This window comes from Alligator mississippiensis, chromosome 10 (genome assembly GCF_030867095.1).
Source record: "Alligator mississippiensis isolate rAllMis1 chromosome 10, rAllMis1, whole genome shotgun sequence".
Classification (NCBI taxonomy): Eukaryota; Metazoa; Chordata; order Crocodylia; family Alligatoridae; genus Alligator; species Alligator mississippiensis.
Window position 1 is genome coordinate 26,140,149 of NC_081833.1, and position 135,033 is coordinate 26,275,181.

The 135,033-nt window shown below is 50.6% G+C and overlaps 1 protein-coding gene across 2 annotated transcripts; it reads right to left on the reverse strand.

The window, feature by feature from the left end:
* Positions 1–729: 729 nt before the first annotated feature.
* DTX1 (deltex E3 ubiquitin ligase 1) lies at positions 730–92,205 on the reverse strand. Of its 2 annotated transcripts, XM_014593623.3 has the most exons (10): positions 92,140–92,205; positions 89,563–91,055; positions 41,190–41,871; positions 13,676–13,737; positions 13,086–13,247; positions 10,506–10,567; positions 8,592–8,750; positions 7,912–8,073; positions 7,338–7,427; positions 730–6,393 (listed from the first exon to the last, which is right to left on the reverse strand). In XM_014593623.3, the coding sequence occupies exons 2-10, from the start codon at positions 89,819–89,821 to the stop codon at positions 6,169–6,171; spliced, it is 1,863 nt and encodes a 620-aa protein (XP_014449109.1). In that variant the 5' UTR covers positions 89,822–91,055; positions 92,140–92,205; the 3' UTR covers positions 730–6,168. The 2 variants fall into 2 exon arrangements, with proteins under 2 accessions (XP_014449109.1, XP_019349301.1); XM_019493756.2 differs by lacking the exon at positions 13,086–13,247.
* Positions 92,206–135,033: the final 42,828 nt, after the last annotated feature.

The following is a 135,033-nucleotide window of genomic DNA, read 5'->3' on the forward strand; positions in this document are numbered from 1 at the left end:
CACCCTGCACAGACCTCCGTGCTGCTGCGGACAGACTGCTCCAAGCATCTGAGCAAGCTAGATCAAGCAGCATAGGCAGATATGAAGAGGCATTGATTGTCCCGGGGGGGCATCTACATGTGCATTAATGCACTTTAGTGAATGCACATTAAATCTAGTACTTTGCTAGTACTCCATTGTGAGGTACTGTACTAGGAAAATGCGCATTAGCCTGACTTAATGCACATTAACTAAAGTGAACACTTTTTACGTGCTGCTTAATGTTCAGTAGCCTATTTTAACGTGCATTAAGTAAAAAGCATGTTTTTTTATGTGATGCTTTAATGCACATTAAAATAGGCTACTGAACATTAAAGTGCACATGCAGACATGCCCAGGAGGGAGCTTAAATGAAGCAAAGCCTGAGAAATCGGGAAAGTGACTTGCCATCTCACAGTATATTAGTGGCAGAGTCAGGAACTAACCCAGATCTGAGTCCCAAGCCAGTGCCCTGGGCACCGACCTGACAAGAAGATGGTGTGCTTTGCTGAATAACACTTCTTGGTTCCAATGAAGTCTTACGGGGCTAATGCAGAAGGAATTTAGGCCAGAGATAGGGAATTAAATGCTCCTTTCTCCCTTCATTCGTGCCCTGATTCATGCTTGCAAAGGACCCTTGAACCAGCATGGGAGTGCAGAAATGAGATGATCCCTTAGCCTTCAAGGCAATGAAGAGGCTGCATCAGGCACTTCTGGATTGCACATTTATTTAATAAGTTGTAAAGACACCAACACATGCCGAGCATGAAAGAGGCGATTCAAACAAAGGAAATTACAAAGCCCTTAAGGATGCCCAGAGAGGCCCCATACAGAGACCAAGCCATCTTCAGGAGTTGGATCCCAAAGAGCCACCTGGAGCCCACAGCTCCCAGCATGCCTTGTTCCCCTTTGATCCCAGGAGCATAAGCTCAGAGTGAGAGATGCTGGGAACCGGGGTCTCCACAGGCCACCTCTCAGTGTCCAAGACACCCAGCTACAATCTCCTCCATTTTGATTAAACCAGGCAGCTGTTGCTCTCCCACTGGGTTCCCCAAGTAGATGCTCCCCGCATTAACTGGCTCCCCTGGCTAGGGAGAACCAGTAGGCCAGGCTGGGCGCATTTGCAGAGCAGTTCCCATGCAGACTCCCCAAGTGGAGTGAGGCCCTTGGTAAAGCCATTTGCCTGCTATTGCTGCAAAGGTGGGGACAGCAACCCCCCCCACCAGGCGAGAGGGGCATTCTCTGGGTACTGGGGAGGTGCTGATGACCCACAGAGGCTGCCCTGAGGCATGAAGGGATGCTACATTCAAGCCCTACCTCCCTCCTTGTTCACTACTGACCCCCCTCCCTTGACCCACCAGCCTCCATATAACAAAAGGGCTATCGGAAGACCCATCTGCTCATATGAAGCGATGGAGGTGCAGGGGCTGTTGGGTTCATTGCAGGCTCCTGGTCCAGCATTTGGCCTGTGCGCTAGGCAGAAGCTGTGCTGATGGGCTCCCCTGACACCGGGTGCCACCTCCTGACACAAACCACTTAGCTAGATGAGACCTCATGCAGGACATGGACCAATGGGCTTCCCTGCTCAGGGGCAGAGACTGGTGGGTCAAGAAGAAAGACTCCTCCCTACCACATTGCTACCCCAGGCTTGGCCCCATCATCATCCAGGAGAAGGAATAAAGCAGTCTGCAGACACACACACCTTTTGTGACCTCACACCTCTGCCCCATTTCTCTCTCTCCCCCCTCCCCCCACACACTCTTTCTCACCCCCCTGCATTTCCCCCTTCTCAGATCCTGCCTAGCTCCTCTCACCACCCTCCCGTTCCCCCTCCATGCCTTCTCCACTTGATTCTATCACCAGCATGGGCCTTATCCCAGCCCTCCACCCGCCAAGCTGTACTGACCAGTGGTGCTGGGCTGTGAGCTCTAGTGAGCCCCCAGTAGCATGCACCAGCCTCAGAAGAGCTGTGGAGCTGAGGCTATGGGGGCTGGCTGTGCCCCAGACATCAGATCAGGTTCTAGGGCAGGCTGGCCACCCCCTTATGGCCCAGGAACACCAGGGGTTGGGGGTGGGGGCTGTTTGGGGCTGGCTTCTTCCCCTCCAGCAGTAACAAAGCAGGTGCTCTCCTGGGTGGCAAGGACATGTACCCTTTCATGGTACCTTCTCTTATTGCCCTGACAGGTTGCTGGGCCAGTAGCACTCAGGGGATGTGTGTGTGTGCGCGCGCGTGCATGCATACATGCATCCAGTTTGTGTGCACACGATGTGATTATATCAGAGGGATATCTCCATATGCAAAGTGTGCACAGCAGTGTGCGCTGGGGGGAGGGGTGTTTGGGATGGTATTTGCATGTGCAGTATGCACGAAGAGGTGCACATGTGTGTGCATATACACATGGCAGATGTGGAGGAGCAGTTATATATGAACGTGTCAGAGGATGTATGGTGCTTGTGTGCACAATATATGTAAAGGGATGTATGCATGTGTGTCTGTTCACAGTGCATAAGTGGTTTTGCCTGTGTGGTGTGCATATGTTCATATGTGTTTCTACACGCACTGATGCATGTGGTCAGAGCATCTGTGTGCATATGTGGTATGTGCATGTGTATTCCACCAGCTGCTCTCTGTCCCCAGGACAGGCCTTTTTCTATGTTCCCCCAAAGCCGCACTGTCCCAGCTGAGTTCTGAATAGGAGGCCCGGTGCGTACTTGGGTTCTGCAGGCCTGTCAGACAGAGGGTACCATGGTGCGGGAGCTGTTAAGCATCCCCAGACATTGCCAGAGCACAGGACAGTGCTGGCTTGACTGCCTCTGCAGCATGGCACTGTGTGCATGACCCATGCTTCTCTGCAGAACCCTGCATCCACCTGGAAGGGGGACCTGTCACTTTGGGTGCAGGTCCTGGTCACAGCTGCCACTGAGGGCATGAACTGGTTGCTGCAAGGTCAGGAGCACATAGTCCTCACAGTCACCATGGCATTGCTTTGGTACCTCATTGCAGCCTCAGATTTCCCTCTGAGAGAGTGAAGACTCACAGCCAGCTCAGAGTGGCCAAAACAGCCACTACAACAACCACAAACAGAGGTCAGGCAGCACCAAGAGGTGGCCTGTCCCTGGGCTGAGGGACATTTGGCTTGGGAGTGTGCCCTAGGCAAGGAAGGGCCCAGTGCCTTCTGGGGACAAGGGAAAGAGAGGAAATTTCTGTGGAGAGATTGGGAATGCAAAACTGGAGTGGGGGGGGAGGGGCATGGACAGACATACACATACCCTGATGTAGCTCACTTCACTTGTATACCCATGTAAATGACACTGGGATAAGGAGTAGACAGAAGGGCAGCTATCATACAATAACTCAGACAGTAGGAACTATTACAGCACCTTGTGATTCATGGCAGGGGAGCAGGTAATAGCATATCTGCCTTGAGCAAAGAGCTACCCCAGGACAGGCCCAAACAGATGACATATACATAAGTGTCACTTATACCAGGAAAGATTTACCCCCAATTCTTTCGGAGATAATTCTCCACCAGTGAAATACAAGTTATACTGCTGTAAATGTGCCATCTCTCCCATCCAGATAGAAGTAACAGGTATGGGGGCACGTGTGTGAGACCAGGTGATAAATAGGATGTGTTTGTGCCTGGGAGAGGAAGTGCAAGACACAGTGAGTGTAGCAGCAAGACCATGCATGAAGGTGGTCAAGGCAGGAAGCAAGGCAGTGTATGCGAGGTGCTGTGTCTGGGTGTGTACATGCTGCTGCTGCTTTGTACAGTCAACAGGCTGTGTAAGAGCAGGTTGTGTGCATGTGCTGGTGCTGGTGTTTGCCTGACAGGGAGGAGACCTGCAGAGCACAGCTTGGCCTGCAAATAAGAGCCTTCTGCTGCCTCTGGCATTCCAGGGAAACCTGCCCACAGACAGCTCCCTTCTGCTGGGAAGGGGTGGAGGTGCCCCAGGCTGGAACACCGAGCAGGACACTTGGTTATCAACCCAGGAGCAGAGAAAGATGGGAGCTTCCAGCTCCTTTTAAGCCCCTGTCTAGACGCAGAAGCCTGGCACTAGATATTGGCTCAGACCTAGCCCCCTCAGAGAGCCCTTTGTTACACCCCAGTGCCTGGCACTGGTGGGAGAGGCAGGGGGCTGCTTCTGTTAACAGCCACAAGAACAGCCCTGCCAGGAGGACAAAAAAGGGACCACAGCAAGGAAACAGAGCCTCTGCTTGTGTTCATGTCCTTCAGGCCAGCTTTTCCTCTGGCCCTGCCTCAGCACTCCCTCACCCTTCTTCACATCACTCTCCTCCAGATACATATCCAAGCACCATCGCATGTGCGCACCCCCCCCCTCCCCCATCATCCAGAAAGAGCTAAAGAGGCACTGCGCTCTGTGTCTGCCCAAATGCCACAGGGACACCCTCCCCTCCACTCTCAGATGCCATTCTCCTCTCCCTCCACCTCCCTCTAGCTGTTTGTGTAGGCTCCAGCCCAGCAGGGCAGCATGGCAAGACATGGAACCTTGTGTACGGACTGCAGGCAAGTGCGGTGTGGGGGAGCCACATGGGTGCGCTGTGGCCATTAGCCAATCAAAAGGAACGGGGAATTTTAAAGGGCTGTCATCAGCCTGTCTACACAGCAAACGTCACGCTCCCTCCCCATTGCAGCCCTAGAATGGCAGCAGGTCCATAATAACACTTAGTACTACTTACATGCCACTTTTAATATGGGAGCTCAAAGCACTTAAATAGGAAGGGCAGATTCATCCCCACTTTTGCAGCATGGAAAACTGGCACAGTGAGGTGAAGCAACTCACCCAGCGAGTCCATGGCTAAGCCAGGGCTAGACCCCAGGGCCCCTGACCAACTCTCCCCTGCATGTATCAAAGCCTCACCCACCATTAAACAATCATCATCATATTGGCACCATGCCATCTGTCACAGTGTATGTGCTCCCCAGGGCATCCCTTTAAATCCTCAGCAGTAAAAACCAAAAGGGCCAGTGAATGCATCTGTCACTCACCAATGACAGTAGCTGGGCTGGCTGTTGATTGCTGTTCTGCTGCCCTCTCTCAAAGAGGAAGGGAACTGCTTCTGCATGGTTTCCATGAAGGGCTGTTAGGTGTTTAACTTGTGGTACACAGGGCTTGGCTGGCTGGTGTACACACAGTGCAGAGTGCAATTATTGACCCTGCCGGTTTGTGTCAGCTCTGTTGATTTCAGAAACTTCAATACACAAGGGAATGGAGGGGGTACTAAGCAGAGGACTAGGAGATCTAACAGTGGGCCAGACTGAGTTCAGTCCAATAAAGCATAATCCCTTCCAAATCAGCCACTGCAGGAGCAGAACCAATCAGCCTTCCTTTCTCCATCTGTGCCCAACGGTTCAGTTGGATGAAGTTCCAACTCCCTGCCAAATTCCCAAGTCCAGGTCCCTATCCCCACTTTGTCCTTCAGAGGCAGCAATGACCGCAGGGGGGAAACAAAACGAGTGAGAGGAAATTATGCCAGGGGATACAGCAGGGGGTTCACCCAGACAATGATGGCACAGACCAGACATGACAGATGGTGGCAGTGGTGGTGCAGGAGAGACCTGAAGGTGCCCTGTTGGTTGTGTATATATGTTCTATTATATATAATATAATGTACAGGATAATCTTAGAGATATATACGATGCGTGTGTGTGTGTGTGCGCACACGTGTGTGTGTGTGTGTGTGCATGTACAGTCAAGGCAGAGGGTGTCCTATAACAGGAAAAGTCTCACAGATCACAAGAGTATTATAAAAATAATAACCACCCCACTTTTGGTCACTCACGTGACTCCTGCCTTCAGCCTGCTGCTCCTTGATCAGGAGGCTCTGGGAGGGGAGGGCACAGTATTGGTTATATAGAGGCAGAGGGGCAGAGAGTGCTGGCTGGAGGATGACGGGCAGTTCTGGGGTGCTCCTCAGCCCCCCTCTCCCCTCCCCAGCATTGTGGTATGGAGGTTGATCAAGGTTGAGGCAGCAGAAGCAGAGGGAGAGCTCTGGGAAGGTGAGGCAGGCTCTCAGTCGTGATGGTGGACGGATACACAGACACACGCACGCACACGCAGGCAGGCAGGGGGTTGTGCTGCCACAGAGCACGCTGGCAAGGGATGGGGCAGGACAGGCCATCCTGCTCAGTCCTTCAGGTTGGCCTCTGAGACCCCCTGTGCCATGAGCTCAGCCAGGACATTGTCCAGGTAGTTGGGGTCAGGGTAGCCATGCCCGGTGAGGTTGGACCCAAACTCTGTCTTGTGGTGGATCTCGTTCCAGACCACAGTGTCGGACTCGCCTGTTGTGTTGGACGTGCCAATAGTGAAGATGAGCCGCCGGTCCCAGGCCACAATGAGGAGCTTCAGTACCTGCAGAGATGGGGGAAGGTGACATAACTGCAGGGCTGAGGCCCACCTCAGCCTGCCAACACAAGTCAAACACCTCCTGGCTTGGCAGGATTCCCTCAGAACCCAGCTATTCTCCCTCAGGGCCCAGCCGGTCCTCTCCAAGCAGGTGTTTGTTCTTTCCCCTGCCTGGCCAGGGCACCACAGGGAACATCATAGGGGCTTGCTCCCTGCTTGGTAGGGGCAGATCTTCCTCAGGACATTTCTAGTGCTTGAGAAGCATCTGTGCCACATCACAGCGGGTTTGACCCAGAGGAACAAGTACCTCTGCTAGGGAATGGCACCAGGACAGGAGCTCACACTGAGTATCCTCTGGAGCAGTGGACTCCAAATACAGTGCTTCCTTATGCAGGAGCATGGATACAACCCCTGCCTCAAGTCCTCTCCCTGACATGAAGCTGAGGCCCCTGCCCTGAGCTCTCTCCTTGTCTGGCACATTCTCAGAGTCCTCTAGGCCCAGATCCAGGTAAAGACAGTGTTACCAATGTGCCAAATGGCCAGATTCTGCACAGCCCTGATGTGATTTCTGTGAAGGTGGGGCTTGACACCTTGCAAGACCAAGCCTGAAGTTGAGGGCAAGAGGTCTGACACTCTGCCCCCTGGAAAGACCAGCCCAGGCAGGGGTTACTGAGGGGCTTCCATGACAGGAGCCTTCCCAGCATTCACATTGCATATGTGAGTTATATAACGCCACGTGCCAGCTGCTGGGTTCAGGGACACATTGTGAGGTTTCCACAGCAGCTCTGCCAACCCCTTTACCTGCTGCACAACAAGAACCACATACACTACAGAGGCTGTCAATCTCCACATAATAATTCCCCCATGTACCTCCTGAAGAGCGGGCTGGCTCTACATGAGGTTGCTATGCTGAAGGAGGAGGGAGCCACCCTCTGCAGAAGCCCACTCACCTTCCTGCCTTTCTCATTGTCGGGAAGGTAGCAGTGCCGTGGGAAGCCTCGTGCCGTGAACTTCTTCCCGGGGTTTGGGTGCTCTGGGCCCTGGCAGGGAACAAAGCAAGTCCTGCCATTTATACCACATCAAACCCAAAGGCAGCCCACCCATTCACCACCCCTCAAGCATGCTGCTTATGGGCACCAGCCACCAGAAGAGGCCAGGAGTGAGATTCATTAGCCAGCTATGACTTTGGGGCACAATGAGGACAGAAAGGCTGAGTAAGATCCTAGAACAGAGTCACTGAATGGGAGTCTCCCTGGCACAGATTAGGCATACAGGTGATGGGGCCTGCCACAGACCCATTAGTATGTCTACTGGGTGCTGCGTCTGGGGTATCACCCTGGCAGCCACTGGCAGAAACCCTGGCCTCTCATCAGTTGGTTTCATGGTTAAGAGCAATGAATTATGTTCAGCCCTATGGAGAATCTGCATAGAAGAGGGCAGTTCCCTGCTGGTCTGGCCTCATCCCTTCTACAGAGGAAGTTCCAATGGGAAACCCAGGAAAGCAGCGGTTCCTGGGCAGCTCACCTGGATCCCAGTGGGGATGTCATAGACAATGCGGATGGTTTTGCAGTCTGTGTAGCCCGGCAGTGAGTGGGGGATGATGTGGAACTCCATCTTCCCAGGGGGCTGGGTCCCGGTCTTCTCCCCATAGATAGCCTTACAGGTTGGGCACTGCAGGCTGCCATCCTGGATGCACAGGGGAGGTGGTGAGAGCAAAGGGGGAGAAACATTACCCACCCAGACAGAGACCTTCCCTGCCTCAGAAGGGACACCTGGAACATGCCTTTGGGCCCAGAGAACAGTTGCTCACACATATCCCATCCCAGCTGTGGAAACAGACAACAGAGTCACTGCCCAGTGTGGATACCTCCATGGCAGCAGTCACACTTCCCGGGATGCCAACTTCCCCCCATGGGGGCTGTTCATAGCTCAGGGCCAAACTCAGCCAGAGTGTGAGTTTGTTGAGCTGGTGTGAGCTTGTTGGGCTGTGCCAGGAATGGTTTGACCCACTATCTCCACTACAGGCCCAGTTCTGACTGGGAGAGACCCAGTGGGTTGGGGTGGGTGGGTGCAGTGACCAGGGAGGGGGAAGATCTGGAAATCAGGCTGGGCCTCAGATGGCCCCTTCATGTCACAATCATGTCCACTACCCAACAGGCCTCTCTCAGGGCAGGGTAGTGGCTCTGGTCCTCTGTGACACTCACCTTGTTGCCATTGTTGTACATGGCGACCAGACAGAGCAGGTGATACATGTGCCCACACTTGCCCAGCTTGCCCACCAGCTCTGGCTTCACTCCCTTGTGACTGAGGACGCCTTCGTAGCCAGACGAAGTGACCAGCCTCTCCATGCAGATGGTGCAGTCCTGCCAGGCAGACAGGATGGTGATCAATGCGCAGAAAAAGCTCCAACCAGTCTATGGGCTTCGCAGAGGCAGGGTGGCCCCAGTGCTTTTCCTCTGCCCCTGCCCCTGCCCCTGCCCCCAACCCTCTGCCCTTACCCTGCTGGCAGTTTTGCATCAGCTCCCTCTGGCCTGAGGAGCACCAGGCAGCTGATTTCAGGCTGCAATGGCTTCCCAGCTTCTGGGGACAGCTCCTTGGTCTGGCAAATCTGCCACCCACCTGGCCTGTCTCCCTCAATATCTATCTGCTTCTCCCAGTGTCCTTCCTCTCTTCCATTCATCCTCTCCCAATCCAGCTTTCTCTTTCCCTTTGTCCTCTCTCCATACACCTTCCCCTCCCTCTCCTAACACCCCCTTATCTCATAGCTGCAGCCCTGGCAGGGACCATTCAAGATGAGCAGCTACCTTTAACCTCATCTTGAATAGCATCAAGGAACTATCCATGTCTGCTGTAGCAAGCTCCCTGACTGGTCCAGGGACAGGACCACAGACAGAAATCCTGAACAGAGAGCAGAAGTCTCCAATTCCTCTTGTTCCAGCTGCACTACCTCTGCTTGCTTTGGGGCCACTGCACAGGGGTGCAAACAAAGTTAACACCCAGCTGGCCCTGGTTACCTGAGTGGGCCTGACTGCTAGACACCTAACTACTTTCAGTGGTCCAGTTGCCTGCATGGGTGCAGCTGCCTTCTTAGGCTTATAAGCATGCCTCTCTGGCTAGTCTTGGGTTGCTGACTTCTTGTTCTTGCCTGCTGGTTCCTAGGCTTCACCCTGCCTTCTGAACTCTTGTTCCAGACTTTACTCCAGACCCTTGTTTTCTGATAGCTGGCCCCTGGCTTGTGGCTTTAGTTTGGCAACTGTCCATGTTCTGGTCCTGGATGATTACAGCTGCCTGCTCTGGACCCCCAGGCTAGTGACTCCAGTCTGGATCCCTGCCTTCTGTTCCTATGCCCCATGCTTGCGGTTCTATCCAGAGTGATCACCTGTGTCTTGGGCCCTTACAGACCTTGACCTTCTGACCTGCCTGCTTCTGATCCCCTAATTCCTTTGGGGTCAAGGAGCAGCCCACATCCTAGCTCTACCCCTGGCAAGAAGTGAGAGGCTCAAGTACTTGGCCCTGTGGGGCTGTCAGGTGAAAGAGTGCCCCTACCCACTGGCTCCCTCCAACCCTGGTGTCACGCGAGAATGTGGCAGACAGGAATGAAAGCATCCCTCACTGAGGCTCACAGCAAGCCCATGCTGCAAATCCAGGCTCCCATCTCCTCGCACACTACCCTGATTAACCTTAACTCTGCCCTACCAGGACTGCAAACCTTATGTTTTCCCATTATACCAAGCATCTAACAGGGACAGTGGCAGGATGGGCAGCATTAGGAAGGTGTGTGCATGACAGGAAGGCTGGTGCTCAGTATGGGGGTGCTAGAAGCCTGGCACTTCTTGGGGGCAGTTAAGGGTATAGAGTATGGCAGTGGTTCATGGGGGGGGGGGGGGGGTATGTGGGAAAGGCTACAATATGGTGGGGTCCTTAGTGGTGCAGCTTCATGCCAGGAGTGTTATGAGTGTAGCTGCCTTCCCTGAGCTTTAGGTTGACCCAGGTAATCATAAGCACTTAGGCTGTCCCTCAGATGAGTTGGGTCCAGGTTGCCTTAGGAAACTGTAGAAAACCAAAGTGCCACCATCAACCCTGAGGGCCCTTGATGTGAGCTGGGACCAGGCACTCACCTCATCAGGTGGGTTCTTCACCTTCTGGATGTAACGGCGCACCACATCTTCAGGGTTCTTGCCTGCCATGGGGAGAAACACAGTTGGATCACATCTGGAAAGCGCCAGTCTCAGTTTGACTCCAGGCTGGACTGACCTCTGTCAGGGGGGCAGCAAAAGAGGAGGCTAGGATGGGTGGAAAGAGAACAGGTCTGCCTCATGCCCCTGAGCTGGAAGGAGGAGATGGGATCCTACAGGTCAGGGTTGGGGTATGTCAACCCACCTCTGTGGGATCAGCTGGGGTGTCCTCTATTAACCCTCCCCATCAGCTCTACAGAGTCTGCTGCTAGGCAGTGACCACAGTGACTCCAGGATGGGGTCCCAGCCCCAGCCCTGCCTGCTAGGTAGAAGTCAGACATTCTCTCTTTGTGCCAATGGGTTTTATCTCTGGAGAGAATTATGATTCAATTCCCCAGCCAGACTAATGCAGAACTGTGCTCCTAGTAGCTGCATATAGATTACAGCTATGGGGCTGGGATCCCCCAGGACAGGCACTGCAGTGACAGACATAGCCTGAATAAGATGTGGGTCATGCAGTGTAAATTTAACCAAGCTGCTGCTTCCCATCCCCCAGCCTCCCAGCAGCATCACTCAAGTAGACTAAAACCAAGCAAGCAATTTCTTAAAAGCTGCCTTTTTCCCTTGCATGTGACTAGCCTCCTGAAACACTTCCTCCCACCAGCTTCCTGGGGCTACTCAGAATCTCCATGATGTCAGTGGCATTCAGCATATATGACTGGTTACCTAGATCACATGGTACCAATGACCTAACCCTAATAAACAGGAACAAGAGCCAGCGGTCCATTGTGGGAAGTAGATTCTCTTGGAGCTCAGGGCATGTATGGGGGGAGGTGGTCCACTGCTTGCTGTTATTGGTCTACTGAGCCTTTGATCCCAATGGCAGAGGTCAGTTCATCTTGGTGCCCTAGTGCATTTTGCCATGGACCACAGTGTGAATCCAAAGGGCAAATGCCCTGTAGCCCATGCACTGGGGGGACTAGAATTGGGACTTCCCAGACAACTGCTCTGGGAATCAGTTCAAGAAGCAGTGTCTATGTCTCAGTTTCCCTCTGTAAATTAGGGGTAATATTCCTTCTTCCCTCCCACCCTTTCTCTACCTTGTCTATTTTGATTGACTCAGTATATGTCTGCCTGGTAGCCATGCTGCTGGGGCCACTGGGATGCTGCCTCCATGCCATGTTGGGGGTGGGTCAATCCACAGCCCCTTTGCTGTGATCTGAGTGTAAGGACATTCTTTACAGAATTTAAGGCCAGAAGGACAATTATATCCTCTGGCCTCCTGGATAACAGCAGCCACTGAATTTCACCCAACAGTCCTATGTTGAGCCCAATAACTCATGCATAGCTAACATCTCCTCCAGAAAGGCAGCTAGTGGGTGTTTGGAGATAGCTCATGATGAAGAATTCACCACTTTCTGTGGAAGCTTGTCCTAATGGCCAATCAACCTGGATGTTACAAAGAGATATGCCTTGCCTCTAGCTAGGAAGTGTCTGGCTTCAGCTTCCAGCCATTGGCTTTTGTTCTGTTTTTTTTCTGCTAGACTAAGTAGCTTGTTAGTGCCTGGCATTTGCCCCCCAGAACAGTGCTGGTGCACTCTGATCACGTCAATAAACTAAGTGGACAGAGTTCTTTAAGTCTTTCGCTGTGGGACACTTCCTTTAAATTATTTTCCTTCTGAAAGAACAGCAGTGCTGGGGGAAATCATTGTAAAGAGATCCTATTAGGGCCTGGTTTGGGGTGCTGCTGTGTCCCCCAACCAGTTCCCTGAACATAGCCTGTACTTCAAAAAGGAGTTGGGCACTAAGTCCCTTAAAAAGTCAGGGCCAAGGCTAGGTGTCTTTCTGGGAAATCAATGGGAACAAAGGGGAAACAGCAGTTGGGTATCTGAATCCCTTAATATTTGACAGTGTCAAACTACATGAGGGCCCTTGGATCCCATGGAGCCTTTTCTGCACATAACATCCCACATCCTTTACTGCCTAGTCCCAGATAGTTGTTTCATGAGGAGTCTCCCAGGTGGCACTGTGACTACATGGCTACAGGACTGGAAAGGGAAGTTCTCTGGCCACGACCCTGGTCTGGGATGGGAAACCCAAGCAAGTGGGTGCAGTGGTTGGTTAACATCTGCATTCAAATCCTACTGAAGCCTGCTAATGCCTCTGGGGTTCTTAGAGGGCTGCTGTCTCTTTTAAAAGGCCCTCATGTAGTTTGACACTGTCTCCCAGATGCTGCTGTGGGGTAAGGAGAGGCTTGTTAGCAGGGCTATGTGAGGAGGATCAGCTGGGCTGAAATAGCAGGGGCAAGCTGTGGGGCCAGAGTGACGTGCTTCTGCAGAGCAGGGTGGAGAAAGCAACCAGGCCTGGCTCCAGTTCTCAGCCCTGGGCTGTCATAAGACTTGCCCTTCAGCCAGGCTTTGCTACAAGCTCCTGGCTGTGTCCCACCCTGTGGAGCCCCAGGGTTGCCTGAGGGCAGGTCGGCCACTGCCTGGGGCCATGTGGAGCAGGGAGGCTGCCTCTTACTCTTTTTGAGGTGTTTCTTCTTGGTTTTCCTGCAGATGCCATTGATCCCAGGCACTGGCTTGATGTCACTCTTGCTCACCGGTGGAGGGTGCAGGATGGGCTTTGGGGCTCGGGTCAGGCACACAGGCAGCCCGGCAGCACACATCAAAATGCCTGTCATCCCTAGGCCATGGTGAGAGAACCCCAGAGTCAGACAGGGTGAAAACAAATACACTTACAGGGGCACTGTGATTGCCTCCTGAGTTGGCTTTAGCCACACAATCTCCTCATCACACTCCATGTGTAGTGGGGGTACCTCCAGCAGTGAAGCACTGACTCCCAGGCCTGAAGGGCATACTGGGCTCAGTACGCCCTTCAGGCCAGAGAGCCTGCACTTCCCTGCTGGGAGTACCACCCCTTTGGATGGCACATGATGAGGAGATTGTACCAGCCGTAGCTAAGCCCTCCTCTCTGCTTCCATCCAACCTCACCCACCCCACTGGCTCACCCACTCATCTGGCTGGCTTATCTACCTGGACATCTACCAGATCCAATCAGCATGCTAAATAGGCCCCACCTTACTGGGTGATGTGATGTCTTGCCACTCTTACCTGCCAGTGCAGGGTGGACTGGTCCAGTCCCATTCAGGTTCTTGACTGGGAGGGCAGGAACCCTGAAGCAGAGACAAAAGAAGTTCAGAAAAGGGGTTTAACATTCTGGGGGAGCTTCATGGAAGACCTTTGTGTAGAGAGCTAACTGAGGGTGTCTGCCCCTTGGCAAGGCAGGCAGAGAGACCATTTCTTCCTTATATCCTCAGCTCCAGCATTATAGACTCTTGTGCCACTGGTGATGGGCCCACAGCACACATTGTCCCTGATTGTCCCAGCACACATTCCTGGTGAGCTGTAATGGCATTCTGGCCTAATCCTGAAATGTGGATACAGTACTGGCTCCACTGCTCCTGTCCAGCTGGCAGCAGTGCCCTGCCCAGCACCCAGCCATGAGCAAGTCTCTGGGTAATAGGGAGATGTGGAGTGAGGAGGGAAGCAGGTGGCTCTGGGGTCAGCTGTACCAGCTGATGGACCCACTGATGCCTGAAGCTGGGGATCCTCTGTTGAGTGGGAACCCAGGAATGGAAGCAGAGGGGAGGGTGAGGCTGCAGCACAAATGGCAGAGACAGCAGGACCTCCCCAAAAATTGCCTGAGGGCCAGAGCTCTTAGAGAATCTGTGCACTAGGGCTCCACACTGGGCCAGGGGAGTCTGGAGAGCTGTGACCCCAACCTGCCAAAGTGTAGCAGAGCAGCTCCACACCCGAGGCAGCCATGATGCATGGGCTGGGTGTCACGGTGCCCCTCGCAGCAATGCATCCAGCTGCCACTATGAATGCAGCTATATTTGCACCCCCTCACAAAAACAGCATCTGGCTGGGGTTGCTCCCCGTCACCCCCTCAGTTACGCTACTGCCAACCCACAGCCCCTCAGCACAGTTCCTTCTTGGTTGAAAGGTGCTAATGCCATGAGATGGGACCCTGGGCTTTGCCACAATGCAGCCTGTGCCCATCAGGTGCCTGTTTCCTTTCTGCACACTCCCTGCATGTAAGCCCTGTGGATGGAAAGGCCCCACTACATGACAACCCCATTGAGGGGTACCTGCCTGCTGATACCTACTTATCTTCTACTGGCCACAGAACACTGCTCCACAGGCCTGATACCCCAGTTAGTAGGCATGTTTCTCACTCTCTCCAGCCCCTTCCTGCTGCCTGTGCCAGGTTCATAGTTTAGGCAAGGTGGGGTAGCTCAGGCTGTAGTCCCTCTGAAAGCATCAGGCTAACAGGCAGTGGCAGGCTAGGCATGGATCTGAGTGAGGCACAGCAGGAGCTCAGTTGGGCATGATGAAGCTGGCAGCAGCTGAGACTGAGAGTCTGACCTCCTGGTGGGTACTAAGTGCTTTCCCAGGTACTTGTTCAATCAAGCCCTGTGCTTGAGCATGTTCAATAGTGCTTAGGCCTTGAGGCTGGGCTGGAAGTCAGTGAGCTTAGTTCTGATCCCTGTGGTGTCAGCAGGTAAAAGAGCTCCCTAGGCTAGGACTGCCCCTCAGGGCAGGAGATCCCCCATGCTACCTGTGGCCTTGTCATACTGTCATGCACAAGGGAAGAGGAGAGGAGGCATGTTCCTTTGCTCAGAGGGTCTCATAACCAGCAACAGCAGGACACAAGGCAGAAACATGTGCCCAGACCTCTGGGACTAAGGTAGGAGGGGAGCTTGGGGTCAGCAAAGGTGGGGGAGGCCAGAGCTGGAGAAGCACGTAAGCATTGGCCAGGCTGAGCAGAGGATGGGGGCTGGAAGTGTTTGGGATGCTGCACAGCTGGATAGAGACTTTGGCAAAGCTGGGAGGTGACAGAACCCAGCCAGTGAAAGAGGGACTGGGTGGTAACTCAGAATTGGGGTGCACTGAGAAAGCTGTGTGGAAGGGTTATCTGGCTGGTTCAGTGCTCTGAACATGAGACCTACTATCTCAGTGCCACTGCCCGCTCATATCCCAGGGTCCATCCTACTCTGGCATCCCCTGGTACAGGGCATTTGAATGCAGCTCTCAGTTCCTTCTGCTAGGATCCACAGGTGTGTGAGGGGAACAGTCCCTGTTCCTTGCTGCCCAGGGTGAGCACAGGCAACCAGAGGGGCACATGCTCAGTCTGGAATGGCAAGGGCTTGCCCTGCTGCTGCTGCAGAGCACTGCAGTGTTGGAAGAGAGTGAATGCTGCACTGGCTCCCTGCCACCCTGCACTCATGGCTCTCCAGCCGTCGCCATCAGAGATGCAGGGAGCTGAAAGGAGCCGATCAGTCTGCAGTGATCCTCGCCACATGAGACACATGCACATGCTCTACATGCACACACATGTGCACATATGCACATACACACATATACATAATCTCTCTGGGAAAGAACTCACACATGCTTTCATAACAGAGACACATATAAAGACACACATGCATGCACTGGGAACAGAGGCAAAAGGTCACATACAAAGCTCTTCCTCCCCTCCCCCCTACACAGAAAGTACTGGTACATATACACATACACTCCCATGGCATATGCACACTTGCATGACACACATGCACTATCAGACCAGATCACAGACTGTGAAACAGTGATGGTAAATCTCTATCACCTGCACTGCTTACATATGAGCAAGCCAAGACGGACGATACACTGCAGGGATGGAACCTCTTCCCAGATGGCAACTAGATGAAAAGGCCCTTTCCCAGCACTAGTTTCTTGCTGCTGAGGCTGGTCTAGAGAGATGGGTTTGAACCAAACCCCACAACACACAGAGAACTGAACTGTTTACATAGGAGAGGGCATTTGGATCCAGGTTCAGATCCCAATCTGTCACCAGTGCACATATGAATACACACACACACACACGAAGCGGCAGGTGGCCTGTGCAGAGCAAAAATACCCACTCATAGCCATGGGGCAGCCCTTCCCACCCTCCTTCACTCTGTCTACACCTGGGATCCCAAACCCCTGACTGTTGGATTTGTGCTATCAGAAAACATAGCCCTTTGCACCTCATCTATTCTGTCTAATCCAGAGTTGCCCAACCTTTTGCCCCATGGGCTAGATGGGCAGTAGCAAAACCACCTGTGGGATAAATCTGGCCAGGGGGTTTGATCCAGTACATGAGGCCAGTACAGCAGGGGCCCTATCTGGCCATGGAGGGGTATGCAGCCTGACCCTGATCCATATGCCTGGAAGCTGTGCCTGTAGCATGGGGAGTGGGTTGGCCATGATCCAGACATGAGGCAGAGCGACCCCAATCAGGAGGCAGGGGGGACAGAGGTGGAGCATCCCAGTTCTGATCTGGACAGGTAGGGTGGGTTGAGGGGTGGCAGGCGGCAGCTCAGCCTGATCCAGATGGGCAGGGTCTGGGCCTGGCCCTCATCCCACTTTGCAGCAGTGGCCCAGGTGGGGCTGGATCCAGCTGCACAGAGCTTTCACCACTCCCCTGCCACCAAATCTTCTGACCTGTGGGAATCCCCACGGGCTGGTTGCCATGGCTCTGCAGGCTGGATTTGGCCTACTGGCCAGAGGTTGAGCACTCCTGTTCTAATCTATCCTTTCCTACCTGTCTCAGGCATTTCCAAGGCCTTTAACCGCAGTACCTAAGCACCACACATAGTTGAAGCAATTTCTGACCCTAAGTATCTTTCCTTCCCTCTCCATCTTCCTTTGGCTGCCAGTTGCTTCTACCAGTGTTTTTAGGGACTTTGTTGCCTAGGACGCTCTTTATGCAAGAGGTTTCAGACCGGTTGGGATTCCATCTGGTCCTATCCACTAATGAGGCCAGCTCCACCTGCTTCTCCCTCGTATTGAGTCCTAGCTGGAGTTTCTTTTGGTTCAATGAAGCACAGCTGCTTCAGGCTCAGGGGCAGCACCATACCAACCTTTCCAAAGCCTGCAAGTTAGCACCAGTACTTTGAATCAGTAGCTCGGATGTGGGGAGAGAACCCAGGCAATTGGCATCACATGGGCATGTTTGCTGTGTTGGCCTTTATTCCTTGGGAGATGCTGTCCCAACTGCTGCTTACAGGGGATGGTTTAAGTGCAAGCCCAGGAAGAGGATGATGCAGTAACTCATCCTGAAGGTGGTGGATCATGGGAAATGGTCCCTTTTCTGAAAGCCTCTGTCTTTTCAGTGTAGATACTGTTCCTCACCCCACAGCAACTTATGCACCCTGATGTGGTGAGTGGTGGTAGCAGGAGCCCTAGGCACTGTGGCACTGGGATGATATGTGGTCTGGTACCATCAGCTGAAAGCCCAGTGAGAGTTCAGTTAAGTTCCTCAAAGCACTGGCCACACCCAGCCTGCACCACTTCTTAGCTTACTTAGGAGAAGGATGCTCTTCTTTTAGTCAATCATTTCATCCAGGTTATAGGGATCTTGGGATGTGATGGCAGACTGGCTCTAGAAGCATGAGTGCTGAATGTTGCCACCAGTCGACCCAGCTTTAAGATGGTACCTGGACAGCAAGGCTGGGGAGTCTGAGGTGTTCAGGTGTGCTGTTGGCTACAGAAACAGGCATGTCTTAACCATGTTAGCCTGATGGGATGCCAGGTGTGGTTCGATCTTGATTTGCTTAATGGGGCATCTTGGTGCCCGTGGATAATGCAGTAGTGGAGGAGGAGACAGAGGGATGTGTACCATTTGTACCCTATGGTGACTCAAACTCCTGAAGGCTTGCCTCTACATGGACCAGGGAAAATATTGAGCCTTGCAGTACCCTGTGCCATAAGTCTCTGAGGGTGGATGTAGAGGGGTCCATCCTACCCTACTAGGATCTGACAGCAATGAGCCTGCAGCTGTCCAGCTTATGCCGCCTGGGTCCCTTATGTTTGAGATCTGAACTGTCTGAGCAATGGCATCAAAAGTCACTGAGGCTCTAGCAGCACCAGCACAAGGGGGTCCCCCTTGGCTGAGGCCACAGGGAGAATGGCCACCAGCCCCTGCCTGGCTGTCTCTGATCCAAAACCTGCCTCAGAGGACCATGATACTACACAGTGAGAGGTGTTACTGCGTCACCACACCTCTGTCTTCACAATAACCCCTGGGAGAGCAATGTGGGAAGCCAGGCAGCAGCTGGGGAGGCTGCTGGTATTTGGGGGCAGCCTCCCGGAGTACTGTACTCCTTACAGAAGCTGCTCCTCCCTTTCCAGAATAAGGCCTGCCTGGGGCAGGGGTCAGCTCCACAGCTGCCGGGCCACATGTTTTGCAGCACTTCCTAGGCTCCTGCTTGGCTTCACTAACCCAAATTCCAGCAACCAAATGCTGCTCTCATTTCTGCCTTCCATGCATCTGGCCCACTTGGGAGTCTCCTACAGGAAGATCTCTGGGAGGTGGCACACAACTGTCCTTGCTCCCATCCCACAGCGGGTAGACTGTGAGCCACAGATGGTGAGGCCCATATAGTTACAGACAGATGAAGGCCTAGTAGGATTCTGGGTTTTGCCTGCATGCAGATAGGAGTTAGGCACCCAAGCACTCCCCGCAGGCACCTGTGGGCAGCAGTAGACACCTAAAACACCTTTAAAACACCCCCCTTAATGAGTCACCTAGTGAGTAAATGTCAAGACTAGCAACTGAACACCACTGCCCAGACCTCTCTCTTCTCCACTTGCTGCATGCCCATCTCTGACAGCTGCTGTCACAGAAATGATGAGAAGGACCTTTATTCCCATAGGATCTTAGCAACAGATCTGGGTTCAGGTCTGAAGGTGCAGCTCAAATACTTCTAATAAACCAAGTAAGGACCATGCAGCCCAGACATCCCAACCTGAGAGGAAGTCTGAATGCTGTGACCCCCACCCCTCCCACGCCAAGCTCAGAAGCACTGCAACCAGGCGACTGCCATGACCTGGAAGAGGTTAGCTCTGACGCTATCCTGGTGGGAGTACATGAGAAGCTTGGCCGTCCTGCTGGCTCCTGCCAGCCTGGCCTCTGCTCACAGCTCTGAGCCGGGGAATGTAAACAGCAAGCGAGTCCAACACAATCCTGCTGACCTCCTATTATGTATAAAACAAAACAGCTGCCATGCAACTCGGGGAATTTCCATGGTGTGTTTCCACTGCCCTCCCCTTGGGATCGCACAGTCCACGAGGGGAAGGCCCCTGTGATCAGGGTAGGGCTGTCAAGGGGGAGTGAGTAGGGGTGGGAAGGCATTCATCTTCTCTGGATGGAGGGGAGTTTTTCGAGCACCACAAAACTCAGTTGTAACAATCTGCTCGGCGCACATTTCCTGCACTGCAGAAACCAGCACAGCGATTCAACCCGGCGAGCCAATATCGTGGGGTTAGTAGGCCCTGGTTGTTACTAAGTTACACGCTGTGGCCGCTCAAAATATCAGGGCTACACTGGATGCGCCATGTTTTTGAAAGACCGCTGTCACTTGAGCACCGGGGGAATTGTGCTCGCCAAACGTGAAGGCTGGAAGGGGCAGTGGAGCAGCAAGGGCCGTGCCATGGGCCCAGCTGGTGACATTTTCCTAACGTAAAAGCATCAGCCAGGTTTTCCAGAGTGACATGTTGGACCAGCCCCAAATTTCCCAATTTTTTTTTTTTTTAATGGAAAATTGGGGGTTGGAGCAAACAAGGCTGTTCATGAAGAGAGTCTGCTTTCTCTGAAAATGCTCCGTCTCCTGTCAGGAAGCCAAACACCTGAGCGCTGAACTGTTTGGGTTCGGAAATAGGTCGACGGGGCCTCGTGGAAAATACGGTTCAGGTTCCTCACGTGCCTCAGTGGGGCAGGCTCCCTGGCCTGTCTACATCTCCCACAATGCACCAGGGCCAGGGACTCCCATCATAGGTAGGAATCCCACACTGCATTGTGGCCATTATAGTGGACCTCGGAGCTAACACTAGAGAGAGAGCAGGAGGCATCTGAAGTACCAGTCCCATAAGGGGCTACACAGCGGTATTACCTGAAAATATTTCAGTATTTGAGTTGATGGAGTTTATGGCCCAATTCCCCGCCCCCCCCCCAAAAAAAAACAACACCACAAGGTTTTTCTCCCCCCGTCAATCATACGGTAAATTAGGGTGCCCAAACAGAAGCGGCCCGATCCCAAGATGTTTCAGGATCACTGCGAAGGTGCCTCAAGCTGCACCCTGATCGACCTGAAAGGCCCGCCAGCTCTTGCCCTGCGCGCTGAGTCCTTTGCGCGGTTTTAAAGGAAATGCATGAGTTGCTTAGTGGACGCTCCTCCGCAGGGAGTAGGAATACTGGAAGCAGGACTTTTCTTTCCTGTGCAGTGGTTTTCATTCGATTTTATAACTGGGAAGGTAAATGATTATTTGTGTTTGTTTGGACTGACACATTTCTCAGAAGGCGTCTAGATACAGACGCTGCGAGTGAAGCAGACCAGAACCAGGAGGCGATGCTGCCTGCACCCGGGGGGCCCAGGGGAGAGAAATACAAAGAACAAACGGCACCACGGCCTGGGGAAGTCACTGAGCTTTGCTCTGTTCAGGCAGTTTTTGAGTGTGAACCTGGGAGCAAGCTCCTCATTTCTGGGGCATGGGGGGAAAATAAGGTTTGATTGCCCCATATCCACTTGCTCCACAAAGCCCTGGGACAGCTGGGCCTGGATGTAGGCAATTGCCTTTTCCAAAGTCTCCCGGTGGATTCAGCCCAGTCTTCTCTCCCTCCCTCCAGCTCCATTGCAGTGATAGATGCCAGCAGCATCAGCCCCTGTGGTAAACATATGCTGGCGAGCGGAGCCTGGGCCATCTGCTCTTTACCTCATTCTGAGGAGACATTTCATAATCCCAGCAGGAAGGAGCAGCAGCAGGGAGATTCAGATGGGCTGATTCCCCCTTTGCTCTCCTGTGCAATGGGCCAAAGATGCTCTCCCTTCCCCTCCTGCAGGTGTCAGATAGGAGCAGGGTCCCCTTTGCCCCTGTAGTCTGCAGGGGGCTTTGCAGATGGTCCCTCCTTGCCACCCAGCTCTGTTATGCTGGTACGTGAGCTCTCTTGATTCCCTCCCACCCTGATCTGCGGCATTCCTTGCTGATTCAGCCCCAGGCCCAGTGCCACTGTGTTAATGTCCCTCAGTCCTGGCCAAAAGATGTCCTTATACTTCCCCCCCTGCATGGCACACACCGCTCTGCCAGTGCATTGGCTATGCCAACCCTGTTCCTTCCCCACTCTGCCAGAGAACCCCAGTCTCATGCTGCTATGAACCTCTTACGCTCACAAACGTGCCAATACACACAGTCCTTACACCTTAGTACAACACAGCTTCAGCCCCTGCCCAGTACACAGCTTTGCCAATGCCCCTTCTTTCACAACCACCCCCACTCACACATCCTGGCTCTGCCAGGCTTTTCTCTTTCAAAATCTACTGCAGCATTTCTCCTTGGACAGACGGAGCCATGCTGTTCATATCCAGGGCTGGACTGAAAACTCCCACCAATCATAGCATAGGACACTCAAATGTCAGGGGAATCCAAACCTACAGCAGCCAGCCACCCTTCTCTTCTACTCCTGTCCTCAGACCCATGCTGCCAGCTATCAGACCTACTCTCCAGTTATTTCCTTTGATGTGCCATCCTCACTGCCTCTCCCCCTTGGTGGATCTGGTCCTTCTCCTTCTTACTAAGCAGCAGCCTCCTATTGCATTAGCTAGGCAAGCTGTCCCTCCTTTCCAGCTGCTTTTCTAGCCCCCAAGGACTCCTCTTGCCTGTGAAAAGCCTGGACACTCAGAGAAACAGCTGGAGTCAAGCAGGAAAGACCTACCACCTGCTCTCACAACAGTCCACCAGCAATTGCACCATGAACCACAGTACGGGAGTCACTGCTCTAGAATAAGGAAGGCCTGTAAGGCCCAAGCTAAGGTAAACACAGAAGAAGAAGAGCAACTAGGCTGGACTACCTTTCTCTACCATAGAAAAACAGCCCCCACGAGGGCTTGTTGACTTTCACTGTTAGAGTTGTTTTTTGCACAATATTGCTGCTGACACACACACACACACACACACACACACACACACACACACACACGTGCGTGCATTCACCATGCACATGGGCAGATCTAGGATCTTGAAAAACAGGGTTCAGCCGGTGTGGCACATCTTCACACATAATACAACACACATTTTTCTCCTGTTAAAGAGAAAGTAGGAGTCTTACTAATGTGCTAGGGGCCTCACAATATATTATACAGTTTAAGATCAAAGCAAAAATAAATATAACTTTATTGGAATGTGCACTAATTTGCTGGAAAACTTATTTAATTTAAAAACACAAGAAACGAGGCAAAAGATAGTCAAAATAATCAAAAAATTTTGTTCCATTAGCCCTGAAGTCATTACAGTTAAGTGTACATCTATCATGCAGATTTGCAAAACAAAATCTAGAGTGTCTTGATAATGTCTCCAATGCTTCAGTCAGTCATTTGTACACCTGAATTAATATTACCACACCTAAATTAAGATTTTTAGCTACAGCTAATAAAGCAGCTTGTGAAACAGAAGAGAGACATTACCAGGAATGACTAACAGACATCAAAATTGCAGAAAATAAGATAGTTTGAATAGTAGACTATCAAGACCATTAAAAAGGAGGGATTGTCATTAACACCTGGGGACCGAAGAGAGAGTATCAGGAATCAAGTAGATGATAATGAGCTATAAAGTCAATTGACCACCCTCAGTACTCCTGAACAGAAATGTGCTGCCCTTTCCAGGCAGTTGGTTTTAAAGTCTGGGTGGAGCAGGACTCAAAGGGGAGTGCAACGGCACTGCTGCACCCCCAACTCTGCTGCTGCATGCACACACACAAGCACACAGAGAGATTGGCCCTCAATCCTCCAGACACCATGGTTTGTATAAACCTCTTGGACTTGACAAAGTTACTATAGCAGCAAGAGGCCAGTTCAGTGCTAGAGCTAGCACTCTTGAACTCAGCAGCTGTCCAACAGGTATAAATTAGGCCTGTTATGACTTCATCCAAAGAATGAAAACAGTAATGATATAGGCCTGATTCTGCCTCCAGTGAGGTCAATGGTGAGTGACAGCAGGTGGCACCAAACACTGTTGAGAAACTCAGATGCTGCATGGGTAGCCAGTCCTTGACCTGACATCACTGTCAGGGCACAAAGGCATCATGACCAGCATTTCTGGGCTCTGGTGAGTTTGCAGCAGGAAGCTCACATTGAAAACCAAGTGTTTGCTAATGTCCTGTGCACAATCCTGGGAGTTGCTGAGCATCTCCTCAGCTCCCATTGACAGTAGTGAGCATCCTCCAGTGCCCTGCGCTACATGTCACCATTCACACCAGTGCTTATGGGTGGAAAATGACACCTTCTCAATCCAGTTATGTTCTGCATCCACTTGTTCTTGGGTGAAAATCAGAGCTCAGTGAGTGTGGGAAGCCCCCAGCACCAAGAAGGGAGGAGTTCTCCAAGTTTACCAATAGGTTTCTTGTTCTGGTGCCTCAGGGCACTAGCATGGCCTGCTGGCACCTGAACTAACACCCTCCATTCATCTTACTGTGTGCACAGGCAGGGAGGGTGGAGGAGCTAGAAGCTTCAGTCTGAACTACCTGGCCAGGCATACCAGCAAATGTCAGCAGCCTTGGTTTCCTCTAGTTTCCTCCTCTTGGTTTCCTGACTTTGCTGATCAGCCAGACTGGGTTTGTATTTCTGTAAGGTCAGCAAAGATGTTCAATAACTGTCCAGAAACTTTGTTACAATAGACTTTTCCTATGGGACTTCACAATGCGAACACTGGCTAAGCTTAAACCCCTGAGAACTTGGTTAGAAAGTGTTAAGATGCACACCACATCCATGCAGCTTCCTCTCACGTATACCTGTGGAAATGTCCATTACTTCCACTGCAATTACATCAGTGAGAGGAGTGTCTCTGCTCTCCCACAGATTTTCTGTGACTTTGGGCAAGACCCTGACTCTGTTGATGCCTCCATTCCCCATCCATAGCATGACTCTCCTGTACATGAGAGATGCTTAAGTAAAACTGTAATGGCTATATGTGAGTACGACAGGCAGATAAGTTGATAAGTACTTTCTGTAGAATGGGTGAGGTTCTCTACAGCTCTTGGGGTTGACTAATTGTTGTCAGGAGAGAGCTGAAGTCAGGTCCAGGCTGGGCACTGTTGAAAAATCCATCCAATCCACCTATCTCTGAACAAATCTGCTTCTGCCCATGTCAGTGCAGAAATACAACAGTGGTCATCTATACACTGACATGTACAAGTGAGAGCTCATGTGTGTAGTCCCTGAGGTCTATCCCCTCAATGAATGGGTCTGTAGCAGTTTCTGTGTTAGTGGGGGCTCTTCAGGCACTAGAGAAAAAGACAAGCCTCCTCCCTCTGGTGCATACATACATGTATACAAATACAGGTTTCTCTCGCTTTATGAGGTTCATGCATTCCTGGAAAACGGCACATAACTTGAATTCACATAGAGGGAACCCACTTTACAAAGTAACAAAAAGGGATATGTTCCAAGACCTTGACTGTACTGACCGCCAGACCCACTGTTACCACTTTTACAAGACCAGTTTGGTACTCACCAACAGCAGACAGTGCACACAAGCACAGGGTTCTCTTGCACTTTATTGATGGACCAGGCAGAGGGGTAGGAGATAAGCTAGCAAGATGCTTAGAAGCCATAATGGGGATGGCAACTACAGAAACACGTCGCAAACAACAATTGAGGAGCACAGATCCACACAGGAGACGGTATTTTGGTGTATGTCACACCCACAATGCACTGCACAAAGCAGCTGACTGCAGGCTTCCACCACACCAATCACATAAGAGTGAATTTACTTCGCATATAATAATTTTTTGGTATAAAAAGGGTTATCACATAAGAGCGAATTGCACATACAGAACCCACATAAAGCAAGGGAAACCTGAAGTATACTTCTGCCTAATGGCAAACGCCTCACACACTGTGCCAAAAGTTAACTCTTCAATGGCTGGCATTTTCCAGACTGCCAGCTAAATTAATGCTTTGGTGCCAGCAATTAAATATATGGACCCCCCCCCACCTCTCCCCCAGTGCCCAAGGAGCTAACATTAACCTCAGTAAACCCTCAGCCTTATCCCAGATTAACTCCTGGAGGGACCGGATGCCATGATGGGTACAGGAGAGCCACCTCCTCTGACTCAGGCCCTGTGCGACAGATCCATAGCGTGGTATATCTCATAATGCTCCCCAGTCTCATGGTGTGAAAAGTTCCAGGCCTTCTGCCTCTTTTCTAATGGGAAAGGGTCTGTTCTCTCTGTTTCAAGTCCAGCCCATCTGTTTGCCTGCCAGCTGGCATCTGCCACCTGAAACTGGCAGGGCTGAGGATATGGAGCTGCTGGAGAACAAATGCCAGTGATGGGAATCTCTTAGAACAGAGGTAGACAATCTGCAGCACGGGTGCCATAAGTGGCACAGGTACTCTCTGTGTATAGCACACAGCAGACCATGGCGGAAGCAGGCAGCAAAGCAACAGATACCGCAGGGAGCAGAAAGCAGGGCAGCAGACCGGACAGGAAGCATGTACCAGGGAAAAGAAGGCTAAGCAGCAGATCAGACGGGGAAGGAGATCAGAGTGGCGCTCAAGGAGGGCATGGGGCTTAATCTGTGGGACATCTTCTGGAAAAGTTGGCCCCCACTGCCTTAGAACATCTGGCCCAGACACTGGTGTCTCTAAAGGGCACTGTGGTCCTTCAGGGACAGATAGGGCACAAGTGATATACCAGTCCTCTCCCCTACTCCTGGTTTGCTAGTGCAGGCCCATTCCCAAATGGGGACAGGTAGAACTGGCCAACGTACAGGAGATAAGACGTGTGGAGGCCTGAGACCCAGCCCCAAAGCCCACAGCTCTGACACACTTAACCTCAGAGAGACCTCAAAGAGGTGAGACAAACCACTGCAGTTAAAGGCAAGGCTCCCATCCATTTTGATGGCAACTGGCTCTGAGCCAAAAAGAGCAAATTCCAATGGTGTTTACACTCTGGGGCCAAATGTCCATGGGCTTCCATGGGAGGAGGTGCCAGCTCTAGAAAACAACACTGTGGCATTCCCCACCTCTTCTCGTGCCCTTGCTGCCAGATCACTCACCCAGCTGCAAGCTTGATCTTATGGCTGCGACCAAGGCCAGGGGTTGTTCTGTGCCATTCCAGAGATGCCACGCAAGGGAAGGCTGCTTGGTGCATATGCCTCTGTGCTACATGAACAGGCTCAAGTGGCTCCCAGATCGGGTGGGTTTATAGAGGATCTTAATCCCCTTCTGTACATGGCACATCCCTGCCAGTGACATCACAGCCTGTATAAAGTGTGGAGGAGGTCTGAAAAGAGCCACCAGCTGCCGTGGCCATCTGAATAAGAGATTATGGGAGATTACAGTGTCTTTGCTGGATTTAAGGTGGAGACAGCTGTTGAGGCAGAGCTCTCTCCCTCCATGGAGAGACCATAAGCGATGATGAGTTTGCTCCCTCCTTGCCCACGTGTGTGGGTATCAGGGTGAGGGGGAGATTACACTTCAGCCTCCAGGTCTCCCTGCTTAGTTCCAGTGTAGTTAAAAGGTCAAGAAATAGCTTGTTTAACAGAAATCTTGGTGGTGTGGACATCCTTCATTTGCAGTCTCCAGCGCTGGAGAATCACAGAATCATAGACAAGTAGGGCTTGGAGGGACCTCTGGAGGTCATCTAGTCCAATCTACCACCTCAGGTAGGATCATCCCTATCCAGCAGAGCTTCAGCAATTTTCACTGGCACCAGCTGAGGATGTGGGCCCTGGTAATTTGGTTCTGTCCTTTGAGCATAAGGCCTTTCAGGTGCCCATTGTTGGGACCTTCCCTCCTGAGAAAACCCAAAGGACTTTGCAACCTGACCTACAATTCTTTGCTGATATACACACATAGCTGGCTTCCATGGCCAGTTTACACCATATGACAACATGGCCCTGACCCTAAGTCACCCATCAGAGATGCCTATGTTTATAACTGCCCAGCTGCAGCCACTGTTAAGGTTCCCTGGGTGGCTTTGACAACACCCACTTCTGCCAAGGCAGCCCCCACCCTTGCCAATTGGGAGACAGGGCTGGGAGGTAGCTGCCTTGGAGGCAGGACAGCTTCCCCCAGCCCCCCTCCCCTCCCCCCCCCTTGTCCAGAAGCCCAGGCCTGACCCCCATACACTTTGCCAGCCCAGAGCTGGCACCTGGGGGAGTCTTGAGCTTCCCCTGGCTGCTGTAGCAGGGCAGAGCAGGGCAGGAGTAGACCTGCACTGAACTGCTTCTGTCGGGAGCAAATTTGCTCCTGATAGGCACGCATGTAGATGTTCTCCCGGGCAAAGCTTACTGCACCTTATTTGACTGTGCAGTAAGCTTAAAGCACATTAGTAGCAGCTATAGATGTGCCCACTATGTAGCATTTTTCACTGCTGAGTGTGGCTCACCAGCAGAGCCCTAATTTATCCATTATTTGCTTTACAAGGCAGTAGGAAATGGGTGCAAAGCCTGATGTTGTATAAGACAATCATACAATTAAAGACCATACTGAAAGGAACATGCATGTCTTATTATTATGTGCTGCAAACTCCTTGGGGCAGGGTTTACATTTTCCATGACGTCTGAACAGATGTTCAATAACTGTCTAAAAACTTTGTTACCACAGACTTGAAGTTGCCCCATGGGACTTCATGCTGCTTCAAAATGTGAACACTGGCTAATCTTAAACCCCTGCAAACCAGGTTAGAAAAAGTTAAGGTGCACATCACCTCCATGCAGCTTCCTGGCACAACAGAGAAAATAGGAAAGCAACCAAAATAATTGGGCTGGCACTCCCTTTTCATCCCACCATCTGCTTAGTTTGTGGTGCCTGTTCAGGGCAGCTGTATATTTGTGTGGGGCCATGCTTCTCTTCATGAAGGCTTGAATGAAGAGGCAGCATAACTCAAAGGGAGCATAGATGGTGGGAGGAGGGCATCGGAGGGGAAAGAACCTCTTCCTTCGAATCCTCAAGTTCTAATATAAAGTGGACACTTGCGGCCAGTTCCCTCAGCTCCCCGTCCCCTCAAAATGCAACACCTCCCCCCACCTGTGGGGAGCTGGTAGGGGGACTCAGAGCACTTCCCCTCTAGCCGGCTGCTTCACCACTATGCCCACGTCACCTTGTTGTGCAAGTTTGCCAGACTCCTTGCAATGAGTGTGCTGGGTCTCAGCCCAGTTCCTGTGGGCAGGTGCTCTGATCACAAAACCCACTCTCACAGTTGGCACTAATGGGTGCCTGGCTGGCACTGCCAGCTGAGAAGCTGTAGCTTAACTGAGCCATCAGCTCAGTCCCCTCCCTCTCCTAGAGGCAGAGGTCCCCTAAGTTATGGTTTAGCCAAGCAGCTGCAGTGCATGCACTGTGAGCCTGGGAGCTTGCACTCACTGTGAGCCAAAGCGTTCAAGTCTGCAGGGCTTTCCCACCAGCCCCTATCCTCATCAGGTACTTGCTACACCTCCCCTGGATGGAGCAAGTTGGCTCTGAGGGCTCCTACCTGTCCATGTGGGGCTTAGGGGGGCAGCACGGCCTCTGCAGATCAGAGCAGAGCAGGGCTTTGATCAACTCCCACTGCTGCAGAAATGAAAGCACAGTGTCATCAGGGGAAGGAAGCTTGCACCAGGTGGTGGCTTCAGCCCAGGGCACAGACGGCTCAGCAAATCAGCCCCTGCCACGCTGGGCTGAACTGTGCCAGTCTGCTTGTATATCAGATGTGCCAAGAACACGCCTCCATGCCCAGCTAGCCCTGGTTGTTATTATTTGTACTCAGACAGCACCAAGAGACCTGATGGTGCTAGGTGCTGTACCACACAGTGGGACACACCCCCTGCCAGGAAAAGCTAGCTAATTCTGTTCAAAACCAAGTAAGGAGATGAAGTGGCTTTCCCAAGGCTGCAAAGCAAATCAGTGGCACAACCCAGAGTAGAACCCAGTGTCATACACTCTCCCCAAACCACCTGCCTCTCTTTAACAGGTCCCTCTGCATCTGATTCTCCCTGGGCCGTTTTGTGGTGGATCCTACATTCTAAGCTATCCTGCTGCCTCAAGCCTCTCCCTGCTTTTGTTAAGGGCAGGTAAGGAGGGAGGACCATGTTCCCACCATCCTCTAGACTTCCCCAGCCTGCTCTTTCCACAGATCCCAAGCCCACCTTTCTATAGCATGAGACAGGAGCCAAAACCTTGGCCTGGCTGGTCTAACACTGGAGTAGCACCTTACAAGGAGAGCAGTTTTCTGGACCAACACAGGATCAGGCATGTTAGAATTTAAGTAGTTACATGAGTTTGGTTGAACTGAGTCTAATTGCAACATTTTGCCTGATCAGCGAGTTCTGCTGGGGGGGCGGAGGTTGCTGGGTAGGTCACACCTGTATACTAGCTAAAGGCTAGAGCCAAGGGAACCTGTACAGCTGGGTGCAGCATCCAGCAATGGAATAACACCAGGTTACAAAACGCCTGGACACAGGAGTAGGGGTGGATGTCGTATACTTAGACTTCAAGAAGGCCTTCGATACGGTATCCCACCCCATACTGGTAAACAAGTTAAGAGGCTGTGCCTTGGATGACTACACAGTCCGGTGGGTGGCGAATTGGCTAGAGGGTCACACCCAGAGAGTAGTGGTGGATGGGTCGGTTTCGACCTGGAAGGGTGTGGGCAGTGGGGTCCCGCAGGGCTCGGTCCTTGTACTCTTTAATGTCTTCATCAGTGACTTGGACGAGGGAGTGAAGTGTACTCTGTCCAAGTTTGCGGATGACACAAAACTGTGGGGAGAAGTGGACACGCCGGAGGGCAGGGAACAGCTGCAAGCAGATCTGGATAGGTTGGACAAGTGGGCAGAAAACAACAGAATGCAGTTCAACAAGGAGAAATGCAAAGTGCTGCACCTAGGGAGGAAAAATGTCCAGCATACCTACTGCCTAGGAAATGACCTGCTGGGTGGCATGGAAGTGGAAAGGGATCTTGGAGTCTTACTGGACTCCAAGATGAACATGAGTCGGCAGTGTGACAAAGCCATCAGAAAAGCTAATGGCACTTTATCATGCATCAGCAGATGCATGACGAATAGGTCCAAGGAGGTGATACTTCCCCTCTATCGGGCTCTGGTCAGACCGCAGTTGGAGTACTGCGTGCAATTCTGGGCACCACACTTCAAGAGGGATGCGGATAACCTGGAGAGGGTCCAGAGAAGGGCCACTCGTATGGTTAAGGGCTTGCAGGCCAAGCCCTATGAGGAGAGACTAGAGAACCTGGACCTTTTCAGCCTCCGCAAGAGAAGGTTGAGAGGCGACCTTGTGGCTGCCTATAAGTTCATCACGGGGGCACAGAAGGGAATTGGTGAGGTTTTATTCACCAAGGTGCCCCCGGGGGTTACAAGAAATAATGGCCACAAGCTAGCAGAGAGCCGATTTAGACTGGACATTAGGAAGAACTTCTTCACAGTTAGAGTGGCCAAGGTCTGGAATGGGCTCCCAAGGGAGATGGTGCTCTCCCCTACCCTGGGGGTTTTCAAGAGGAGGTTGGATATGCATCTAGCTGGGGTCATCTAGACCCAGCACTCTTTCCTGCCTATGCAGGGGGTCAGACTCGATGATCTATTGCGGTCCCTTCCGACCCTAACATCTATGAATCTATGAACTTCTCTAGGATGCATGGATGGAACTGTGTAAGCCCTGCACCAGCCTATCAGGGATACCACAGAACTGCATGAGATTCTCAAACTGCAGTAACAGACTGCATCTGGGTGAGGATTCATGACTGGAACAGCAGAAGGTGCTGCAGAGAAGGAATCAGAGGCAGTGGCAGAGCTACGTGAAAGGGCCCAGGACTAATCAAGAAGGGGGAGCTCTAGATCACTCTTGAGAACTGGAGCATGTGTGTATAGGATATGGACTGAGATTAGCAGAAGGGCTGTGTCTTGTGAGTGCAAAGAGGTCTGTGTGTGTGTGGATGCAATCGCCTAGGCACTGCTGGTGTGTGCTTGCATGCATGTGCATCTATGTGTGTTCTCATACACATGTGTGTTAGAGAAAGAGAAACAAGTATCAGGGAGAGGATATGAGTACAGGTCTTTTATCTTGTATGCAGCAGGTAAGTCTGTATAGTGGAGTATTTATATATGTGTGCTTGATATCCCTGTAAGAAAGTCTGTGTGTTCACAGGGATGAGTGCATATATGAGATAATCCCCACAGCACTGAGAGTTCTTGGGTGCAACATGCTTAGGCATGGCAGTTTGTATATGAGATCCCCATGACAGTGTGTACTTGTGCATGCACTGGATATGTGTCTGTACTATCTGTGGCATTGTATATAGGTTGGTGTGCATTAACAAGCACATGGAGAAGGATGAGATCCCTGTACATTGTATGAGTATGAGTGTACATGCGTGTGCATGTATGTATGGATGTAGTGGTTTTCATGTGTGTGAGATCCCCAGGACAGAGCACATGGGTGCAAGTGGGAGCCAGTTATGTGTGAGAGCCCTATGGCAAACAGTGCATGCACACGCATAGGGGATGGGATTTGCATGTGAGGTGCCCATGGCTGTGTATGTATACAAGTGCATAAAGTCATGTAACAGGGTCTATGTATACACCTACCTGGAAGCTACATCTCTGACACCTCCCAGCTGACTAGATCCTGCAGCACAAGAGGGCTCAGAACTGCCTCGTGACATGGCTGTCAGCAGCACCTTGCAATTCCATGCAAGAAGCCCAGTTGAGAAGGCACGACTGAAAAGAAGCAGGGTTCCCACGGGCTAAGGTAGGTGCATGAGGCAGGCCAGGTGGCTGCAGGAAGCTGGTTTCTCTGTTTTCAGTGCAGAAGGTGGATGTGCAGGAGGGGAAGTACATTTTCTCACGTCAGCTCTTGAACTTGTGGGTGTATCAGGGGACCACAAGCAGACAGTGCTGTGAGTTCACATCCCACCCCACCTAACCACAGCTGAAAGGCAGGCTTCAGCCAGTTCATCATTTCCTATGCTGCCAAGCAGCTGTGGCCAGGCTGCCGAAGCAGCAAGAGGCAGAGATCAAAAGCAGATGAGAAACTCGAGAGAACATTCTGTAAGCAGCTGCCTTAAGAGCCGGGCTTTGTGATCTTTCAGAGCTCCCACTAGCCAAAGCATGAGCGAGGGGAATCTACCTAAGAGAGTGACAGGGAAAAGGCTGGTTTTGCTCATTCACATGTAGGCCCACAGCTGGGCTACTCTGTAGACCAGCAGGTGGGGATGCAGACTGCCTGCAGCCAGAAGGAACAGAGCCCAGCTTGACAATGCCCATTGAGCCCAGTAGCTGCTTGTGGAGAAGAGGCAGTAGTTGGCAAGGGAGTCAGAGGAGGGACACACCAAGGACATGATAATAGGCTCTGTGACTGGCTTTTGATTCAAGCTCAAGTCCCATCAATAGCATGTAGAGTGAAAGCTCAGGTGGTATAGCCCCTTCTATAAACTCTGCCCATAAAGTGCCCTGTGTCTCTAAACCTCAAGCCTCAAGGCCAAATGCAGCCCTGCCATAAGCAGATGCAAGTCTGATGGGGCCAATGGCGTCACAGTCAGTGGAAGCCCCAACAGCTAATAGCAAAAACCACCTCCTTCAATGTGCTTGGTGCTGGCATCTTATCTGTATTACCCAGAGTGGCATTCTCCATGCATTACATTTTGAAAAATGATGCTAGCATAGTCTGTGCATGATTATTCCATGCTAGGGCTGGACATGGATAAGAGTCACAGCTGTGAAGCAAGCTTGGCTGAATGCTTTTGAGTCTTCCAAGTGTCAAGCACGGTGTCTATAGAAGTGCCTGGCTCTGGAAGCATTTGGGTAATCAGCTTGTGGTGATAGGAGTGATAATTTAAATACACGCCCTAATTTAGTAGAGTAGAGAATTAGGTTATGGTCCCTCAGTGAGGGAGTAGCTGGTAGGTGGTTAAGTAGAAAAAGGGCGAGTCTATATGTTCATTTAAGCACAACTAAATTTAATGCGCATTAAGCTAATGCGCAATAAGTGATATTTGGCAGGTGACTACATGTGCAGAGACTTGGCACTAAAGTTAGTGCCAAGTCCCTGCACCCTGCCACGTGCTCCTAGTGGCTGGGCAGACCCGGCACCAAAGTTAGTGCCGGGTCACATCTACATGTGCATTAATGTGCTTTAACCAATTAAGCCTACATTTGATATCTGCATTTGTAGGTATCAAATTTAGGCGTGATTAGCCTAATTTTGCCATTTTTAATGTGCATTAAAGGTATGCACGTGTAGATGTGCGCCAGTAATGCACATTAAATCAGGCTAATGCACATTAATGCATCTTGCGTAGACGCGCCCAAAGGGTCTTGCCTACTGCTTCACACAATCGAAGCTGTTTAGCTCTTCTCATTCATGCCTGACTGTCTTTACTGAACCCAGCAATCACTATATGTCTAAGGCAGAGAGGTAAAGTGCCCATGGACAGGGTTGTCAGCACTGTGTATCAAGCTACCCTGAGAGAGCAACAAAGAAGCTGCGCTGAATAGGAAGCCATTAGACTAATGACAGATGATACAAAAGTGCTAGGAACCTATAATCCCTGCTGACTTCCTGCCCCTGGGGCAGGGGGCTGGACTCAATGATCTTCCGAGGTCCCTTCCAGCCCTAATGTCTATGAAATATATGAAATCTATGAAGTCAGCAGAGGAGGAGTAGACGCAGGGTTGGATCTTACTAGGATGTGAGAGGAAAAAGGCAGAAAGGGAAACCTCAGAACCCCAATCTCTACCACTGTCACAACCATATTCAGGGACCCAGTCACAACATGGCTGTCCCTTGAGCCAGCCATAGCCCGATTCACTTTTGCAATATAGACAAAAATTGGGTCGCTAACGAGGTCAAGTAAGGGGGCTAAAGGTGGGCCATCTGTGTGTTGTTCTGGGCCACCTGTGTGAATTTCCTGCTGCTGTAGAAAAGTATGTAAGCGATTTTCATTAATGCTGGCTCTCTCTCCAGTGTCTTTGTTGAATAAACTTTTCTGCTGCAAACACTTTACAATCACTGCTGTGAGATACTCCTCAAGCAGGGCTAGAGGGAAATTCCACACCTCCGCCCAGCTCAGACTGTCAGTATGGGCTAGCAGGCTGCATCCACCAAAGTGCTGGGGGCTCTCAGGCTGAGAACATGGAGGAGGGGTGTGATCAAAGAAGGCAACAGTGACACATCTTTCTCCAGCCAAGTTGCACATGGCTCTGTGAGCTGAATCCTGCTCTGTTGCAGGATTGATGCTGCTTTCAATGGGAGGTACACCTGTTTAACCTGGAGTAGAGTTTTGGCCATTGCGGCCTTCCCACCCTGTGGTTTCCTAGCCTCTAATCCAGAGGTGGGCAAAATATGGCTCAGGGGCCGGATCCGGCTCACCAGGCTATTCTATCATGCCCATGGAGTTCCAAAAAATTTAGAAAATTAATATTTATTTGCTCCTAGCTGCCTGTCAAAGATGACAGGAGCCAGGGGCAGTAGGACCCAGAGCTCCTGTCTGTAGGAAGCTGGTGGCAAGACCCAGCAGAAAAGCCTGCCCAACCCTGCCCCCAACCAGAAACCCCTGCCTAGCAGAGGAGGTCTCTGCCTGGGACCAACGGGCTCCTGCTTCCTTGCACCAGAGAGGGAAATGTGGCCTTCAACAGCTTGCCAAAACTCAGTAAGTGGCCCTCCACCCAAAATAATTGCCTGCCCCTGCTCCAACCTGATCCTCACTTGCATCACCTAGTCAGGATGGGGTGCAGCATTCTGGTAAGTCAGCTGTTATTCACATCACAAATCCATGTGTAAGCCACCTTCTCAGTGACATACTGACTACAATCTCTTGAGAGTAGAAGACATGAAGCGATTTGACGTGCCAGGCGTGGGACCTGGAGGGTGACGGAGCCTCAGAAGATTTCCTCACTGTCAAGCAGGTGTTTCCAAATTCAAAGCAGAAGAGAAAATGACAAATACTGAGCTTCCACCACAGCTGTGGTGCTGAATGAGACAGAACTTCACAGTGAATTCGCAGAAACTTCTTGCTCACGTCCTCCTTCTTATACTCTTGCGATGGGGCCAGGCTGCAGAATTTAGATACAGACCCAGAGTTCAAATGCATCAAAACTGGGGTATTGGATGGGGACGATCTTTGATCAGAGAATTGGCCTGTGAAAGAGGTCGCTGCAATATTGATCCCAGTTTAAATAGCCCCACACCTTCCCCTACATTTGGGTGTGCATTGTTTGGTTGTCAACCCTGTCTCTGCTTGCTAAGTGCTCCATCTCAAGTAACAGCAGGCTGCCTAGAATTGGGGAAACTGGGCCTGGAAGAGGCAGCCTCAGATGTTCATGCTGGTTTCTTCTCTGGGTTAGTCCTCAGGACATGTGATCATAGGATCACAAGAAAATAGGGCTGGAAGAATCATCTCTCTCTGCTTCCACAGATCTTTCCTGACTGCTCCACAGTTTCATTACTTGGTGATTTTGTGCAGCCTTGACTAAGTGATCCCCCTCCTTTATATTCTTGCTCAAATATATGCACAGAGCTGTTCCATAATCACTCTCCCTCCAACCCTGGTTGTCATGCTGGACTTTTCAACCCATTTATCCTTATTATTTTCTTTGCATCCTTTCATTTATCTCTATTCATTTTACAATGAGCTGCCTAGCCATGCCTATAGTGGACCACATCCTCAAAGGCTATAACAAGCTTAATCAATGGAGTGATTCAGATTACACCAGTTGAGAAACAGTGGTCCAAAGAAGCTCCTGCCAGTGCTGTGGGCACCACAGCCATCCCCTCTTTGAATACCAGCACTCTCAATACTCTTCTTTTTTATTTGGTCATACCCTGCAAACCTGGCTTAATTGCTCCCCTACTTACCATTACCTTCCAGATCTCTTTCTGTACCAATACTGCTTGGCTGCACTCACTCAGATCCTATTGTTTTCTCCTTGTTTGTATAATAGTGAAGGTTAGAAGCCCCAGCTGAAGTCAGAGCCCTGCTGTGCCAGGTGCTGTACATGCACAGAGTAAAAGACAATCAGTCCCTGCCTTGGAGAGTTTGCAGCTTTAATGGACAATGCCTCTACTCATGCTTTTGCAATGCCTCCATCAGTGATACAACAATAGACGATTTACTCCATGCACTGGATCATTTATAAAGATATTAAACAGCAGCTGACCCAGCACCGACCTCTGAGGGAACTCACTCAATACTGCTAGCAAAGCTGATTTGGCTGATTAATGGGGGGTTTGTTGTTTGCTATTTGCAGGCCAATTTGTCCATCATGCATTGCAGGGCTTGTTCCTTTCCAGATCGTAGCACTTGGAATTCTCAAAGACAGTCGCATGTGGGGCCATCTTAATTCAAACAGAAATAAACATTGTCTGGGACATTTCCTATGTCCACCGTATTTGTGGCTGTATAGCAGGGAACTCTCAGGGCTTGTTCAAGGCAATCTACACTGTCTACCACTCACCTGCAGGGTTTACTTAGTAATGCCCTGGTTATTAACAAAATTTCTCCATATAACCTGTTTCTCTTCTCTCTCTTCTACCCTTTAAAAAAGAATTTTGTACTCATGAAAACTACCAAGTTGAGAAAACAAAGGTCTTCTTTTCTGCTCAGAAAAGGTGCAGCACCATGAAAACTCCTTCCCCAAGTCCTTTTTTATATGCCTCTACTCCAAGCTGGGAAGATGACCCGCAAAGATAAGACAGGATTTCCAGGTGCCACTTCCAGCCTCTTAAGCCCTCTCCTCTACATCCCCCTTCCCTGTTTGAAGGCTGGTCCTCACTCACCTCTGAGAAGGCAGTTCTGATGCTACCTGGCAGAAGCAGAGAAGGTATTTGCTGTTGCCAGCGTGTATCACCCTACTTCATTCTCCTACTTAAAGTTTATAGGCCAGACCCTCAGATGGTATGAATTGGCAGAGCTACATTAAGTCAAGAAAGGTAAACCTGAACCCCCAAAAGCTTCCTCTGTAGGATCATCTGATCCAATACAAGAAGTTTTTGGGGTGAAGTGATCTAATATAAATCACTTCAGTGCCCAGGAACTTGTGCCAGGCCTGGAATTACTGGGTGGGACAGCTAGACTCCTCAAACCAATAGAGTGGCCTCTCTACTTCTCTGCCTCTATAATTTTCCAATGCGTGCCGCCCCTGCTTCCATCCGGGAGGCTCCTTAGCTGGGCATGCTGATCTACAGCACCAGCTTGTTTACAGCTCTTGGGTGCTGAGGGGTGGGCTTGTGACTTGGACCACCCCAATTTATGGCTTTGGATTAAAGGAATTTTATAGTATCCAGTTGGGTTTATTTCCTGACGGTGATTCGACAGGTTATTCTTGGTGGCTGAAGAAAAGATACCGGGGTGTGTCTGAGAGTGCTGGGATTAAGGGGAACTAAAGAGATGGGGAGGAGGGGAGGAGAAAGACCTGCCTCGAGAAAGAGCATTGTGGGTAATACATGAACAAGAGAGGAAATGGAGAGAAGGGAAAGTCCTTGAGGGGCGAGGGGGACAAGAGGCTCGTGGGGCACATGTTGCAGAACGAAGGCAGCATGCACGGTATGAGGACAGCGGCACAGTTAGCCCCAGAGATGGACCTAATGGGACTCTCTTCTGGGAGGCTGGAAGCCAAACATGGTCCTAATTTAGACCCGCTGCCAGCTCCCTCACCCCATGTTCGTATAGCTGACAGGCCTGATGTGTGGTGGGGAGGGAACTAGATCCTCGGCTAGCGTATGTCAGTGTAGTGCCACCTCCTTCAAAGGCACCCCCTTGCCACCAGCAGAGGATATGGCCCTAGGCTGCTTTGTTCCAAGGGGATGACTTGACGCAGACTAGGAAGCAGACTCCGGTTAGATGCAACAGCCCAAAAAACCTTCTCAGAGTGTGGGTCAGACTCCCATTAACTCACTTTAACACTCATTTGTCTGTGCCCTGAAATAACAAGGGCCAGACCCTCAGCTGGGGTAAATCTGCATGAATCAGCTAAGGACCTGGATGCTGCAAGGGCAGCAGGGCAATCAGTCCAGTCACATCTCATCTCTGGTCCTCCTCCTCCAGCAGGGATAACACACAGATGCTTTGAGAGACTGAAGCGATTGCAGCCTGCCTACCTCTGTCTGTCTGCCTGCCTATCTATCTACCCACCTCAGGTCGTTCTCAGCACACAAGCATCTGGGGACATATTTTTATTTAACCTCTGAGCAGTTTGATGGTCCTGAGCATTCAAGATTAAGGATGCGGGAAACCAAGCCAGGTGGGTGGCTGGGTGGGATGGAGAAGGAAAGCAAGGAACAAAGAGACCCGGAGAGGGAGGGAGACAGAGGGAGACAGTGCGAGCCAGGAGTGGAGGCTTTAATGATTATGGGAGAATCCTCTGGTGTTTTACGCATGCTGCACCTGGGCTGGGTTGCCGTGGCAACAAGAAGCAGCGACCTTCAGCACTCGGGAACCTCAGCTACTGCCAGCTCGGTCCCCCACCATCGCCACCCGGGGACAGAAATAGACGCCACCTCCGAGGTCCCCTTTAAGTCATGGCAGATCCAGCGGGTATTTTTAGCTGGCACGATGTCTCAGAGGACCTGTGTATGCTCCCTCCGTGGAAGGGCCTAGCACATGACAGCCTCCTGGGAACAAAGGCTCGTTGTCTTACGGTGGCGAGCCCCTGTCACCTGCTGTTGCTCCCGGCCTGTCTCTGTTGCCTGTTGGTTCCAGGGACAGTGCTTCACGTGGCCAGTCCAGGGGGCTGGCTTCATTCCTCAGCCCTGCCTGGCACTGCCCAGCTCATCTGGAGCTGCCATCCCTTCAGGGAAGCAGCAAAATGCCCTCTTCCTGGAACTGCTGTGATGGGCCACCGGACAGTCAATCAGGCTGGGCAGAAGCTGGTCTGGAGTACTCTCCCTGCCTGGCCGCAGTGGAGGATGGCATTGGGACCCTTGAAGGAACCCCAGGCAGCCTACTTCACCAAGGGGTGGGTACCATGCCGATGGACCTAGAACAGGGGTGGGCAAAATGGCTGATCCAGCTGGCAGCTGGACTCCATTTCCCAGCACCCTGCCCGCTTTGCTGTGGCTGGTTTCCATGGAAACCCCAGCAGCCATGACAGCATGGGGCCAGGGTTTCCATGGAGAATGGCCCCAGTAGCAAGCACGTGGCTGGGCAGGATGCTGCTTCAGGGCAGAGGCTGGGATCTTGTGGTGGTGACAGCGTGGTCCAGAGCAGGGGCGGAGCTGCAATCTGCTGCCTGCACGTCTCTGTCTGGGGCATGCGGGCAGTGGATTGCAGTTCTGCCCCTGCTCTGGATCATGCTGTCACCACTGCAAGACCCTAGACCCAGAGTAGCCATGCACCCTGCCAGCACTGCTGGGGCCAGTCTCCATGGAAACCCTGACCCTGCATTGTCTCAGCCCTGCAGCTGGTGGGGTGACACGGCCAAGGGCTGCTGGGAAACAGAGTCTGCGGCAGGCCCAATCCGGCTCACAGGCTGGACTTTACCCACCCCAGCCTACAAGGTAGGGAGTAATGCAAAGGAAGTGTTGCTTCCTTGACCCCAGAAATGGAGCATGGTGCGTCTGTACATTCCACTCTCGCTCAGCTCACGCAGAGTTCAGGGACACCCCATGCACTCCACCCTACCAAGCTATTCTCTTCCCTTCCCTTCCAACTCTGAGCCCAGCCATTCCCATCCCTCCTTTCACTGGGCTGCTATTGTTTCAATTTGGAAAGCCTTCCCATGAGCTCATCCTGTCTTTCTCTGCTGGAAGTACGGTAGGTGTGTATCACCATGTGTTGCTTAGCACGAGCCCCCAGAGACGTGGTGCAGAGCTAGTTAGGTACATCAAACTGTCAGCAATGAACACACCCAAACAACAAAGCTGAGCTTTCCTCCCAGGAATTAGCAAGTGATAATGACCCTCTTTTTGGATTGGATAGAAACTTGGAAAGACTGCACATAATTGTACAAAGTCATGTCTATAAAAGTCCTTAGTCACCACACAGAACTCCCCTCTCAGCCTGGCTGATAAGCCCTGCAAGAAAAACCCTATGCCATGTCCAGGAATGGCCTTTAGCCCCTGAGTGGGGCTGGGCTTCATCAATGGAGCAGTGTGGGGGACACCCATACCATGAAGGCAGAATGCCACCTACCATTTCCAGATACAGAGATATCAGGCTTGCATACCAGTCACCAAGCAATGTCATGGACACCAGATATCTCATTTTCCTCTTGCCTTTACTGGTTTTACATTATTTTTAATCCACTCCCTTCAGTGAGGTTACATCCATGTTAAACAGGAGTCAGTGAGAAGAGAATCAGATCCCAAGGCTACAAAAACAGAAACTAAATTTGAACCCAAGGACCCAAGGGAGCATATCCCCAGCAAGCCTGAGGTAGGGGCAGTAGTGTAGAAGACACCAAAATACAAACATACACAGGCTAGGTATCCACTGGTGTGGTCATTATGGCTGAGGCGGGCTGCTTGAAGAGCCTATAATGTGACCCCTTGGATCTGCATTTGCCCTCTAGCAACGATCTTTGCCACCACTAAAACCATGAGAAGGATCGAACCTTACCCTGGTGGAATGGACGCCCTGGTACTGAGAATTGCGACCCGCTGGGTGCCAGGCCTGTTCAGGTTGTTTTGCCCAGGAAGATGGGTGCCAGTGGGTGCACTCTGGCTCCGGGAGAAGGTGGTCACTTGTGTGCCACTAGGGGACCGGACCTGCTCCATCTTAGCTGTCCCTCCAGTCGGCATGGTGCCTGCAGACCACAATGCTGTCCCATTGAACGTGTTGCTCTGCCTGACGGCCAGAGTTCCATTGCTGTTGCCTGAATACACTTTCCTTCGCTGCGAGGCCAAGATGGCATTGGAAGCTGCCCTGGTGCTGTTAACTAGCAGGCACTGCTGGCAGGAACAGGGCTGCCCTGAATTGGTGCCCACAGGCCAGGACTGGGACTTTGGGATGGAGCCCATGGTGAGTGGGTAGGCCAGGTCCATGCGGCGCCGGAGCCGGCGCTTCCTCTGAGTCTGCCGGTTCATCTGCGACATGCTGTTGAAATAGATCAGGTAGCAGAAGCCCAGTGAGGAGAGGTCCAGCCAGGGGTGTTGCTTCTCATAGGCATTCTGGATTGTGATGCAAATATCCATGTCATAGGGTGTCCAGGAATTATTGTCATTCTCCCATTCCCACACAATCCCTTTGCCAGGGGCCGAGGATGGGTCATAGAAGTTCCTCCTCACTGGCCTCATGGTCCCTATGGGAAAGAAGAACAAAAGGTGGGGGGTGAGTTGCTTCAGTAGGATGCAAAATACAGGACATGTCACCACTAGGCCTCACCAGGCCTTCTCTCTGGGAGAAGTGATTTCAAGCCCAACTTTCCTAGCTCCTTGTTAGAGAACCTTCCTTCAACCATCAGTGGGAAATTACACTCCAGGTTTTTTAAACACAACAGGGCCAAATCTTAAGCACCTGGAAATCAGCATAGATTTCAGTGGAACAAAATCATTTTGGATCTACTGAGGTTCTGGCCCACCATAAGTAGAGGAAAAAGATTTCACATAAATTAGTATTAAACTGCAACATTCAGCCTGATTGTCCCCTCAACCTGAGGTAAGCCAGCAACAGCTTCACTGAAGTCAATGGGGTTACAGTGGTGTAAGGGAGAAAAGTATCAGGGCCCACTGTATCCACATTATTTAAGACAGGCCAGATTCACCACTGCCTTATTCCAGTTTTATGCCCTGGTGCTTCCAGTGAGAACAGTGGAGTCGGTCTGTAGCAGTTCATTTAAGGCCAGACCAAGGGCTCAGGTGTGCAGTTCTGAAGAGGGAATGGTTGGACAAGCTTTGTCCACATCAGCCTGCTTCACTCCTGCATGGGAGGGACTACCCATGGGATGATGAAGGCGTCCAGCCTCCATGCTCCAATCAGCACTTGGCTTCCCTGGGAAGACTGCCAAGCAGCAGGCCAGGTAGCGTGTCAGGAAGTGACAATGACTTTAGTGATGCAAACCCCTGTCCCCTAGGAAATGGGCTGAACAGCTTGCTCTACATACTGAGCACCATCAACAGGACTCATCAAAAGCTGGTGACCCAGTTGTGAAAGGCTCTGTATCCCATTACCAAACCCCAGAACCAGCACAGTCCCCTATGTGTCCTATCATCCTTTTGTTTAAAAGATCACAGCCCTATTAATATCAAATCATGCTGCATTAACATTCTTTTTTTTTTTTTTAATTCCAGTGTTCTCCGCAGCCAGGCCTGCTCTTGTATACCCATCATCTCCTTCTGCCATTCTAACATCCTCACACCCACCCCACAAGGCACACTCCCACCCCATTGTCCCTTTCTCACACATACACACCTGCATGCACACTTCTAACCAACCAGTCATCTCAGAGGCCTCTCCTTAGACTTGAAGAATTCTGGGCTCCAAACTTTGGAGAAAATGTCTAGCAGGGGCCTCCATAGGGGAGAACAACCATGCATGTGTGACTCCTTAGCTTCAGTCTCCACTGAAATGGAGAACACGTGTCATTCTCTGCTAATGTAGAGTCCTTTGTGATGTAACAGTGTTGCATGCAAGCACAAAGAGGAAACAATTAGCTGCATACACCACCAACTCTGCGGTTTCTGCTGGGATTTATATGTTCCACAGGAAACAATGGAAACACCTTTAATCACACAAGGGGTGTCAGCCTGGCCCAGCCTAGCCAAATATTCTGCCCTCTTCAGGCTGGAGTTTGGCATCAACAGCAAGGCATTCTGGGAACGTAATGAAGTGAAAAAGACAAGAGATGGTCCTTAGCGGAGAAAGGTGACATCTGAGATAGTGGGAATATAAATTAACACCAGGCTCTGCTGGCTGACCTTTTCTGACAGCAAGGAAATGCTATTCCAGTTCCCCAGGATTTCGATTCTGCAGGCATCTTTTCCAGTAGTGATTAAGTTTTCATCCCAAGAGCCCCTGTAAGCCAGACCTTCTGGATAAGTACGGTAATTAGGGGACTGTCACCCTGGCACTGAGTGCATGTACTCCTGTCTCAAACATCGCCATGCTGCCAAGAAATCTAGAGCTCTCTCTGTCAGGGGGCAAGGAGCTGAGCAGAGATGGCAACAAACTGGCAGCAAACTATTCCCCTTCAGCAAGATGGTATTTCAAGGAAACACAGGTAGGCCCTGACTCAGTGCCACTGCCCATCAAAATCAAAGGGAATTTATGCACTGGCTTCACCTGAGGCCCCAGTGACCAGGCCATGCTAGCCAATGGCAGATGTTCTGTGTCATTTCTTCTCAGAAAAGGAACGGGCTTGAGAACCAAAGGGTGTCCTGATTGTCCTGCCATAAGACTAAAGTAACTGCCACAGACTTCCCAGACTTACTGCACCCCAGGAAGGGGGAGGAGGGCCAGCAAAAAACCTGAGTGAACTGTCAGTAGCAGCAGAATCTGGTCACTGGAATAAGACTAAAACCACATCCTCAGCGGGATTTAAACTACCTCTGAAACTGCATCTGGTAAAGCTTGGGACAACTACTGGTATCATTTGCAGGCAAACTTCTAGTGCAGAAACAAGTTATTCCAGTATACCATGACTTGCATTGGTACAGATTACTCTGGTTTCAACCCTACCCATGCATCACTGCTGCTCCAGAACAGACATGGCTTTCAGCAGAAGGGAATTACAGCTGCCAGAACAATGGTGCTCTGGCCTTTTTACCAGCCACATTTTCTGCTTTCATTTTCTCTTCCCCCTCCTCCAAAGGGGGAACAAAGAGAGGAAGAGAGAAATCAAGAGAGCTGACAGTGGGATGGTAGAAAATAAGCGTGAGAAAAAGAGATAAATGGCTGCTCTGTCATGAAATTAAAACATGTGCAGGAAGAGTGATGGATGATGAGGTGTGGAGGTAAAGACTGGCAATGGAAAGCTGTTGCCCTGCTCTGTACAGTGCAATATATCTGTATAGGGCACTGCCTGCACAACAGGACCACAGAGGTTCTGAACCTGGCTGCAGTTCTACAGGCAGGAAGAGGTAAACTCTGCAGATTATCACTCAGCTGGCGACAGGAGATACAACTGAGGAATAGTTAGAAAAAGCAGGTCTCATCATGGAGGAGTGGGGCTGTATGTGCTCTGTGAATCAGAGAATCAGAGAAAGGTAGTTTGCTGGAAGGGACTTCCGGAGGTCACATCTAGTCCAATCCCTTGCTCAAGGCAGGATCTTCCCCATCCAAACCACCTTATACAAGTCCTTGTTTAACTTATTCCTAAAAAAGACACAGTCAACCCTGTCGCACATCTACAAAGCATATTGCCCAAAGACACCAAGGGTGCCCTAACCTGCCACAGGTAAAGCATGGGGATGAGGGCTGGCACTGTCCTGCTGCTGCAAGGGCTGCTAAAATGTACTCGAGAACCAACAAAGAGAGCCATGCCCCTCACTGTAGAGGGGGGCAGTGTGGATCATTAGTTGCAGGGGGACACACAGGAGTCTTTAGATGATATTGAAGAGAGTTTGGGAAGAGACAGTCCATCTTCAGCCAGGTCTTCTCCGCACAGAACCAAGCTTGAATTAAAACTCTAGGTTCAAATGGACCCTAGTTCATGGGATAGACCAGTCCCAGACCCTGCTGTAATTAGCAAGCACTGAGCAGAGTCTGACTGATCAGAACACTTTGCCTCTTGGATATTCCTATACCTCTTGACCCATATACTGAGCTCTGACCTGGGAATCTGCTTTACCCTTTGGCTTTACAGGGTTTTAAAAAGAAGCAGGCAGTGTTCATTCTGACACAAGTATTGCATTGCTCTGGCCAGCCTGGAATGGGTCTGTTCAAAGGGGATGAGAGTGGTTAAGAAACAGAATTGCTAGAGATTCTTACCCAGGGTAAAACAACAGTGGCCAACCCAGCAGCCCTCCTGGCTTAACACAGCTGCAGCAGATACAGTCATCATGAAGGGTAAGCACAACAAAAGGGAGGAGATGAGGTCAAGGAGGCAGCCTCATTGCCTGGAAGGTGAAGGTTTGGCAGTCACTGGTCCCACCACCTAGCAGCTGGTTTGAAGGCTGAGTAAGGACCTAGAGACAAATCAGCCAAACTCTTAGAAGAAAGGGAAGTTGGGGGAGACTGGGATGGGTTGGGCAAAGATGTCTTATTCTGAAAGCAGAAGTGATGGGAAGAGGCTGGGAGCTAAGGGAAGGGGAGACTGGAATTGGAAAAGGAGTCTGACAGAGAGCGAGACCAGGATGAGGTAGAGACAAGGTAGAGACTAGAATGTGGAGTGAAGAAGGAAGCTGAGACTGGAAGCCAGGGTAGAGGGAAATGTAAGGATTGGTCAGGAACCCTGAAGGGGGCAACTGGAGCTTGCTGGGCACAGAGAATGGGACTTGGACTGTGATGAGGTGGGACAAACAGAGATATGTGGGAAGCTGAATGGAGGAGCCAGGCTGAATGTGGAGAGACAGGAGTGGAACAGGAACAAGCTGGTGGCAAAAGGCAGCAACAGTTGTAGGCAACCATCGATCCTCTGGATCACGGTGTATGCATAAGAGGTCTAGTCAGATGCCTGATGAATCTGCTTGTACACAGTCCAGCAACCATCATATCAAGACCTTCAGTGCATATGCCTAGACAAGAGTATGGAAGAGTGGAGGCTGCCCTAGATCTACCATCCTGCCTTTTTGACCAGTGAGACAGAACCCAGGCCAGACTGAGTCCAAATGTTCAGTGGCCTTGATGGTTGTAGCTTCTTGCAGAAAACAACAAAGAGCTGCTGCTGACTACCTAATGCCTCAGCAAGGGTTCTGTCAGGGTGATGTCCCTTAGCCTTTCTCCAACCAAGGAGTAGCCACAAGGCAGTGGGGGCTAGTTGAGGCACCCTGTACTTGCCTTACTCAGGAGGTTGCAACCTTGTGGTGTTTTATAGCAAGGTGACCAGGTGTTATTCACTCTCTGCCTTGGATTCCTCACTTCAGCCCAGATCCTGAGCCATACCCCTGGATGCCAAGGAGCCAAGGACAGCTCTTTTATCTCTGAAGCTGGCTTGAAGAAACATGGTGGCTGTTCTTATTTCCATTAGCATGCAAAGGCTCCCAAGGAGCCATCTGACACCTGTGAATAGATGAAGCACAGAAGACTCCAGCCACCTCCTTTCCCCTCTCTGGGTACATGAGAGATGCAGAACAGGAAAGCAGAGAGGAGGGTATGGGACCTTCTACTGGGATGCTGCTGCCCATTTCTGTACTCTTTATATTACCGGAGCAGAATGGGAGCAAGGACCTGGACTTTAGCACAGAGGCAGTTCTGAGTGTGGAGGGCATCTTAGCCAGAGCCCATCATGTCTCCTAATCATAGATGGAGGGCAAAAATATTATTTGGGGGGGGGCTGAGTGCATGCATCAGCATGAGAACTACAACCCCCATTGTGCTCTGCACGGTGCGACGCATGCGTGATTAACCTCTTTTTCCTCAGCCTCACAGAGCTGAGCATGTGTGGGCACTGACATAGCTGCATGCCAAACAGTGCCATGGTGCTGCTGCTGTTGCCAGCCTTTGCAAAATTAGTTTGGGGGGGGGGGATAAGCCTCACCAAGGGCCAGTCTTCTGCTGCCTATGCTCCTAATAAATAAGAATTGTCCCTGTCTTTCCAAGCTGGCCGGGCCACGTTGTGCTGCCTTGTCTGGGAGGACCCAGCATTACTTCAAGGCACCATGGAATACGACTGGTCTGTGCTGTATCTTGGTTGGAGGATAGCTCCAGCCTATGACCTGAGCTGGGAAGAGGTTAGCTGAGTTCATGCAGCTCAGTACTCCAGGTAATTAATGCTGCCTCTTAACACAGCTCATTTACCCCCTCTACAGTGCTGACCAGGGGCAGCTATACTAAGCAGAGCCAAAAGTAGTGCAGGCTACTCCCAGAGGTCTCTGCAGTGGCTGTTCCAGCTTTTGCTCCCTGAAATTGGTTGCTTTGCCTTTGGGATGCTGCGTGGGTGGCTTAGCGCAGCACAACAAATAGATAGTCTTAGATGAGGAAGTCAAGATTCCAGAGAAGCTGCCAGGGAAGATTAAGATAGCAAAAAAGAACAACCCACACCATTCCCTGCCCGGAAAACTCTGTCAAAAAAAAAAAAGAGAAAAAGCAGCTATTGAGATTTGTAACAATCCCAAATGATCAGAGCCCCTTCACAGCTCACCCCAGTCAGGACACAGCCAGCAGTGCAGCACCCCCTAGGGACAATTCATCAATACTGACCCAGCAAGATGAAGTCCACACACTGCCACTTCCACTCACACCCTGGCATTTTCAGGGAGCACTCCCACCCATATATCAGCAACTCAACCCATCCTGCTTAGCTTGTAGGCTGTGATCATGCTGCCCAAAGGGGCAATGCTGTCCCCTCTTGTTTCTGTCAGAAGGGCTAGATGCTCTAGGCATGCTTTGAAACCTAGGGCAATACTGTAAGCTTTTCTTCCCATGTTGCCTGTCCCTGGATTGGTTTAGAGGTGCAGAGGTGTCCTTTACATGCCCACCAAGCTAGGACTACACCTCAGACTTGCTGGGATAGTGTCATCAGCAAAGGGTGCGGTTTTATCTGCTCCTTTCCTTGACTGACAAAAGTCTTAATGTAGATGCAGTTTTGCCTGCATAAAAGTGCTGTTGCACAATAACCTGCTTCAGTCAATGCCAGCCATAGGGCCCTTGTGCTGGTTTACATTTTGTCTATAAACAAGGTGGATGCAGCTTTACCTGCCAGACTTTACCATAGATTAGCTTTAAACCTGGAGGGTTCCTCTGGTTTTCTAGCCATTACACCTTCCCTTCAAGGTCTTTTCATGACCAATCTCAGCCTAGGGGTTCTTTGCAGAAGAAAAGGATGGTCCAGTGTTCAGGGCAGTGGCTAGGGCTTGAGAAATGGGAGAGGGAGACACTACCCCAGACTTCTCTGTTACCCCAGGACAAGTCACTTAATCTTAATTTAAAGAGGTTTAATGGCGGGGAGGAGGAAATGACATGATTTGGGTTTGCACAATATTAAATGGTGAAGAGAAGCGAAGAGGGATGTATTACATACTCTATCCCACAATACAAGAACTAGAGGTCACACAATGAAATGAGTAGGTAGTAAATTTAAACTAACAAAAGGAAGTTCTTTTTCACACAGCATGTAATACAGGTATGGAATTCATTGCCACCAGATGCTGTGGAAGGTGGCACTTTAGCCAGATTCACAAAAGGGATTGGACAAATTATTGGAGGAAAGGTGCATCCATAGCTATTGAGCATGGGAGTTAGGTATGCAGCCTCAATCAAAACTTCCTCAACACTAAATGCTGGGGGCTACAAGTGAGAGAGGAACAGAGGAAAAACCCCGGTCATGCCCCATTCATTCTTTCTTTCAGCATCCACCCTCTGCCCCTGTGTGACATATGAGACTGGGCAATATGGACCTATGATCTGAGCCAGTAAATGGCAGTTCTTATGTTTTGTTACTAATTTCTCTGGATCCTGGTTCCCTATCTGTAAAAATGGGGTTGATAGAAGCAGGTTGTTAAACAAGGAACAGAGACCCTAAAAACTTATTAAGACAGACAGCCACATTCCTGAGTGCTAGAAATTGGGCAGAGACCCTGCAAACTCGTTCTACACAACAGCCATAAGGAGGTGACATCTGCTGCTCAGACGCAGTAAGGGTTGAACCCGCGACTATGAGGTAACAGATATGAGTGGCTATAAACTCCCTTCAGATGCACATGTTTTTGTCCAGACCTCTTCTTGGCTCTGGCAGAAGGGTTCAACGTTGCCAGCATGTCTGCCTCTAAAACCACTCTGAATGCTCTGTAGCAATAATAAAATCTGTTCTGTAAGCAAATATGATCAGAAAAAAAACCATATCCCAGCTCCCAGACCCTCTAAACTCTGCCTGTATAAACTGCAGTGGGAGCAGAGGACAAGGACTGGGTTATGAAACATGCCTGTCATTTTTCTCGCCAGTAGGTCCCAAACAGTCCCTGAGCTAGTTTGATTATTTGTTACGCTGGTGTGAATCTGCAGTAATATTACTGTTGTGGGGCCAGACCATCCACTATCCTGCAGATCACGGTGGTGCAGCCAGGCCTGCCAAGTGAGGACAAGAGTGGCTCTGACATATTTTTGCTCCTCTTAATTCCTAGGGCTCAGTCCAGGCTTCAACACAGTCTGGAACAGACTTAGGGTGGCTTTAAATGCTTCCAGTGATGATGGCCCCTAAAGGGTTGTTGGGATTGCTGGAATACATGCCATTCTGGGTAGATTCTTTGCACATGCCCTATGCTGCTGGTTGGGACAGGAGGTGATACATGTGCTAAGGCTCCTGGACATGCCCCACACTAGGTGAATGCTTAGCTATACCAGTTTCCCAATGTATCCACATGCTGGAGTGGCACTGGGGTTGTTACCCACAAGGACCAGTTAGGTTCTAGTGCAACACAGCAATTCATTGAGTGCAAACTTAGCGCAGCCTATATTCATACTATCAGTCAGGCAGCGTTCCCTCTAAGCTGCATGGTGTGCGTGGCCACACAGGCACACTCATGCCACGCTGCCAGGTATGCCTGCGGGGCCGTGGACACCACATAGCTTACAGGGAACGCTGCAGTCAGATGAAGACTGGCCAACAGCAGGGATAGTGCAGGGCTAGGCACGAATCCAAAGCGCACTTCTATACTTTTTATACATCTGAACTGCTTATATCAAGCCTGTATTACTGTCCAGTGATGATCAATCACACTGGGCACCATGACCTTACAGTTTGCTGATGAATTAACTTACTTAATTACAAAATTCTTGGTTCAGAGGTGATATCTTTTATTAGACCAAGTTTTTTGCTATGTTGTAGTTGGTGTAATAAAAGATATCACCTCTGAACCAAGAGTTTTGTGCTTCTCTTTTTCTCGGACCAACATGGCTACAAAATAGATCCCTTACTTAATTACAGCATTTTTACCTATCTTCCCAAGTATGTACCAGGTGTTTGCTGTACTGTCCTATGTAATTTTCTTGTCTACTACTACTCCAGATCCACCATAGATATGTACATTTGAACTCTTACTGCTCTTGGTCTCCTTTATGGCCTACAGCCAGTCCACTGGGGTAGATGCACAGCTACTTCACAGACTCTGTTCTCATTTAAACTCTAGTAAATCTGGAGTGACACAGACCAGTTGGGTTTTTATCCCAGGTACACTGATGCAAATCGAGACTGAGTCATGCCACTGGGCCACACTTGCTCTCAGTTCCACTGCAGTGAACATGCTGGCTTTGTCGGGACAGATTCTCATCTCAGGGAGGTCTCCTGCCATGCTGTATTAACTCCACTGACATTAGCGTGATTACTCTGAGTTTATACTGGTGCAACTTGGATCATGAGCTTGGCCCCTGCACAAACTGGAATTTCCCCTTTTCCTGCTGTTTTGCAGCACTCAAAGGCCTCTGTGGCTGGGAGGTGGGAGAGGAGGGCAATAAAAGTGGTGCCCCTGTGGAGGCAGCCATGACCTCCCATGGAATCTGCTTGCAAGTTGGGGACAAGGGATGGGAAGTGTTCTCTGCGCCAGGATGACATCAGTGGAGAAGAGCAGGGCAGAGGGTAGAGGTTGCTCCCTCCTCAGTGCCTGTGCAAACTCACACAGGAAAGGCCCAGGCAAAATGGACTGTCACAAGACTTCCTGCCCTTCTGAGGGGAAAACATGGAGAGAACAATTATTGAATTGGACAGGCTGGACGGCAGTAAAAACAGAGCCATGTGGTTGGAACTTAATCCAAAAGAAGCGCCTCGGGCCTCCCAACTGTGCCTCTTCAGTTGGGCCAGATGCCTGTGACCAGCATGGCAGGACACCCCAAGAACAGTCCTTCAGTCCTCTGCAAAGTAGGTGACTTGGCAGCATCTTAGACCCACTTTACACAGTTCTGAGAGACTTTCCAGCTCTTTCGCTGCTTGGGTTTTCCCAGAATGTACTGACCAGGCAGCACAGCAGCACAGGACGCCCCAGTGCAGCTCCCAAACTCAGTCATGCTGGCTGCAGGTGACAGATGACTACCTGGCTACCAGAGCCTGGCTGTCCTGAGAAGGCAAGGCTTTGGGACTCTCAGCTCACATCCATTGCACAGGGGCTAGAGTCTGTGGATGCATAAGCAAGCCTCATGTTTCATGAATGTGGGGCTGATTCTTTCTCTCCCCCCCAGTAAATCTGTGTCCCTCCTGGTCAAGACTGGGCAACACTGTAAAGCAGCCAATCTGTAAAAAGACAAGGAATGAATGAAATCAGGCTCTCAGTCCCTTCCTTGCCCTACAATTGACTATGACCCAGGGTGAAGGGCTGTTAGTAAATAAGTGGGTCATGACAGTCAATCTTTGGGAGACTATATGGGACTTTGTGGACACCAAGCTCCTCACTTCAAGCAGCCTACTGCAATCCCCATCTTGGCTTCAGCAGTTATCTGACAGCTCTTCAGTGGCCTATAATTAACAAGATGGTAGGTCTCAGACCAACTCAGTGGGCAGATCTCTGCGTCCAGAAACCTCTGTAACTATGGACACTCATTGATCTCTTCTGTTGAGACGACAGGATGGAGGATGAGGCTGCCTGAAGGTGGGCTGAGCTACATGGGTGGGCCAGCACATCTCCTCAGTCTGTGAGACCATCAGGCCAGCCTCTCCCACCTTCCAGAAATGTGACCCACTCTATTAGGGAGCTGCTGATTAAGCAAGTGGCTTTCCTAGTTGTTCTGATTCCTCCCTGGGAACTCTCTGCTTTGTGGAGCTGACCAATGCTACTGCACTGGGTGGAGCTGGGCAGCTCAGAACCTGACTGGAGAGAGAAATAAAGAAGCACAGAATGGGAGATGCAGAAAGAGAAAGAGAGTGTGTGAGGAATGGGGGAGCTGACTCTCTACCTGACAAGCCTATTAACCAGGTGCACACCATGGCAAAAAAGAGGTGAGCTGCTTCCTCAAAAAATCTAGACCTGATCACTCCAGATCCAGGTTTTACTTTGGTCTCCCCACTCTGTCAGAGTTCCCAGCCCCATACAATCACACAGCCTATTTCACTACTTTGAACCCAGGAGGAGGAAATACCGAGGCTGGACTCTTGGCCTGTATGTAAGCCCATGGTGCAGAGGAGGAGGGTTTGTGCAATGATGGACAAAATACATCCCTCAGCATGTGCAAAGGGAGCATCTGCAGGATGGGAATGAGGAGCATGGGGAGAAGGCCTGGGCAGGAGGTGCAGGAAGGATACACTGTGGGATGCATGGGGACATGAGGTCTCAATGTAACACGAAGGGACATGTGGGAGGAGGCATCTCAATGAGAAGTGTGGTCCTAAGGGTCTCCCAGCTGCTCAGGATGGGATCTGTTAGCAGAGGATTCCTGAGGCTTGGGAATGGGTTTTTCCCAGCTCTGCCCTACTTCATGCAAGCAAAGACCTACGGAGCGGCACATGCAGATCCCAGCTTCAGTCACACTGCTGTGACATGGTGTGCCTGCCTGGAGGCACCGACATCCTGACATCATCATGGCACAGACAACGCAATTAGCTCTCTCCAACAGGAGAGCAGTAACGGGTTGGCGGCAGCCCTAGGGGAAGCTGTCAGGATGCAGCACATGAAGATGCCGTCTGTAATCCATGCAGTGCAAACCCACTGGAGCTGGCTTTAAGCGCGTGGGTGAGAGGAACTCCAGCCCCATCAAATTATAGATCCCCCCTCCTCCCCCCTGACATTGTTGCACAGGCCTGGGGACGCCATCTTCAGAGGCAGCAGCAAGCTGTACTGGTGCAGAATCTTACCAAGCTTTCTGTGCAGGGCTCCTGAACACGCCTGGCTGCAGAGGGACAGACCAAGAACAAAAAACAGAGACACTCTATTCTTTTGTTTTTAACCTTCCTTTGGTCCTGTCTCCATTTACAAGGCTGACAGTGCAAACATAACAGCAGCCTCTGTGTGCAATCAATAATGATGTTTGAAGTGTTATGTTAGCTATGCATCCCTCCCTGGGGACTCATAAAGCTAAACAGCCATACATTAGCGGTTGCTGCGGTGTTTACTTTCAACAAGGCTGGCTTGGTGATCATCCTGGCTCCTTTCTCTGCAAAATGACTGCAGAAGCTTCAGCAGGGACTGCCAGCAAGGCACACACAACTTGGGCTGAGCGCGTGCACACGGGTCGCAGAGAGAGAGCGGGTGTGATTCTGTTATCTTGGCACAAACAAAACAGCCACGGATGCTGATGCTACAGCAGAGACTAGGCAGGATTACAGACCTGGCCCACCTTCTCTGGACGTGTCTATTAGTGAGGTGCTCAAGAGGGAGCACTGGGCAGAGTGCACGCACCACACAACTACAGACCCCTGGGCAGAGGCAGTGTCTGGTCCCTGAGACCCTGGTAACTTACAGCACACAGGAGCCAGTAAATCAGGACCCCATGCCACAGGTTGATAAGGAGCTCACCCAGAAGCTGGTCAAAAGTTTCTGGAAAGACAGGGTCATGCCACCCCTGAAAGAGTCCTCCCCATGGTCTGTACTGGGAAAGGACTTGGGCAGGTTTATTCAGGTGTGCATGGATCCATGGGGAATGGGGACCTATGCCCAGATGAAGCACTTCTTTTAGCTGTAGATCTTGCTATGTCCAGTGCCCAGGATGGTTCCAGCCTTCCCTACATCCTCTTGTACTCTCTTCCCTTTGCCTCTCCAGGAACAGTAAGGTGTCACCCTGCTGAATGGAGCAGGCTTTGTGAGCCAGAGGACAGGCCTGCTTTGTGCAGTGCTCAGTGCATTTGAGAGGAAGCAAAGGCTGCGGCAGCAGCATTCCCAGCTGTCAGGTTTCCCTGGACATGTTCTCTCCCCAACCTAAAGATGCCAAGAGAACTCAACAGACTTCAGGGCCTACAGATGCCAGAGGCCTTGACATAATCACTTGGCATTGTCTTGTACAGATCTGGCCACTGGGAGATCTTGGTTCAGGTTCTGCCTTTGACACAGACAGACTGCTTAGTGCTTTGTGTCACCTGGCCAAGCCACTGTGGGCTAAGCCAAAACTCAGCAAAGGTAACAGAATGATTCCCATTGACTTCAGTAGCCTTCCCACCAAGGACTTGGTTTACAAAGATATTTAGCCCCTGAAGAGGCAGTGTGATGGCGCTGCTGAAACCTTTATGGGAAGAGAAGAGCTGAAGCTTGCGTGAACTCCAGGGACTGGGTTTTGTATGTCAGAGGTGCTTGATCATTTCTGACTTTGCCTCCAGGGACTACAAAGGCTGTGAGCTAGACTAGGACATCAGTGCAGGCTGAACCACTGAGGTGACAGCATCTCCCAGGCTTCTGAACCGGGGCTGGGCAGCTCCCAGGGGGAAAAGGAGCCAGCACTGCACTGAGGGCCTGGAAGCTGAAGACATACTGCAGTTTCAGCTGGAGAGACAGACAACACTGCCACAGGATGCAGTTAGGAAGTGGTCCAGTGTATCTGCAGGTATAGAAAGATGAAAGAGGAGTACATGGCTGGTCCTCACAGCAGTGAAGGTCCTCGACCAGGACCCAGAAGAGAAGGGTGGGCATGGATCTCTCTCCCTAAGTCTGACTGACCTGCAGTGACTTGGTTGGCATGCAGAGTGAGTGCCAGCTGCAGCAAAGAGGACTGTTGGGTGTAGAGGTATACCGATATATCAGTGTCATATCAGATCAGCACTGATAAAAGGAAAATTATACTATCGGCTTTTTTTTGGCTGATAATGTACCAATAAATATACATTATCACCCTGACCATGGGAGTCTCAATCTGTACCCCCATACCCTTTCACCTCCCCAGGCTTACCTGCAGGATGCTGCTCTCCACACTGTCAAGCTGCATTCCTGTAAATCAGTTATCGGATTGGTATCAGCTGATATATCTGATGAATAATCAGCTATCTTTATCAGTCATAAAAATCTGTATCGGTGCGCCCCTAGTTGGGTGTTACTGCCTGTCAAAGGGACTGTACAAGCATGGATTATGCCAGAGGTGAACCTGCCTCTTGTTGTGCTCCAGGCAGGTAGGTACCCAGCATGACTAGCACCTGCAGCCAGCATATCCCATAAGGTGCACCCATGAGGTGCCTCTCTGTATCTCTAAGTGCCCAAAGACCTTTCTACATCCAGCCACAAGCCCAGAGAACTTTATTCCTTAGTTTCCTCCCTGTGACACCCATGCGATATTTTTCTTTTATTTGGTTTATACACAGAGATTAAAACAGCAGAGAATGCTAAAGATCAGGACTGGGGCAGGCTTGTTAGCAGAGCCAGGGGAGAACACAAGGTGGGGAGGGAAGATTTGTATTCAGGTGCATTGGCTGTACAGCTGTATAGAGAGGAAGTCTAAGAAGGTCTCTGTGCCAGGACTCAAGTGCAGAGAGATGCCTAGAACTGGAATGTCATATCATAGTGTTTGTGCCCAGTACAATGGGCCCTGGTCCCAGCTGGGTGTTGAGGTGCTATTGGAATATAAAGAATTCAGAGTGCCTCTGCCCTCTTCTTCCTTGGGCTGATTTCAAGCTACCCAATAATGCCAATGCCAGAAACAGATAGGAAAGCAAAGCATAGTGCTTTGCCAAAGGAAGGGCAAGGGGTGGGTGAAGTAGAAAACACATTCGCTCAGGAAGTCAATGGCACAAACTGGCATCCCTCTGAACTGCAACTGGGCCTGGGGGCTGGCACAGTGGATACCTATAACACAGCAAGGACTCTGTCTCAGTTATGGTGTGCATCAGCCTCACTCCTCCCAGGGGAGTGCTGCCTGTGTGTCTGGAGTAGTTGGGAAGGACCTATCAGAACTGGAGCCCCTTCCCATGAAAGGCTTCCCAAACAGAGGAGGGGTGAGGTATCAAACTGTATTAAACTGAATACCCTGGTATTCCAGGCTGGAAGGAGCACCCAGGAAAGGGTGGGAGGTGCCTGCTCCTTGCTACTGAATAGGCTTAACCTTTACTTGTGTCACTGTTGGTCTCTGCCACTAAGCTGTATTGTGTCTGCAGCCAGACATTAAAATCAACCAGTCCTCCCAACACTATGGGCACATCCTGCATGATGCTGCTGCCATGACTGCTGGGGCCTCTCACGGTCTGAGGGTGACAGCTCTATCCAGCAGGGCTGTCAGCCCAGCCATGCTGGTTCCCTGATGCTGTTCGCTGAGTCAGCATGTTTCAAAGGCACTTCCTCCCTTCACTTCGTAATCAACAAAAGATGTTGTTTCGGGGATGCTGCCTCAGCAGCGGCAACCCTCCAGCACCCTGTCCTACTGTAGCACAGAGAGGCCCCAGACTTACAGGCCATGAAGGAAAACAGTGGTCCCGAACATCCCTGCCCCTTCCACAGCAGACCACTGTACCTTCTGACAAGCAGTTTGAGAGCAGAGTCCTCCACCGAGCAGAGGCAACCTCTTTCTCCCATCTCCATTGCTTCACTCTTTCATGCCAATGCTCAGATATGGAGGTGACTGATGTTGGTATAAAACCTACAGTCAGATGCATACTGAAGTCAGCAGAGTTACATCAGGGGAAAAATTTGACCCATAGAAATGAAGGATAGACAAGATCTATGGTATTGTCTAATCTCTCCCAGCCAGTGCAGAGTTGTTCCATACAGCACATTTTCCATTGCTTGATCCAATCTAGTTTTGTGTGTGCCAAATGATGGGATTCCCTTCATTTTCCTTTGGGAGGTGAACACATTTTCCAGTCAGGAAGGCCTTCCTGACAGCTGTCCTGGCAAGACACCTGTGACAGACTGGTGGAGGAAAGGAAATCACAGTCAGGAGACATGAATTCTCTTCCAGATTCTGGCACCGATGAGCAGGTGACCTTGGGCAAGTCACTTTCCCTCACTGTGCCTCATGTCCCCAGTCTGACTTGCCTGCCCTGAAGAGCAAACCTGAGTGTAACAGGAAGCCAAAGGCTCCTGTTCCTAAGGAAGAAACTGCATGTGGCAAAGCCTGGCAGTAGCCAGGGAGCAGGGCAAACCACACATTAGAAATAAAGAAACACAGGTGTGCTGAAGAGGGAAGGGGCCAAGCTCAGGGGAGCTTAAAAGCTGGTACCTGGAGAAAGGAAGGGAAAGGGCTGGTACTCCACAGGGGACCGAGCTCTCAGCAGCATGTTTGTGTCCTGGAAAAGGGAGGGCCTTGTTAAAGTGACTGCCTTTTTCTTTTTCATGTGTGTGTTTGTTTGTTTACCTTAAGCAGGGCAGGCTTTTTTGTAAAAGCAGTAGCTTTCCTTTACGTTCCAGTCTGAACTGTTGGACTGGATGTAGCAGAGATGAGGAGGCCATGGGGAGCCAGGGAGCATGGTAGTGGGCCCTGCCAGGGCAGGGGTATGAGACACAGAGGGCCAACGGCCTGAACCAGAGAGAGGTTTGAGAAGGGGAAGGGCCAAAGCCAAAAGGGCCGGAGCCCACAGCCCAGGAGGGACAAACCTAGATGGGCTACAGACTGGAGGGTCAAAGCCTGGACCAAGGGGGTGCAATAGAGGCAGCTGGAAGCTGATAAGGCCAGCCAGAGCCCAAGAAGTGTGAGACAAGGGCTGGGGCCCAGAAGCTGGGGGTCCAGAACAGTAGATCTTGGGCTAAGGGACTCAGCTAAAGGGAAGGAGCCAAAGCCCCAAAAGAACTTTTGTGGCCGGAGGGCCAAGTCATGCAGAGGGGTGCCAGGTCCCACTAGAGTGATAACTTAAACTACCTGCAAGGCATGGACATAGCTGTAGGGGAGGAAGGATGCCACGAATCTAATCCTTCAGGTTGGCAGGGCCTGAGGAAACAGGCCCTGAGGACAAAGGGAGAGAGAGCAAGCCCCAGAAGACTCACTAACCCTGGGTGGACAGCCTTCTTTCCTTAATTTTCTTTACCAACAAAGGCATGGCAGGAAGGTGAGCAGGTTGTGATCAGGGAGGCATGAATGAGGTTGGATAGGACAGAGGGGGTAAACAAGGGGCATCACAGCAGCCCTCAGGCTCCATCTCATCACACCAAGTATGTCTGGGCAGCCTCCAGTACTATGGATCCTGAATTAGGCTGCAACCTGTAGGAGCTACTAGAAAATAATAATAACATAGCCTTTTTGAAACTCCAGCCTGCAACTCTCAGTTAAGTCTCCCTGGCTCAATCTGAAACACCTTAGACAAAGCGTGCTCAATCCCTGGCCCTTGGTGCCACATCACAGGCTGCAGTCCTGCACACTAGATCAGGTGCACAGGGCAGTGCAAGTCTGCATCCCAGCATGCAGGGCCAGACAAAGGTAGTGCATGGTCTTGGGACCTGATATTGGCCCACAGGACTGGGCAGAGGTGGTATGGGGGGGCCCCAGGGCCTGATCCCTGTACTCGGATCTGGGCAGATATGGCACGGGGCCAAATTTTGGTGTGCAGGAGCCAACCAAGGCTACGCAACACCTGATCCAGGTATGTGGGGTCCAATCCAACCCACAGACTGGCCCCACACACTCGTTTGACCCACAGGCATTAGACAAGCCATCCTGCCTACATTTTGACGTTTGTCAGCTTGATAAGCTCTTCTCATGCCCCACCAGCCCCTGCTGGCCTTTTCTGAGCTCTTTTCAGTTGGCCAACATGGTCCTGCAACGAAGTGGTGGAGTTAGAGCTGAATCCACAGGCTGATTGCTTCATTGCATTGAACCCATGTGTGAAATAGCACACACCTGTCTGCAGCCACGTTACACTGCAGCTTGGTACTTAATGTGCTGTCTACAATCACTCCTCAGCCTCATCGCCATCACTGCCTCCCTGCTGGCTCTCCTCTCCCATCCATGACCTAGGTTTCAGATTATTTCTCTCCAGATGCATTAGCTGCACATTCAAGATGAATCATCTTCTTTTCTCTCCACATTTCTGACCTCTCTAGGTCCCTTGGAATCATTTGTCTTTCTTCTGCTCTTCACAAATGCTTGTTGTTTCACATCACCTGCCAGTGCCATGAATATGCCCTTTGGATTTTCTTCCAGCTCGTTAATAAATCAGATGCAGCCTTGCTATCGATCCCTGTGGTGCACCACCAGACCCCTCTCAACCCCAGTCCAATTCATTGCTCAGCTCAGAACAGTTCAGCACCTCAGCCCATGCGCCTCACTGCCAAGGTACCAATCGCAGGCCACTTGCCTCTTCTTTTTGGTTCTTGCCTCCCTGTTCACTGCTTGTCTTATGGTCCCTGGTCCCTTTTAGCATGATCACCCCGCACAGCAGGACAGGTAGTGCAGGCACCAAAATGAAATGGATCCAAATGCGGATCGTTTCTGTCCCCCTCAGTGTGTGTCCCTGTGTCTTCTACATCTTTCCTATGCAGGGATTGTTCAGTCATTCCCCCAGAGTTGGTCTGGTTTGGCCTTTGTTTTTTGCAGTAACCTCACATGCCACTCAGGCCCCTCCACCTTTCTCCAGTGCAGAATCCAGCTGTCACACCATGTACACATGACCATCAATCTCTTCATGCCTTCCTTCCTTCTAGTGCCTTGGGACCTCCAGCAGCCATTTTACAGCAGCTTTTGCTTTTCACAGTATAGGAATGAAAGGGGCCTCCTGGCTCCTCCAGTCCAGTCCCCCACTGTCTCAGGTGACCAGGGCAGAGAATCCCCTTCACCAACTCTCCAAGCTCCAACTTCAATCTAGTTGTTTGCCAAAACTAACCCACACTCTGTTCTCCCCACTGAAAGTCTGTTGCAGAACATCACTGATATTATGGTTAGGGCCCTCTTCAACCTGCCCTCTAAATTTATACCTGGACGATTCATACCCACTTGTTCTTGGGACAACACTGCCACTTAGCTCAAACAGTTCTTCCCTCTCTGCTGTACTGATGGAGAGCAGTCCTGTCCTTCTCCTCCTTGGTGTCTCCAGGCTAAACAAGACCAGAGTTTTTAGATTCCTCTCATATGACAGGCTCCAGTCCCCCCTCATCTGCTGCCATTTTCTCTCCACTTCCCCAAGCTCCATGGGAAGCTGAATTCATAACCACTAGCACAGGAAGCCAGAGCAAACCCCTCTGTCATCAGGATGGTGTGTCACACTGGGCTGTCTTTTTGCTTGTTGCAGTCTGTCCATGCCTGTATGGCAGTAGCATAAGTAGGGTGGAGCAAGTGGCACGCTTGGGAAGGTGCCAAACTAGCAGCCACCACCACTGTCAGCCCAGTGCTGCCACTCGCCACAGTGACTTGGCCATTGCCACTGCCCAGTGTACCACTGCTGCCAGGGTGCAGAACTGCCTTATGGTCACTTGTCCCAAGGAGAGATCTGTCTCCACAGCTTCCTGCCAGCTCCCAGGCTGATCTCGTGATGTCCTCTGGTTCATCACTCCAGCCACAAAATACAAGAATGGGGGCCTGCAGCTAGACTGACAGCCATGGTGAAGCACCTCTCTGATTCTCACAAGTGCTAAGCTGCCAACAAGAAGGCCAGCTGGGGTGGCTGGGTATCTACCACTCGGATTCTGCCTCCTATGGGTTCAGTGGCCTAACTTTAGTCTGCAGTTTCTGACAGCCTGCAGCTCCCACCTCCCCCATTCATGTCCTCATTCTGCCAGACAGCTCACTCCCCCTTCTATTCAGTGTGGTTAGTTGCCCCCTCCATCTATGCCCCTTCACATTGCAAGCCCTCTGTCCATCAGCTCAGTGAAGGAACAGAATAATTTCCCTCTCCTCTTTATTGACTGAGGAGCAATCTTCAATTCTCCAACTGTGCAGACATTGCACGTGGCATGGGTTGAAACTCTCTCATTTTCCTATGCTTTCTTACTCACTCTCTCCTCTTCCTCCCCACCATCTCCTCCATCCTCCACTCTTTCCATCTCTCCTTCCTCCTACCCTGCAGTCCACATCCATCCTTTTCTTTCCTCTGCCCTAAATTCTTCTGCCCTTTTTTCCCACCCAACCAGAACAACAGATACATTGGTTGAATGATGCATCCACTTGCTCTCCCTACCACTAAATGACAAGTCAGCTGAAGTAGAAAGGTTACAGAAAGGCCAGTCTGCTAGAATCCCAGTGGATGCAACCTGCTCTTGCTGCAGTAATGAAAATGATGCCAGTTTATTATGACTTGCCTCTCATTGTAATTGCTTTCATATATTTATAAGAAGAAGAAACCAAATGCATGTGCATCTCCCCTCACTGCCGTGGCACCCATGGACTTAGCTGCCACAAGGCCTATTGTGGGTTAGTCACCATCTGCCTCATTGCACCTGTTCACTCTAATGGGAATTCAACACTGGCAGATGGTGTCAAGATCCCAGTCCCAGAGGGAGCCATTCTGCTTCTCCTCCCAACAGCTGCCCCCATAGTCCATCCTGCCTTGGATGTCCTGCCCCCTGGGGCAAAAAGGATTTCAGACTTCTATAGAATATTTGGTCTTTCTCTGCTGACAAGGGCACTACTGTGTTAGTGGCTCTAGGGGATGTTATTTCATACTGTAAGTTCTTTGGGACAGGGATCACGGAGCCCTGGTCAGCAGTTCATTACCGCCTGGTAGGCATTTGCTAATGGAATGACAGGGGTGGGTCATGGCTCAGTTCTGACTGGACAGAGCCCTGCTGCTCAGAAAGCCCCAGGTATCATGCCATCCCTGGGACTCAAGCCCTCCAGACATGCCCCAGCCACAGACCAGCATCCTACAGAAGGTGCTCCAGCTCCTGGGACTCCAGTATGAGGGGTCTAGCTCAACTTTATGGGTTATGGCTGCAGTGCAGAAGCTCAACCTCTTCTCCTGGTACCACAGAATGATGCTGGGTGCTTAGACACCAATTTACAGGAGGCCTCTTGGCAGCAACACCTCCAAGAATGATCCTGACTGGCAAAGGCAGTGTCAACCTAAGCAACAGTGACTTCCTAAGGCAAGGGGCTGGGGCCATTTTCCAGAACAGCTACAGTGATTGGTTGCCAGATATTTATCCATCTATGCCAACCAAACAAACACCCCACTGGTCATCCTGGGCCGGGGATTGATGTTTGAAAGAGCTACATGTTACTGCATTGCAATCATTTACTTGTTCCTTCAGTCCATCTCTGGTGATGGAGAGAAGCCAGTGGCCCATTGCACAACTGGCTGCAGAATCCAGATCAAGATTTAGGGAGACCCTATGCAGTGACAATAGGCCATTAGAGTCTGTCCATGTCTGGTAGTCTCAGGAGAACATTGCCTTTCTACTCATCCCAGCGCAGGTTTGTTTTTGCTTTAAGGGTCATTCCCCAGCACCACTGATGAGACGTTCTCTGGGACTTTTCCCTTCTGCTGGCTGGGTCTGATTTAGCAGCAGCCTAAGTATCATGAGGTGGGTGCAGACCCCTCTGGACCTACTGCACTCAACATGCCTCTGCCAACAGGGCATTAACTTGTTTTAAGGCATTGTGGACTAGAGGCAGGTCCCAAGGAACAGGCAGGGCAAAATAGGCATAAGTCTAGCCAGCACTGACTTGGCAGGGCCAAGCCTCAAATAGACCGTACTACACATCACGAACTCAGGCGTAACCCAGCCCTCTGTATAGCAGACTGCAGCACACTCTGCAGTGCATGTCATTATAGGGTGGGCCGCACCTCTGTATTTCTAAGAAGTTGTCCCAGCTGCAGAGAAAGTAGTCATTTTGTTCTCTGGGCTGCCAGAGCCTGTTACGGATAAGACATGCACTGCACACACTCTCGCGCTCTCTCTCATTTCTCTCTCTCTTGTGGAGACTTTATTTTAATCTTGAGGCTGATCTAAAATAAAAGCCACTCAGACTGAAAGTCTCTGGCTGCTCTTTGTGTCTGGAAAAAACATAAATGAAACTAAGGTGGGGAAAGCCAGAGAAAGTGAATTCATCTTAGAGACGAGAGGGAGTTTTCCATCAACGTCAATAGAGGGGAAGCTCCAAGAGCACAGTATGAAAACCCAAATGGAACAGAATGCTGACTGATGGGATGACAAACCACTTAATAATAACCATTATGTACATGAGAATAGTACCTAGAGACCCCATTTTACTGGGCTCTGCACAGACACATAGGGAGAGACAGTCTCTGTCCTAAAGAGCTTGCTGTATATACAGGCAAAAGGTAGAATGGGAAACATGGCACACAGGTGAGGGGACTTGCCCAAGGTCATGAAGCAGGGCAGTAGCAGAACAAGGTTTGCGAGTCCCAGGCACCACCCTGCCTCTCATGATGCTACCTAGAGTGGTCCTTCCGCTAGAAAGATTAGATCCTTTCTGAGCCCAAGTTAAAAGGCAAGCTAGGAAATTGTTTTCCAGATAATTACCTGTACCCTATTAACCCACACTGGAACAGCAGAGCCCCTTAGCACATGGCTCAGAAAGCAAAAGGAGGAATAATGTATTTTTTCCTTTGAATCTTTTTCAGCCTGGTTTGGAAACCAGGGTTGCACGCAGATGTTGTTATTACATAACGGAGGGCTTTGATTATTCTCTTTCACTTATTAAGCATTGGCTACATGCCTGGTGCTGTACAAGACTGAAGACTACTTCTGCCCCAGGGAGCTTACAGTCAGAGTCCACTGCTGCTAAGGCAAGATGCATTAGGGACCATGAAAGAAGGGGATGGAATAATGCTACATTCTCATTTGACTTGGCTTTGTTCAGCCCTTCAGAGCCGGGCAGAAAATGACCCTTGAGGAAAACAATTAAAAAAAATTTTTTTTTAAATAAAAAATTTCCCCTGAAATTCTTCCAGATTTTGAATGAAATCAGGAAATTAAAAAAAGACATTTCCCATAGAAAATTCATTTACAACCAAAAAGTCATTTTCTGTCAGAATTGTGATGGACAATTTTCCATCTGGGTTAAAGCTGGGAGAGAGGAGATGTGAGCCTGCTCTGCTGGCCTGTGCCTTAGGGTGCTACTGGTCAGGGTACACTACCCTAGCAGTGTTCCCCACAGAAGCCCAAGACAATTCCCAGTTGTGCAGGCTCCAGGAACCCACCCAGGACACCATCAGCCTGTCTCCCCAAGGCACTCATTCTCTTTTTCCATCAATTCTGTCCTTCTCACATCCCCCTCTTTTCCCCATCCAGGCCCTTAGTTCTCTGCTTTGCCCACCCCATTCCTGCAGCCCTTCCCTGACCCCCAACCTGTCCCTCACCAGCCCCTGCCCACGAGAGAAGAGCAGCCCAAATAAACTGGCAAAGATTGGCCTGTAACATACTTATAGTTTACTTGGGCTGCTGTCCCCCCCACACACGGGGAGCTAACTACATGGGTCACACGTCAGCCCTCCCAGTGATGCCTCACTCAGCATTCAAAGGGACTGTTCCTCAAGACTTTGTTACACTATTTGCCCAGCCCTATTAATTACTATAATGATGATTATTAATCATCTTGCTTCAGAGCAGCAGCAGCAGCACAGCAAGGGAAAGGGAATTGAATCATGCACCAGAGTATCTGCCAAGGCAGCAATTCTGTTCACTGGCACGAAGAAGGCCCCAGGTGGTGGAAGGCTCTCGGTGCACAGCTCACATCATCCCATGCATGGGGAAGTCTGCACTGCTGTGACAGTCTCTGTTGCCTGGCTGTGGTGCTCCTAACCAGGGACTAAGGAGCTTGTCGCTGGAATTCTGCAGGTGGTGATGCAGACAGCAGCGTTCCTGCTCACTGCTGAATAGCGCATGAAAGTAATAGTGATGGTCCATTATAGTCACTGTATTACATTGAAAACCAGGATCCCAGAATCTCCAGCACTGAGGTACGACTGCAAGCCCCTGCTATAGCACAGCTCAGTGCCTGACAGCCCAATAGTACCAAGACAACAGCCTGCCCTATTTGGAAATAACAGTGTCATAGACTGTATGTCACTGGCCTGCCTGGAAATCCACGAGCCCAGTCTTTAAGCTTGATTTCTAAAGCTAAGTATAATTTCTTTATCTGCACTTGCAGCTAAAACCATTCTCACGCACATGTCAGCTGCAGCTGACATGCTGCCAACATGTTAAATATTCCCAGATCTTAACTCAAAGCATCCTTAGCAAAGGCACCCATAACATATACTGGGCTTCAATATTGCAGGGAAAGAGCCAACAGTCAGTTGTAACATGGCTGCCTAAAGATAAAAGATGTAGTTAGTTAACTGTGCTAGTCTGAAGTCAAGCACAGCATCTGATGAAGTGAGCTTCAGCTCATGAAAGCTTGTGTGTGTGTGTGTGTGCACGCGCATGCGTGCACACATGTGTACACACACACACACACTTTGGTTAGTCTATAAGGTGCACATCTGCTGTGACTTCTACTTGCCTATAGCTACACAGGATAGAAATTCATGACTAAAGTACTGAATCAATTTTCCCCAAACCTCACCTGTCTTTCTCCCTTCTCCATTTAGGACTATAAAACAAATTGAGTGGAAGCTCCAAGCTGCTACCATCATTGAGAGATGCAGACATCACTGGAACATGTGAGGAGCCATTTCAGGGTGTTATAGCCCAGCACAGGGGTCATCTACTTCTGTACAACTTTTCCAAAATGCAAAGTCAATGAAGCCTGCTCTACCAAGGTCCTGAGCAGCTACTGACTCCACCAAAGCTAACAGGACCTCCAGGCATTCAGCCTGTCTGAAAATCAGGCCCATCATCATTATCATTTAGTGAAGTAGAAACTTGGACAAACATCTAGGGAGGAGTAAAAATAAGAGTATTGCTTGGGCTTGCAGGGATGAAGTCAGGAAGGCCAAAGTGCAACTGGAGTTGCAGCTAGCAAGGGATGTGAAAGGTAACAAGAAGGGTATCTACAAATACGTTGGCAGCAAGAGAAGAGTCAGAGAAAGTGTTGGGCCCTTACTGAATAGGGGAGGCAACCTTGTGACAGAGGAAGCAGAAAAGGCTGACATGCTCAATGCCTTTTTCACCTCAGTCTTCATAGGCAAGGTCAGCTTTCAGACTACTGCATCTGGCAGCACAGTTTGGGGAGGAGGTGAGCAGCCAACAGTGGTAAAAGAACAGGTTAGGGACTATTTACAAAAGCTGGACTTATTATACAAGTCCATGGAGCTGGACAAAATGCATCTGAGGGTGCTGAGGGAGTTGGCTGATGTGATTGCAGAGCCACTGGCCATCATCTTTGAAAACTCATGGTGATCGGGAAAGGATGACTGGAAAAGGGGAAACATAGTGCCCATTTTTAAGAAAGGGAACAAAGAGAAACCAAGAAACTACAGACCGATCAGCCTTCCCTCAGTCCCTCAGAAGCAGGGACCCTCAAGGAATCCATTTCTAAGCACTTGGAAGAAAAGAAGGTGATCAGGAACAGTCATCATGGATTCACCAAGGGTAAGTCATATCTGACCAACCTGATTGCCTTCTATGATGAGATGACTCCTGGCTCTATGCATGCAGGGAGACCAGTGGATGTGGTATACCTTGATTTTAGCAAGGCTTTTGATACAGTCTCCCACAACATTCTCACAGGCAAGTTAAGGAAGTATGGGTTGGATGAATGGACTGTAAGGTGGATAGAAAACTGGCTGAAGCATCGGGATCAGAGGGTAGTAATCTGTAGGTCAATGTCTAGTTAGCAGTTAGCATCAAGTAGAGTGCCCCAGGGGTCAGTCCTGAGGCAAGTTTTGTTCAATATCTTCATCAACGACGTGGAAGATAGAAGATGGGACAGAGTGTACCCTCAGCAAGTTTGCAGATGACACCAAGCTGGTGGGGGAGTAGTATATGGTGGAGGGTAGGGCTAGGATTCAGAGTGACCTAAACTATATGGAGGACAAAGCCTTGGCTGGGATGACCTAGTTGGGGATAATCCTGCTTTGAGCAGGGGGTTGGACTAGATGACCTCCTGAGGTCCCTTCCAACCCTAATTTTTCTATGATTCTATTCTTTTCTATGAATACATTATATAGAATTGTAGTAATAACACAGAAGGGCTGTCCCCTTCAGGGAGTGACGACTCTGCCCACCTAAGTTACCAGGAAACCCATGGAAATAGTGAGAGAGAGAAAATCCACCCAATTTGGAGGCCAGCTAGATAAAAAAGTTCAGCTCATGCGGTTGGAGCTCCTGAGCCACATGTGGTATATAGGCTGTAGGATCCTGGACAAGCTGTGGGCAGGCAGCATAGCATTGTGTCATAGGTGCAACTAGTCAGATGGAAAATAGAACCTCTTCTTTAAGTACTAGAGCAGAAAGCACCATTCAGAAACTTTTGATGAACCACATTAAAAACAAGGCTGATCTTCTCTGCTATTTCAAATCTAGAGCAAAAGAAAGAGGTGCATGACTATTCCACATGGCTGGATTGATACCCACTTGCAGATATAAGTGTAAACAGACTGTCAACCAAAGATTGTCAATTGAAGGTTGAATTGGTTTGTTTGGAAGGATACTGAAGAAATTAAAACTGAAGCACCTGGACATGAACATACCAACCACACATTCTGCCTCTTATTGACAGTGTCAACAAAGAGACTGCATCTCAAACTGTCCTTCCAAAGAGCAGAAAAATCAGATATGGAGGTTATTATTCTCTAGCCTACAAGTAGCACTTCCACTGATATCCTTGAGGCAGGCAAGGGCTTTTCAGTATGGCAAGACATTTTCCAAAAGATCAAAGAAGCATTGAACAACAACAATGACACCAAGATTCCACCATCAAAAACTTTACAGTATGCCCTGCTAAGACAGAATCCTGTTTGATGCAGCCTAATGGCAGTTACCCAGCTGTGCAACCAACATTTTGGAGCGCTGATTCACAGTTTATGATCCTACTCCATGTGCAGTATAGACATGTAAGCTATTGAGTGTGAGCGTCAGGCTGTGCACTGACTGGGAAGGTATATGACTCCATACACACATACTTTGAGTGAAAATAAGACATGGCATCATGACATTTTAGCCAGCAAAAAACCATGGGGGACAGGGATGAAGAGGAGGAGGGCCCTTTCCTATTTTAAACCAGTAGTTCAGTGGTTAGGTTGCTTACCCAGGAAAGAGAAAACCCAGATCCTAGGCCACCCTCACCTAAAGTGGGTTTGAATCTATGTCCATCTGACTTTCCAGCCTGCTCTCCAGTCCTCTTGGAGCTTATACCTCCCCACTGTATGTGCAATAGAACCACAAACTATGTTAAGTGCCAAAAATGATGGTTATGCCACTGTGTAACTGCCTTTTGGGTATGTAAAGTGAAACAGAATTCTGTCCACAGTAACCAAAATCAACCAAGTTCTGTTCTGAATTCAGAGTCATGACATTGCTGAGACACAGCAATTACCCTAACAATAACATCTGCTCAGATAGTCTGAGAAATAATAAGGCTTAAAGTCATAGCTCTTCATTTCCAGTCACCCCCTAAGAAAGATCACCAAGCAACCTCCACTGAGGAAGAAGCTTGAGATAACTCTTGAGAGAGCCTAGGTCAACTCAAGGTTGGTTCCAAAGGTAATAATATCAAAACAAGGATGATATACTCAAGAAACAAGTAGGAGCTAAATAACATCAAATAGTCCTGGAAGAACTAAGACAAGACATCACAATCTCAAAAAAATTTAATAATGAACATTGTAGAATTAAGCACAGACAAAAAATATCCTTCACCACCCACCAAAGGAGATCATTCAAGGAATCTCTAGGACAGTCATATATTACAAACCTAGAATAGATCATCACGTTCTGAAAAAAAATCTGGCATAGTCCAGTTTGGCTTAAATACTATACACCAGGGGTTTTCAACCTTTTTGGGTCAGTGTACCCCTGGCGACCGGTCAAAAAGGAAGGAGTCCCCCAGCTGCCAGTCGACAAGCTGGAAGGTGGGGAGTGTTCCCCACGGCCGATCAGCAAGTGCTGGCGGTGGTGGAAGTGCCGGTGGTGCAGCAGCAGTGGAAGTGCCACCAGCGGCACCCACTGCCAAGTACCCCCTGAGGCCATCCCAAGTACCCCCAGGGGTACACGTAACCCCGGCTGAAAACCCTTGCTGTACACCACTGTACACACGCCTGTGCAACCTTTCCAGGCAATCCATTTCGTGATTTCTTCTGAAAGGACAGAGCTTATTATGAAAAACAAAAGTATGAGTCATCAAGTGACTTCCACCAACCAACCAATTGCGTGTCTCCCAACTGACAACAAGAGGATCTCAGAACAGGAACTGCATGCACAGTCTCCCAGGCTAGTCACCACATGCTGCATGCCAGTGAGTGCTAACAGACCCTGGGAAACCTGCTGGTATGACCTGGGGTGAGCAGAGCAACAGCTAAATCAAGGGTTACTGAGGGACAAGTGAAGCCAGCCCAGTCTGGGGGTTTGTCTTCAGGTTAGAAACAAACTCAACTTCTTGATTTTTGCCCTTAGCAGGAGTCCCATATTCTGTACTGGAGGTGTAACAAAAAGCTACACAGCTCACTAGCAGGTGCCTGAGGATGGACTTCCTATTGTATCTGCCTTTCAGTAGCATGTCTCTCACTGATCTCACTTCCTGTACCTGGATTTCACTGACTCACTCTCTGTTCCTGTTTTCTCATCAGACCAATTCTATCCACTCCTCTGCTCACTGTCTCCTCAGCAGAGCAGGATCCTGGCTTCCTTCTGCCCATTGAGATCCCTCCTCACCCCAGCCGGCTCAACCTGTTTTGATTAAAAATAAGTGATGTGTAGTGTGCTACATACCCCTGGCAGCTGGCTAGCCCTGGGTAAGTACTAAACAGGCAGAGCAAGGATCTAAGCCTCCCTCTGCGGGTCCCATCAGCAAATGTGACCAGTGCTGGGAGGTACCCTCTTACCATCAAGCATACCCTTCTGCCATCCCAGGTATGCCCAGATTTTCCATTCCCAGTCTGAGTCAGTGCCTGACTGCTGGAGTTGGTCCCACTGTTACTTCCAGCATCTGGTGGCGTCAGGAGGGACTGCCTAAGGGTGCAGTAATAAAGGCAGTGGGCTGACAAGAAGGACAGTCAAACACAGGTTCAAAGTGCAGACTGCCACAATCACTACAAACGAGCCCCACCCTCTCTGTATTTCCTGGGGCAGCTGCCCATGGGACCATGGGCTCCCCTGTGATGTGAGGGCTCCAGTGTCAGTTCTTGTGAGTAGTCTCCGATGGCTGAGGATCTCCATTGTCTGGGAAAGGCAAAGGAAGTGTATCTCATTCAAGCAGCCAGTGGGATGCACATGTAATTAATAGAGGTTTACTTAGCAGTGGCGGCTGAGTCCAGAAATCAATAGCTTCCCAGCTCTGTCTACAGAGATGGATTATACCCCTTCACCGCCTAAATATAGAACACTGTAATAAGAGGATGTAAAATCAGGCATGTGCTCAGAGCCCATGCCAGACAGTACAGAAGCCCAGTGTCAGTTTTTCTCCTTGGGGCTTTACCCAGATCCCATTCAGGCAACACAAAATCCAGTGCTGGTTCTTCTTTGGGAACGGGGAGAGGATGTGCTCAATTCCCATTCCAGGTTGCACAGAAATCCAAGTCTGGTTCTTAGACTACAGGAGGACACAGGAATCCTGCCCTGTTTGTTCTTATCCTCAGGGCCACTCCTAGACCCCATGCGCAGTAGACACAGAAGCCCTGGATCTCAGGGGATTCGACCGAATCTTCCATCATATGTTAGGAATATGCAGCTCTTGTTTATTCCAAAGCAATTAGCAAACTCTCCACTGCTTCACCTGCCTGTCTCAGCACAAGTTTTCCTACCCAGAAGTCTCCACTGAAAATAGCCCAGACTGCACTGCCATGAACAACAGGAAGGGATTCTGGATAAACATTTCCTCCCAAGGCAGAACACAGAGTCCAGTCCAGGTGCAGGGCACTGAAGAACCTGCCATGGCCAAAGCTGGACATAAGGTTGGCTGATGGTCAGCAAAGCAGCTTCCAGATGGCACCATAAACCCTGAATCAGCTTGACTCTGGCATCCTTAAGGGCAGGCATTCCAAGTAAAGCCATTGCCAAGCCAGTGCGTGGCTAGAGATGAACTCTGCCCCAAAGCTGATGAGAAAGGAAAGATGGCGGACTTCCAGGTTTGGCTCTTTCTGTCCATGCCTTTCATGTGTGAGTTGAGATCAGTGCTTTGTGCGCGTCTGTACTCCACAAGCCATCATTTCCATCTGATTGTCTTTTGATTTTCACTGGCCCACAAGCAAGAGACCACTAGGCAGCAAACTATCAGAAGCCAGCTGATCCAGGCCAACTGTCAAGCAACTAGGGTAAGCCAAGAAAAAAGCACAGAGCCCTTCCAAAACAGGATGGGATTGAGTCACTGGAGCAAGGTCATCCTGCCCTCAGTAAGAAGACAGAGAGTCTCTGACAGGGGAACCCAGACATCACAAGCAGGACCATCCCTCCTCCTCTGCGGACTAAGGCCTGGATGGAGAATGCTCTGGATGAGGACACAGGACCCAAGTGTTTCACATGCAAGGCACCACTAACTCACCAGTCAGGCACAGGACAGTCTCTGCCCCCACCCTTGGGATCACAGGAAGTGACAGCACCTCCAGTTCTACTGTTCCCTCAAAGAGACAGTGCCTCTTTTGCCCCAGCCCCTGCCCATTCTTTGTAATTCATGGGAACAACATCACCCTCCAGTGACATCACACCTGCCAGTTCCTGAAATGACCACACAACACAGAACCAGAATCGTAATGGACAAGAGTGCCCCCCTCCATACACTTCCACCAGTCCCTAAAATTCATACCACTAAAGTCATAATGGGTACAGACAGCAGGGCAGCTCCCAGCTGTAACTTAGAACCTGTTGTGCAAAGCGTTGTTACCCCAGAGCAAACAGAAGTTCACTGTTGGTTCCAGGGGGAGGGGAAGCTAGATTCCCTCGAGCCTGCAGCCATCTCCACCACTGCATGATGTTTTCAGAATGGGACGGGGAAAAGCAGTGGAGGGAGCTCTTCTTGGGGCTCCCCAGCCAGTGCAGGATGGGTGAACTGGAGCATTGCCCACCTCCCCACCTCACAGGGGCTCCAATCCACCTGCCCCACCCTCTAGGAGGGGCTGAAAAAACCCCAGACTGAACTCCCCTTGGCTTCCTTTCCCTCGTCCCAGTCTGAAAACGGGAAAGGCTGGGAGCTCTGCAGACACAAGTTACAGAAGGCTCTACATTTTTGTCTTTACCTGATACCTCCTGCAATGAGGGGTCAGATTTTCACCCAATTGCTCATTTTTTAAGCTGTTTGTAGGCATGCGCTTGTGTTTTGTTACAGCTATAAACTGCTTTCTGTGGCCAGATCAGGCAAAAATTGTCACTTCTGGTAAAGACACACTGGAGTGAGAGCTGGAATATGTGCATGTCTGCAGGCTCTGCCACCCTTAAAATTCACCACCACATAAACCATCCTCCCAGCCCCAGTCTCCAGATACCACAATGGAGAGTTGCAAGAATGTTCTGCCACATGCGCTGGACACCGCGAGGAGAAAGAGACGCAGACAGGGCCTGCCCAGGTGTGGGAAATGACAGTTGGATGAGCACAGCAGTGGCTGCCAGTGATGTATAGGCAGTGTAGGGCACAACCAGGTGTGGCTGCCAGCAAATGACACAGGATTGCAAGGAGCATAGGGGACCACGGCGCCTTCTTTCCCAATTCCCAGTCAGCATTCCAGAGACAATGTTCTCTGAACACTGCTGTTGCAAAAATAGTAAAGCCAACTTAGGTTGTATTAACAGAAGCTTCATGTCCAAGGTAGGTGAAATACTAGCACCACTTTTCTCAGCACTGGTTAGGCTTCAGCTGGGGTACTGTAACCAGTTTTGGCAGGGCTGGTTCATCCCTTAAGTGAACTAGGAAGTCGCCTAGAGTAGCAAAATTTGGGGGGGGCACCAAAATTATATGCAAAACAAAATAACAGGAACATCATTCTAAATAACAGCCCTGGCCAGCTACGCATGAATGATGCGTGCCCCTGACGGCTGGGGGCACAGTGGCACTGGTGGTGGTGGGAGTAAGGCGGCGGCAAATGGGGGAAGGGGAGGAGGGGGTGACCAGGGGTCGGTGACCACCCGCAGACACTGCTGGCAGCGTCAGTCAGTGGTGATCACTGACCGCCCGCAGATGCCAGCAGCGGTGTCAGCGGCAAGGGGGAGGGGGTGGTGAGTGGCAACCGCCCATAGGCACTGCCAAGTGTCAGCAGTGCCTTTTCACAGGGGGTGCACCACCACACTCAGGGGATGCACGTGCACCCACGTGCACACCCTACGCATCACCAATGCAGCTATGGATCCACCTTGGTCTAAGACCTTTGGTTCAGTAAGGGGAGAAAGACCTCTGAAAAGATCTCAGAGGTAAAAGTTCATTCTAGACTTCTTATTTTCCTCTATATTGGAGGTGGTGGGGGTACCGAGGTATACAGTTTGCCTAGGGTGCCAATTACCCTTGGACTGGCCCTGATTTGAGCACCACATTTTAAGGAGGATTTGGACAACGTTGGAGATGTTCTAAAGGAGAGAAATGAAGATAATCTTGGCTTTGGAAAACAAGCCACAGGAGAAAAGCCTGAAGGTACAAAGAACATTTAGTCTGAAGAGAAAAGTCATATTTGGGTGGTCTTATAACAGCTGCCAAATATTTAAAAAGTTGCCATAAAAGGGTGGCAAACAAGTTTTGTCCCTGGTCTCTGAGGGTAGGACAAGAAGCAGTGGGCTTAATGAGAAAGAAAGCAGATTCAGTCAAATCTCAGGAAAAACTTCCTAAATATCAGAGTGGCTAGACATTGGAACAAGCTGCCTCATGAAGCTGCAGAATTTCCTTCCCTGGAAGTTTTCAAGAACAAGATGGATAAGCAGCTCTCTGGGTGGTTTAGGTACAGAAAACCTGCCTCCATGCAGGCGGTTGGACTATATGGCCCTTGAGGCCCCATGCTATACGCACAGAACCTCCAAAGTGCCACCATGGCTGATGGGCATGTAGTCATGCCATCACCACATGGCTGTAGACAATGCCTGCAGGGGAAGGAAGGATGACAAGTATTTCCTATAGAGCGATCCCAAAACTTTCTGTGCTAAGGACTCACTGCCATCATCACACTGTGACCATGAAGGCGTAGGCACAGAAATATAGGCACTGGCTGTGCAGAAGTGGTTGGCACCTTAAATTTCCTGCACTTCCTCCTCTCAGTCTGGGGGGAGACTTCTCCCATAAAGGGCTGTTTCCTTTTATAATCTGCCATGACCTGATGGAGTGAGCCGTGTGCCCCAGCATCTGAGTGCAGGACATGAAGCCAGGAGCTTCTGAGTAATTCCAGCTCTGACAACGACTGTTTCCGAGGTCTTGGGGGAGTCACTTCCCTGGGTCTGCAACTCCATTTTCCCACTAGTACGGTCATGGGGGAAAATAAAAAGGAGAGGAAGAATTACTTCCATGGGCCAAATTATGCTGGCAGAAATTACTGGAGCTCCAGGCAGTGACACCAGCAGAGACTCTGCTGTAGTGTTTGCAAAGTGCTTTGAAGACAAATGCTGTAGACTAGGTTACTTGCATTCATTCATTTTAATCAATAATAACTGGATCTGTAAATGACTCCTCCTTGGACCTGTGGATTCATCCTAGATCTCTCATCTTTAATACTCAGCTATCTGGATACTAGTGATGACATTTTCAGTGTCCATCACTGCCTTTGACCTAGACTGGGGATGGGGGGAAAAAGACACTGTGCCTTTTTTTTGTTTGTTTCTGATGGACCAAAAAAAGCTTGAAAGACTCTTCTCTTCTTTGATGGTCCCTAGAAATATCAGGAATAGCAAATCTTTTTTTTCCCTTCCTTTTCTTACCAGACTGTTTCCTTTTGGAGTTCACCATGTTGATACTGAGCAAGAAGCATGACCTAGCAATGTCAACACAGCACTGGGAGCCAGGCACTCCTAAGTACTCACCCCAGCTGTCTGTTCTGCTGGTGGGCCTAGTTGTGGATTTTCATCCCCAGGAGACAAGGCAAGAGTTTCAGGAACTGCTGGTCACTCTGAGTGCTTCAACTTAAAATGATTTCTAGAGGCCTGGTTTTCAGATGGTGGACAATTAGCACTTTCTGAAAACCAGGCCCCATCTCAGGAGTTCTCAAGCAGGGCTGTCAAACAGCAGAGTCCCCACCACAATGCCGTACTCGCTGCTGAAAACCTTATGACTCTTTAACCAAAGGTCCCTTCTCACAACTGTTTCCCAGGCATTTGAATAAAACAGATGTACACAAAAATAAAAACAACAAAACCACAGAGAGTTTTTCAGACAGACTGAATGAAAATCTCTTCCCCATCTCAATGACTCAGCTTTCATTCTTTTGGTAAGTGGGAGCTCACAAGCCAACTTGTTTTCCAGCCATCTACTGAGTCCTCCAGGAAAGAAGACACCTGAAATTCTGAGGCAATCAGCAGGCAACAGCGGGGACAAAATGACTGTGGTAGAACCTGGATTGTTCATATCTGAATGGCTCAGAGGCTGCTTAAGGAACAGTGGGTTGCTGAATTAAGGACTAGCAGCTCAGGTGTTTGCTGCACCTTATCCCTCACCAGGCACCACTTCTCCAATGATCAGCTGGAGTTCACCAGTGGTCCCACATGCCTGACCAGAAAAGCATGCTTTGAAATAGAAGCTGCAGCACCACAGCTGCTAATCCTCCTGGCTAGTTTGTAAACCCTTTATCATCACAGGGGGATAAGGACTCAGTTCTGCCATCCATCATTTCAGGCCTTCTTATGTGTCAGAAGGAAGCAAACATGAGCACAAATGGAATTCTCCTGGCTTGTTGGGACATTTTCAAAGCAGCTGTTCACTGCTTAGTCCCCTATAGTATTCAAACCTCTAGGACTTGGACCTGGATCTTCCACACTCATACGTTAATAAGCCACAGCACCAGACTGAATGTCAGACCACCTCAGCCTTAGCCCTACCAGGAGGTTCCCAATGGGGGACCAGGTGACCTAGGTGGAACAGTAAGAGCCACAAGCCCCTGATGGGAGAGCTAAAAAACCCTTCCACTTCTTGAAAAGCCTGAACCACTAAAACATTGTTAGGTGTTTGACTTGCCAGTCTTAATCAACTACTGCCTTGACCATGACCTTATCTTGACACACTGGCAACTGCATGTATACCTGGCTTTGACCTCAGCTACCTGGCTTCTGGTACACCCCTGACTCTGGTCCTATTGTCCTAGGCCTGCTTGTTGTTCCTGGTTTCCTGTTCCCTGGGTCTTGCTTCCTGAAATTCCTAGCTTCATCCTTGTTCCCAGTTTCTGTCTGTTGACCCCTCTGCTCTAGACTGCCTTGCCAATTCCTGGCGCAGCTTGGGGACCACCTATGTCCCAGTTGTATGTAAAGTGTTAATAAACTGACCAAAAGTTACACCCCCCCTTGGGACTGGGGCTTAGAAGGACTTCAAAACTAATGTTTACTTACTTGGTGCCCCTAAGTCTCTATCCAAGGGTACAACACTACGTGACATTATCTAAGGGTACAATACCACATGATGCTATCTTACTACTGACACATGTCTTAGTGAACAGCCTACACAAATCTACTCTATGCAGCAGAAGCATAGGCGACTGGTAGGGGGTACACAGGGGTGCACGTGACTCCCCTGACAGGGCCGGTGCCCCCCCTGACAGCCAACACTGATGCTGTCAGCAGGGCTGGTGCCCCCCATGACAGGGCTGCCACCATCAGCAGCTTCTGCAGGTGCTCCCGCAGATTCAGGATGCCCAGTCACTCATGAGCAGAAGCAACTACAGGCAGAAGGCCTCTTGCGTGGGTTGTTTGGGATCTGTAAGGGCTGAAAGGCTTTGGAAGCCAGGCCCTGGATCATATTTCTGTGATATGAGACGCACACATGATAGATGTGTCATAGCTGTGCCTTTCATCCAATACCTCCAGATGGTATAGACCAAAGAAGAGTCTAGCTGCTTTGCCCTCATGCTGTAGGTGCCCTAATGGTATTTTCTCCTGGTTTCTATATTGCATAAACTTATATAGGGAGTTTTATGCATTACCAGGTCCTTCTCCAGGTGAAGCAGGGTCTGATGACACCACTAGGGTTATATAAAGGACAAGCAGGTACCCTCAAATCTTTCTTTCTGCAGTTCTCCTAACACTATTCCAATCCTCAGCCTCCACACAGCTAGGCTGATGCTCTCGTCTGACCGGCAGTAACCAGTCACATTAAAGCCTGTACTCACACACAGACCTCCTACTGCTCCTAGGTCCCACATGCAGTTCTGCCAATGTCTCTCATGCCAGCCTCAAGTCTTCAAGAGTCCAGGTTTCCCTGCCCCTCCCAGTGAAGCAAGAGTCACTCTAACCCTCCTCTGGGGCCCTTTTCAAACAAAGAAGGCTAAATCCCCTGGGACTTAGGCCATGGACAGATTGTCCAAGTCATACCATATTTTCCAATGCATGAATTGCACCTGTGTAAAAGATGCATAGCCCCCACATAGTTCCAAATTGATTGGAAAAAAGATTTTTAACATAAAGCTGATAGAATTTTGGTCAACGTTGGGTACGGTGATCTTGGCTTTTTTTAATTATATAGCTTCTGTGTATGTGACACACCTTCAGTTCAGACTTTCTTTCTCAGAGGAAAACAATTGCATCATGTACACTGGAAAATACAGTACTCACTTATGCCTGAAGACAGGGTCGCCATCCAGGCATCATAAGGAGAGCCACAGTTAAGCCCCAGCCACCTCTCCAAGTGCTAAAAGCCTGAACTACTGTAATTCTGCTTTTACATACTACTGCTCCAGGACAAGAAGAAATGGAAGCCCCATTAACCCAGCCCTGTCATGACCTGCCACATGTCTCTGCAGGTCCCTGAATCCCTCTCCTCATTACTGTATCAGGCAGTATGGTTGATAATGAGCCTTTCTCTCTCTGTAGCCTGCAGACAGATCAATGGCCACAATAGACAGGAGGATACTTGGGCTTGGTTGTTTCTGCATGATGGGATTCCATGTCTTTGGTGTTCCTAGCTTCTTGCCTCTTGCCCTGACTCATCTCCAGTTCTTTAACTGGAATCCTGGTTCTTGTGGGCAGGAGGACTCCATCCAGGAAGGGTGGGGACATCATGCTGGGCCATTTTGCTGAGTTCCAGAACGGCACTGTTCACAGGATCATGGGACAAGCCACAACAGCTACCAGATCAGTGCTCTAGCAGAATCTAGAAGTACCCTTCTAAAAGAACCAAACCCAGTGCATGTGGGGGAGGTCCCACTGTCATGCTGTGCTGGGCAGGCTTCCAACTTTCCCTGCTTCTGTACTGCGGTACCTATTTTAGAGGGCTGTGTTGTATTACACTCAACAGCAATGGAGGATCTGTGCATGCAGCCCCAGAAAAGCCAGCAGAGCTGGTGGCCATACCTGAATGCAGGCTCTAACACTCAGAAACACGAGCACGTAAGACAAAGGTAGAACCTATGTCAACCTGGCTGCCATTCCCTACATCAATCGCAACTGTTCCTGGAGCAGAACCGCTCTTCCAGACCAAGGATCCAAGCAGAGACAGCTGCTCTGGGGTCCCAGGCCAGATGGTAGTGGGTTCTAAAATAGCAGCACCAGAACTTTACCCAGCAGCCCCGCAGTCACAGCCATGCACAAAGAGACAATTCTGAGTATCTCCTGGATTCGGGATCATGGGTGATGCAGGGTAACAAGGCTGCCACCAAAACTCTAACTGGAGCCATCACTTGAGAGAGCAGTCCCTGGAGTGTAGCAACCAGAGTTCCCCTACTCCTCAGAGTCACACAGCAAAGGAGCACAGCTTTGGCAATGAGCTAGGGTCACCAGCATCCTGGAATTTCTAAAGAAGATGGCAGCTTACCCGGAGCGTGCGAGAGTGCAGCGGGGGATTCTGCCTTGTCAAAGGCAGAGCTCTCACTGGCACATGAAGATGAAGACCCACCCTGGCTGTGGAAAATACAGAGAAATTGGGTGATCTAGCTGATTTCAAAAATATTTGCTTGCCTCTCTCTGAGGGCTCCATGGCTACCTCCTGCTGCACATGAAAAAGACTGGCGTGCAGGTGCCACACAGATCTACTGAGATCCCCCAGGGACCAGTATAAGTGAGAGATGGGAATCTATCCTCTTTCACAGTGCAGTTGATAGATCACACTGTGTACACAAGTTGGTGCCTTGCAAGCCAGCTCTGCAAGGGAATCTGGGGTTGGATTCCTCATCAGTCCCTCCAATGCACCTGCAGTCATGTTACATTCTGATAGATTGTCATGGAACCGCACATCAGTGCCCTGTGCACACGAGATACCAGGGGACCCAGACAGATTGCAACTTCCTCCATGGCACCCTGGGGTGGGACAGCATCCAAAGTCCTGGAAGATCAGAAAGGCTGGGGAGTCTAGGGGCACAGCAGCATGGAGCATGGGTACAGGTCTGAGGTGCATGGGGGCAGCTGCTGCCAGAAAGGCTGGTTGGGAATGAGATGAACATATAACAGCTGTGACAGTGGTGACATGCTGCTAATGTGTGCCCAGCACACTGGCATAATGCAGGTTAAAGGGAACAGAGCAAGAGGCTATGTTAGGGCAGCAGAAAGAACTACCCCCCACCCAGCTGCCTCCAATTACCTGTGTAGACATGGCTGCCCTCACAGTATTCCTTAACTATTCAACAGCTCATGGCTCCTCTGTGGCTAGCTGTGCCCCAGTCTGAAACCTTGCCCAAATCAGACCCCTTCTTCCTACCTATGAACCCCTAACTCCTGGCTTGTGACCCCCACCCCATAACTCTGGACCTAACCCCTGGATCCTGGCATTCTCTCTAGTATCAAGCCCCAGTCCCATAACAAGCTGGGTGTGTGGCTAAGGGTTTGAAGCATGTGTTATGATTGAATCAGGGCCTGGAGAACATGGCTATCATTTTGGTGATCCCAAAACCACAGTAGTGTAGTTGGGGGTCAGTGCCAGTTATGTCCAGTGGAAGCTGGCTAGGGATAAGGGGTGGAAAAGCAAAACCATGCTACAGGCTTGGACCATCCGCAGTCAACAAAGGAAGGGCACAGAAGTCCTGGCAGGCGTTTCTGACTATGCAGAGCAGATTGGCCTGTGCAGCCATGCACCACTGAGATTGCCCTAAGCTCACAAGTATGTTCCAGCTCACTTGGGGAAACTACTGTGTAGTGTGGCCCTTTGGGCCAAGCAGAGCCCAGGACACCGATTCACTGATCGCACATGTCGTCCAGTTCAAGATTGTACAAGCACCCCAGAGCTGAAAGGTTCAGGGGTCCGCTTCCCACCCCGCCCATCCCTTCCCTAAGTACTGCAATATTAGATGGGAGTTACAAGCTCTGCAGATGTGCCCACCCCTTGCTCTCGCATTTCCCCAGCAGAGAAGGAGTCTGGACTCCATTGTCCTTGCTGTCCCAGCCTTTGACATCACTGAACCTAATGAGGAACATGTGGCTTCAAAGAAACCATCATCTGTTTGGCAAAGAGCACTACAAACAAGGAGGGTTAAAGGTGAGCGCTAGTCTGCAGCTGAGCAAACAGACACCCTCCCCACACACACACTACAGCAGACAGGCTGGCTTTCACCATCAGATATGGGGTGGGAAGATAGAAGTGCTGCAGGCATGCAGAGAAAGGGGCAGGGGGATTCCCAGCTCCCAGAAGACTCTCCCCTGCATCTTCAAATACCAGACACACTGGGAATCTACTGATCTGGAAAGTGGAGGGAAAGGAGCCTTGGAAATGAGATGGCATGGGTCCTGCCAACCCTATGCATGCTAAGCCAAGCATGTGGCACAAAAACTCTGCAACAGGTGGGACGTGGCGACAGCAGGAATTCCAGGTCCGAGGATAGTCAGAACAGTGCTCACAGGAGTCAAGATTTGTTCCTGAAATTGGGAGAGGTGAAATGGTGCCCCTGAAGGCAGCTGAAGCACAGCAAAGGAGACCCATTGGGGTAGCACAGCTACCGCTAGGGTCACTCAGGGACCCAGCAGGGAAGGGGAGCTGCATCATCCCACCAGGGACACACCTCCACAGATGCACTGATTTGCCAATGCCTGGTGCCACCCTGCCCACTTTTGTGACCTGTCCTGTATGGCTGTGGTGTTTGGGCTCCATGTGCTGTGTCCCTGCATCCTCTGTGACCTCATTTAGCTCTGGGGATCCTGTCATTTGTGACGAGGGCGGTGTTCACTTGGGACCCCATAAGAGCATAAGATCCTATGATGCTTTTGTATGCGAGAACCATTGCTGGTATTTTCTCTGGGTGTGAACAAAAACTCCCTGTTATCTATGCATGTGTGTGTATGTGCATGTGTTCAATGTTGTGTGCAGGTGTATGTGTATATCTCCCACCAACATATACACACACACACACTGTGTAAGTGAGGAGTAAGATCAGGACAGCTGCCGCTCTGCCCTGTCCTGCTCCTCATCTCCGGCCCTGAATGTCTGGCTGGCGCTGGGTCCCCCAAGCTTGTGACTGCTCTGTAACCAGGCCAGGTGCCACAGATGTATTTTTTCCCTTTCCTGCAAACAGGCAGCTGTGGGAAAGCAGGTGCAGCGCAGAGCACTAGCAGCTCACCCAGGCCAGAGTGTTAACCGCAGCCACGTGGGGAGCACCCAGCTCCGGGCAGGTGACTGGTGCAGGATGGGGGGCAGCAGGGGGAGGAGTGATTCTCAGATAGTGCTTGCATTTCTTCCTGGAACGTTCTCAAGCCTTTGATCTTTAAAGCTACAACTCTCCTCCTTTCCTCTGCCCCTTACATCCTAGTCTTTCCCACCCCGTACACCTCACCATCCCCCTCCCTACCTTTACTCTTTCCCCAACTGCAGCATGTAGGAACTGGGTCATATCCCTTTAAATAGCTGTGAGCTTTCTAATGGAACTCACTGTGTTGTATGACCCAATTCCTGGACCCTACAGTCATCTTCCCTTCCCTTTCCCCACCCCTGGCTTCAGCAGTAAGATGGGGGAGTTGCCCCCTGTGATGCCAGCTTTTGGGTGTTAACCACACAAGTTCAGTGATCCCAGAGCCAGACCCAGATGCATTCCCAGCACTTTCAGCACCAGCTTGCCTTAACACCACCAAGTGTAAAGAGTGGGGCAGAAGTTGAGCCCTTGCTCACAATGGGCCTAGCCTGCACTGGGCTTCTCTGGCAGGGCAGTACTGCTAAGAGATGCACCCAGGGTGGGAGCAGCAGCAGGCCCAGTCCCTGGTACAAATGGGTAAAACAGTTAAGAACAATCTACCCCAAAGAACAGCTCTGTTACATCCTCACACAAACCAGTTTCGTCTCCCCTTCTCTGGGCTCAAGGCTGCCCTGGGCTAGCAAGAATATCCCCTCACATACATACAGCCCCCACAGCACCACCTCTCTGGACACCAGCTTATCTATCTTTTCTGGAGGATCAGGGCTTTAGCCTGGGCCAGCTCCTCTTCTGACCCAGGTTACATAGCTTCTCTCACTTGGTGCTTTGCAGCAGGAGCCAAGGTAAACTGGGGCATCCCCTCTCCTGCTGACACTCCTGAATGGGAACTTGGACCAACTAAAGCACCAGACCAAAGGCAGAGACTCCACACCAGGTTTTGCTATGAGCCCTGGGCCTGGTGGGAGCCGGACTCTACGCTGCATGTGTTTGCTCCGTTTGCTCCACAGTGCAGAGGTGATCAGTGAAGTTCCACTATGGAGCCTCTGGGCCTCAATCCAGGCATCTCCTAGCTACCTAGGACACAACACACACCATCCTGAGCTTTGCGGGCCTCTGGAGTTTTCCAGTGAGATAAATAGGAATTGTTGGTTGGGGTAAACCCGCAACCACAACATACCACACCAAAGGCCCCCAGGGCCATAGAGAGCTCCAGTGATTGGAGTTAGCCCTGGCTCTAGGTCCACCTGTGGGACAGAGTGAGTGAGTAGTGCTGTGACCACCAGATAGGCCTTGGCACTGCTGTGCCCAGGAGCTAGCCAACAGCCAAATGCTCCATGCCCAGCTGAGCCTGGGGCTGGAACTTGGATGCAAGAGCAGCAGCAGAACTGCCACCAGTATGGGAGGAGCAGCTCCTGCCCACAGCAGGGACCTCACAAGATCATCTAGTCCAGCCCCCTGCTCAAGGCAGGACCATCCCTGACCAAACCACCCTGGCCAAGTGTCTATCCACCCTGCTCTCAGAAACTTTCAAGGATGCAGATTCTAGTTTTCAGGTAGCTTGTTCCAATGCTTGACCAGTCTCATAGTCAGAAAGTTCCTCCCAATCTCCAACCTAAATTTCCCATGCTGAAGTACATGGCAGCCTCTCTGTTGCAAACAAATAGCACTTGGTCTCTGCTGAACTAAACAGGCAAGGGGAAATCCCAGAGGACAGCAGACCCTCAGCCCTTGCCTCCATCAGTACCCAGCTGCTTTCCAAGGTTGCAGACACCTCTCACTTCAGCTGGATCATGGCAGGTAGCAGTTGCTCATCAAGTTGCTTTCTTGTTGGATGTTGTGCAGTGCTGTGTTACAAGCTTCTCTGCTGGTGCAGAACATGGGACTAACGCTATGAGTGGGAACAGCTATCAACCATATGCAACTTTCCAGGTGTGCTGCAAACCCCAGCTGTGTGTCCAAGCATGTGGAGAAAAGGCAGGGGTAACAGGAAATAAAGGGTCCTGAGATTCAAGCATCTAGGTCAGTCATTTCCCAACCTCTACTGGCCCCTGATCAAGTAATACACTGCAGGCAACATGACGCCTCTTCCCTGTCAGCCACTCTTCTACCTTCAAAACTCTCTGTAGCCATGAACAATCTCAGAGCAACTCGTGGGTAACATGCTCCCCACAAACCCTAGTTTGTGGATCACTGTGCTAGATGCTGCAGGCAAACAGACTAAGAGTCTGGTGAGTTTATAATCTAACTGGACCAAAGAAAGGGTGACCATACTCAGAAGTCACATGGCAACCTAAGGGGACAGATTTCTGAGTCAGAGCAAACCCACATCGCCAGAGTCCCAGCCCAGTGCCTTAACAGCAGGACTGCCCTTCCTTGCTAGGTGTACATGAGATGTATAATTATTCCAAATGCAGGAAACTCAGATTTTTAACCATTTTTATTATATCGACTTGGAACAAAAAGTTGGAAACTAAAAATTTCCCAAGGATTGGAAACGTTAGAAAGCTGCTTCCCCAGATTTTATCTATATATATTTGTATCTGAGTCCAAATTAGCTTAAACTAGATGCCCAGCCTACAAGCCAGCCACGTACTGACAGGCAGTTTGCCCAAGTCCCAGGCAGGCAGCATACGGCAGCCACACTGTGGGGCGCAGGGTGTTCCCACGGAGCTTTTCCATTCCTGCAAATCAGCATTTTTTTTTTAAAGACAAACCTTTTTCTCACTGATGATTGGCAGTTTGGGGCCATCTCCTGGAATCTATCTGAATCAGCATTGATTGGTGGTACTGGGTTTCAGTCTAACATTGCTAATTTTACAGCGAGAACACTTGGAACACTGGGTGGGCACCTGTCACACTATTTTATGAATCCACATCAATCGGTCACTCAGTACACATGCATATCCACCTTAGGTACCGATTCATGTGCAGTTTAGAGACTGTGTATGTTTGTGTCAGATGTGTGTATTCATGAATGGTTCAATCCACCATTCATGAGTGGGTGTCAGATTAGGGCAGGGCAATGCTGAGCTGTGCTGCGTGGGAGGATCAGGGTGATGGATCTTGCAGGTGATTGGCTCTGCCATGCAATTGATTGGAGTAGGTTTATTATAAAAGGGGCTGGTAACATGGGGATGGCCAGACTGAACCACCACATTGGTCCATCTCAGACAGTGGGCAGTGCCAGATACAGCAGAGGAAGTTCCTCCTAATCGCCAACCTCAATTTCCCCTGCTGAAGCATATGGTGGCCTCTCTGGTGCAAGCAAATAATGCATGTTGTCTGCTGTGCTAAACAGGCAAGGGAAAGTCCTGGAGGGCAACAGACCCTTACCCCTTGCCTCTATCAGAACCCAATCCTCCAAATACCTCCATCCTCTGCATCCTACCAGGCTCTTGCCTTCAGTGTTATCTCATGACAGTGAGTTCCTCAGGTGCAGAACATGCTGCTTTAATAAGTATTCCCACTGATCAACTGTAAACTGGGGTAGCTGCATGCTGCTGAGAGTAGGCTTATTAGGTTATCTTACTAGCAGATTTAGCTGTACTAGAGCTCAATCTCAAAGTGAATTAGTTACAGTAAAAGCTTTGTTATCCGGCATGAGTGGGGTAAGGGGGGTGCTGGTTATCTAAAAATTCCAGTTATCTGAGAGTTATACAGAAGACAGTGACATACTTGTACTGCAAATATTTGATGCACATGCGCATGCCAGACAGACACAGCAAAGATTCCGGTTGCTAAAGTGAGGATTTGTACTGGGGGATATTGGAAATTTTGGCTAATAGAGTATTCCGGTTAGTAAAATGCCGGCTAACACAGCTTTTACTGTATTAATTTCTATGCCAGTTAAGGATATTTGTCATCACAGTGGTTTTGATCCCTGTACAGAGCCTAGAACATGTCCAGGCTGTGCATGAAACATATAAATATAGAAAGATGCTATTGTTACTCTTGTTATGTATTAGTATTGTGGAAATGCCTAGATCTCCCAGTCGTGGACAGGGACCCCATGCAGTTAAGACACTATGTATGCCTGTCATCCTACAAATGAACTGCACATGGCAGATCCACGCAGCACCAACACTGTGAGCAGAAAATCCTGCAGAACATCTGACAACATAAAAATCAAGAAGCTGCAAGAGTGGAAGTTGGTGCCTAGACACAGTAACATATGTGTTTTCAGCTCCCTCAGAGCTCTGGCATGTGGTGTATAGTAATCATATGGATGCTGCTGACTGCTCCTGGCACACCCAGCTGGAATGCACCTGCTGTGCTGCTGAAGATACAGGTGCATCCAAATGAGCTTCCACCCAACCTGCTCCCAAATACTCCAGCAAGAGCCAGGTACATCAGGTGTAACCAGATATTCTGGAAGCATCCAGCAATAATGGGGTCACTGGTCTTCCAGGATAGGTCTGGACAGAATATGCCCACTTGAGCGCTGGACACTGTCTGCACTCCCCTACATTCCCAGGGGACACTGCTGGATGAGCTTAGTTCATAGATTCATAGATGTAAGAGTCGGAAGGGACCTCAATAGATCATCGAGTCCGACCCCCTGCATAGGCAGGAAAGAGTGCTGGGTCTAGATGACCCCAGCTAGATGCTTATCTAACCTCCTCTTGAAGACCCCCAGGGTAGGGGAGAGCACCACCTCCCTTGGTAGCCCGTTCCAGACCTTGGCCACTCTAACTGTGAAGAAGTTCTTCCTAATGTCCAATCTAAATCTGCTCTCTGCTAGCTTGTGGCCATTATTTCTTGTAACCCCCGGGGGCGCCTTGGTGAATAAAACCTCACCAATTCCCTTCTGTGCCCCCGTAATGAACTTATAGGCAGCCACAAGGTGGCCTCTCAACCTTCTCTTGCGGAGGCTGAAAAGGTCCAGGTTCTCTAGTCTCTCCTCGTTAGGCTTGGCCTGCAAGCCCTTAACCATACGAGTGGCCCTTCTCTGGACTCTCTCCAGGTTATCCACATCCCTCTTGAAATGCGGCGCCCAGAATTGCACGCAGTACTCCCAACTGCGGTCTGACCAGCGCCCGATAGAGGGGAAGTATCACCTCCTTGTGTTGTGCCAACATTGACACAGGGCCAGACCCTCACTGTCATGGCCAGGAAGCTGTTAGCAGAAGAGTGTCCACACTGCAAGGGAGCAGCAACCAAACAGGCATGGAAGGAGGAGGGGACAAGGGGAGGAATTAGCTACTCTAAAGGGTGATTGCAGCAATGAAACAACCAAAGACACTACAGCATTTCCCCATCCCAGCCAGGGCATACACTCACAGCTCTGTGCAAGAGGTTAAATGCAACACTAACCCAAGAAAATGAACCAAAAGAGTCCCATGTCATCATCCTTAACCCTAGTCTTGGCCATGGTGGAGACAGGATCATGGACAAGGGATGTTCCCAACCCAGCCTAAAGAGAGGCCTGTAGCCAGGGGCCTGCATGCAGCTGGGGATGGGGAGGACAATCAAGTGTATCATTGACTAAGGCATGTTTTGGGAGTGTGGAGAAGAGTCTATGAGAGCAACTCTGTATTACATGCCAACTCTTCATGCTGGTTAATACCCTCCAATGCCAGACACGGACTGAGATGGTCCTCGGATGCCAACAGACCCTTCTCCCCAAACCCTGCCAGCCCAGAAGGTCATGTGCCATTTGCAGGTTGCAGATGCACCAGACAAGCAAGCAGGGCATCCCTCATCCAGACCTAACTTCCTCTGCATGTAACCCCATGCAGAACCAGTGACACGTGATACTTCCTGGTTATCTCACCCGTCCTCTCCCCAGAGGCCCTTCCTGGTGGGTGTATAGCCCAGCCCACATCTTACAGAGCTGGGTAGAAACTGAGGTGAGGAAGGGACTTGCCCCAGACCACAAGGAAAGTCTGTGGCAGAGCCAGGAGGTAAAACCCTGTCTCTGTTCCTTTGGACAGGGCTGGCTCTAGAGGACGCATGACCAGCCAGAGGGCAGGACTGTGCCATATGGAAGGAACGGATTCCACCTCATTGTAGCTCCCTCAATTGACCCTGAGGTCTCCCTTATTTTGGGCTTTGCCCCTCAGTAAGACCTGGATTTTGCTGCATCCCTGCTAAGGATCTGAACCCCGGTGGCCAATCCTTCCTATACCTGCCTCCTTGCTGCTGGCAGCCTGCCCACCTCTTTCACCTCAGCCTTCCCTCTGTGTGAGAACACCATGTATTTCATCCTGTGGTCATGCCTGTAGCCAGTGCCAGAGCTCAGGACAGCCCCCACCATGCCCTGGGGGCTCATTCTCACCCATGCCCATGGGCTGGGAGTCCTACCACCAAACCCCAGCCCCTACCTGGCATCCACAGGGCCTCAGAGGATGCAAAATACCATCCAAGTGCTAAAGAAGGGAAAGGAAAAATGAAAAGCAGGAGAAAGGAAGGCAGGGAAAACCTCTCCTAGTAACCTCAGAGGAAGACGACAGGAAACGAGATCATGTGAGACCATTATACAGTGGAAAGGAGACTTGTTGGGTGCTCAGATATGACAATGAGGGATGCGACTAGAGGCATGGACATTTCAATAATTTTCCGTCCACTAAAAGGGCCAGGGCCTACATTGTGTGCAAGGTGCCCATGGTAACTGCCTTTGTGCATGCTGTTACCTCACAGTACGGGGGTAAGTTAAACCATGGTAACCCGCCCCTTTCCTTGAAGGCTGTTACAGCAAGTTAGTTCACGTCCCACAGAGTAAGAGTGTGCACACAGGCAATTACCTCAAAGCAATTGACACATAGTAAACCCCAGTGCCCTTTTACCCCCCTAGAAATTGTTCCTATGCCTACACCGTGGAGCAGACAACAGAAGTGTGCGTGGCAGGCAGAGACAGACAGATCAAAAGAGCGACAGAGATGCATATCAGGTGACTAGGCAGACAGACAGAGGGGTGTTGTGTCTGTTTTTTGGACTCCCACATCTCTGTATATGCCTGAGTGTCGTGGGGGGAGGGGAATGCGTGCTCAGGTGCGAATGTTCCTTACAGACCCTGGGCACAGACTAGGGGACCCCTGGTGTTCCTGTGAGCTATTCTGTCTCTACATCTGAGGCCAGCAGAAGGATGTTTGAGGAAGTCTCCTAGTTGGGTTCTGCTCCTGCATGGGGGTGATTTTCCCAAGAGACCACACCTAAGTCAGGGTCATCCTTGTGGATGTCTTTGGCCAACAAGTCAGCAAGAATGCTAACCCCACACAGAGATAGCAACGGTCCTGCCAAGCCATGACACCCAACTCCAGTCGCAGCTTCGCCCCCCTGCCCTTCCCGAGACACCCAAGCACACATAGGTCCTTCTCTCAGGCACCCCCAACCCGAACACACAACCTTCACCAAGCTCTTTCCTACCTGTGTCCTGGCGGAACTGGTGCATGGACTGCAAGTCGATGATGTAGGGGGCCAGCTGGGCATCCACCTGCCCCAGCACCACGCTGCCACGGGCATCCTCCTTCAGCACATTCTCGATGTGGTGGCAGACAGCAGCCGTGTAGGGCCGCCAGCGCCCATGTTCATTCAACCATTCCCACACCACCACGCGGGCCAGGTTCTGGGGCGGGAAACCTAGCCCGTTCACCGAGATCAGCGCCCCTGAGTTTTGCCGGGACATGATGAGGGCGCACCAGAGCAGAGAGCCAGGAAAACCACAGGGGTGTCGGGAGAGCAGCTGTGGGGATCTCAGCAAGAGGACATCTTCCCAGGTCCTGTGCCCTTTACTGAAGGAACTGGGGGGAGAGTGGGGGGAGGGGACACCTCCAAACTTGCCTGGATTGACTCTCAACCTCTGGCTTCCCAGTCCTTCAGAAAACAGTGGCCTGAGGAACCCGTAGCATTATTCCTGTGATGTGCTGGGCCCTGGGGAAACGGCTGCTGCTGCAGGCATGGGGGACCAGTGTGCTGCTGCATGCAGACACAGACACTGTCTAGCCTCTCAGCTGCACGTGGAATCAGGTTAAAGCAGGCACCTCATCTGCTCCCCAATCCTGCAGCCCCACAAAGACCTTGCACAGCTGGTTAGAGCAGGGGGGAAGATGATCCAGGCCTCTCTCCCTCACACACACGTATACACTCTTGTCTCCAGCCAAGGGAAAACTCTCAGGGGCAATGCAGTACCCCCACCCTGGGAAGGTCCATTTTTTCCTTCTGCCTCTCCCTTCTTCCCTCCCTACCACTGGTTACACCCAGCCCTGTCTGCTCTCACCATAGCCCAGCAGCCCCGCTGCAGGCTCTGGACTTCAGCAGCATGAGTAATGAGGGCCTCTGCAGAGGCCAGAGCAGCCAGCCAAGCCTGTGCATCTCAGGAGGCTCCTGTCTCTGTCCCCTTGGCAGGGCTGTGTGGGGCCAGAGCAATCCATAACAGGGGCAATCAAAGTCCAGCTGCTCCGCCTGCACCCCGCTCCCTGCCTGATGCCAACAGGTTCTCTGGCTCAGACACAAGAGGCCACACGGACCCCACACTCCAGCAGGCCACTTCCTCTCCTGCAGGCCAGGCTGCTGGGACAGGATCAGAGCTCCATCCCCTCAGGCGGCAGCTGGCTCTGGCTGCAAGCAATGCTGCCTAAGTCTATCCCCAGGGCGTGCACAGCCCCCTGGGCAAAGCTGTGCATCCCATGGCTGGTGTGTGTGGCATCAGCGTCCTTCTCCAGACAGGGCTGCAGGGAGGACGGGGTAAGGAGGGGCTCCCAAGGAGCTGCAACTGCAGCGGGGACCCTCTCTGTCTCCGCACGTCCTGCTCTTCCGTCTATGTCATCGGTGGCTCCGCAACACCTGTCTGGTCCCCGTCTTGGTTGCGTGGGGAGGATTCAGTCTGTTGGCTTCCAGAGGACAAAACAGGGGGGTACCAGCTGAAAGGGGAGAGCATCCATCAGTGGCCAGGCTCCTTGTGGAGGACATCAGACTCCCACTACCCACATCAATGCTCTGTGCCCCACTTCTGTCTGAGCCTGCACTGCCCTGCCTAGGGACTGACCCAGGTTCCCTGTGCTGTTTCCTTCCCTCTGCCCTCTTTGTCCATCTCATCCGTCTGCCTGGGCATTCACACCGCACCAGCTACTTGTGTACCTCAATGGTACCCCCAACCTGCCTCCGTTTCACTGCTCACTGGAGACAGCCCATCATCCATGGGTCCATCTGGCACCATCCCGCCTGCCCCCCAGCCACCAGCACAGCAGGCACCTGGGAACAGGGGGACAAATGAAAGAATATGGGCCCTGAGCCCCTTGCTGACCTGCCGATGGGTGGGCTAGCACGCAGCGCCCCCATGCTTATCCGGCGGGGTCACGATGCAACCAAGCAGCGCACCCCTCGCACCGACTCGCCCACGCTCCCTGCACCCAATGCGGCCCGGTGGAGCGAGGGAACGGAGCTCCGTGCCAGCGCCAGCCCAGCTCTGATTTATGACCCCCACTGCAGGCACAGCTCGCTGTCGGGGCGCTCGCCACGGCGTCTCCCACCTGTCTAGGGGGTCGTGGTCCCCAAATGAGGTCACGGGCGGAGCCCACGGCAGCTCCCCAGCCCCAGGCCCCCTGCAGGGAGGTGGAGACTGGGGGACGGGGGGTGCGACACCCCCAGCAACTGCTCTGCACTGCCAGGCCCTCCCCGGAGTACACACGCGCCCCATGCCAGGGCGCGAGGGCGCACAGCCCTGGGCGGTCGGGCGCCAAGCAAGGCCCCCAGCCTGCGGGCTCTGAGCGGCTGGGCCCCAGCCCCCTGCCCTGCCCCTCCAGGCCCGGGGGCGACACCGGCGCTGGAGCCCCCAGACAAGCTGCCGCCGGGTGCCCGCGTCGGGGCAGCAGTGCCACGGCTGAGCCTCCTCCCCCAGGAGCCCGCTCCTCGCCTGCCCATCAGGCTCCTTCGCCTGCAGCCTCGGGGCGGGCAGGGCCCGCAGTCCCGAGCATCCAGGAGCAGCCCCGGGCAGGCGGCACCTACCTGGCTCGGCTCCGGCGGCGGCGGCGGCGGCGATCGCGGCGCTGCTCCGCGGGAGGCGGGGGGGAGGGGCGGGGCGGGGGAGGGGAGGGGAGGGGCCGCGGCGCGGGCAGCGAGTGCGCGCACAGCTCCGCGCACCCCCGCCCCACGCGCGGCCGCGGCCGGGGCCCCGACAGCTCGGCCGCCCCCGCCGCCCCGGGGAGAGGGGCCCTGCCTGGCTCCAGCGCCACGCTCACACGGGCAGGCGGGAGGGGAAACTGAGGCACGGGCCCGCACTGCCAGCCCCTCAGGACGAGGAGCCTCCCCCACCAAAGTCGTGAAATGCCCCTCGCCTCAGCGGCCTGGGCCTGGCGCCCTGCTCTGTAGGCATCCTCCTGAGAAGTGCGCGCAGGTGGTGGTGGTGGCAGTGGCAGGGCCAGGGCTGGCGCGGGTTTCTCCCCAGTCCTGGGCTAGTGACATAAGTCCCGGGCCTATCTCCTCTCTGCTCTGCTCTTCCTCTCCAGGGTTTCCTCGTGCTTGACCAGCCGGCACTTCAAGCACCCAGAACTCGCAGCCAAGCTCCAGGGAGGCCTGACGTGGTCTCCAAGGCATGAGGACTACAAGAAAGCCAAGGTTCCCGCTCTCCCTTTCTTTTCCAGCCTTTGAGCCTTCAGAGCGTGTGAGGGTCACGTTTTCAGCAGGATGAGAAACCTACTTAACAGAGCAGCGGGGGTCTCCTGCAGTCACCTGACTCCAGCAGCTGGGGCTTTGAGGGGAAAAAACTCCAGTTCCACAAAGCAGAAGTCCCCAGGGTTGCAAGCAATCCTGATCCCTAACAACAGTAACGATCAGTGGTTTCCAGGCCGAATAGAAGGGAGAGAGAAAAGAAGGACTCTGGAAATAGCCCTACACATGCTGAAGAGAAGTATAAAGACCAGCCACAAGCTTGTCACTGCTTTGATGGTACAGTAGCCACTGCAGATATTTCTACACTGTGTTCCCAGGGCTGCCCTGCCAACCCAGCCACCCACCTGCTCCTGCTCTCACGCGCCGAGCCTGGAGATACAACAATTCAAGCGCGCTGCTGGCACTCCCCAGGGTTGCTTGAGTCAGCAGCCTGGAGAGCAGACATGGGGACATGTTCCTGGAGTGGCTGCACTGTTGCATTCCCAGGTTTGACAAATGTGAGAGGCGGCAAGTGGGCATTGCTCTGCTCTGCTGTGCTCAGCCCTGCTGGGGATGCAACACAGTCATACCCTTAATGTGCCAAGGAGGATGTGGGGACAGTGGCAGTGGCTAAGGCTCCGCAGGGCTACCTTTGAGCTTCGTTTGACCCAGCAGTCAGGGTGCACCCACCAGCAGGCTGGGGGAGCCCTCGGCAACCCAATTCGATGCCAGCACCAGTATCCTTTACGGTAGATAACATCATGCCTTAGCCATGCCGTGCTAGTTCAGTGAACTGCATGGGCTTGGAACAGGGCTTAGATATTCTGAGGGTTGCATGGGCACACAGTGAGTTCAGCCCTTCTGGTATGACTAGATGAGTTAGACGGTGGGAGGGGAAACTGAGACAGAAAGAGGGAAAGCGCCTTCCCAAGCCACCCAGCCAAGCAAGGATTAGAACCTAGGTCTCTGCCGTTCCAGCCCAGTGCCCTCCCCATGGGAATGGTGATGATGATATTCATGGCAGCTGATGAACTGAGCCCTTTGCTTATGAAGCTTATGCTACACATCAATGATTTGGTTAGTTTATAAGGTGCAGATGTAACCTGCCTTCTGCCAAACTGCAGAGTAACACGCCTAACTACCCCTCTGATGTTCACGTTGACCCACTATGGCTTAAGGCCTTGTTTGAACACCCAAATGCCTATGAACCAGCCAATTCTCCAGCCTTAGGGGTGGGTGTGAGTTTCGGGTCACAATGTGGATCCCGTCTCATTTCACCCTGCCAACTCTGGCTCCAACAGTGCCATTAACACCCCCTGCCACAAGGTGATGGCCACTGCAACTCATAGAAGCCAAACCAGCTACAGCAGATTTGTGCTCATCCATCCTAATGCAAGGGCTGTAGAAGGGGAGAGGCTGGGGGAATGCAGAGGACACGTCAAGCAGAGGAAATCCCTTGTCCAAGGGCTGGGTACTGCTGCATCAAAGGGAAATAGAGTGGACCCAGTGTCCAGCCAGGAGCTTGCACTACCGTGCTGCTCGAAAGGCAGCCCAGCCATGGAGCTCAAGGTAGCCTCTCGCCCTTCCAATGCATAGATCAGTCTGGGGGACAGCAACCTCTGCTTCCCCCCACTCAGGGAATCAGTTGTTGTTGCAATGAGGAGGGGAAGGGCCTTGTCACTTTCCCACTCAGCAGAGGCTTTGGGCCACAGCTGGGCCCCGTGGACACTGATGTCTGTGCGGAGCAGCGCCACTTTACTTCATGGAGATGCCCAGGGCAGCTGTGGTAGAAGGACATAGGGAGCAGGGCCAGCCACTGCCCGGAGTTAACCACCTGTGGCTTTGCAGTGCCACCTGCTGGGCAACCCCAGAGCAGCATTAACTAAGATCCTGAGGGAGGCCATGCCGATGATGAACTCATAGAGTCAAGCATAGGGACCTGGCAACCCAGTCTTGGCTTGAAAGCAGGCTTGCTGCAGGCAGCCCCAGCTGAGTTTGTGGCCTTCCTTTCAGATGCCCAGATGGCAGTGCAAAGGTTATATAGATCAGTGGTTCTCAACCTCATTTGACTCAAGGTACCCCTCAGAAATTGCTGGCTCTTAGTTTTCACTCGTGTTTTGACTATGGAAAAATAATAGAGCCATTCTTCTGTTGCCAAGAACTCAGAAAGACCACAGCAGGGCAGGATGGTTTTAACACTGTGGATTCCTATTTGATTTATCTGAGTTTATTGCCTGAACCATTTTTGCACACCTCACAGTGCTAACATAGTGTGGCACCTTGCAGCATCCTTGAAAGGGTCTCAAGGCACCGTATGGTGCCATGGCACCCTGGTTGAGAATCACTGGTATAGCTGTGCTATAGGGTTTCACCTAACCCAGAGGAAGGACATGCATAAACAGAGAGCAGAGGGGATCACAAAGAGAGAGAAATGGTTGAGGCAGAGGGAGGTAGAGGTGGGGACTGAAGTCAACATAAATGGGTTAAGGATGACATAAAGGGGGTTGTGTACGCAGTTGTTTGCTGCTTCTCTGGGACTGAGAAATCCTGTCTAGAAGCACTGTTGTTTTTATTTCTGCTTGATTGTTTAGATTCCACATCCAGACTTTCTCTAGGCCAGGAGGCTCTTTGGTGGCAGAAAAGCAATGCAATGAGGCTGTTTCTAGCATTGTCTTCATCTTGCCTACAACACTGGCTGGCAGCTCTGCATTAAGACAACAATTGGTATCAACACTCATGCTTCTGGGTTTCAATCTGAGGGGGTCAGGAAGGATTTTTTTCCTAATGCCCTGAATGTATGTTATATTTTTTTGTGTGTTTGATGGCTTGGTTTGCTTCTTCAGATGCAACAGAGATTGGTCACAGCTGAATATGGGACAATGGGGGGATGCACCAATCCTGTGAAGTGATATTTAAGGAGAAGGGAGAATCCTGAGTCTGCAGCATGGGGCATGGCACCTTTCTAGATCGCTGGGGTATATCTCAGTTTCCTGGCATTGCAGGGGGCTTGAATAGTGATGACATGTCAGTCTGTCATTTTCTGCCTGTGTCACACAGGTTAATCTCCCAAGATGCTTTACTGTAACTGTCTGGAATTGATGTAGGACTTTGGATGAGACTTACTGGTTAGTGACATGCAGGAGGTGAGTTCTCTTGGCCCTTTCTGGCCTTGAACACTATGAAAGTGGAGCTATTGAGAGGATAGAGACTTCAAGATAGATTTGGGATGGTCCCTATTTAATCCAAAGGCCTAGTGAATGTCCTAAGTAAAGGACTTGGCACAATGACCCTTTCAATGGAGGGGTCAGGAGCTCATGCTAGACAGCCTTTCCACCTCCCACTGCTCCTCCAGCAAAGCCAGGAGACCTGGTGAGTGTGCCCCACAGCATGGATCTGGAAAACAAGCAGAAACAAAAACCCAGCTCACAAAACAGATGAACAAGACCCTGTTTTTATCTATCCAGAGAGAGCAAAGGAAAAGGGAAAGAACCCAATGTTAAAGACAGTTTTCATTTCTTCTCTAATGAAGGTCATGTGGCTCCTTGGGATGTATAAAAAGGAAGAAAGAAAGTGCCCTTGCAGCGCATCCTTTGGGCTGGATCTTGGGAGGCTGGCATCGTGCCATCAAATCCTCCTGACATCACTGACATCACAGTCACCTTAGTAGTGAATTTGGCCCCTAGAGTCTTCTTGTAGCTTCTTAGGCTTGTCCTCTTGCTCTGACCTCCATACCCTCCTCTTCCTGCAGGCCTGGCCTGGAGAGTTTGTAACATCCCCTATTTGTCTTTGCTACCTGTGTAAGAAAGGAAGATCTCACATCCTTTCCATCTCCCAGCAGGGGTATGGTAAGCTGGTTATAGTCTGATGCCTCCTGCTGGCTCATGTCTCTGTGAAGCACCTGGGCATGGTGTAGATTCCATCTTGTAGGCCTGAGGGGCTCCAGCCTGAAGTGTCTTGAGGCTTGTGCACATCTGGAGTGAATTCCACAGGGGTGGCATTGCTGCCTGGCAAGCTCTGACCCTGTAGGCTGGAAGGAAGGGGGTCTAACAGCTGTGGGGTGCATAACTAACCTCAGGGCTGCGTATAGGGTGGGACATGGAAACAAGGAATGAAATCTTTGTGGTTTGGGAGCTCTGCCAGGGGCCTAAATCACTGCAGGCTATGAATCTGGGTGGGCTGGGGACACTCACCCATGTGGACTCATAGGGTTGAAAGGGAGCTCAAGGGTCATCCGGTCTAACTCCCTGCCCAAATTCAGGAATGCTGAATCCTCCCTGTTTAGTGCTTATCCAGCCTGCTCTTGAAAACTTCCAGGGAAGGAGATTCCACAGCTTCCCTTGGCAGTCTAGTCCACTGCCTCGCTGTTCTAACAGTAAGGAAGCTTTTCTTGAGATTTAATAATGTCCTGCTTCCAGTCATGTTTTATGTCTTGCTCTTAATGGCAGGGAAGAACAGCTGTTCTCTTCTTCTTTATGATGATACTTGAAAGACTGCTGTCATGTCCCTCCATAATTGTCTTTTCTCCAAGCTAAACATGACTAGTTCTCCCAACCTTTCCTCATACATCTTGGCTTCCAAGCCCTTTATCATTTTTATCATTCATCTCTGGATTCACTTTGACTTCTCCACATCCTTCTTAAAATTTGGAGCCCAGAGCTACACACAGCACTGTAGATGAAACCTAAGCAGTCGGAATAGAGTTCACACACACCAGTAGACACACATGCAGGGAATTTTCCAAGATGTTGGCGGCTCTAGATAGGCCCTCCACAGGCCAGCAGCAGGGAAGAAAGAAAGCCTGTACCCTGCACATGCAAAGGGGCTCCAAGACCAGGTTACAAGAGACATTGCTGACCCCTGCTTGGTGGTGGGGAGGGAAGGGTCTCAGACTCTTGGAAGAGTTGACTTGACTTATACTCCACGCTGCTTCCTAATCTGCACTATCCAGATACCCACCCCGGCTGCCATCTTCTTCCTGCCCTCAAACACCAACTTTCTCTTGCATGGGGAAATTGTCTATAGTAGTGGTTCTCAACCATGGGCTAGATCCATCCCAGGGCTAAAAGAACAAAGGGGGCTGCAGTTTACTAACACAGCTGTGTATGGATTCATAGATTCATAGATGTTAGGGTTGGAAGGGACCTCAAAAGATCATTGAGTCCAACCCCCTGCATAGGCAGGAAAGAGTGCTGAGTTTAGATGACCCCAGCTAGATGCCTATCTAACCTCCTCTTGAAGACCCCCAGGGTAGGGGAGAGGACCACCTCCCTTGGGAGCCCATTCCAGACTTTGGCCACTCTAACTGTGAAGAAGTTCTTCCTAATGTCCAGTCTAAATCTGCTCTCTGCTAGCTTACGGCCATTATTTCTTGTAACCCCCAGGGGCGCCTTGGTGAATAAAACCTCACCAATTCCCTTCTGTGCCCCCATGATGAACTTATAGGCAGCCACAAGGTCGCCTCTCAATCTTCTCTTGCGGAGGCTGAAGAGGTCCAGGTGCCCTAGTCTCTCCTCATAGGGCTTGGCCTACAAGCCCTTAACCATATGAGTGGCCCTTCTCTGGACTCTCTCCAGGTTATCCACATCCCTCTTGAAGTGCGGTGCCCAAAATTGCACGCAGTATTCCAACTGCGGTCTGGCCAGCGCCCGATAGAGTGGAATTATCACCTTGGTTCTGTTCGTCATGCATCTGCTGATGCACGATAAAGTGCCATTAGCTTTTCTGATGACTTTGTCACACTGACGACTCATGTTCATCTTGGAGTCCGCTAGGACTCCAAGATCCCTTTCCGCTTCCGTGCCACCAAGCAGGTCATTTCCTAGGCAGTAGGTATGCTGGACATTTTTCCTCCCTAGGTGCAACACTTTGCACTTCTCCTTGTTGAATTGCATTCTGTTGTTTTCTGCCCATATGTCCAACCTGTCCAGGTCTGCTTGTAGTTGTTCCCTGCCCTCCGGTGTGTCCACTTCTCCCTACAGTTTTGTGTCATCCGCAAACTTGGACAGAGTACACTTCACTCCCTCGTCCCAGTCGCTGATGAAGACATTGAAGAGTATCGGTCCAAGGACCGAGCCCTGCGGGACCCCACTGCCCACACCCTTCCAGGTCGATACTGACCCATCCACTACGACTCTCTGGGTGTGACCCTCTAGCCAATTCGCCACCCACCGGACTGTATAGTCATCCAAGTCACAGCCTCTTAACTTGTTTACCAGTATGGGGTGGGATACCGTATCGAAGGTCTTCCTGAAGTGTAAGTAAACGATATCAACCCCTACTCCTCTGTCCAGGTGTTTTGTAACCTGGTGATAAAAAGAGACTAGATTAGTCAGGCATGAGCTACCTGCTACGAACCTGTGCTGGTTTCCCCTCAGCATAATTTTTCCTGCTGGGCTCTCGCAAATGTGAGCCTTGATAATTTTTTCAAAGACTTTGCCAAGGATGAAGGTGAGACTGACTGGCCTATAGTTGCCTGGGTCCTCCTTCCTCCCCTTCTTGAAAATGGGGACTACATTGGCCCTTTTCCAGTCCTCCGGGACCTGGCCTGTGCTCCATGAGTGTTCAACAGGAAAAGCAATGGGCCATGACTGGGTGACAACAGGAAAAGCAATGGATGACAACAGGAAAAGCAATGGTATCTTTAGGCCATGACTGGGTTGTGTTGGCACAGCTGGAAGAGGCAGCATCATTAGTGGCAAGCACCAGAAGAAACCAGCTATTACTTGACAGAACTTCCCTCCTTTTAGCAGATCAGTGGATGTCAGGGGTAAGGGGAAGACTCTCCAGGGTGAGTCACCCAAGCAGAGGTCTACAGAGCTGGAACCAAGCTGCAGCAGCGATGTTATCCACTAGAGGGCAGCTGGAACCAGGCGATGGACAGACCCAAGAGAACAAGGAAAAAGGACCATTAATGAGCTATTCAGGAGGGAAGAGGGATGTAGGCATATCCCCAGCAGGTAGAGTGGGGCGAAAGCTAAGGATAGAGGCAGCCCAATGCCTGGACTTCTGAGCACATTCCAGGCAGTCTACATACAACCCAGGGAAAGCCTTGTCCAGCAATTCTGTTTTTAGGTGTCCATTTCCTGTGCCATCTGCCTTTCATTGAGATAGTTCTGGCATGGACATGGGGGTGGAAACAGAAGTCCCTTACTCCCATCATGGTTGTTCCAATTTGATGCATTCAAGGACTTGGGTGTAATGAGTTGAGGAGTCTCATCTCCGTTTCTAATCGGGGTATGCTTTATCAAAGCATCACTGATACTGGGGAGTGTGACTTTAAGGGCTGAGCTTCCTAGACAGAAATTCTGGGCTGGGTGATACGAAACCCTTGTTATTCTGTACAACTAAATGGACTAGATATAAGTTAAAACAGAGCTCTTGAAGAACCTCAAGCATCCAGTGATTACTGAATGCCACATTGTACCAGACCTAAAAAAAGACATGAGAAAGTGTTCTGTATAGCAGACTGGAGTGAATTCCACAGCTATGATCAGGTCAATTATGATCAGATTAATCTGAAAAAGTAGCACCTCTGGCCTCAAAGAAAATGTAGACTGTAAGTGCCAGCGCTACTGCTGAGGATGAGACTGCAGAGAATCATTAAACCAATTAGCACAAAGTGTCTGGAATGGCATATTCACAGCTTCTATTATCAAAAGAAGCTCTCAGTCTTAGATAAGATTTTGTTTAAAGGCAGCATGATTTCTAAGCGTAAAATTATGTTAAATATATATATATTGTTAGTTGGGGGTGGAAACATCTAAGGAAATGGACAGAAACTGAACAGTGATATTGAGGCAGGTAGCATAGCTCAGAAATACAAGCCAAGACAATGCCTGTGGCACAGGAAAAATTTCGCTAAAAAGTAGGAATACATTTTTTTTATGTTGACTAGAAAGAATTCTGTACTTGTCCTAAACTTTTCTCCTCACTGCTCTAAGGTAGCTTTGCTAGATGAAACTACATCTGCATAGGTGATCGTGCATGTCAAATGCATTTTTTTCTAGACAGGATATACTTAACCTAGTAAATGTGACAGTGGATCACAGTTTAGTGGGCATGAGTTTAAGAGTTTGCAGTGAAGCATGGATTAGGTATATAACTGCTGATCCCCAATACCACCAGCCCAACTTCTTGGTACAAAATAGTGTCAAAATAATGAAGTACCTGCTGAACAAGGCAGCAGAGTTGCACTCTGATCCATATTTATCACTGTTACATCACAGAACAGGGCCAGTGAAGCATGGACTATTATCTGCTGACATTTTATTCAAAAGGAAACTGAGAACAAGCATGTCTGTTCAGTTAGAAATTGGTGTGAGAGTTACAAAAGATTCACAGAAGTCTAAAAAGACAGGTAAAGCCAAAAAAACCCAAAAATATGGCATCTGGTGTCATGAGAGCTGCCTCCGCTTCATGAAAGTGATACTGCATTTCTGGGACAGAAAACAAACATCACAAACCTCTGTGGTGTCACAAAAAGTTGGCTCATTGTTGGGTGTGGTTGTCACCCCATACAGGGACATACTCCAAGGGATGAGGTGACACCTTCTCCAAATCCCAGAAAGATGGGAAACAAGCCAAATTGCTTGAAAGGGTCTCAGGCAGGCACAACTTCAGCAGGTTGAGATGACAAAGCCCCAGGACATGGATCAACCAGAACAAATGGACGTGCTGCCTCCTAATAGCTGCAGTGCTGCTATGCCAGGGCAGCCCTGCTGGTCCTAGTGACAGCAAAGGGTATTTGAAAGGCAATCTGAACCTTGTCTGTGGGCTTCTAAATTTTGGCTTAAAAGAGAACGTTATATAAAGAGCTTAGCTCTCAGGCAGATAGTTGGGGAGAAGTGCTGGGGAGCTCTGCAATACTGCACAACTAGTTGGAATGAGACTCAGAATCAAGCAGAGCTCTTGGAAACACCTGAAGTGCTGAGCAATCACTGAACACCATGCCCAGCATCCCAGCGTACCCTGACCATCAACCTTGTTAGCCATCTCCATTCAGGCACTACATTTAGACACTTCCCTGGCACGTACACCACTGCTGTCCTCAGCCTCAGATGCAAATGTGCCAAAGCAGCTGATTTTGCTGCATGAGTGGCTGGCCTCTTAAACCCTTTGGAGGTGGGAAGCCAGGCAGGCTGGAGCTCTTATCTGTCCTATCTGTCTCTGCTATTGGGGGCAGGTAGAACAGCCACTTAAAGTGCCCCTGGGGAGGACAGGCAGCCATTTAGATCATGCAAATAGAACTAACCTTTGATTTCTATATTAAAGGCACAGCTAGTACCTGCTACTTCATGCAGAACCATCCTGCTCTTTGCTTTTGGCACCTCTTGAAGGCTGGTTACACTGCATGTCTAGACTGGCTTTGTGTGACTCTTGAGACTGCCCACACACTCTCCATTCTACAAACCCAGAGCTGAGGGGTGAAGATACTCCAGGGACCACTCCCCACCCCCCGACTTCAAGTCATCCCCAGATCATCCCTCCAACCAGAGTAGAAGTGGAGCTTATTTTGGGGGGGCACCACCAAGACTAGTGGAGGGCCTGTGTTGATGCACCCAGTTATTCAGAGCACCTTGCCTCTGATTACAGCTGTAGGAGTGATGGGACCTAGTCAGTTTGGTGGCTGCTAAGACCACATCACAAACAGAGGTGGGATGGGCTAGAACAGGGCCCAGAGATCTCTGGCCCTGGGCTGGATACCTGTGAAGAAGCGGAAGTAGCCCATGAAGGTTTGACCCATCCCAGGGTGACAGAAGATCAAGAGGCATGCAGCTGTGCTGTATCGCCATCCCCTCTGCAGCTTTCCCCACCCTGTCCCCCAGGCCTCAAAACTGCCCCTCCCTATTGGTACTGAGGACACAGATTGGTGTTGAGAGCAAGCGCAGGTGACTTGGGTGCTTGGAGGTGTGGGGGAGGAATATGCAGCATAAAGACCCGGTACCAGTAGTTCATCCAGCTCATCGGGAAATAGGCACCCATTCCCACAAGGCCCCAGATCCCTTCCCCCATCCAGGAAGCAGGAGAGACTTGGCTAGCAGAAGCCTGCTGCCCTCTCCACAGTGTTGACATTGGGGTTTTGTGTGTTTATCTCTCTGCCATTGTGTGTGTCTGATGGGAGGAGAGTTGGGCATCTGGGACTCTGGCAGTGCTTGCTTGTCTGTTTGCTTTCTTAAATAAAGCAGAGTTTGCCACTGGCAAGTTCTTGTAGGTGAGAATCCCAGCTGCAGACAGGTAGACATGGAGCTGAGCAGCAGCTCTGTGCTTTGAAGGGCTGATTCTGGTGCAGGAAGCTGCATCTAGCGTTTTGACATTTTGATGGGAATGGTCAGGAATCTTGTAGGTTCCAGGCTTGAGAGGGGAGTGAGTGCTTGGCTACTCCTGTTTCTCTCAACTTTCTCATTGCTGGAAGAGCAATGAAAGGAGAAGTCATGCTCAGAGCAGGGAGCTCAGTCATTTTATGAGGAGACTCCATGCTTAGCCCAGTCAGCTCCAGGAGCTGGGAGGGGATGGAGCCTGCTCAGTGTACATGGAGTCCTTGCAGAATTTAACAGTTGAATGCTAAAAAGCCTTTACTAAGCATGTGCAAAGTGAGGCTCTTAAAGAGTTTGCCAACTGTGGGTGGGGGCAAAACATGTTGGTGGGGGCAAAACAACATCCCAGACATCTGATAGATGATGAGTCCCTGCTTCAATGAGTGGAGGCACGGGAGTTTCTCAGTGGAGAGGTTCTAAAGATATTTTTGACATGGGGAAAACAATATGTTTTTATTCTCGGAAATGGCAGCATCCTGCCTGGGAAACTCCAGCCCAGGGGGTTAGAGCTTGCCAAAGATACCAGCAGCTGAAAGCAGGGTTCTAATATTGGGGCTATTTTAACTAAGTAGTCTCAATCATCTCTGACATTAATACCACCAGAGGAGCTGCTTCTGTTCTGCTTCCCCCTTGGATTTAGCTGCTTGATCCTGAAGCAGCCACAATGGCTGAAAGCCATGAACTCCCTTGCAGCACTGTGAAGGTCTCACTGGGCTCATCTATCCTGGGTCAGTGATGGGTCTTGTGGAATACAGAGCTGAGGGCACTCCATGCACCTGCACCAGCCAACCTGCTCCAAACCTGGAAATACTCCCATAAAACTACTCTGAACACAGCCACTGTCAGCTACTTTCAGACCTGCTGAACACTGGCTGCATCTACTTGAGTGGCAGACTGCACAGTCATTTAGTACTTGTATAACCAGGTACTAAATGACTATAGTAACTGGCATTACTGCGCAGTAGCATCCCCATGTGGTTTTTTTCTGATGCTACTGCACAGTAGCAAAAAGCTACTGCGCAGTAGCTCATTACTGCTGCTCAGTAGCGTCACGTCATGGTTAGTGCTCCCCAACACTACTGCACAGTAGCATCTCGTGTAGACGTGGCCACTGAGAAGTGAAATGGGCACTTCGGATGAGTCCAAGGCTGCCTTCTGGCTTTAGAGCACAACCACAGATCTGGGCAAGTGGGACATGTCCAGCCCCACCCTCCACAAGACATGCTGACATAGTACAGACAAACCCTTTGGGTCCATGTATTTCCATCCAAGGTCCCCAGACCAACCTGCTGGAGAAACTCACCTTGGAAATGTACCTAAAGAACCAGTAGAATAGAATCTCTTGGCATAATTTCATTGACCTCAGTGGATTTGCATCTGAAGGAAATGTGGTTTTCTGGCTCTAGTCTACATCATCATCAGATGCCAGCTTCTAGCTGGGATTTTGGCTATGCAAGTTGTCCTGCCTTTATTTTTGCCATAGAAGAGATGTTAACCCAGGAGTCATGGCCAACTCCCCACCAGTAATGGGGATATCCAGAAAAAACTTCTTCACTCTTAGACCAGTGAGGCAATGGAGTAGACCACTTAGGAAAGCTGTGGACTCTCCATTGGAGGTGTTCAAGAATGGGTCCTGGGCTTCACATGCTTCTGGGCTACACTGGTTGCCACATGGAGCCAAGAATGATTTTTTCCCTTCCTTTTGCTACATGTGTTGATGGAGGGAGTGAGTGGGTTGCCTTCCTTGGAAGCATTGGGTGTTGGCTGCAGCCCAGGCTGGAGATTTTGACTGGGGTGTGCCACTGCTCCTGCTGAGACTTAAACCCACAATTTCCTGGCTAAAGTGTCTTGCCCCTCCACTCAGGGTCAGACCAATTGTCATATTTGAGGTCAGGAATTAATTTTACCCCATGGTCAGATTGTTTCAGATGATGTGGCAGTTTGTCTTCATCTGTAGTGGGGAGTGTGACCCTCTACCCAGGATCTCTTGAGTATATATTGACTACATTTCATAGAAGCAGGATGTTGGCTGCCATTGTCCCCCTGTTTTACCTGTAGCAGGTTAGGGTGCTATGCCTTGTGGTTGTGTCAGGGTTGACTGTAGTTTTGCTGATAGATTAAATCAGTGGTACCCAACATTTGTGGCCCGTGTGCTGGATGAGCAAGACCAGGTCTGTTCGTTGCTGTTGCTGGGAGCTCCCAAGGGCTGATCCTTTATGCCATTTTACTAGTCACTGACAAAAGCTCCTGTGACTTGCTGTTCTGGAGAGTCTGGTGGTGTAGCAACATTGTACCTCCTGTAAGCTAGTTGCATTCCCCTCCTCACCCCCATCCTTCTATTGTTAGTCCCTCGCTCAGGCAACCTGTATTTCCCTACCAGCTTTGTCATCTTTTTTAGATTCACAATCCTAAACATCTACTAATAAAAGTCAATCTGCTTACCATGGGGGTTCTGAGAAGGCAGCCCTCAGCAAACCTGACTCTGCCCTGCCTCCTGTCCCATTCACTGCATGGCCCCTGTCTCATGGCTGTAGAGACCTCTAACTCTTCCAGAATTACTGGAGGAGATCACAATCATGTAAGACTGGCAGATGCCATCCAAGGGACTGGTTCCATAGTCCCAGGCACTACCAGGAGGAGGCACCAGTAAGAGCAGGGCCGTTGAGCTGGCTGCTCCAGCACACATAAAGGGCACTGTAAGGAGCAAGGCAGGGCTGCCAAGGAAGCTGGCAGCCACTTGAGAAGGGATGGGCAGTGAAGCAGGAGCATTGGCTGTGGAGGAGCTCTTCACAACTCCAGTCTCATCCTTTACCAGGAGGAGGTGCCATAAGGAGTGGAGTAACAGCTCTTGTGTGGTACTGCAGCTGCTCCTGTCTCAGGCTGGGCTAGTTCTGCTGCATCCAGCTGGCATGCAGCACCTTCCCTTGGGGGCTGGGAAATTAACCCAAGCTCAGGAGCACAACTGAGTTAGACAACCGGCCTGTTTTAGCCAAAGCCACCAAGAACTTTTTGTTTTGAGGGCCTGGCAGTGCTTCCAGCCCTGGTTCCCAGGGACAGCTCATAACCACATTTTTCCATGAGTTGGAGTAGAGTTCTCTGGCTGCAGAGAGCTTTTTCCCCTCAATTCCTTTTTTCACTCATTAGTACAATCCACAGTTCCTGATTGCTCTCAGTTCCCTGTTCCACAAATAGAAACATGATCTATTCCACGCTCTGGCCACATGCTGTGTATTGGGCAGGTACTGCATATCTTTGATTGTATGAAAAAAGTAAATAGACTCCTGTGATGTTCCAAATGCAGGAATCAGATGCAACTGTGAGCCACAACCTCTGCTGGTATAAATGAAGGGAGCTGTAGCAATACACAGCAACAGAGAGTTTAGCCTAGTATTCTTCCCTGGAGATGCTCATTAAGAAGCCCACCATGGTTTTCATCAAGGTCAGGGTGTGAACCCCTAACCTCCTAGCTAAATCCCAACATGGGCAATTATATTCTGCCTCCTTCATATCTTCTACACCTTCCAACTGCTCCAGCTAGTTCTGGGGCTTATTTCCACAGCCAGTTTTAACCAAGTGTGCCATTTCTTTGTGCTGTTCAGAGCTGCTGTGTTCCAGTTAGAACTGGCTGCAGTTTTATGCACAAAACTTCCAGCACTGCAGTGAAGGAAGCTCTGGGGTGCCAGCAATGCTGCATAAATGTGCCTTTGTTATGGCAAAGGAGATACTATGGATCTGATCCACCCTGTTTATTTGCACTGTGATCATCATGTGGAGAAGCCTTGAGCTGTGATCAAGGCCCCATTGCACTGAGCATTCAAATTCTGTACTGTAGATGGCTGGAAGAGGCTGTTTCCACAGCCAGAAATTGCTGAGGTGGGGGGGGGGGGGGAGATTCTGGTCATATACCTTCTTCTGCAGCTATAACTCCAGCGTGGTGCCTGTGCTGGAGGTAATGGAAATAGTATAGAGTTGGCTGTGCCTCGGGCCTTGGGCTGGCTCTAAAACACAGGGCTCCTCAACCTGGAGGTGGTAGTGGCCACTACAGCAGCAGCGAGGCAAGCAGCTGCAGGCTAGGCAGCTGCTTGCTGTAGTAGAGGCCTTCTGGCTTGCCATTGATGGCTATGTCTACCAGGGCCCAAGGACCCCAGATTCCAGGGAAAGCCATGCTCACTGATAGCTCTGCCCTCAAATTTCCTGGCCTGCCAGTAGTGCAGTGGGCTGGCTAGAGCAGGTCCACGGGCTGGATATGGCTCATGGGCTATATATTTGACAGCCCAGTCACATAAGATTCCCTTCAGAGATACTTTAGCTGATTTTAAGGCTGTGTTACACTTCTGCATTCATGCAAACAAAACATTTACAAGCCAGGGTCTGTCTTCTGACCATCCTTTGACAGCCTGCTCCTGGCTTTAGGCTTAGCTTGGCAATTGCCCACATCCTGGTCCCTTACAGATATAGCAGCTTACTCTGGACTAGGGACTCCAGTCTAGATCCCTGCCATCTATTCCTGACTACCCCTTGGCTTATGGTTCACAGCTTGGCCTCCTAATCTGCCTGCCTCTAGTTAGCACCCTTGCTTCCCTGACCCTGTCTATCCTGATCCCTTGGTTTATGACCCTTTAGTGTCTAGCCTTGAGTGCCTATGTCTGGGTTGGTCTAATAAAAGATATCAAATTCACCCAAGGAACCTTGTCTGCCTATGTCTGGGTAATACCTCTGTCAGAGTCAGGTTTGGCCTGCTTGGGAGTTTGCTGGAATAGTAGCGGATGCTTTAGGGGTTGCCAGGCACTCACAGAGGTGTAAGTGCACAGCCTCTAACATTCTCCCGCTTGCTCATTTCCTTTGCCTCTTCTTCTCTTACCCAAATTTTGATCAAGCAATTGCAAGCAAAAGCTATACCATATTGCCATTAAGATCCAACTAGTCTGCAGTTCCTAAGCAATACTGCAGCTGCTTCAAATGTGAATTGCTCCACTGTAATCAATAGATCTCTGTTTGTGTCAAATGAGGATCTGGCCCATCAAAGTTCCTCTTGGTTTGTAAGGGGGATCAGATCAGAAAGGGCTCGGACCACTGAGCTGTGCAGTCTGCTCTTACATGTAGCTTCTCCTTTATCCAGCACTGGCCCACCCAACCTAGTGTGTCTTCTATAACTCTGTTGGATGAGATGGTCCCTTATCCCAGTTGACACTATGCCAGGTGAGATCACTGCTTCACTGGCAGAGTCACAGGAGAGGCACAAAGCCCACTGTTCAGACTGAGGGAAGCTTGCCATACCCAGCAACCACAGCAGGGGAAGCTATGCCAACTAGCCCGGCACAATGTGACTTTCATTCCTTGCCGGTGCTGATGGAGTTGGCAGCCTTTGTCTCATGACTCAGCATTCCCAGCTCCGGGGGCAGGAATGGTGCTATGCATGGAGCTGGCAGGGCACAGAAGGGCTGTTTGCACTGGTGGTGCAGGGTAGGTCCAGGAGGCATGAAAAAGAATCAGGAGCTAGTGACCAAGCTCATCAAGTAAGTCCTGGATCTCCATAACATCAGCTGAAACCTGGGTGTGACCAAGTCAAAATTGTTCACAGCTTGGCTCAAAACCAGCCCAACCACAAGAAACTGATGATCATTTGGAGAGTTGGGACTCCTGGAGCTGGTTGCAGAAGAGCATGAGCGCTGACTTCACACACGTGCTCAGGAGGACTCTATACAAATGCTGTCTGCTTGTTGCTGAGAGCTGTGATGCCAAGTGCAAACGCCGTTAGCAGCAGCCCCAGGATAGGGGATGGAGATGGGAGCAGAGATGTCAAGGATCAGACATCAGATTGTTTCTCTTCCCCATCAGTTTCATACAGAACAACTTAGACCTCTGAAAAGCAAATGGAAACCAGATGGCCTTTATTGCTGACCAGTCAGAGACTGAAGCAAAACATCTCATGTTTTCCAAATGAATTCCAGGCTCACGGAGAAGCTGCAAGCAACGTTCCTCCTTCTAGTGGCTAATTATTGTGAGCTGGCTACTGCCAAAGTCCAACCCCAGAAGCAGAATCCCTGGGCTAGCCAGAGCAGTGCAGGCCAATGTTATACCCAAGGTAACATTCCAGAACAGAATGGAGCTGGTACCAGTATCTGAGCATTGCAATGCAGAAGCCCTGATCTTCATCTGCTGTGCTCCAGTGCTGGAGGTTCCCAGGCGCTCAGCTGTGCTCTAGCAGGGGGATGTGGTCGTGTCTTGGTGCTAAAGGTTCCACCACAATTATGGCTGATGGCTGTGTAGTCAATGTAGGGCTAGGGTCTGGGACCAGGGAGAGCGGTTAAACTTCCCTTCCCCCAAGTACGGAGCTGCCCTGCCCTCCCCAGCTTACTTAGTGCTAGTAGTCCACAATGTGACTGTGGACTACAAATCCCAGAGGGACCTAGAAGCAGGAAGAGGAAATGATAAGCAACCCTGTAGAGTCCTGTGGCTATGAGTATGGACTGCAAATTCCAGATACCTCAGGAGTAGCAGGAAGAGGAAGCGAACACACAGCCCGTGCTGGCTACATGCCAGAGAGCCATGATCTAGTGCCCCCTGGCTTGAGCCACCTGCTAGCTGCACACTGCTGTTGTATCTGTACACTGCATTTCATTTATATGCTTGACTCCTGAATGAAGCAACAGGATTGGGCTCACTGTGGATGGACTGTTGGGGCTGCTTTTTACCACATATCAGCTCCACAGGGCCTTTCCCCTCAGAGAAGAAAATCATAGAATCATAGAAAGCTGGGGTTGGAAGGGACCTCAGAAGGTCATCTAATCCATCCAATCCAACCCCCTACTCAAAGCAGGACCATCCCCAGCTAGATCATCCCATCCAAAGCTTTGTCTAGTCGGGTTTTGAAAACCTCCGAGGATGGAGCTTCTGGATAACCTGTTCTTGCTGCAACTTGAGAACATTGCTCCTTGTTCTGTCATCTGCCACCACTGAGAACAGTCTAGCTCCATCCTCTTTTGAACCCCCTTTCAGGTAGTTGAAGGCTGCTATTAAATCCCACTGCAGTCTTCTCTTCTCTAGACTAAATAAGCCCAGTTCCCTCAGTCTTTCCTCATAAGTCATGTCCTTCAGCCTCCTCACAATTCTTGTTGCCCTCTGCTGGACTCTCTCCAATTTATCCACATCCTTTCTGTAGTGGGGGGCCCAAATCTGAACACAGTACTCCAGATGTGGCCTAGCCAGTGCTGAATAGAGTGGAATATTCACTTCCCTTGACCTACTGACAACACACCTACCAATGCAGCCCAGTATGCCATTAGCCTTCTTGGCAAGAAGGGCACACTGTTGGCTCATATTCAACTTACTGTCCACTGTAACCCCCAGTTCCTTTTCTGCAGAGCTGCTGCCCGCCAGTCAGCCCACAGGCTGGCCTGGTACATGGGATTGTTCTGTTCTAAGTGCAGGACTTTGAACGTGTCCTTTTTGAACCTCATGAGCTTTCTTTTGGCCCAATCCTCCAATTTGTCTAAGTCATTCTGAATCCTAGCCCTACCCTCCAGCATATGTACTTCTCCCCCCAGCTTGGTGTCATCTGCAAACTTGTTGAGGTTGCACTCCATGCCATCTTGCATGTCGTGTACTTAGACTTCAGGAAGGCTTTCGATACGGTATCCCACCCCATACTGGTGAACAAGTTAAGAGGCTGTGACTTGGATGACTACACAGTCCGGTGGGTGGCGAATTGGCTAGAGGGTCGCACCCAGAGAGTGGTGGTGGATGGGTCGGTTTCGACCTGGAAGAGTGTGGGCAGTGGGGTCCCGCAGGGCTCGGTCCTTGGACCAATACTCTTTAATGTCTTCATCAGTGACTTGGACGAGGGAGTGAAATGTACTCTGTCCAAGTTTGCAGATGACACAAAGCTATGGGGAGAAGTGGACATGCCGGAGGGTAGGGAACAGCTGCAAGAAGACCTGGACAGGTTGGACAAGTGGGCAGAAAACAACAGAATGCAGTTCAACAAGGAGAAATGCAAAGTGCTGCACCTAGGGAGGAAAAATGTCCAGCACACCTACAGCCTAGGGAATGACCTGCTGGGTGGCATGGAAGTGGAAAGGGACCTTGGAGTCGTAGTGGACTCCAAGATGAACATGAGTCGGCAGTGTGACGAAGCCATCAGAAAAGCCAATGGCACTTTATCATGCATCAGCAGATGCATGACGAATAGGTCCAAGGAGGTGATACTTCCCCTCTATCAGGCACTGGTCAGACCGCAGTTGGAGTACTGCGTGCAATTCTGGGTGCCACACTTCAAGAGGGATGCGGATAACCTGGAGAGAGTCCAGAGAAGGGCCACTCGTATGGTTAAGGGCCTGCAGACCAAGCCCTACGAGGAGAGACTAGAGAACCTAGACCTTTTCAGCCTCCGCAAGAGAAGGTTGAGAGGCGACCTTGTGGCTGCCTATAAGTTCATCATGGGGGCACAGAAGGGAATTGGTGAGGATTTATTCACCAAGGCACCCCCAGGGGATACAAGAAATAATGGCCACAAGCTAGCAGAGAGCAGATTTAGATTGGACATTAGGAAGAACTTCTTCACAGTTAGAGTGGCCAAGGTCTGGAACGGGCTCCCAAGGGAGGTGGTGCTCTCCCCTACCCTGGGGGTCGTCAAGAGGAGGTTAGATAAGCATCTAGCTGGGTTCATCTAGACCCAGCACTCTTTCCTGCCTATGCAGGGGGTCGGACTCGATGATCTATTGAGGTCCCTTCCGACCCTAACATCTATGAATCTATGAATCTATGAATCTTCCAGTTTGTTGAGGAAGACATTGAACAAAACTGCCCCAGGACCAACCCCTGGGGCACTCCACTTGATACTGGCTGCCAAATAGACATTGAGCCATTGATTACTACACTCTGAGCCCGATGCTGCAGCCAATTTTCTATCCATCTTACAGTCCATTCATCCAGCCCATAATTCCTTAGCTTGTCTGCGAGTATTTTGTGGGAGACCATATCAAAAGCCTTGATAAAATCAAGGTATACCACATCCACCAGTCTCCCCACATCCACAGAGCCAGTCACCTCATCATAGATGGCAATCAGGTTGGTCAGGCATGACTTGCCCTTGGTGAATCCATGCTGACTGCTCCTGATCACCTTCTTCTCCAAATACTTAGAAATGTATTTCTTGAGGACATGCTCCATGATTTTTCCAGGGACTGAGATGACTGGTCTGTAGTTTCCTGGATCCTCCTTGTTCCCTTTCTTAAATATGGGCACTATGTTTGCCCTTTTCCAATCATCCAAGACCTCCCCTGATTGCCATGAGTTTTCAAAGATAATGGCCAATGGCTCTGCAATCACATCAGCCAACTCCCTCAGCATCCTTGGGTGCATCCCATCTGGCCCCATGGACTTGTATATGTCCAGCTTTTCTAAATAGTCCCTAACCTGTTATTTCACCACTGTTGGCTGCTCACCTCTTCCCCAAACTGTGCTGCCCAGTGCAGTTAGTCTGGGATCTGACCTTGCCTGTGAAGACTGAGGCAAAAAAGGCATTGAGCACATCAACCTTTTCTGCATCTTCTGTCACAAGGTTACCTCCCCCATTCACTAAGGGACCCACACTTTCCCTGATCCTCCTCTTGCTACCGACATACTTGTAGAAACCCTTTTTGTTACCCTTCATAGAACAAAATAGAACACCATTAAATGCCCTCCTGCACCCAAACCACTCAGAGCTGCAGCCGATTCATCTTGAAAACAACTAGCCATGACATCTAGCATTAGAGAGTGCATAACACTTGCACTATGCCCTGCTTCCCCTAAGCCCAGGTTTTCAACTACCAATCCAGCCAGCAGGTATGTCCTGAGCTTTATACCATGGAGAGAAATTTGCTTCCAATTTATGACCAGCCAAAACTGTTTCTTCCTTAAAAAAACAGAGCCCCAGGGAGGGGGGAAAGGTAATCTCACTCTTTAACCTGAACATTACAGCAAATACATTCTGACAATCCCTGAGCAGGGACCGGACCAGCCCGCCCCCTGGGACCCCTTCAGGCCCCAGGAGAGGCGCACCCAGGCCTAGGGTCAGCGAGGACCTAGTCAGGGAAATCCTGGAGGGACTGGACGTATTTAAATCAGCTGGTCCTGACGACCTCCACCCCAGAGTGCTGAGGGAATTAGCAGAGGTCATTGCGGGACCCCTGGCATGGCTTTACGAGCACTTGGGGTGCTCTGGTGTAGTGCCAGAGGACTGGAAAAGGGCCGATGTGGTTCCCATTTTCAAAAAAGGGAGGAAGGAGGACCCAGGAAACTATACGCCAGTTAGTCTTACCTCGATCCTGGGTAAGCTTTTTGAGAGAATTATCCTGGCACATGTCCACAAGGGGCCAGCAGGGGAGGTTATGCTTAGGGGCAACCAACATGGGTTCATTAGAGGCAGGTCCTGTCAGACCAACCTGACCTGAGTCATAGAAGTCATGGCCTTCTATGACCAGGTCACAAAATCCTTAGATGCAGGGGTGGCAGTGGATGTAGTCTTTCTGGACTTCAGGAAGGCCTTCAACACTGTCTCTCACCCCATTCTCATTAAAAAACTAGGGGACTGTGGTGTCGACACCTACACAGTCAAATGGTCGCTAACAGGCTGGAGGGCCGCACCCAAAGAGTGGTGTTGGATGGGTCATTTTCGACCCGGAGGGATGTGGGTAGTGGGGTCCCCTAGGGCTCGGTCCTCGGACCCGCACTGTTCAACATCTTCATCAGTGACTTGGATGAGGGGGTAAAAAGCACCCTGTTCAAATTTGCTGATGACACTAAGATGTCAGGGGATGTGGGCACTCTAGAAGGGAGGAATAGGCTGCAATTGGACCTAGACAGGTTACAGGGGTGGGCAGATGAGAATAGGATGGGTTTCAACCCTGACAAGTGCAAGGTGCTGCACCTGGGGAGGAAGAACCAGCAGCATACCTACAGGCTGGGGAACTCCCTTCTTGTCAATACAGAGGCAGAAAAGGATCTTGGAGTCATTATTGATGCCAAAATGGACATGGGCCGACAGTGAGGGGACGCGGTCAGTAAGGCCAACCACACCGCGTCATGCATCCACAGATGCAGCTCAAGCAGGTCCAGGGAGGTGATCCTCCCCCTCTACGCGACACTGGTCAGGCTGCAGTTGGAGTACCGCATCCAGTTCTGGGTGCCGCACTTCAGGAGGGATGTGGACAGCATTGAGAGGGTTCAGAGGAGGGCCACCCGCATGATCAGGGGGCAGCAGGGCAGGGCCTATGAGGAGAGGCTAAGGTACCTGAACCTGTTCAGCCTCCACAAGAGAAGGCTGAGAGGGGATCTAGTGGCCTGTTACAAATTAGTCAGAGGGGACCAGCAGGCACTGGGGGAGTCCCTGTTCCCCCCAGCACTACCAGGAGTGCCTAGAAATAACAGTGACAAGCTGGCAGAGGGTAGATTCAGGCTAGATATCAGGAGGCGCTACTGCACAGTCAGGGCAGCTAGGACCTGGAACCAACTTCCAAGCAAAGTGGTGCTGGCTTCTACCCTGGGGGTCTTATAGAGGTTAGATGAACACCTTGCTGGGGTCGTTTGACCCCAGTACTTTTTCCTGCCATGGCAGGGGGTTGGACTTGATGATCTGCTCAGGTCCCTTCCGACCCTACCAACTATGAAACTATGAAACTATGAAATCCATAGGCCAGAATCTGCGTCCCATTTATTAGACATCTATACTCTGCCTATTTCTTGCAGTGTCTTCCTGTTCCCTGCCTGTCTGTACAATTAATAAATTGTACCAGTGAATCCATAGGAACAGAGGGTGAGAAAGGGCCTCCCAAGCCATTGAGTCCAGTCTCTCGTATTCACAGGCAATTATTATCCAAAGGAATCCCAAAATTGCCACTTCAAACCTTCACTCACAATGACAAACCTAGTACCCAAAATACCAAGCACCCTATGATGTGTCACAAGTAAAAACAAAACCAAAAGCATTGCCAGTACCATGTCATTGCAGTGACAGGGAAGTAGTTAGCTATTATATGCTCAAAAGATCCAATTAAAGAACCATGCCCCATACTACAGAGGAAAGTAAAATCCCTACAGTCTTTAACAAACAGACCTAGGGGAAAAATTCCTTCCTGACACTAATTTTGGCTGTTGGTCTGACCCTGAATGGAAGAGCAAGATCCTCAACCAGGGACCCTGAGGCTTCTGGTGCCTGCAAGAGCATTTGCACTCTTCAGCCAGAAGCCCCAACCTAAGTGATGATCAATGTCCCAGTGCCTCAGAGGAAGTTGAATTCCTTCCCAGGATCCAATATTATTCATGAAGGGGAACAAATTTCTTCTTGACCAGCAAAGCCTCAAAGCATGAGATCACCAGCTGTCTTCCACACAACAGAGCCACCTTTATATCCCAACCTGGGGACCACAATTACATAATTCCATACCACACAGATTTGTGAGTCAGACCTCCCTGTCCTATTAGACCACCCCTTCCATAAATACATCCAGTTCAGTCTTAAAGAAATTCATATTTCTTGCCATCACCAGTTTTCCAGTTTATAGCCATTAAACCTCAGGTGATGTTTTTCAGACTAAACACTCTTCTTCCTTAATATTCACCCCACATATGAACTTGTACAGAGTGATCTTATCATTTCTCTGTCCCCTTTTTGCTAAGCGAGGCAAGCCAAGCTCTTTTAAGCTGCTCCCATAAAAAAAAGTCTTCATTCCCTTAACTGCCTTAGTCACCCTTTTTTTAACTCATTCTGGTTTCAGTTCATCTTTTATAACCATTGGGGATCAGAACTGCACACAGTATTCTAAATGGAGCCTTCCACTGCCATATACAGTGGCATTAGCACCTCTTGGTCTCTACTGCACATACCTGCCTAATACACCCTGGGAGTGTGTTGGTGTTTTCCATAGCTATGTCACAGTGGCACCAGCTCATGGTCATCCTACAATCACCAGTACACCCAGGTCACTCTCTTCCTCAGATGTCTCTAGTTGATGCACCCTCACTTTATAGCTGAAGTCCTTGTCTTTGGTCTCTATATGTGCATGGCTTCATGTGTGCAAACTATATGTGCATGAATTTGCACCTCGTACTGTTAAGTTTCATTTCACTTCCCATGTTTCATTCCACAAGATTATTCAGCTTTTCCTGTGTGATAATCTGGTCCTTTTCTGCAGTGGTCAGACCCCCCAGCATAGTGCAATCCACAAATTTCTTGAGAACATTTCTAACTTTAGTACCAAGGTTGCTTATGAAAATATTAAACAAGATAAGCCTATTAGTAATTGCCCTCCAGTCAGATAACTTCACTCTCAGCATAACTGGCTGGAGTCTCCCTTTGAGCCAGCTACTTAAGTCTCACAAGTGTAGCACTGATCCTCATCCTCTCCAGTTTAGCCAATAATTTCCCATGAGATGCAGTATCAAAAGCTTCACTTAAGTCTAGATAAACTAAGTCTACTGAAATACCCTTATCCAAGAAGTCTCTTATCTTATCTGAGAATGATATTACATTAGTCTGACGTTATCATCCTCTGATAAACCCATATCATGTTTCATCCCATTTTCAGTTTCCTTCCATGTCTTTAACTATCCTTTCCCTTAGTATCAGTTCTAAGATCTTACCTGCTGTTGCAGTCCAACTAACAGGCTTGTAATTACATGGATGACTCTTTGCCTCCTTTTTTTTGAAAAGGGGCACTACATTTGCTATTTTCCAGTTGACAGGTTCTGCTATGATCTTTGCTAGAGGAATTGCCATTTTGTGTGCCCAATCCTTCAGTTGATCTGGGCCCTCCAGTTTTGTGACAGCAAGCAGCCTAAGTTTGGCATTCATCCCAGGTCTGGTAATTTCTGTTTCATAAGCTCCTTGCCAGGTGGCACACCCCCTCTACGCACTCTTGTCCTCTTCACTCTGAAGGCTAAGTCAAAGTGTTTAATTTTGGGGCCAGGCCTACGTTGTCCATAGTAGTGGGTGGGAGGGATTAAGGTGTCCAGTTTACTTCCAGAAAGGTGCTTTTAAGTGGTTAAGGGACATTCAATGTCATGTGGGTATTCTGGAAAATTCCTTCCTTCCTGAATAAAATAGCATGTGCCCTGTACCGCCTCTCATATATCTCTCATTTCCAGGGGAATTTCAAGTTTGTTCCATATCTTCCATAGCTATTTGGTGCCCCTTTGTCAAATACCTTGCATCAGAGGCTCTGAGGAGCTCACAGAAGAGTTCTTCACTCCCGAGAGGGAACCCTTCATATCTGAAGCTCCCTAACTGAATAATCATTTTGTATTACCCATATTGTCTCCCATGTCAGCTTCAAGAGGTTCATACAAAATGTGTTCCAGATGAGATCTAGGAATTTACTTCTGGCTCTTCTTCCTGATCTGGGCGACTGAAATGGCTGAAGTGGAGTGGTACCAGACAACCCTTCTCCTTCTGAGGACCTGGCACCATGGTCTCCCCTGGGTGGGACCTATACCAGACCAGCTTGCATGCACATCAGTTCCCTGTCAGTGGCTTTGCTAAAAGACCTGGCCTCTTGCTAAAAGACAGGCCTCTGGAGCTGAGGCCTTTAGGATCCCTTCCCAAAGTCCCTGCCTAAAACATCAAAAAGCTGTAGTTTCTCTAATGCAAACTCTACTCAAGGGATGCTCCCAGAGAGAGATAACAGGAGCCCTGAGAAGTGCAGGAATCTCATGCCTCTATCCATCATTGAGAACTGCCATGGAGACATTTCTCAGGACACTTTTTGAACTTTAAATTCTTCTTCATTTTTAGAGAAGGAGGAGAAGAGGAAGAGAATTGCTGAGTGGTTTCTCTCCCAGGGACAAGCATTTCAAAAAGACCAAAACTGTGTGAGTTTGTTTGTGTACATCCCTAAATAGATGTATTTGCATTTTGTGATGGGAGTTCTATAAATGGCTTCTGGAGCTAGAAGGGAAACAAAGCTCCAGGGGCTTGGGCCCTCTGCACTTAGTCCTGAACCTTCTCTTGCTTTGTCTCTGCTGTCTTACTCTGCAAACCACCCTATTTATTACTACTGGAGTTCTCCTTCCTGGTTATCCCCCCACCATCTCCAGTACTTACTGCTTTCTTAAAGCTCCATCTTCTGGAATCCTGGGATAGGAGAACCTTGTTTGGGGGAGGGTTAAGTGAGTTTCTAGTCCTTGTAAAGACAAAGCAGAGTGTGATGTAAAGCCTCAAACCCCAGAAGTTAAAGAGGCCACAGGTAGTTTTTGAAAACAGATCAGGCTTTGGCACCACTTTCAGGACTTCTTGGGTCCTAACTCCCCAGTCTACAATGTGGTGAGGTGGAAGGGCTTAATTCTGCTCCTGGAGCAATGCCAACTGAGACCAAGGCTCCATTTCTCTAGGCATCACACACACGAGAGGGTCCTTGCCTCATGAGCCAATGACTTTGAGACAGAGGAAGGCTTTTGATTACTAGATGGGGAGCTGAGACCCAGACAGGAGGCTTGATCCCTCATTGCATCTCATGAGGAACTTCTTCCAGGAGGAACATGGAGGCTCCAAAATACCATCTGCTGCAGAGTGAGGGCTGGTATAAGGGCTAAGCTAGCTGGCACAGGCTGCTCAGCTGGAGCCAGGAGATATTTTGCAACATCTGTATACAACTGAGCCTGGCCATGAACCCTAAGGCTGCTCTGAGATATGCTCAGCTTTAGTGCACCCCCTCCAGTCCCCAGGGCTCTTTTGGCCACAAGGGATGACTAGAGCACTGCCTGATGCTTGTTGTGTTTTTTGCTCTGTTCCATAAATCCTAAGCGTAAGGGCTGCCTTGCCTCAAACCACTGCCAAATGCTCTGACTGCTTCTTGCAGGTTGTCCCTGAGTGGAGGGGTCCAGCCTAGAGGAATTGTGTTGGCATTTCTGTGTGCACCCTCTATACCAGCCTGCCTGGAGTTGCATGCTAAAGGGCATGTCTCTCCTGCTTAAAGCTGAGCCCTCCTGCCTAGAGCTGTGGTACCATGCAAGACAGCCAGGTAGTGGCCAATGGCTCCAATGTGGCCCTCAGTTTTCCTTCCATTTAGTTTGCTTGGCATTCCCACTGCCTGGAGCATCTCCCCACCACTTATTCAGCAGTAGGGCCTGCTGGCCATCATCCCCCTCCTGTCCTGGAGCTGGCCCCAGCTGCTTGCCTGGAGAGCTTCCCATGCCCATACATGCTTTCTCAGGATTCCTTATGTAGCTGCTACAATGCTCCCAGCTTCCTGGCTCCTTCACTCCCAGCTCAGAGGGGCCCCCAGTCTGTTGCAATTCCCCTGAGGCCTATCAATAGCTGTCCAGCAAACAGCCCTGGCCCAGTGGCTGCCAATTTCTGTCTTCACAAAGAACAGCCAAACCCATAATAAGATGCTTGGTGCTTCAAAATGCCTTGCTACAGCCTGGGCTGGCTCTACCATGTCATTATCCAGCTCTGAATACAGTCACCCCAGCTATTGTGCTAGAGCCCTGGAGAGGAGGCAAGGGCTGGGGGAAGGGTTATGTTCTTCTCTAAATGGAACGGAAATAAGTCAACACATACTTTGTTCTTTGTTCCAAGCCATTTATGGAGTTATGCTGCTCTCCTCTCCTCCTGCTGAAGAGGAAGAAGTGAATGAATTGGACTGGTCTCTTCTTGGCCTGGTCTCTGGTGGTTCAGAGACCAGACACTTGCCTCTAAAGCATTCAATGGAGCTGGGCATCTTGTGCTGCTTTGCAGGGCACAGACTCTAGCCTGGGAGATTCATGAGAGAGCATGACTGGGTTGGGTTGGGACCCCAGCACAGCACAGTACAGCAAAGAGATACCTCACAGGCAGGGGGTTTGTTAGCATGGGCTGTTTTGGGATATGACAGAGGCTGACCCTAGCAGTCAGAGTATTGTGTTAAGAATGGAAGCTAGGGGAAAGCAATACACTGGCAGTATGGCCCACCATGGTATTTTTGATGGTTCAGTAGTCAATTCATTTTGCTTAGTTTTCAGTTCAATTCAGTGTTGAACCCAAAACTAGACAAAAGGAGTCTAGAGCCTTCCCATGGCTGCAACTGGGGGCAGGGGGTAGGAGTAGAAAGGTTCCCTCTGCTCTGGGGATGGGGCTCATGCCAGCTCTGGGATGGCAGGACCCATTGTGTTGGCCAGGGCTGCCACCTAAGGCTCCTACTGAGCTGGGTGGATTGTTTCCTGTTTTAGAGAGCTGCAGCAGCTGGGAGCAGGAGGAAGGGGTGCCATCTGTGAGCGGGGAGGTGGGGATGAGAAGGGCATTGGATGTGCTGGTAGCTCTGGGGCACATGTGAGCAGCCAGGGCTAACAGGGCAAGTACCCAGTTCAACACTGGACAGGGTGGGAAGGAACCAGTGCCCCTGTTCTATGGCTAAAGCAGCTACCTTGTGTTGATGAATCTTGTGAATAGTCTTATGATCCATGTTGTTGTCACAACCCAAAGTTGTGATTTTGTGTGTGTGTGTGCGCTTTGGCACCGCTAAATTATTTCCCGCCATTTTTGTTGCTTTCTTTGCACGGTAGAGCTCTCTGCTGCTAGAGAGAGCTCTGGTGCAACGGAGGATTTCCCGCCAAATTGCAGCTTCTTTGCAGTGTACATTTCTTTTGCATCATAGTGATGCTCGCCGCAAAGAAGTTCCCGCCATTTGTATTAGAGTCCACGCCATGTTATTGGCCGACTCCTAATTTAGGCACACGTGGCAGCTAGCAATTGGCTTGCTAGCCGTACAAAAGGCTTGTGTGGTTTCCGCCCAAGTTGGAAGACTCCAATAACACCGGAGGAGGGAGGAGAGAGAGATATTCTGTGTGAAGATCTCCAAGTGCTGTGGACCCTCGCGGACCCGGCGCGCCTCCCCTAAGCAGGCAGAGAGAGGCAACAGAACCGAGCCTACGGCGCTTTCGCTTCTCGCCTCTCCCCGTCGCTGAGCGCAATCCTAGACGTATCCCTTTCCTATAATTTCAGACCCCACGGAGCCTAGCAAACTCCGGGGGGAAAACTTATTGGACCCACGGAGCCTAGCAAACTCCGGGGAAGCTTTTCGAATTCAACTTAACTGGACCCGCGGAGCCTAGCAAACTCCGTGGGAGCAATCGTTTTGTCAGAGTCTTCCAACGAGGGTTCAAGCAGGAGCTGTGCCTGGAAACTTATCCAGCCTACACCGATACCATCTTTGGGTGTAAGTAAACAATCTTTTCAATCAACCGTTACGCCTCCGTGACTAATTCTAACTCGCGTGCACAAGACCATCCCGCGGTTTCTCCCACCCCACGTGTCTAGGCTGACGGCCACAGCCCGCATGCACCGGAGACGGGTCCGGTACGACCCCGGTTCGCCCCCGGCTTGCCCATGGCGGCCAGAATGGGATTGGAATCATCGCCGCGCATGGCGACGAGGGCGGGCTCGGGGCCCGGCCCGCACAGTTGTATTATAAGGGAAGCTGTCTTCTCAGTCCAGTAACAAATCTATGGGCACCAACCACAGCTACAGCTAATTTCCTCTGCCCACTGCATGCTTCAGGCTGCCTCTCAGGATAGAGCTCAGACCTCCCTGCTTCCAGCACACAGGCCCTGAATGCTGGCACTGAACAGGTGTCACCAGTACAAGGCCCATGACACAACTGGACAGTTCGATTCCACCCAGCAAAGGGCAGCAGGTGTTGACATTAGTCAGACCCCTGTCCAGTACATCCCACTCACCCCCTGGCATGTGAGGGGCTCCAGAGCACCCCATAAGCAGTCACAGATCAGCCCCTCATGAGACCGTGCACCACCTGGGCAGAAGGAGGCAGAGGGAAGTGACTTAGCCCAGGTCCCTGGCAGCTCGCTGGCAGGTGCAGGACTGGAACTTGGGCTCCATGGTGTCCAGTCCCTTGCTCTCCCTGCCTGACTCTTCCCATCCTTTGTGGCTGTAAAATGATTGGATACCTGAAGCTTCCCATTAGAAAGCATCAAACCCTCCCCACAAGTGTCTCACATGGAAGCTCTGTTCAAAAGGAAAAGCACAAGAAATGCCCCTGCTTTGGCCTGTCTTTGCAATTTCCCCAGGAGCTTCCAGGGTTTTAGATCATTCCCAGGCCCTGCAGCATGGTACAGACACTTTAGTGAGTGCTGGTACCTGCCCTAGGGAGCTCTCACACAGTCCCAGCAGCATCCAAATTCTGATGCTTATTGAGCTGACGTTCCATCCCCAGATCCTTCAGACCAGTCCTGGGGGAGGGAATTCAGCAATCCCCAGGGCTAAATCCCTTGAAACCAGGGCTATAGAAAACAACCTGGTCATTGGCAAATGCCTGGAAATCAGATTAATGCAGACACATTGCTGGGTTAAGAAGCAACACAGAGTTCACTCTTGGGTCTGGCTCAGGAGAAGAATGAAGACTAAGTGAACGGGTGGGGACTGATCCTGAAGACTAAATGAATGGGGGGCATTGAACCTCACTACAGAGATGGCAGATTCCACTTTGCATGGCTTGGGCATTGTGTGGCTTGCTACAGAGGCAGGGGTTTCAATGGCAAATGAACTTTAGGGATCTGTTGGCCAGCAAGGAAGGCAAGTGGCGAGGGCTGTCAGGACATACAGTACAGCCTTCCTTTGGAAGCCAGGAAGCTGAAGTCCCTCTGCACAGAGAAGCTTTCATCTGAGCAGATGGAGGAACCTTTGGGCTTTCAATAAACTCTCCCCCATCTGTTATTGCTAAAGTATCACTTCAATCCATAGGCTACTGGCCACAATGCTCGCCTCTGCCAGCTCCCATCTCTGTTCCCTTTCCTCCCCCTGAGCCACAGAAAGAGCAAATTCAAAGCAAATGGAAAAACACCAAGTGTTCTGCTCAGCAAGGGAGTGCAAGGCACTTTGGGAAGAGTTCAGTTCCCACATTAAGTGGGATTGTGAGTCCCATCCCCGACACATCCTTTTGATTAGACTGTAAACAGACTTAAATTAAGACACTAATTTCTGTGTAGGGAGATGAAGTGCCAGGAGCAACCGTTCTTTTTGTGGTTGGAGGGATACATGCTGTCTCCAGTCCCTGGTACCTTCCCATAATTTTAGCTCCCCACATTTGCAGTCCCTGCCAAGTGTGTGCACGCACTCTCACTCACCTTCCTCACAAAGAAGAAAGTCTGCAGTTCAGCCCTGAGACTTACGGGAAATATTTGCAAACCCACAATGCTGGGCTGTGTTGGTTGGTTTGAACTGGAGGATAAATCTCAAAAGACCCCAGGACTTGATTTTGCTTCTAATTAATGATGACTCTGTACCTGGACCATAAAACTCAACCCATGGACACCTGATTTATGCAGGTATCAGTGGAGCTAGCCCTGGAGGATGCTAGTGAAGGCCGTAGAGAAACCACATCTCACAAGGTTTGTCCTGGAGAGATCCAGATCAGGCTCCACACTGAACCTCTTGTGAGTGCATGTCTCTGAATCAGGATGGGTCAGAGAGGCCTGAGTAGTGATGGCAAGCACTGAGGAACACCACTGCTGGCTTCCCACATGCTGTCCTCTTAATGGCACTTGGCCCTGATGGTGAGAAGAGAGTTTGTGCTCCCTTGCCTGTACATTCCTTGGCATCTCTGCTGAGCTGGCACAGAAACCTTTGTGAAGTCAACACCTGGCTGTTAGTAACTGGACAGACACCTGCATATATGAACAGCCCCCAGCTGCAAAAGTAGCTGAGCCCAACCCCTTACCCATTCTGAGGTCACTGACATGTGAGCTACACAGGCATCATGCTTCTCTGCTTGTCAAAATGGTTATCATCTTACATGCTCAGGGCAGTGTGAAAGGCAAAGGAGGGAGGGAAACAGGCCTTGTTCTTTGCCAGCCTGGTCCACAGTTGATCTCAAACTTAAAGGAGAAAGTCCTTGTGGCTTGTTAAATCCATGAGCATCACTGTCCTACAAAAGGCAACAACCCCTACAATAGTCCCCAGTCATTCCCATAATTTTTCTCATGATTAGGTCTAATTCTCCTTTGCCAGTGCAGCAGGTCCAGTTCTAACTCACATTGCCTTACTGTGCCCTTGAACTACCTCTCCACCCTGTTTGGGTCCATATTTGGTCCCCACACGCTGATAAAGCATGGAGTAATGGGGCTGCAGGACAAGTGAGAATCAAACCCTGTAGTCAGTTACACCTGGGGTTAGCCAGGTGATGCTGCCAGGAACTTTGCCATGCCCTGCCCAAAGCTGAAGGACCACACAAGGTGCAAGGCGGGGTAGAACTCAGCCCCTCTGTGATGATTTATGGGAGGATTCCTTTGTTCCATACAGTCTCTCAGCCCCTGGAGCTCCTGCAAGGTAATTGGACAGGCAGCAATAGAGAGTGGGAAAGCAAGAAGGTCTTCTTTCTTAGGTCATCTGAGCTGGAAACACATGGCCACTTCCCAAAAATGGTCCCTGGAGGCCCTCCATCACAGACATTGTCACAGCAGGACCTTCTGGGCACCTGTGGCCTCAGCCTAGCCCATAAAAGTCCTTGGAAAGCTCCACTGAGTTCAGGTTGGAGCACCACACTCTGTGATATGGCTGCTGCCAGCCCCAACAAGGGAGGGGAGGGGAGAGGAGGGGAGGGGAGAGGACAGTCCAGGGAAGCAGGAGACATGGAAGGAAGAAGGTAGTTTCTGGAGGGGACAAAGTTTATGAGGAGGACTTCTTGGAGGGAACCCATGCAGGGCACAGACCATGGGCCACACTGAAGTTTTGAGGTGCAGGATGGAGTCATTCTCTACATGACTCTCCAGGTTGGGCTCTTGGCTCAGAGCTCCACATCTCTCTCCCACCCTGCCCTCCTTGCACAGCACTGGAAGGGGTTGTATGTCCTCCTGGATCATCACAGGGTCCCAAGACTCAGCCCTGAACATTTGACATTTCTAGTCCTACCTCAGATCATCCCTCTGATTGCCCCACTCAGCAGGCTGGCCCAGCTAGCAAATCTACTCCAGCTGGCGAATCTACCTTCCACTGCACCTCACATGAGTGGTCATTCCTTAAGGAGACAATCCTCCAAGCCCAAAGGGTGTCAATCCCCATGCGGATCAAAGTGGATAAGAGTGCTCAAAAGCCCCCATGGCTCACCAAAAGCATCCAGGAACATCTCAAAGCCAAAAAGGAGGTGTACACCCAATGGAAGGGAGGGGCCATCACCAAGGAGGACTATACCTCCACTGCTTAAGATTGTAGGGGGCTGTTAGGAAAACTAAGGCAGAGATGGGACTGGGACTAGCGACCCAGATCAAGGATAATGAGAAGTCTTTTTTTAAATACATAGTGGGTAAAAAGAAGGTACCAAGTAACATGGGGCCTCTGCAGGACATGCTTGGTAATCTGGTGGTAGCACCAGACAACAAAGCTAATCTCTTTAACAGATTCTTTTCTTCCATTTTCCTGAGCAGGGACAGGGACATCCCCTCCACTGGGAATCTGGATGGACCCAGGGTCAGGGAACTTTTGGTGGGACTAGATGTGTTCAAATCAGCAGGTCCTGACGATCTCCACCCCAGAGTGCTGAGGGAATTGGCAGAGGTCATTGCGGGACCCCGGCACAGCTTTATGAGCACTCGTGGTGCTCTGGTGAGGTGTCAGAGGACTGGAAAAGGGCCAATGTGGTCCCCATTTTCAAAAAAGGGAGGAAGGAGGACCCAGGAAACTACAAGCCCGTTAGTCTCACCTCGGTCCTAGAGAAGCTCTTTGAGAAAATTATCCAGGAGCACATCTGCAAGGGACCAGCAGGGGAGGTTATGCTTAGGGGCAACCAACATGGGTTCATTCGAGGCAGGTCCTGTCAGACCAACCTGGTGGCCTTCTGTGACCAGGTCACAAAAGCCTTCGACACAGGTTTCGCGGTGGACATAGTCTTTCTGGACTTTAGGAAGGCCTTTGACACTGTCTCTCACCCCATCCTCATTAAAAAATTAGGTGGCTGTGGTGTTGACACCTACACAGTCAGGATGGGTCACAAATTGGCTGGAGGGCTGCACCCAGAGAGTGGTGGTGGATGGGTTGTTTTCGACCTGGAGGGACGTGGGCAGTGGGGTCCCCCAGGGATCAGTCCTCAGGCCCACACTGTTCAATATCTTCATCAGCGACCTGGACAAGGGTGTAAAAAGCACCTTGTTCAAGTTCACAGATGACACTAAGATGTGGGGAGAAGTGAGCACACTAGAAGAGAGGGACAGGCTACAACTAGATCTGGACAGGTTACAGAGGCGGGCACATGAGAATAGGATGGCTTTCAATACGGACAAATGCAAGGTATTGCACCTGGGGAGAAAGAACCAGCAGCATTCCTACAGGCTGGGGAACTCCCTTCTTGTCAGCACAGAGGCAGAAAAGGATCTTGGTGTCATTATTGATTCCAATATGAACATGGGCCACCAATGTGGGGATGCAGTCAGGAAGGCTAACTGCACCTTGTCGTGCATCCACAGATGCATCACGAGCAGGTCCAAGGAGGTGATCCTCCCCCTCTATGCGACACTGGTCAGGCTGCAGTTGGAGTACTGTGTCCAGATCTGGGCGCTGCACTTCAGGAGGGATGTGGATAGCATCAAGAGGGTCCAGAGGAGGGCCACCCGCATGATCAGGGGGCAACAGGGTAGGCCCTGTGAGGAGAGGCTACAGGACCTGAACCTGTTCAGCCTCCACAAAAGAAGGCTGAGAGGGGATCTGGTGGCTACCTACAAACTTACCAAAGGGGACCAGCAGGCAATGAGAGAGTCCCTGTTCCCCCGAGCACTACTGGGAGTAACAAGGAATAACGGCCATAAGCTGACTGAGAGTAGATTCAGGCTAGACATCAGGAGGCACTGTGCTGCACCTTGTCTGGCCCATCTGCAGCTGGAAGGCAGGAGTCAGATGCTCTCCCTTGACTGCACTCTGTATATTTTCCCATGGGGGCCAAAGACTCCTATGGCTCTGCTCCAAACCCTGTTCTATGCCTAGCACAGCCTGAGGTGACTACCTAGTCCTGGAGATTCTCTCCCTTGGAGGGCTCTGGGCTCCATTACACCTGCAGTGCCCCTGGGGAGCTCAAACACATTCCATGGCCACCTCCCAAGAATGAGGAACAGAGCAGGTGAAACCTGGACAGGAATTTCAGCAGTCATGGAGACAGGAATACATCTCTTCCAAGAAGGGCTGCACAGCTAGAATGTCCCATGGCAGGGAGCTCGCCCAGTGTTCCCCACCCTCAGAGCAGGCAGCCCCAGTTGGGGATCCTATTAGTATCCAGCTTCACCCAGATCCATCCCATGGACCCAAACTCAGGGCTTTGGGGGAAGGAGAGGGCACAGGCTTTGGATACTCCACAGAGAAGCCAGTGAATCTGTGCCTTGGATATTCAGAGATGCGAGACTATAGCCCCCGTGCCAGGGCACAACATAGACACTACCTTCAGCTATAGGCCAGTTTGGGAAGTTAGAGAGCTCCTATCCCCAAATGGCTCTGCATGATGCAGGACAACAGGTCTGTACAAAGCTCTAGGCATACCAAGCATAGAAGAAGAGAGTCCTGGGGAGTGGAGGGCAGCAGGGGAGGGCTCCAGCCTGTTGGGTTAGGCAAAATATTGCTCAGATGATGCCTCCCTGCGGCACAGTTTCTGCCTCCTCCTCAGGCTGGGGCTCAAGTGAGGTATAGAGGGGGATGTTCATCTCTATTGCTTAGTCTGTACATGCAGTACCTCCCAGCTGTTCTTGCTGCAGCAGGTCGTCTACCTGCCTGGTGCCCTCAATGACCTTGCTCTTTTGGGGCAGATAAATATTGTGACCTGTGGCCAGGTGCAGTGTGGTCACCACTGCCCTCTCCCGGACAAGAGAAGGCCAGCTTCACTGTAAGACTGTTAGTCTCTTTTAGCTCCGGGGCAAGGACTGGGACCTTGAACTAGCTAATTCTCCCCATCCTGTTACTTGGAGGATTTTTATGGGCATGGCATGCAGCACAGTATGAAGTCTTAGGTGACCTGGGATTTCTTATAATATCTCATCTGACTTCCTCCTACCAGCTTGTCCCCCTTCTCTCAGGGGCTTCCAGCCTTTTCAGCAGTGTTACCCCGCAGGCCTCTGCAAACTGCCTTTGCTTCTTCTTCCCTGCCTGTGCTCTGCACTTCTTTTCAGATCTCCTTCCAACTCTGTGTAATTGTGGAGATTCTTGTTGCCAGCAGCCTCTGGGGCCTAGGCACCAACTGGCACCTTTCCACTCCCTTCACTCTGCCAGTCTCTGGCAATCATATTTGGGTGAGTGAGCACAGCCCACACAAACCAGCACACGCTTGATCTGGGAGTCCTAGGTGAACCCCACAGCACTGACATACCATCTGCTGGCTGGCAAAGGCCCCACTGCCAAGGCTTTTGGAGTGAGACTGGTAATAATCTCCCAGCCTCCCTTCCACTCTAAATTCCTTGCATGAGCTCATCACAGAGTAAAAGCACCCTTAGGAAAGCCACAAGTCAGCACACAGTGGCAGCTGCCCCAAGATGGAGAAAGTCACTCTGTTCGGGGCCACGTCAGCTCATGCTGCCTTTCAAAAAATGGAATACCCGGGAGCGCTGCATGGAAGCTGTTCCTGCCACCTCCTCCTCCCTTTGAACTTTCACTGTGTGAACATGGAGAGGGGGAAGGGCTCTCCGCAGTTCAGCTGCAAGCCGGGATATTGAGTGCAAAGAACATACCACAAAGACCATGCACCGCCAGCCCCCGAGGCCTTAGTGGCTGATGGTACAGGGTTCACTCGCTAACCAGTGGGAACGGGACTTGAGGTTCCTTCCACCTCTAAGGCATCATTGGCATTACCCCAAAATGAAACCACTGTGAGTAAGGAGAAGCAGGTCTCATTGGGGCGGCAGGTGGGGGTAGGGATTGGTATAGCTTCTGACACACTGGCAGAGTGACCCAGATCCTACTTGCACAGTGTGGCCCACTGCAGGGTTCAGCCTTTGGCTCCACAGCACTGACCTTTTCCACTTCAGCTAACATAAATCCACCAGTTGGTCTTTATACAGGTTGTTTTCCTCTAGGTTCATTGATCACTAGAGGGGATATGACACACACCTTCCAAGCGTGTTGTAGTCATACCTCCTGGTTCCCTACTCTGCTCTCTGCTCCCCACCCCCTTCCCCCCCATTAAATGACCTTTTATCCTTGACTCTGGTCACCCAGCTCCAGTCAGCCCAGTTTCCTGTCTGTGTCAGTGAGGATGGAGTTGGCATCATGGGACAAAGCCAATGTACCAGGCAATTTGCCATGTCCCGTTAATAGGAGAGACTGCAGTCAGGGTAAAGACTTAATGGCTGTTGGGGAGCAGGTTATTACACCTGGTAACTTCATAATCCACATGGTTATCATGGTCCTCACTGGTTTCTCTCTCAGGATTAGCCTCTGTGTCTGAGGAGGCCAAGTGGCACTAGAGTACCTGGGCAATGGCATCTGCAGTAGGCAAGCTAGGCTCAGCTGGGGCTCCTCTTTGCAGGAGAAGCTGGGTACCTTCTGGTGCAGCTGTCCAGCCTGACTACGTGCACAGCATGGGGGTGATAGATTCACCCAGTACCCCAGATTGTCCCTGCAGGCGTGCACATGCCTGCATACATGTGAACGTGCACACAGCATACTGGGAGCTCAGGCTGTCTCTGGTGCAGCGTGCTGGAAATGCACAGGGAGGCCCCACGTGTGCTTGTGAAGGCCCCAAGCCACAGGCCACAGCCACAGGCCCCAAGCCCACTGTAGGGAGGTCAGAACTCCTTTGAGTAGAGGGAATTTCTCTGCTGTGTACAGCCAGACACAGGCCCCAGCACGCCTGTGTTGGGAAACACCCTCAGCGCGCTCCAGTCTGAATCCCGGAGCCCTGTGAGGGGCCAGGCAGTCTTGAACACCCTTCGTTCCATGCCCTGGCATGCTGCCCTCTCTGCACCCCTATGCAGCAGTTGGGAAGGAGGGGGAGCCCGCAGTAAGGGGAATGCTGGAACAGCAGTTAGGGATCATGGAGATAGTCCTCTTCCCTTCTAGAGGGAAAAGCTGGGCTATGCAGTCTGCACAGAGCTGCACACTGCCACATGCTTCCTATGACTTCTGCCAAGGGGTAGGGGAGGCAGGGCTGCTGCCTGTATCCTGCCAAGCTCCCAGCCCTAGGGAAGGGGGCTGGGCAGGCTGGGAGTGCATCAACTTGTGAGATTGCCAGTCACCATATCAGGAGTCTGAAACCCAGGCAGGGCGAGAGCTTAAATCTATGGGGCCAACTGCCCATCTGGGTGGAAGGCACTAGGGGCATTCACTGTGGGCACCAAACAAACCACTGGGTTGCAGCCCTAGTGGACTGAAGGGAGGGAGGGATTCCTCCACAGCCAGTGCAGGCAAAGGGACAAGCTATAGGCTGGCAGGCCCTGGGGGGAGCACATTCCTCAGCCAAGCCCCACTGAGTGCAGTGACCAAGGCTTATGAGGGCCCTGTGTATGATGGGGCCAACCTCTAACATCAAGGTGCTGGGATAGAGCGCTAGACAAGCTTCAGGCTTGCCATGGCACATCCCCTTACCTATCAGGAACAGTGCCACATCTGGGCTGCTTATGGTAGAAGCTCCCAAATCAGGCACCTGGAACCAAGCCTCAAGAGATGGATGGACTAGACCCTGGGCAGCCAAGGTGTGGGGCCCAGAACTCTTGGATGAAATGGCATGGGAAACTGAGGACCCATCTAGCTGCCCCTGCACCACCAGGGACTTGCTCCCTGAAGCTGAGATCAGGCATGCAGGAAGAGATGAACTCCAGCCTACCCCCGAAATCCAAAATGGTTTGTCACCTTCGTCTGTGGCACAAACTGTAATGAGAGCCCAAGGAGAACACTCTTGGCCAGGGCCTGATTTCTCTCACCCACACCTTGTAGGAAGAGCTCTTGCCAGCCAGAATGGGAACCTTCCTTCAATGAGGCAAATCCCTGCTAGCTCTTTGTCTGGCCCTATGCCTGGTCTCCCTAGGCTCTATTACAGGACAGTTATGAATCTCTGCCCTGAGCAGAGCTAGGGCAGAGTGAGAATGAGAGCATGGGGTAAGGCGAATGACTGCAGCCCAGGACTATTTTTTTTTTCATAGACATTAGGGCTGGAAGGGACCTCAGAAGATCATCGAGTCCAGCCCCCCATTTTGATAGGAAGCTGGAGCCAATGAGTAGGGGACAGAAATCCTTTCTCTGTGATCCTCCTGTAACAACAGGCAGGGTAGAACTGGGGGGCCTCATTCATCAGGAAAGGATCCCTTTGCCTGGCATGGACCCTCTTCCTGCCATGGGGCTTGAAGGGGTTAGGCAAGTCCTGTTGACCCCATTCTATAGCTACCACTGTCCCAAGGAGGCAAGAAGCATCTCCATCTGAAGCCTGCCTCTCTGCATTTGGCTCCCTGCCCCAACTCAGGGAGTGAGGTGTGTTTAATTACAGGCTCTTGCCTGAAAACACAGCAAACAATAGACAATTACAGTACAAATCCCATCCTTGGGGAGGTGTGCTGAGAGCTCAGATCCTTTAGCTGTAATGACACAGGGCTCCACCCTGGGAGCTAAGGAGGAGCTCCTGCAGCTTGTACCTTTGCCATCCCTTTTATGTAGACTAGACATTAGTAGAGGCACAGATAGACACACACATTTTCTCTAGGTTTCTCCCTCACACTTTTGGCTGAGGTTGGGTGGAGAACACAGGTTGTTTCTCAGTTGCATTCTCTGTGATGCTCTTTGCATCAGGAATGAGGAAATACCTTTTTTCTTCTGACAGATTAACCCCCAGCCACCTTGCCAAGACCGTGACAGAGGAGAGAGGCCTGGCGCTAAGCAGCCCACGAGGAAGCCATTAGCATGGGGAGCTCTAAGCAACACTACCACCTCTTACCTCAGCCTCATGATTCAGCCTCACTGATGTTGATTATAAATTATACATGGGACTGCATGGGGCAGAGGTGAAGCAGGGCTGTCAGGAGGGGCAGGAGCAGCTGTGCAGTTCTGTAGGTGAGGGCTAGATGCTGCTGCAGCTGGTGAGCAAGCAGTGCTGGGCCACTGGGGAAAAGGGGTCTCTGGAACCATCCTACATGGCTTTTTAAACTCCTCCATTTCTCAGTGCCATTGACTTGGGCCTGCCTCATCTGCCTTCCATCCCTGCCTTTGAACAGAAGTGTATCAAGACCTTTGATTTACAGCCAACAGTGATCTACAAGTGCTCGCCCTCAGGCAAAGGCAGAACAAGAGCTAATGACCAGAGGATGAAGCTAGACAGATGCAGACTAAAAATAAGTACAGCCCACACATTCAAAACTGGACTAGTTAACCACTGGGACAGCCCACCAAAGGCATATGGTATATTTTCCATCACTGGAAGGCTTTGAATCAAGATGCCTTCTCAACCTATATTCCATATTCAACCAGAAAGTGTGAGGCTAGCATAGGCATCTCTGGGTGACGTTGTTCTTTCTATCCAGACTAGATTATCATAAATAATCCTTTCTAACCCTAAAACCTATGGATCTCTGAACAAATACCCAGCCTTTCTTGGCCTAAAATCTGTTGTCTATGGAAAAGCACCATTGAAGGTGCCTCTTAAGACAGTCACATGGTTTACTGTAATGACTATGTCAAGCTAGGGTAACTGTTGGAGATATATATCTGTATCCATTCATGAGCTCCATTTGGTACCCTGTGTTGAAGACAGGTCTCTTTCTGCCTGACAGCAGCCTATTGCAGCGTGTTAAAGACAGCTGCCCTGTCTGTGAAGAGCACTTGGTCCCCTGCTGAAGGACTATCACTAAGAAACCATAGGCCCATTGTTGAAATGAGTCTCCAGTGCTGGCTTACCCCCAGGGAGCAATGGCTTTCCTATACAAGGGGCTGTATGGGGGCAAGCAAGCCTGCCAGCCAAGCTGGAGTGCACTGGTGGATTGCCAAACAATGAGATAGATTTGCCTTGGCTATGCCTGTGTTCTTACCCTTTCTGCCTGCTGCTCACAGTCTGGGAAGGCAGGTGTAAGTGACCTGAGCAGCAGCCTTTGTATCAAAGTACTAATTTCAAGGTCTAGGATGCCTGGGTAGCAGTACCCATCCCCCAAGGAAGAACATGAGACAAGGGATCTGAGCCTGGGTGTGTGCCCTAGAGCCTAGAGGTAGGTTTGGTGAGTGCATTTTCCCAGACCCTGCTAGGTTGGAAGCACAGGGAGCCCAGTGACAAGGTCCATTTACAACAGACTGCTGCCCATGAAGAGAGGCAAGGATTGAGGCTACACCATGCATTGCTCAGCAGCTCCAGTTTGAGACTTCAGGCCTATTGTGCCAGGTTGCAGAATAAAAAGACAGCCCCTGCTCCATAGAGCCAACAAGCTACACAAGTGGAAGTCCCTGGGATGCAATCCCAACTCCCAGATGTCTACTGCATATATACATGCTGCACTTTCCCCCATGCTCCCTTAAACAGGCTCTGGATTCTGGGGAAATGCTGCCTTCTAGGAAAAAGATCTGCAGAGGGCTCCTTTGAGCTGTGAGCAAGGATATGCCTGCAGGGCACTCTTCTCAGAGAGCTCTCCAGGAGAGGATCTTTTTCCACCATGGTGCCAGTAGCTCTGCCCTGACAAAGAACAGGGATGAGAAATAATTTTCCATCATCATGCAATAGAGGTGCAGGTGTCTCAGCTGCCCAACTGTCACGCTGTGGGCCATTTCCGCTGGTCTCTCATTCTTCTGAGTGTCTGTCTTCACATTTGAATCTGTGGCTCACAGAAGCATATCTGGGAAGATCCTGTCATGCAAGAGAGTCAATGCTTCCACAGGAGTACGCACAATGCCCATGGACTGACCAGGTATTGACAGAAAGATAGAGAAGAGCTTCTAAATCCATCCAAGATTAAGATTTATCTGACTTCAGCCCTTCTGCCTGTCACACGTTTCCCTGAGCTGTGTCTTCTGCAGTCTCTCCCTATTCAGGATTCCTCCAAAGAGCAGATGTAATAAGAAATTATGAGACTCTCAACACCTCTGCTCGCAGCTGAAGATGTTCATGTGTGAGGGGGTGGTAAGAGTGACTCCCTCAGCCAGTCCAACCTCCCTGCCTTTTGAATTTGGCAGTTTCAGGCATCAGGAACCTGTGTCTGAGAAGTCACATGGCAGAAGACAGATAGGTCCTGTGTCATCTTCCTGCAGTGGCTCAAATGGATTATGGATAACTTTGGGGTAGGACCAAGTGGAAGGAGGAGCCAGGCAAAGCCATGGTACATGATGACCATGAAGGCTGCAGCCAAGACACTGAGATCAGATGCAGAGCTGAGCTGGATGTTCTCTGAAACCCAAGTGCTGCTTGCTTGTGGAGTCTGGTTTAGACCCTCATAGTGGTAGAGAGTGGGGCACAAGGCTGATAGTTGGGCAGTGAGTCTGGGGCCAGGTCTAAAGCTAAGAGGAGTTTGGAACTGGGGATGCTTGTCCAGGTCCAGTAATAGCAAAGGAAACTGTACAGATCATGACTGGCTTGAGCCTGTTTCTTGAAGTATAAGAATTCTTTTGTTTCTAGAGATCTGACAGTGAACATGAGAGTGTAACAGAATAAAAATGGTCTGAGGACTAGAAAAATCCCCCCCCCCACACACACACCATACATGCACATTCATACCCCCATTTTCCATACACAGACACGTTCACACATGTACCCACAGACCACACACCTGTGTGCCTCCCACATATGCCACACACCACACATGCCTGCACCCCTTCACACCCCACCCACACCTGCAACATACATGTATGCCCTGTCACACACAGCCCACCCCCCCCCACCATACACCTACACCCCCATGCCCTTACACAGGCAAAGTACACATATAGCGCCCCCCTGCCTTGCCCACCCACAAACACCCAAACCATGTTCACACATACATCCCTGGGCTCCATGTTCTTGCACACAGACAACATGCCTCTGTGCATCTTCACATACAAACA

Excerpts from the sequence above, each read along its gene's own strand:
- DTX1 (XM_014593623.3), bottom strand. The coding sequence starts at position 89,821 with ATGTCCCGGCAAAACTCAGGGGCGCTGATCTCGGTGAACGGGCTAGGT. Across the intron at positions 8,751-10,505 it reads TGAAGAACCCACCTGATGAG|GACTGCACCATCTGCATGGA; the intron begins GTGAGTGCCTGG and ends TCTGCCTGGCAG. Across the intron at positions 7,428-7,911 it reads ACATCCCCACTGGGATCCAG|GGCCCAGAGCACCCAAACCC; the intron begins GTGAGCTGCCCA and ends GTTCCCTGCCAG.